This window comes from Salminus brasiliensis, chromosome 3, assembly GCF_030463535.1.
Source record: "Salminus brasiliensis chromosome 3, fSalBra1.hap2, whole genome shotgun sequence".
NCBI classification, from domain to species: Eukaryota; Metazoa; Chordata; class Actinopteri; order Characiformes; family Bryconidae; genus Salminus; species Salminus brasiliensis.
In genome coordinates this window covers 5,605,812-5,733,831 of record NC_132880.1, presented here as the reverse complement: position 1 = coordinate 5,733,831, position 128,020 = coordinate 5,605,812, and the positions used below count along the sequence as shown (strand labels likewise).

The 128,020-nt window shown below is 43.2% G+C and overlaps 1 protein-coding gene and 1 non-coding gene across 2 annotated transcripts; both read right to left on the bottom strand.

Annotated features, from left to right (window-relative positions):
* Positions 1-2,578: 2,578 nt before the first annotated feature.
* On the bottom strand, positions 2,579-2,651 carry trnak-cuu (transfer RNA lysine (anticodon CUU)). The gene has a single exon. It is a non-coding gene; the product is annotated as a tRNA-Lys (tRNA).
* Positions 2,652-22,501: 19,850 nt separating this feature from the next.
* On the bottom strand, positions 22,502-121,930 carry col5a3a (collagen, type V, alpha 3a). The gene is made up of 67 exons (XM_072675290.1): positions 121,670-121,930; positions 105,006-105,173; positions 102,933-103,149; positions 100,427-100,589; positions 88,402-88,524; positions 81,541-81,975; positions 78,714-78,833; positions 78,101-78,226; positions 77,891-77,944; positions 77,750-77,791; positions 77,594-77,656; positions 74,496-74,570; positions 74,043-74,126; positions 73,747-73,803; positions 72,348-72,401; positions 72,086-72,139; positions 71,369-71,422; positions 69,954-70,007; positions 69,696-69,749; positions 67,518-67,562; positions 65,718-65,771; positions 64,642-64,686; positions 63,883-63,936; positions 63,722-63,766; positions 62,340-62,393; positions 61,989-62,033; positions 59,961-60,014; positions 58,807-58,851; positions 58,430-58,483; positions 58,196-58,303; positions 56,850-56,903; positions 56,491-56,544; positions 56,363-56,407; positions 55,381-55,434; positions 55,116-55,160; positions 54,267-54,320; positions 54,103-54,156; positions 53,791-53,844; positions 53,580-53,687; positions 52,189-52,278; positions 51,869-51,922; positions 50,633-50,740; positions 50,437-50,544; positions 50,242-50,295; positions 50,084-50,137; positions 49,260-49,367; positions 49,103-49,156; positions 45,332-45,385; positions 42,108-42,161; positions 40,878-40,931; positions 40,449-40,556; positions 39,450-39,503; positions 39,268-39,321; positions 39,120-39,173; positions 38,962-39,015; positions 38,189-38,296; positions 37,978-38,031; positions 37,794-37,847; positions 36,996-37,103; positions 36,773-36,826; positions 35,472-35,507; positions 34,684-34,737; positions 33,701-34,022; positions 32,053-32,165; positions 31,851-31,919; positions 27,122-27,355; positions 22,502-26,073 (listed from the first exon to the last, which is right to left on the bottom strand). Exons 1-67 carry the CDS (start codon positions 121,755-121,757, stop codon positions 25,927-25,929), a joined length of 5,679 nt encoding a protein of 1,892 aa, XP_072531391.1. The 5' UTR covers positions 121,758-121,930; the 3' UTR covers positions 22,502-25,926.
* Between the last annotated feature and the right edge of the window lie 6,090 nt (positions 121,931-128,020).

Genomic DNA, 128,020 nt, shown 5'->3' with positions numbered 1-128,020 from the left:
CAGCTCCTTTCCTTCCGCTGCAGTGCAATTATTCAGCGTAGTCAAGCATGCATTTGTGTGACAAAGCAAATTGCTTTTCCGGTTTGTTGTTCCTGATACAGATATGGGTTTGAAAATCTCAGAGCGCATGAGAGAGAGAGAGAGAGAGAGAGAGAGAGAGAGAGAGAGAGAGAGAATCAGAGAAAGGGAAGGCGCATTGCTTGACTGCCCTCTCCACGCTGGGAACTATCAGACCTTATTTACCTTGCTTATGGAACAGGGCACGAGCGTCTGACTGCAGATCAGACCGGCGCGTAGAGTTGAGAGGAAAGGTGGATTCAGAGCTCATTTAAAAGAGGTCTGCTGTTAGAATGGCCATCTAGGATCAGGACTACAAAGATTCTGGTCAGATTGGAAGCCAGCAACTCCAGGTAGAGAGCTAACACATTCTATGTCTTAGTTTTAGTCTCACGTTATTGTTGACATTCTCACAGTAGGCCTTTAAGATGGACATCAGAAGATAACTTGAGCTTGTGGTGGTAGCTTACCATTTGGCGCTATATTTTCCCACCTGGAGGCACCACATGAAAACCATCTGATGTCGGAAGCTGAAGTTGGATTTATCAATATTTTTGACAGAAACGCTATTTCCAACATTTTGGCCAGAGAGTTTATTAACAGTGAGATATTGAATAGTAATGTACAATGTGTGATGCAAAATTACAGAAGGACAGCCCCTGGTACCCAGCTCTGATAAATCAACTAGCTGACGCCCATGCCACCAGCATCACACTGAAGTGATAAGGGGAGGGCGACCCACCTGGTCAATTGTCAGTTGTGTTTTTTCTGGCTCCTGCTGCTGATGGTAAGGTATTCAAACCAGTGATCCTCCTCAGAAATCCAGTTTAAAGCCTCAATTCTTTCAAATTGAAGAGTTTAATTGAGAGTTTGAACTTCAGTCCAATTATTAAAAATATATTTAGCCTTAAAAATATATTTAGTCTTTTTTTTTTGCAAAGAATATTAGTGAACTGGAGGCCATTGCTAGTTAAGATTCAGCTGGTGTCTGAGTAAGTATCATGTTTGCAGCAGGTCATAACAGTAAATGGGTGCTCTGTGGATGCTAAGAGATGCTACTGTCCTGGTCCATATGACTGTGACGGAGTTGTATAGACTGAGAAAGGTTTATCCCGTGCTGTTCTGGTCAGGAGCAGGCTTTGGGTGTGGAGGCCTCCGAGAATATTAGTGAACTGGAGGCTATTGTCCATGAGGAATGAGCCAGGATTCCTCAGGAACGCTGCCAGAAGCTGGTGTCTTGATAAGCATCATGTTTGCAGCAGGTCGTAACAATAAAAGGGGGTTTTACTAAGTACTAAAGACGCTTGTCAGGAAGGGTTGGCAGCAGTAGTCAGTGGCATGTTGTGTTCAGTTTGGAGACAGTGCTTGTTAGTGTTAGTATTTCGAAACAGTCACATCATTCGTAATGATGGATTGTTGTACCATAACATGGTTTTATAGCTCTTATATCGCTCAGGTCCTCTTCTTATAGCTGGATATATGAACTTTCAGTAGCTCAGGAGGCCAGGTAGGTCGATTTTACCAGTTCAAACCAAAAATGTGAATCATGTAAATCTAAGAATAATAAAAACAGTGTGTTACAGAATGGGGATTAGGAAGCAAGGGATGACTGCCTGGGCTAAAGGCACAGATCAGGTAAACTGGTCAGGTACCAGTTTATGTTCTTTGTACTTGGAATAACCTTGCACACACAACAAACAGTGAGCCAATAAAAGAGAAAATTGGCAGACCTTCACAGTCGCTGGAAAATCGCTGGAGAAAAACAGCAGCTCTACACAATTAAAAATGAATACCCTGACGTGTTTACTGCCCGCTGCTCATCATACAGCAAAAACACTGACTAGTGGCTTTGACTATTAGATACTGCAGTCAAGAATAAAATGTGTAGCCAAGCCAAGTTTGATTACCTTTTCCTTGTCCTCTGTACCTTTCAGAGCCTTTCACCCATGCCATCACATGAACGTCCAGCAGATAGTGGTGCACACGTCTGCAACTCTCTGAAGACTTTTTGTTAGACATATCATGCACTGTTTCGGCTGCGGGAGCTGTCTTTTTAACACCTACGGCATAGGCACTACATAGGGAATAGGGAGCCATTTGATATTGATCCTCAGTCTAGGAGAAGAGAGGCAAAATCCTGTTAGCTTGTCACTAATAAAACACTTAACTTCCACCACAGCCTCTATATGATTTTATCATTGTGGTCATGGTCGTCATTTAAAGGATAAAGGTGCACGTATTCGTCACTGTACAGTGTGGACTGTACAGCGAAATGTGTCCTCCGCATTTAACCCATCTGGTAGTGAACACACACTCACACACACGTGTTAGGGGCAGTGAGTACACACACACACCCAGAGCGGTGGGCAGCCAACTCCAGCGCCCGGGGAGCAGAGAGGGTAAAGGGCCTTGCTCAAGGGCCCAACAGTGGCAGCTTGCTGAGCCCGGGAATCGAACCCACAACCCTGTTATCGATATCCCGGCGCTCTAACCGCTGAGCCACCACTGCCCCTAGAAACTACGCCCAACGTGGGGCTCGAACCCACGACCCTGAGATTAAGAGTCTCATGCTCTACCGACTGAGCTAGCCGGGCTACTATTTGGGAAGATACAACTACTCACAAGGCCTTCTGAGGTTTCTGTCAGTAAGCACCAATGAACCTGTTGTATTGCCATTGATGCCCACTCTGCAACACTACCTCCACCATGTTTGGCAGATGATGTGAGAACACTTTGGATCATGAAGCCTTCATGCTTTGTTCAGGACCTCAGAACACTATATCTAAGTCTGGGTGGCAAGGTGGTGCCGTAGGTAGTGAATGTATCGCACAGCTCCAGGGGCCTGGGTGTGTCGGTATTATCTTAGGTCAGGTCACTGTCTGTGAGGAGTTTGGAGGGGGAGTGTGTTCTTCCCGTGTCTGCACGGGTTTCCTGCCTCTTGTGTGTGGTACTCTGCAATGGACTGGCAGGGGGGTATTTCAACCATGCACCCAGTAATTCCATGTAGGCTCCCATCCCACCAGGACTGAAGGGGATAAAAAGGTGGATGGATGGATGGTAAGAGAGGCTACCGTCCTAGCCTATATGATTGTGATTGTGGCGGGGTTGTATGGACTGTGGAAAGTTTATCCAGCGCTGTTCCGAACAGGAGCAGGCTTTGGGTGTGGAGGCCTCTGACCCCCACATCACTGATGCAGCACAGTACAGTGCTAATAATGGCCAGTGGATGCAAGCAAGAGAGAGCGAAAGAGAGAGAGAGAGAGAATATGAGCAGGCAGATGACTCTCCATCTCTCTCTCTCTCTCTGTGTCCATATAGGTGGAAGAAGCGTTCATGGCCACTGACTTCTTATTTATCTCTGTGCCCTGTACTCGCCCCAGCCAATCAATACGGAGAGCTTTGGAGCGAGGGAGGTGGAGGAGAAATCATCGCTAGAGAGAGAGAGGAGGCGATAGAGCTAAAGAGAGAGCAACGACACAAATGGAGAGAGAGAGAGAGAGAGAGAGAGAGAGAGAGATAAGAGTGAGAGAGAGTTTGCAGAGAGGAGAGAAACAGCATTGGGTTTATTTACACTCCTGCTGTGTCTCTATCACCAAACAAAGCATGAGCGATGTCCACAGCCATCCACTGTCACACTGCTGATTACTCGCTGTGTGTGTGTGTGTGTGTGTGTAAGAGGTGGACAGCAGAGAGAGAGTTACGGAGGAGAGGGAGGAGTGTGTGCAGGATGGATGCTGTGTGCTGTCATCAAGACTGCAGCTTCTCTCTTTCTCTCTCTCTCTCTTACTCTATCGCTATCTCACTCCACCTCTTTTCTCTCTGTTTTTTGGCTCTTATGACTCTACAGCAGACTGTGAATCATTTCTAGGTGCAGCCAAACCTGCGCTCTGAGCTCAAGCCAGTCCAACGTAAAATGATGCAGTAACTTATTACAGAGTTTTTTTGGAGGTGACACAACTTTGTTCAGTCACAAGTTCTTCTAACTTCTGCGTCTCCGTTTGGTCGACAGCACATACTGAACCGAACCTCAAAAACATTAGTAAATGAGCTGCAGCTGAAACCAATTCAATATTGTGTGATATGTTTGATCTGTGGCTCCTCCCCCTCAGTCTGTTTACTGTTTCTTTCCATCTGCAGGTTAGAAGTTCCTCATCACATGACATCTCCAGACTGGCAGGCCTTAGACAATGGAGCGTTGAGGCCTTGCTGGGATTTAACCTTATTATTTCTTCACACTTGACGAGCAGCAGTTAGACTGTAGGGCCACTCCAGAGCTTTGAATTCAGTTCTGTTGGAGTCCCGGGTCATGCTGCTTACCATTAGCAGCTGGAGCCTGTGAGAGCACAATTGGTCTTCTCCTCTCTCTGGGGGGAAAGATGGCTTGCTCTCTCTCTTCCCACATTACTCCAATGTGATGCTGGTCAGTACATGCCCGGTGATGTTGCATCAGCGGCAGTTTGAAAAGAGGCAATGGCTGTTGGGAGCGTTACATGTGATAGTGGGAGAGTGCTAACGAGTGGTTTGGGTATTTGTCTAAAATTGGGGAGTAAATTTACCTTTCTGTTCTTTCTTGGACACAGAGGTGTACATGGCTTTACAGCTCTGGACTGGAGTAACTGTCTAACTGCATGCTTGTCAGGAGTTAGACAGTCTTGATCTGAAGTGTTCCACATCATCTGTCAAACATGGTGGAGGTAGTGTTATGGCATGGGCATGTGTTGCTGCCAATCTAACTGGGTCACTGGTGTTTATGGATGATGTGATTGTTGATTGAAGTAGCAGGATGAATTCTGAAGTGTGTACAGCTTTACTTTCTGCTCAGATTCGATTCAATTCTGCAGAACTGACAGGACATGCTTCACAATACAGATGCATAATGACCTAAACCACACGGCTAATGCAACCAAGATGCTTTTCACTTACAGAAGACAAAACTGGAGGCACAAAGACCCACAGACGAGTGAAGGCGAGTGCATTAAAGACGTAGGAGGATATCTCAAGGGAGGAAAGTCAGCTTTTTGTAATGTCTATGGGTTCCAGGCGTCAGGCAGTCTTTAAGTTTAAAGCTCCTATCTAGGTTCACGCTTTCTCACATACTGACACAACTTACACATTAGCTTCCCACCCGCAGAATGATGAACCCTGCCGCTGTTATCTGACTAATCGCAGCGTCTGCAGCGTAAGGAGTCTGCAGTGTTAACTCATCACTGTAGAGAGTTTTGAGAGTTCCTGAAGATGAGGGTTGTACTGCTGAGAGCTGCCAGTTCTAAAATGTGTGATGGTTGTTTGTCGAACAAATGCTACTCGTCTCTCTGGAGGGCTGAAATAAAGTTTAGCATAAACATGAGCGCCAAAGCATGGGAACATACATAAGAAAGGCTGTTGTCATGGAGACCGGTTGCTGTCATGTGGCCTGACTGGTGGGGACCGGCGGACGGATCAATAGATGATCGTGGGGGGAGTATTTTCTCTCTCTCTCGTCCTTCTTTCGCTCACTGTCTTTGTCTCAGTCTCTCTGTCCTTCCCTCTCTTTTTCAATCACTTTGCCTCTTTTCTGTCTCCCTCCTTTTTTCTCATGTTTCTCAAACACTTTCATTCTCCGTTTCTCTCTCTCTCTCTCCTCTCTCTCCCAATTTCTCTTTTTTTGACCTACCTACCCAGTCCCCCTTCCACTAGCAATGCTCCCCAGGAGGGTGAAGACACATCCACCAGCCACTGCCTCTTTTCGAACTGCCGATAATTCAGCATCACTAGGTGGCCAGCATGCTCGGAGGAGAGCCCCCAGCTCAGCCTGTGCTGACCAGCATCACACCAGAAGTGATGTGGGGAGGAAGTGCCATCGACCCAACCCTGAGAGAGCAAGGCCAATTGTGCTCTCTTTGACTCCGGCTGCTGATGGATCATAGTGGCAGACTTAGTCCACTGAACCACTCTGAGTCGCCCCTAATCTCTCTGATGCTCTCTCTCTCTTTCTTATTCTTCTTATCTCTTGCTTTCCCTCTCACTCCCCCTCTCTCTTACTCCCTCTCTTTCCCTCTCTCCCCCTTCCTCCCCCTCCCTCTTTCATTCCTCATCCTCATCATCCAGCAGGTCAACCGGCAGGCCGCTGCTTCCTCTGCAATTGGGAAGGCGGGTTCTTAACCAAACCTGGCCATCTTGGGTGAAGAATTGGGGAGCGAGCGAAAATAAGGGCAGCCATTGTGTTCGGGGCTAAATTGGCCGCAATCTGTGCTCTTAGTGAGTCTCAGGGAGATGGAGGGAGTCTGGAGTGGTTCGCCTCGGCCGTCCGCATTGTTTCCTGGCCATACATATTCACTCCACACCAGCTTGGAAAGGCGTTCACGGGCGCTTGAAAAAGCCAACTGATTTGTGTCTGTCAGCGCGAGAGTGTGCATAGAATATGATCCGTTGTGAGTCTCTGAGAGAGAGATAGAGAAAGAGAGAGGGAGAGAGAGAGAGACTGCACAGCACTGAGGCGATGTTGAAAGCACTGACCACTCTAATTATCCTCTATTTTCTTCAAACGTAGCTGAGCTTTTGTGAATCCGTCTCCGGAGATCCGCCCCTCGCCTCATTTTCTCGCAGATTCAATTCCGCTTCATCCCTCGCCGTCTTTTACATATAAAACACCTTCTTCAATTATTCCACTGACGTTCATATCTGTATTATTTGACAGCCAGGTCTATTCAGAGCGACTCCTCACTCTCGGGGCGCTTCTCTATGTGATCAGAATCTGGCTGGGAAAAACTCATTTTTGGAACAGCAGTGTGTTTGCCGGTGTATGTATGAGGCGTTCTACAAAACACTGTGCCTCTGCCAAAATTTCTTAAAGAGCCAACGCTCTTTTAAAAAAAAAAATCCACAACATGAAAGATTTATATTCGTCCTCCAGGAAAACACGTTTCCCACCTTGGACATAAACTCGGTAGTAATGTTATCCTTTTTATGGGGTGCTAGAGATGGATAATCGAGGTCCAGGAAGTAAAAGTCCGCTCCAGGATTTTGTTTCCACTGCCTGTGATGGTCTGTGATGGGGTGGTATGTCACAGGGTTGTAGAGATGGAAAATTCAGGTCCAGAAAGTTCGTTTCGCCCCTGGATTTTGTTACAGCCGCTTGGTCAGCTCTGTGACGGGGTGGTAGAGATGGAAAATTCAGGTCCAGAAAGAAAAGATCCGCCCTGGATTTTGTTACAGCCGCTTGGTCAGCTCTGTGACGGGGTGGTAGAGATGGAAAATTCAGGTCCAGAAAAGAAATCATTTGTGGCTGTCAAAAAACGAAAGCCAGCTGCCTCAGACCTTGCTGCCTATGATGTCTCATACGTCAGTACCTCAGAAGGAAGCATTGTGATTAAGTTACCTTCAACCGAATCACGCTTGAGACGCACTTTGAAGGCAGCAATACACCATGACGTTGCCAGGATACCACCAAAGAGTCAGTCTGAGTACGCAGCATTTATTACGCTTTAGACTTGAAAGGCTTGAATGGTGTCACAGTGCCCCATTTTTTGAACTTGTCAAACAATGTGGACACAAATGGCACCATAATGACTCATATATACACAGATCAGCCATAACATTAACACCAACTACCTAATACTGAGTAGGCCCCCACAACAAATTCAACCATTCGAGACTCCACAAGACCTCTGAAGGTGTCCTGTTGTATCTGGCATTAACAGCTGATCCTTTAAGTCCATTAAGTTGTGAGGTGGGGCCTCCATGGGTCGCATTAATGAGCCTTCTTGGAGCACGTTTGGTAACGTTCTGGAGATGTTCTGACCTGATCTAGCCATCACAATTTGGCCCTAATGAAATTGGCTCACTCACCTTCAAGAACTGACTGTTCACCTGCTGCCTAATATATAAATCCCACCCATTGGCAGAAGCCACTATAGATAAATATAATATAATTAATATTTCACCTGTGCTATTATTATGGCTGATTGGTGTGTGTGTATATATATATATATACAGTATATGTGTGTGTGTGTGTGTGTGTTTCTGTGTGTCCCCAGGACAACAGGGAGCACAAAAAAACTAGAAGGTGCAAAAGGTCCTGCAGAGGAGCGACAGAATAATCTGCCCTCAGCCGGTGGCTTTAAATAGGCCGGCGTGTGATCAGCGGGATGATTATTGGCAGCCGAGGCTGCGGCGCATTTCCTCTGAGGCCTCGCCGAATGCTTTATTAGAGATCAGACTCGGTCGTAATTATGCAGCGGATGCCTTTCCTTCTCCATCGATCGGGGCGCGCCAGGAGTGCCGGAGCTGAGCCTGAGAAGCTCCTCTCTCGTTCTGTTTGTGTCTTTCACGCCGAGCGAGAGAGTGAGAGAGCGTTGGGCTCGCCATGAATAAATGAAGAACACAGAGTGTTGCAAGAGTGTGAGGCTCCATTTCCCCCCTTAGGCCCCTCAGGCCGCTGCTGTGCCTGATACACTCCTACCAGCCAAATACAGACAACCATGTCTGCATCTGCGCTGTGGTGAGAATAGGCCACCGCCAAGATAATATGTGGTGTGATCAGCGGTGGTTCTGTTTTGGTCCTTTTTGTTCATGGATGGGTAACAGGGTGGTGAATTGTGCAGCAACAGATGGGCTACAGTCTGTAACTGTACACATTCAAAGTGTAGCAATATGGTAGGTGTTTCTGATAAATTGGCCAAGCAACTATATAAATACACACACACAAATGCGATGTAGCCAATATTAAGTGGCTGTTTTTTCTTTGTCTTAAAATCTTCAAATTATATAAGTACATTACACATACATAATACATACAGGTCATAATACATACCGGTACTTACACATATAGAATGCATATGGACTATATTGTTATACTTTCACATATAATACATATGGCACATATATTAATATTATATTAATATTACATATACATGATACATATGGGACACATTATAACTACACATAGGTACTTACATGTATATAATACATATGGGTCATATTACTGCATATATGTGTTTACAAATACATAATACATATATATGTATATATATATATATATATATATATATATATATATATATATATATGTACATATATATATCATTTTATTATTGCGGAGGAGTATGTACACAAGCATATAAAATACATATGGGTTGTATGATTTTTAACTATAGATACAAATAAATGTAAATAATGTACTTACACAAATACACATGGGATGGGTCATATTATTACATATAGGTACTTACATATATTATATATAATACATATGGGTCATGGGTATTATTATTACGAATAGGTATGTACACATATATAATACATACAGGGCATCTTATTAAATAAATGTACTTACACAAATACATATCGATCACGTTATTACAAAGATGTACTTACACATTTATAATACATATGGTTCATATTATTATTACGTTTAGATATGCACACATATACTGTATAATACATATAGACCATGTTATTAAATAAATGGACTTACACAAATTAAATATACACAGTGTTATTTTAATAATATATAGGTGCTCACACAATACATATGGGTCTTATTATTATTAAATAAATGTACTTATACACATATATAATACTTACTAGACCTGTTATTACAAACAGGTACTTACACTTACTACAATTTACATGAGTAAATATGGAAGGTTAAGGATTAAGCGTCAGTTACCCATCATTACTACCCCATCATTACGCACACACACACACACACGCACACACCATGTCATAGAGGTAAACAAGTTGCAGACAGGTAAACATAACACAGCTTGTCACTCACCCTGACACACATTTAGCAAAACAGTCTATTTAAAATGTTTTGGCATCTGACAGTTTTGAATTCAACATAATTATTAACTCCACAGAGTGCGGCGCTATGAACATTTAAATATAGATATGGACAAAAGTATTGGGACACCTGCATATTCATTGTTTCTTTAGAAATCAAGGGTATTTAAAAAGATTCGATCTTGCTTTTGTTGGAGTAACTCGGTCCAGAGGAGAAGGCTTTCTACTAGATTTTGGAGAACACTGCTGTGAAGATTTGATTGCATTGTCACTGAACAAGAGCCATAATGAGGTCAGGATGTCGGATGATCACTACATTGTCATCTCCCCAACTCATCCCAAAAGTATTGGATGGAGCACCATCCATCATTCCAGAGAACACAGTTCCTCCACAGCTCCACAGCTCAATGCTGGGGGGCTTTACACCTCTATAGCCCACATCTGGCATTAGGCAGCAGCTTGGTGCCAACAGGTTCATGTTTATCTGCTCCAGAGAGTCCTATTCTATTGGCAGTACTTTTTTATAGGGACCAGCCAAGCTGTGTGTATGTGTTAATTTGCATATCTGTGTCAGCAATGGGTGCCATCTAAAATAGCTGAATGCAATAGCATTCATTAGAAGGGATGTCCACAAACATTAGGACATCAGCGTGTCATGGCACTCCAGATGGCACTACTGATACAATGTGGGTTCATAGGTGTTGCAGTTGTAACACATGTTGCCGTATAACAACAACCTCACAACACACATCACATACAAGCCTCAGTTACTGCCTTAAACACACACACACACAGGGTGAGAGTGTGAGGAAAAGAGAGGGAGAGCATGGTGCACACTGATAGCATGCAGAGGCATCAGGCATTCCTCTCAGGAGAGCTCGGCTTTCATCTTATTAGACAGTCGGGCTCGCGGGAGTTCACTCGGAAAAGCTTTCTGATGTCCACAAGGGGAGAGATGCAAGTAACCCCACATGAAAACCCCCTGGTTTGATTGACAGGAGAGGGAGGTAAATTAGGAAGGCAATGGGAGGGTTGAACGCTATAGATGGAATGTGTGCCAACTGCTGTGGACTCGGTTATTCAGACACGTTTGTGAGTGCGAGTCGAAATCATAAACAGCCCCCAGCAACTGAAGCAACGAGACCACCAAGATACCACCCTGACAGCGACGGTCACTTCAGCTCATTCGTTCAGCACCTGAAAATAACAACTTACTTCAGGAAACACATCACACACACACACACACATTCTCCATTAAAGTAGTTTCCACAGATGGTTGGGCTCCAGGAACATGTTCAGCACCTGCCCAACTCATCACAGCAGATGAACCCGTTCACATCTAACAACCTACTTCAGTGTAATGAGGACCGGCGCCACAGAGCAGACTGCACTCTTAAAAACAAAGGGGCTTCAAATTGTTGGATTTGATGCCTCAGAAGAACCTTAGAACTGGTGAGGAACCTTGTGAATAGAAGGTTCTTGTGATTTTCTTTAAGGGTACCACCACAACCACTTGGCAACACCTGATATACTGACCATAGCAGTGAATTAGCAATTACCTTGCATATACCATGGCATCCACTAAGCAACACCACAGCAACCACCTTGAAACCACTTGAGAACACTGTAGCAACCACCTTGCCCCCTCTTACCAACCCCATAGCAACCACCTAACAACCAATTTAGTGACAAATTAGTATCAACACCTAGCAATCATTTGGGATACATCTTGAAACTACTTAGCTACAGCATAGCAACCACTGGGAAACCATATTGCAACACCAGGCATTAGTATTACACTATTATATTTGATCTCTCTGGATAAAAAAATGCTTATCCAAAATATAAACATGAGATAAAATTGAGGCTCAGCTGATGTTAAAACTTTGCTTAAGGCAGAGGATATCTCAAATCATCTGTCTGCTCACAGAACGTCCGTCTGAGGTTCTACTACATCTGTAAAAATGGCGGAAACTCAGTGAACCCTCCCGATCTTCAGGCTGTTGATACAACTGCTGCGCTCTGGCTGTCGGGCTCTGCAGCCGTTCAATGTAAATCCCAGTGATTACAGGACTTTGCGCGTGTAAATGAAAATCAAAGAAAAAATGTGGGCATTTTAAAGCCCTTCCCGTCAAGATCAGAGCAAACTTTCACTGCGTCTCCGATGCCTGAGCTCGTTTGATGCAGCCGGAGATTTATGGAACATGTCTTGGCTCTCATGAAAAGCTGCCATGTTAAATTTCTTCTAAAAGAAAAACAGCCGTGGCTGCATATCAGTATCTTGTGAACTGTCTGCCTAGGCAGCGTATTGAAGGGCAAGTCCACAGATTTTTCAAAATTGCTGCACAATTGAAGTGTAAACATGTAAACAGTGTCATTCAGAGTGCTTCGGTATGACATGTTCTAATCTAGAGAAACTCAAAGTCTCACAGAGACATTGAAAACCACATGTTATTACATGTCACAGTTGTGGATAAACACAGTTTTACACACATCTTTAATCAATTTTGACCTGTTTTTAAAAACAACAATGTTTACCAGTTTTATCATCATCAGCATTACATCTAATACTCATGTCTACACTGTTAAAAAATCCAAATTTAATGAAAAATACATTTTATAAATATTTATATTTTTTATTGTATAAAAACTTATACATTTACAGACATCATCAATGTTATTTTAAGTATTATGCCAATAAGTGCAAATTACATTAATTTTCTTATTTTTTACAAAACAATACTACATTATTTATACAGTACTTTTCCACTTTCTTAAGTTCAAATTCAATTGTATGTACAATTATCTGTAATTAAACATGTGGCTCATTATATACATTCTATGTACATACTAATAATTTATGTTTTTTGTTTGCAATTTTACTGAAAGAAGAAAGAAAAACAGTAAAATGGCAGTTAAAAAACACAAAATGAACAATCCAAATTCAGTGAAAGAAACAATAAATGTACAGAGGATTACAGTTAATTTACACACTGACGGTCACTTGGGAGGAGAAAAAGAATAGACGGTTGCTCAGTTGTTCAAAGTCCTCTTCTCAGATGAAAGTGGCAAGGTACTAGAGCCTGGAGGAGGAGTGGGGAAGCACAGAATGTGTCTGAACTCCAGTGTGAAGTTTCTGTACTGTGTGATTGATTGGGGTGCCATGTCATCTGCTGGTCCACTGTGTTTTATCGAGTCCAAAACCTAAAATCTAGCAGGAGGTTTTAGAGCACTTCATGCCTCCATCTGCTCACAAGCTTTCTGCAGATGCAAACACTTTTCCTTCTTCCGAAAACTTTTCATGGTACAAGAGTCCCAAGTATTGAGTATTTGAAGTTTTGTGTTGTACATCTTTTTCTGTTTGATCTTAGGAAATAATCTAATAATGACTGATATATACTAGCTTTCTGATTTCCATGCACTATAAACCACACTGATCAAAAGAAAAAACAAAAAATAATTGAAATATGTTACACCATATGTTGTGGTGTAGTGAATATAAAATATGGGAGTTGATTTATTAAAATGTATGAACTTTTTCATGACATTCCATTTTTTGAGATGTGCCTGTATATAAAAAAGTGCTCAAGTACTCAACTTTGCCCCACCTTATTTACTTTTGATTGCAGGACGACACCAAACCCTGAAGTTCCATGGTTCTGAAGCCACATGAAGGGCAAAGGAACTGTCTGTGGTGCTGACTTGCTTCCGTACAATCACAATCATGTGTACCAATTCTACAGGTTCCGCAAAAACAACAACAACAAAAAAACCCCACAAACTGATGGAATCAGTTGCCATGTTGATCATGTTTTTTGCTATTAAAGCATGCGGTGCTGTCCATGGTGCTGAAGCACTGTTGTTTCTAAGCAGTTGTCTATGTGGTTTAAATGACCAATGCTTCAGGATGTATTTTAGATATAATATAGTATTATAATAATATTGTAGACTTTGTGACCCCTGCTTCCTATCCACACACAGTAAAGTCATCAGCGTTAGTATGTTTCCCAACAATGCAGCACTTCACATCAAACTATTCATTGCATGATATTGTCAGAGGACTTCCTCTTTAAGCCCCTTTAAGACAACCTCCAACAGGATAAGCATCTCAGCTGTGATACACTTTAATATGCTGCCTTCTAAGTCATCCGATTTTGGCACACGCGTCGTTCTGCGATTCCCAAGTGAACCACAGTGCAATACAATGCAGCAGGGCCAGGTTTCCTGAATATTTTTATTCTACAACAGCCAATATAGGTGATGCAACAAGCAGGAAATTTGTTTGTTTGCATTTTCGTTTTAAAGGTTTCCAAATGTACCATTCACTCCTATTTAGTCCATATATGGAAGCTAAGATGCACAAACAGCCCTTTTTAAGTTTGCTGGTTTTTATATCACAAAGTTCAATGCTTTTGCAGCCTATGGCAGTTTAGCCCCATCTATTCAGCACTGATGCTATAAGAAAAAGGGCTTTTGGAATGAGTTACATTTACATTAAACAATTCGAAAATGTAGAGTAAGCAATGTAATGAATTATGGCTGTTTTAGGTACACAAACATTACAGGCGAACCTCAAGGGGGGGGGTGTTAAATACAGAAGAACTACAGTATATGGTACCTTTACTGTATTGCCTGCCTAGACAGCCAGGCTGTAGAGAGCAAGCCAGCTCACTGTGTACTCAATACACCTCAAGGAAGTGTTTGCAGAGGGCTGTAGAGGCCTTACCATCTATTAATTATAGAACACGGATTGTGAGACAGTTCATGACAGCCGGAGAAGAGCGCTCAAGTACTCATCTTTCCCCACTTCATTTATTTTTGATTGCAGGACGGCTCCAAACACTCGAGTTATGGGGTTCATTTGTGCTGTCCATGGTGCAGAGGCCCTGGCATGTGCAGAGAAACTGCCTATGATACAAACATACCTCTGTGTTTACCAAAACTCTCTGCAGAATTTAGTGCTGGTACATTGGTCATGGTTCTGAACTAGTGGCCACTGAGCACTGAAGCCTTCCCTGGACAGTAGAGACAGTTACTCCAACAAAAGCAGCACCCTTAAAATCAGCAGGTGTCCCAATATTTTTGTCCATATTTTTTGTTGCTATTATAGCCAGGCTATGGTCCTGTCCAAGGGGCTGTTATTTCTAAGGAGCTGTCTATGCGGTTTAATGTGCCCAGGCTTCATCTATATCTATATGGTGTCTTCTATATGGTCGCTAGGGCGGTGGTAGGTCAGTGGTTAGGCCCCTGAGTTATTGTTTAGGGAGCTGTGGGATAGATACCTGGCTCTGTTAAGTTGACACTATTGGGTCCTTAAGAAAGATATTTAACCCTCTATGCTCCAGGGGCACCATAGCACTCTGACCCTAGCTTTCTTGGCTGGGACTACACTATAAATCACATGTACTACAAAGCCACCCAGTTTGCTGTCCAATGTGCTGAAGTACTGGAGATTACTAAAGAGCTGTCCGTGGTTCTGAAACCACCAAGCCATGAATACTAATTAATGTAGCCTACAAAGTTGTCCCAAAGGTTGGTTCCTTCATACTACTCTGGAGTGGTGGCGCACTGTTCTACTGTGCAGCGACACTCACACAAAGACACTTTATGCCCAAATATATGTGGATATATATAGGAGTACATATAGGATACATATAGAAACCTTCTCCACAGCAAATAGACATTTGTTGGCACATTGAACCTGTTCTGTATTTTCATTGTAGTCTGCTGTCCAATGTGGAATTTGGAAGACTAAGGACTAGTCCTCTCACTAATGCTGCTCTTTATCAGTAATTCCATCATATCCTTTTCCAGCCTGCAGTGGTCAGGGAGAATAGAAGCGAAGAGGAAGCACGAGAGACCCCCTGAGACACCATTTGTAGTGATTGTGTTCCAGCTCCTGTCCTGAAATCATGTATCTAATCAGCGTGTGAAGACTCTATGTGTCCACGTTTGTTAAATTGGCTCAAGTGATGTGCACCGTGCTTCTGCTTGCCCTGCTTAACATGAGCTTCTCTGATCACCGCACTGTGCCCTTCGTGCTGAGGCCTAAATTAAGCGAGAGTGACACAGCGACGCTCAAACAGAAGGCAGCCGGCTCATCCCGGCCCCTACGTCTCAGAGATAATAATACAAAGCTCTCCCCCAGCAGCGGTGCTGTCCGCCCCAGCATCCTCGACTTCTGTTCCTTTTACCTTGCAGCATCTCGCCTCTTCCATCGCTTGAGTCAATGTTTGCTTTATTGATAATGACTTTACACAGAGAGAAGTCCAAGAAGTAATCCTTTCCTGTATTGGCTCTCTGTTTTTGTCTTCACGAAGGCAGTGTCGCACCCCTTGAGATCCTTCTATACTCTAGATATGAGTCTAGTGTTAATCCAGTGAGTTTCTGTTACTGGGAATAGTAAAGGGAGTAGGAGATGAGCTAATCGTTTTAACATTTTAAACTGGATTAGTGTATTCATTTTGTTCTGTATAATATTAGCGTGAAAATGAGCACCATACATAAGTTTGGGCACCCCATGAGATTTGAGCTGTTTGACTGCAAAAGACCTTCAGGAAGATTCAACAGTGGCGCACTGTTCTACTGTGCAGCGACGCTCACACAAAGACACTATATGTCCAAATGTTTGTAGACACCCATTCTAATAAATGCATTTAGCTACTTTAAGCAATTGGACACACCCACAGCTTGTTTATATATGTATATCGATATAATAGAATAGAATAGAATAGAATAGAATAGGAGCAATGGGCCTGGTGCTCTATCCAATACTTTTGGGATGAGTTGGGATGGTGATCATCGAACATCCTGCCCTCACTAATACAATCAAATCCTCACAGAAATGCTTCAAAATCTAACAGAAAGCCTTCTTCCCTGGACAGTAGAGACAGTTACTCCAACATGAGCAGGACAAACTATTAACTTTTTAGTACCCTTGATTTCAGACGACACTATGAATGAACAGGTGTCCCAATATTTTTGCCCATATAGTGTATGACATTCATGGATGAACCATTTAAAGACTTTTCCTGAAGAAAACTGTCATTGTGTCCTCACCATGAAATCTGTTATTACCTATTAAGAGTAGCAGACAATTTGAGCAGGGGTGGCTGAACGTTTGTATGCCACTATATTTCATTAAGATTGCAATATGATGAAAACGCCTTGTTACACATTCAATGCAAAACAGTGCTGTAAAAGAGATACTGGTCATTTCCAGAGATAGTCAGATTCTCAGAGGTCAGATTTCTTGTCAAAGACGTATGTGTACCTTTAGCACTAAGTAGTAGTCTCTGAACATTGTAGAGATTGTGGTGAATCCTCCCAGCATTCCTCAGGGTTTTGTTAGATTCTCTTAAATAGCTGTCACTCATTTTAACAGGTGATTCTCACCCCAAAGACGTGTAATATTTTTGTTTTTCTAGCCGTGGTGGTGTTTTCTTGGCAAGCTGCTTCATCCTGTAGTGCTCTATCAAAACTCAGTAATCCCAAATGTTGACATAACAACCTCCTCTAAATTATTATTGACTGTTTCATAGCTGATATGTGCTGAAGCAATTTACTGCTTTACAAACGGCAACATTCTGTACTCTGTGTGTGTGTGTGTGTGTGTGTGTGTGTGTGTGTGGACATTTAGAATTGCACAACTATCAATAGTTGACATGTCATCATTACCAGAGTTGAACAAGAAGTGTTCTGGGCATCAGTGAGGAGTACCGTAATATCTTGCTAATAGGGGCAAACATCGAGGCAAAAGCTGAGGTACGCACTGTGCTGGAGCTTTTGTTTTATTTCAGTAAGTGTTCTGACTGGGTTCTGACTGCTCGACCCTCCTCACTGCTTTTTTCACCTCAGGCACTGGACTCAACTAGACCGTGGCCTAATCTCAAATTAGTAGAGTAGTAGAGATAGTCTGTACAACCTCTAGACATGTTTTTTATCAGTATTAGCACCACAAACTGCCAGAGGTAGGAGCTTTGCCAGCCTACTGTTTAATTGTACTAGGCTATGTATCTGTATCCTCACCTACTTTTTGACATGATGTGAATCCGGCAGCTGTTCTTTTTACCATATCATGGATTCTATGCTCCAAAATCTGTTTCATTGACTTCTATTAAAGGTTAAGGTTTTCCTTTCTCCTGTAAAGTCGGTATATTAGAGATATGAGATATTATTTTTACATAACAGTGATGACATAGTGATTGTGAGTTAATGAGAAAAGAACAGAATGAACCATTTTTTTATAATAATAATATTAAAATTGAGAAAGAACAGCAATATTCTCGTGGGCTATCGATAACAAGGTTGTGGGTTCACCCTTGAGCAAGGCCCTTTACCCTCTCTGCTCTCCGGGCGCTGGAGTTGGCTGCCCACCGCTCTGAGTGTGTGTGTACTCACTGGCCCTAGTTCACTAGTGTGTGTGTGAGTGTGTGTTCACTACCACTGATGGGTTAAATGCAGAGGACACATTTCGCTGTGCAGTGCACACTGTACAGTGACAAATACGTGCACCTTTACCTTTACCAATGACTCTTAGCCCTCACTTATCAGGGCTAACGTGCTGATCTCAATTCAGCACCCAATAGCAGTGGACAGCTCCCAGCTAATCCACATAACCAGTGCATTTCTGAGGCTCATGAATGGCACCTGAACGAGTCCGCCCATGGAAAAGCACTCCGGCTTCATCTCTATTCTGCATCTCTATAACTTCACTTATCAGGGCTAACGTGCACCTCAGCACCTCTTGGTAGAAAAGCAGTCCGTATTTCACGCTGCTGGCCTGCGTAGTTCATGGGCTATATAAAGCTTCTCTACAACTGTTTGAAACAAAAATGAAGCCTATTGTATTATTGATGGTGGGAGAGCAGCCGCAGAGCCGCCAAAGAGCTGTTTTTCCAAAAGTGGGTCTGAGGGGTTCTTCTGATCACACATAAATGTACTATAGATAATCCCACTCTCTCCCTCTCTCCCTCTCTCTCTCCCTCTCTTGCTCCTCCTCCTCTCTCGCTCACTCACTCACACACACTCTCTCTCTCTTATTAATCGAGATGTCTGTTTAATTTGTCTGTTCTTCATTGTGCCACAGTGACACGCTCAGCCCGGTTAGAATCACTGTCGCACTCTAAAGGGGAAGCCGAGGGCGGGAAGGAGGGCGAGTGGGATAGAGAAGCAGTGTGCAGAGGTGGAGAGGTAGATGGAGAGAGACAAAGGAACTGAGCTTGTTACTGTTCCACAGGAGCAACGCAGCCTAGAGCGTGAGAAAGATAACAGATTAGCTGCTGCTGGTGCAGACAAACCCACCATATACAGCAATCAGCCATAACATTAGTACCACCTGCCTAGTATTGAGGATGTCCTCCTTGTGACGCCACAACAGATCTGATCATTCGAGTCTGGCTTGTCACAAAACCTCTAAGTTCTATAATGACCACAGAAAAGACACGATTAGATCATCCTACTTTGTACCAATACTCACTGGCCAGTTTATCAGAAACACCTACCATATACCAGTATATGTGTAGTATATAAGATTTATAGTTCTGGACTGTTGGTGCACAATTTATCAGCTCCCTTGTATACATATTCATCACCTTAGAGGGACCACCTTAGAACCAGCTGTAACAAGAGACCCTCTGGGTTGCGGACCATTCTCAGCATGGTAGTGTGAGGTGGTGGGGAGATTTTTCAAATACTCAGTAAGACTTAGAGACTTTTTTTTTCATGCAGAGTCTGACAATCTGGCAATCCTCTTGTCCTTTACCAGTGGTCAGTTCCTGACCACAGGACCACCACTGGCTGTTTTTTTGGTTGGCAGGCTGACCATCTGACTCAGATTAGAGTATGTACCACAGAAAAGACAAAATACTGCACAGAACTGAGCACTGAGCCTGAAAATCTCCGATGGTATCAGTTTGAGTGGCCTGCAGCACATTGACCTCAAATCAGCACCCAATAGCAGTGGACAGCACTCGGCTAATCCACACAACCAGTGCATTTCAGAGGCTCAGGAAGGGCACCTGAATGAGTCCACCCATGGAAAAGCACTCTGGCTTCATCTCTATTCTGCAGCAGCTACGGGGAGTGACCTTTTCGAGCCGGGAGCTTAAGCTAGAGTTAAATTTTGATTGAGTTGGAGAAAGCTGAAAGAGTCGAAAAATACAACCTTTCTTCTCTCGCACAAGCTAACCTTGAAGAGTAGTCCCGATGGGGATGAGTGGCCTTGCTCTTCTTTCAGAGAGGGGGAGAAAGCGAGAAAGAGAGAAAGAGAGAGAGAGAGAGGGATCTGGCTTAAGGAGTCTTTGACTAATGTATAAAATAGATTTTTTTCTGTCCAATATTACAAAACTGAAACCAAAGCCAAGCTATAGACATAAACGTAATTTCCAAACTAATAGAGCCATAAACCTACAGGACAGATACCATAGGTACAATGTGTGAATGACTGGGTGTGTTTATAGCCCCTATTACTTCACTTAACTTCTCTGCATTCTCTTTCCAGACTGTAGTGAATTGCTGTCTTTGTGATCAATAGGTTTAGCTCTGGCTTGATTGGTCAGTATAATTAAGGAAACATACTCTGTGTCTTAAATCAAGTATTTCTGAAGCTCACTAGCCGTTTTAAGTGCCAGCACTGTGTTCACACTGGAGCGTGATGTACTGTTATAACCTATTTATTATGAAGTAATGAAACTGTGGATTTGGAAAAGTGGAACGATGCACACTGCAGTGTGAGAATGCAATGTATCACAAACGATGAATACGCATGATGCACCCAGATGCATTTCAAGCGCACAGAGAATTCAAATAAAGAATGTAGAAAACCATTATACAGATATGTTTAGCCTTAGCATGTTCAGAAGGCCTTTAGAAATATGAATTCTGCCTATATAGTTTAGGAATACAGGCTACAGAGTAGGAGTATAGTGAATAGTGTGGGAACATAGTAAACAGTACAGGAATGTAGTGATTAGTAGAATATAGTGAACAGTACAGGAATATAGTGAACAGTACATGTATGTAGTGAATAGTAGTGAATAGTAGGAATATAGCAAATAGTAGGAATGGTGCAGGACGAGTGAATAGTAGGAATATAGTAAGTAGTGCAGGAATAGTGAACAATGTAGGAATATAGTGAATAGCGTAGGAATAGTGAACAGTACATACATGTAGTAAATAGTGCAGGAATAAAGTGAATAGTGTGGGAACATAGGGAACAGTACAGGAATACAGTGAATAGTGCAGGAATATAGTGAATAGTGTGGGAATGTTGAACAGTACATGGATATAGTAAGTAGTGCGGGAATACAGTGAATAGTAGGAATCTACTAAATAGTAGGAATAGTGCAGAAATATAATGAATAGTAGGACTACAGTGAGTAGTGCAAGAATAGTGAACAGTGCAATAGTGTAGTGAACAGTACATGAATATAGTGAACAGTACATGAATATAGTGAAAATGGGAGGAATATTGTGAATAGTGTGGGAACATTGTGAACAGCACAGGAATGTTGTAAACAATACAGGAATATTGAGAATAGTGCAGGAATATAGTAAATAATGCAGGAATAGCGAACAGTACAGGAATATAGTGAAAAGTGTGGGACCTAGTGAACAGCACAGGAGTACAGTAAATAGTGAATAGGAATATAGTAAATAGTAGGAATAGTGCAGGAGTGTAGTTTGAACAGTACAGGAATATAGTGAATCATGCAGGAACAGTGAACAGTACATGAATTTATTGAAATGTACATGGACATAGTGAATAGTAGGAATAATGCAGGCACAGTGAACAGTACATGAATTAAGTGAATAGTGCAGGAATATTGTGAATAGTGTGGGAACATGAACAGTACAAGAATGCAGTGAACAGTACGGGAGTGTAGTGAACAGTACAGGAGTGTAGTGAACAGTACAGGAATGCAGTGAGCAGTGCAGGAGTGTAGTGAACAGTACAGGAGTGTAGTAAACAGTACAGGGATGCAGTGAACAGTGCAGGAGTGTAGTAAACAGTACCGGAGTGTAGTAAACAGTACAGGGATGCAGTGAACAGTGCAGGAGTGTAGTAAACAGTACAGGGATGCAGTGAACAGTGCAGGAGTGTAGTGAACAGTACCGGAGTGTAGTAAACAGTACAGGGATGCAGTGAACAGTGCAGGAGTGTAGTGAACAGTACAGGGATGCAGTGAACAGTGCAGGAGTGTAGTAAACAGTACAGGGATGCAGTGAACAGTGCAGGAGTGTAGTGAACAGTACCAAAGTGTTGTAAACAGTACAGGGATGCAGTGAACAGTGCAGGAGTGTAGTGAACAGTACAGCAGTATAGTGAATAGTACAGAAGTATAGTGGATAGTAGGAATATAGTGAACAGTACAGTAGTATAGTACACATTGTAGGTCATTGATGAATAGTGTGGGAATGTGGAATGTAGTGTATAGTGCAGGGTTGTGGTGCATGGTGTATGAATATAGTACAGAATAAAGTGTCTAGAATCTGAATATAGTTCATATATAATCTGTGTGTGTGGTTGTAGTGTCACAGTATATAGTGTCTAAAGCATAGCATACAGCATCAGCATATAGCAATAGTGCCTGAATGGCGACACCAGGAGAGAGCAGCGCGAGTGCGGGAAAAAGCAGACAGCGAGACAGACAGAAGGGGGGGGGGGGGGTGTTAAGAGGGGGATACCCAATTCCCCTCTCTATTTCATCATGTTTCTCCACAGATATGGCTAATTCTCCTTGGCTCACTTTCTAATACAGAGCCATTTCATTATTCACACACACACACACACACCAGGCTGTAATGTCTGACTCCCTCTCCTTGGTTGCTCTCCTGGGGATGGAAACAAAAGTTAATTGAAATAAATGAACTGGGGAGTGAATCAGAGTTGATTACATCTGCGAGGTGGGAAGTGATGTTGATTACAAGCGTGGGGAAAAAGAAAGAGCGCGAGAGCGAGGGAGAGAGAGAGAGAGAGAAAGAGAGAGAGTGAAAGAAAAAGACAGAGAGGGAGAGGGAGAATGCAAGAGACACACAAAGAGTGAGAGAGGCGAGGCGGCAGTTAATGAAGGGACATGCTTGTCTGTTGTCTTTAGAGAAGACATCACAGCCTCTCTGTTCCCTTCCCAACTCCCTCCATCCTCGGAACTGGAAGTCTGCTGTGAACCTGGCCATGGTGCAATTACACTGTTTTCATGACCTGCTCAGGTTGTTGACAAATACACATTTTTTTTGTTTTCTTCCAAGAAGCAGATTTAATTATTTCTCATACTTTGGAATAACTGTACAGTTTATATATATATATATATAAAATTAGTACCACAGATACTTTACATAAGAGAGGGCAGGACGGACAGGCAGGCAGATGGTGGCAGAGGAGGGGCATCTAAGTGGTTCACTCTCCCACCCAGCGGCCCTGAACCTCGACACTGATCGCTGTTCCTATTAAACGGATAAGTGTTAGCACCAGGCAGGCCGTCTGCGTCTGTCTGCACAGCTTAAATGTTTATCTGCACGTCCGTGCTGTAGTGTTGAGCACCTTTAAGCTCCTCCCCCTTCTTCTGGCCTCCGTCTTGCCCTCCCAGGACACATCAAGATCAAAAATAATGATATACAAATACACAATACAAACATGTTTGTAGCACCACAGCAGAACACAGAGGAACATGTTGTTTTTATCTACTCAAATGAGACACAGGATCACAAACTACAGGCATTCAACAACAACACCAATAACAGAAAGCACTGAGCTTCAGGATCAGGAGCTAGCGTGAGTTCATGTGTAAGGGAGTTACAACATAAGAACACTTAGACATTGCTTCTTTGCCGTCAATGTGAAGTTCTTAGGAGATTTTACGAGAGTTTGTGAAGTGCTCATAGACAGACGCCTCGTATACGGAGAAGAGTGGAAGGTCAGGCAGTGAAAGCACTCGGGATGCAATAGTTGAGCCCTTGGCTCGTCTCTGGGGGTCCCTGAGGACTGGTTTGAGAACCACTGTATAATAAAATGATGAATTTAACCCCTACTTAAAAGCACCAACACTAAATTAACTCCCACTAACCAGGGCTAAACTGCAGCTCTAAGACATATATATATATACATATATACACACTATATGTCCAAATGTATGTGGACACCCATTCTACTGAATGCACTTATGCTACTTATGCTACACTGCATCCATTGCTCACCCAGATCGTCACACACACAGCTGGTCTAGTCCCTGTAGAGAAGTACCGCCAAGAGAATAGAGAATAGGACATGGACCTATTGGCACTATGCCTAATGTCTAATGCCAGGCATGGGCTAGAGGGGTATGAAGCCCCCCAGCATTGAGCTATGGAGCAGTGGGCTATTGTGTTCTCTGGAATGATGGTTGGTGCTCAATCCAATTTTAGAAACTGCTGTAACAGCTGGAGAACAGAAGGGGTTTAAGCTGCAGGGTTGCTCCAACAACAGTTCTTATTATAGGCTTGTTTGCCGATAATGTTGCCAGATTTTTTATTTTCTTGCCAAATTGGGGTAGTTTCAAATTACAGCCGGGGGTAGAAATGTGTCTATATGTGGAGTTATTACTAGTTATTATTAACTGCAGCACCAAAAGATTTGATATTTTCATTGATGAGTCTTATGACTGAATATTTGGCACATAAGGACAGAGCTTTAGTACAGGAACTCCACTAAAACTGCTGTTATTAGAGTGAATTTGAAATACACGCTAATCAGCCATAATATTAGCACCACTGCCCTGACAGGTGAAGTGAAGCACATTGATTATTGTCATTTACAGTGGCTTCATCTGTCAAGAGGTGGGTGGGGTGAACAACCAGTTCTTGATGGTAATGTGTTAAAAAATGGCTTTAAAAAATAGCATAAGGATCTGAGCCACAGACTAGAGCTCAGAGCATCTCCTACACCTACAGGCCTTAAAGGAACGCTGCTAACCACGGGATGCCCTCAGAGCTGTTCTACTTAATATTAGGCAGTACTAATGTTATGGCTGATTGGTGTATATTAAATATCTTCAGTTCAGCCCTGGTTATTGTGTTAATGTCGTGTAAAGGGTATCGTCTGTACTGATTTCATCACAATACTAGTATTTTGTTCCTTATTGTGCAGCCCTAACCGGACCCCACTCAGCCATTTTGCTGCACACAACAAAACCATGGAAACACGGACCACCGAGAAGCGACCCGGCATGTTAAAATGACGCAAACAGCCTAAGTGAGGAGGCCACTTTCCATATTAATGAGCCGCTTTTCTCCAGTTTGGCCCATCCTCATCCTGCGCTCAGACCTGCTCCGCCTGGCGAGAAGCTCAAGCAGTGTCTGACATCAGTAATTTATCAGGATGTGTTGATTAAAGATGAGTAACACTGCACGGCTGACGTGTGACAGAAAGCATCTAAGAAAACAATTAACCGGATCCAGGCAGCGCTTCCTTGTCAGAACTGTTTTGAGGTATAACTTTGCTTCAGTCGACGCCGCGCTGCAGTCGAGACGAGGGAGGAAAAAAAGGGAAAAAAACAAAAACAAAACAAAAAAAAGCAAAAAAAACACAAAGAAACAACAAAAAAAATATTTAAATATTTACTCTTCGCGCTGAGGCTGATCCCTCAAGTGGCGAATTAATTTAAAATCACATTACTAGCACATAAAAAACAAACAAACAAACAAGCAATCCATGCCACAGACAATAAAGTCCACCGCTGCACCGTGGGCTAAGTGGTGTCTGTGCCGCAGCTGACAGGCAGGCCCCAAATGGAAGATGATGCGTCTGCCTTTCAATGTCAGTTTCAAGTGGAGAGGGCCTATTAATTCTTGCCAGTCACGCCACATAATTCGCACCACAGGTGAGCAGAGGAGGGGAATGAGAAAAAGAAATCAAATTAAACGTCTACATGGACGACTTCCCTTTGATAAATGTGCTCGGGTCTCCGATGGAGGGCTTCCTGGATGGGCTTTTGTTCTCTCATGAGCACTGAACGTGGCATCTTCTCAAAAGTCACTTCTTTAGAAAATGTGCCCCAGGTTTGCAACATATTTAAATAAGGTCCTGACTCTTTCTTTGGTGAATCCCTTGGTGGCGTAAACGCGTAGGAGTTAACCGTTGAAACATACAGGACCGATCTGAAACCCGAACTTCTGGTTGGTATTCCCAAAGTCTGATGCGGAAACGTCTATGATGGGGAGCAGCTCTGATCGTGGTGAGTTGATCTCCAGCACCGTCCGCTCATGGCCTTTGCGTGTCTGTAAGGTAGAACACAGTGAGATCCAAGTCAATGCAGTTCCAGCGTTTAGTGTTAGTGCTGCTAAAGCAAGGATGTCGCAAAAAGCGAGGCTTTTCACCTCAAGAGTCGTTTAATTAAGAATATCTGTCAATACTGAGTCCAGACTGTATTTGTGACGCTAATGCATCATACAGCAACAAGTCTCAGTGACTGTAAAACACTACACACTAGAGATTCATACTGGATTAAAATCACTGCACAGTTAATACTGCCAAACTGTAAAAAACTACACACCCCAGATTCATACTGGATTAAAATCACTGCACAGTTCATACTGTTAGACTGTAAAAACTACACACTAAAGATTCATACTGTATTAAACTCACTGCACAGTTCATACTGTCAGACTGTAAAGACTACACACTGCAGATTCATACTGGATTAAAATCACTGCACAGTTCATACTGCCAGACTGTAAAAACTATACACTGCAGATTCATACTGGATTAAAATCACTGCACAGTTAATACTGCCAGACTGTAAAAACTATACACTGCAGATTCATACTGGATTAAAATCACTGCACAGTTAATACTGCCAGACTGTAAAAACTACACACTGCAGATTCATACTGGATTAAAATCACTGCAGTTAATACTGCCAGACTGTAAATACTACACACCATGGATTCATACTGGATTAAAATCACTGCACAGTTCATACTGCCAGACTGTAAAAAACTACACACTGCAGATTCATACTGGATTAAAATCACTGCATAGTTCATACTGCCAGACTGTAAAAAACTACACACTAGAGATTCATACTGGATTAAAAAAACCTACACATAAAATAAAAATCTTCCCAGCTATAACTGTCTGATTGCTAAACCACACACACTGCAGATTCATGAACCCGTAGGCTTTAAGCACAGATTGGCATTTCACAACTGAGATCATGTTAAATGATCCTCACCAGCTGTCATTTTCTGTTAGCTACATTAGCATATTTCCTTAACGTATTCTTTAAAGAGCTCTCCTGCAGCTTCTGAAGTCTGTCCAGCTCACCTGGCAGCCGTCGTACAGCGGCGTGATGAAGGGTGTTTTGGCGTGAGTCATTTCCTCGTCGTTGCCGGCGCGGAAGCGCAGGGCATGCTGGTGACTGCGGCTAGTGGAATCGTACCACCCGGCGGAGTTCTGGCAGGTGTAGGTGAACGTCTGTCTGCCCGTGGCACTCAGAAGCTTCAGGAAGGTCAACTGGACCACCGGGACTGGGAGGCCATCGGCATCAATGTATGAGAACTACAGCCAGAAAAAACAGAGGAACCATTTTAACCGTTTTATTTAGAGATTTTTGGAACAAAGCTTTAAATAATAAAGAATTTATTCAAATGTTGAAATTTAAAAGCAGTGTGGTGCAGTGCAGAGCAGGGCTAGAAAAATCTTGAGCAGTTACTTGTTACTGTGTGTAAGGGTTAAACTGGAGGACTTGTGAGTCTGCTTTAGAGTTTTTTGAGTTTAGAGATTTTGAAACTGTCACACACCACCATTTATATGTATATTATTCATACTTTATAGACCTGCTCCACACTTTCACTGAGTAACGTTAATTTTTTCTTAACTTCATCCACCTGGATAATTCATAGTGGATTCATTTTACAATGCATGTATTTAATCAAATTGCATTATCTATCAATTTACATTTGTCAATTCAGATTGAACTTTGCACACTGTAGATTCATACTGGACTGAAGTCACTCCAGAATTACTACTGTCACACACATAAAAACTATACACACTGCAGATTCATACTGGATAAAAATCACTCAACAGTTACTACTGTCACACTGTAAAAACTACACACACCACAGATTCATACTGGATAAAAGTCACTCAACAGTTACTACTGTCACACTGTAAAGGCTACACACCGCAGATTCATACTGGAGGAAAATCACTCCACAGTTACTACTGTCACACTGTAAAAACTACACACACCGCAGATTCATACTGGAGGAAAATCACTCCACAGTTACTACTGTCACACTTTAAAAACTACACACACCACAGATTCATACTGGAGGAAAATCACTCCACAGTTACTACTGTCACACTGTAAAAACTACACACACCACAGATTCATACTGGAGGAAAATCACTCCACAGTTACTACTGTCACACTGTAAAAACTACACACACCACAGATTCATACTTGAGGAAAATCACTCCACAGTTACTACTGTCACACTTTAAAAACTACACACACCACAGATTCATACTGGAGGAAAATCACTCCACAGTTACTACTGTCACACTGTAAAAACTACACACACCGCAGATTCATACTGGAGGAAAATCACTCCACAGTTACTACTGTCACACTTTAAAAACTACACACACCACAGATTCATACTGGAGGAAAATCACTCCACAGTTACTACTGTCACACTGTAAAAACTACACACACCACAGATTCATACTGGAGGAAAATCACTCCACAGTTACTACTGTCACACTGTAAAAACTACACACACCACAGATTCATACTGGAGGAAAATCACTCCACAGTTACTACTGTCACACTGTAAAAACTACACACACCACAGATTCATACTGGAGGAAAATCACTCCACAGTTACTACTGTCACACTGTAAAAACTACACACACCACAGATTCATACTTGAGGAAAATCACTCCACAGTTACTACTGTCACACTTTAAAAACTACACACACCACAGATTCATACTGGAGGAAAATCACTCCACAGTTACTACTGTCACACTGTAAAAACTACACACACCGCAGATTCATACTGGAGGAAAATCACTCCACAGTTACTACTGTCACACTTTAAAAACTACACACACCACAGATTCATACTGGAGGAAAATCACTCCACAGTTACTACTGTCACACTTTAAAAACTACACACACCACAGATTCATACTGGAGGAAAATCACTCCACAGTTACTACTGTCACACTGTAAAACTACATCCTGAATTGAAATCGTTCAACTGCAAGACTGTAAAACATACCACACACACATTGCAGATTCATACTGGAATAAAAGCACTCCATCAGCCTATAAAACACACACACACACACACACTGCAAAATCACACTGGATTAAAACCGCTCCTTCATATCATATAAAAAAAACACATACTAAATTTTCATACTGAATTCATCTGATTTATTTCTGTCCTACTGTAAACAACCCAATGCAGATTCATACCGGATTAAAATCCCTCAACAGATATTACTACTGTTATCAGACTAAAAAAGAAACACCATACACACACACACACACACTACAGATTCATACTGGAGAAAAAACACTCCAGTTATCACTGCAAGACTGAAAATGACACAAAATGTATACATTTTACACACACACACACACACACACACACACACTCACACACACTCACACACATGTATATCTGTGCAATTCTGACACAAGGCAACGGATTTCCCTGATCACCTCCCTTCTTTGGTGTGGAAGAGAGGTCAGTGGAAGCGAGCGGGGTCGATGCTGAGTAAAAACAGTGGTCATCAATACAGATGAGCACATATACACAGTACACTTACACTGCTCTTTACCTTAAGAGTAGGGCACACACACACACACACACGTCCACACAATCTTCTATTCATAATGTGAGCAGAGCGACATCTGACCGAGCGGATCTCTGTGACAAGGTCACATGTGTCAGATTGTATGAATGAACTCATGCTGAGCCAAGCCCCCACCATTGCTCTGAACTCTTCTTTAATGAGCTGGGACTCGCCGAGATCCTTCATACACACTCATGAGAGTTTGGCCCGGGGCTTAGAAACACAGCCACATGCTAATTCCTCCTTCAAGACCACATTCATTATTTATTTCTTTATTTTTTCATTTCCATCCACAGACATGCGTGGAGTTAGTCAATTATTCCACTGCATAATAATCCCTGAGCCTCTTCCCTTCCCTCAGTTACTTATCACATATTTAATACGCCTCTAATAAAGATCTAATGACCTATTCATCTTTAACTGTAACAGTAATAATGTAACGTCGCTCAGAAAGCCGTTTTGTCCGTTCTCTCCATGCTGCACTATCCAGGAGTACTTTTAGCTACAGGCCAATGCCTCCGCATTGTTCTCGTAAGCACTCTTGGGGATGAATAATAGGACAGATTTTGAAATACAAACAATAACCCACATCCGAAAAAAACAAATGATCAGCCCCTCACTTATTTATTTATTACTCATATCTGTACTCTGGGTTTTTTACCCTTCTCTGTGGGTGTTTAGATAAATGTCACTGACTGTGATTCAGACTGACGCGTTAGCTCCTGCATTTTTGTCATGTTCTTGCACTGCAGTCTCTGTAGTGAGTGTGTTTGAGCATGTGAAGTGTGTGTAATTACGTGTCTATATACCACCTACATTATCTACCTACCTACCTACCTGTCTACACTACTCTACCAACTTATCTTAAAAAGTATCCACTAACGATACGCAAAAGTCACAGTTCGGTTTGCACAGCGGTTTGGACCTCCCTACCATACCCTTTACTCCATCTTGCTTCCCCTAAGGTTGCCTACCATGATTTCATGAGTTGAAATACGATTTTAAAGCCAGAATTTCAGTTCAGTACCGAAATAAAGACTAAAGAGAGACAAAAACCAGAGTCTGATTCAGAGAGTTGGGGGCAAATAAGACTACAGTTACCATAGCAATACTCCTAAACCACTAGAGTACCCATAATACCGTGCAAATCCAATAGCTTACAGCTTACGTGTTACATTTCTGCGTGACATTTGCTGCTTGTGAAATGACCGCATTTACCCTAATAGCGGGTACCATGCATTCTCTGTGCGACTGCGTGCACCCGTGACCCCCCTATCGTGACAGTTCGTGTGAATACATGTTCTGTTACACCTCTAGTATCTGCCTAGTATCACACCTACTTACCCTGCCTACCCTACATACTTCACTGCCTACCTATCTACCTACCCACACTCCTGTGCTCTGACTCTACCGTCCGTCCCCTACATTATTATTTGGTAACTGATTGGTTTAGCATATCTCGTGGAGTCTCACAGAGTTCTATTTTGGGGCCTATGAAACTGATGTTGATTTGACAGGAAAGTGTGGTCTTGAATACAAGATTTATGTCTCAGGGGTTAAAGAAAGCTTATTAAAAGCCAACCATTAGCGTTGTGTAATGCACACGCCTACATCATTACACACTTGCTGTAAACCATGCCAGAAGGCTTATGTGAATTATTTCCTTAAGTCATATGAAATACTGTCAGCTACAAAACAGACAAAGGAGGAACCAAACAGACCAAATTCAGGTTTGCTTCAAGATGGATAATGATACTAGTTTTAGCTATGTTGGACACTTACATCCATCTACTGTGTATCGATAGCAGTATGTCGTCCAATGTCAGAAACAACATATGCAAGCCTATGTGATATTCAGGAAACTGCACAATGCTGAACTGGTGCCTTTGAGCTTCCATTACTTGTGGCTAAAGTTAGCTAGCTCCAGTAGGGTAAGGGGAACTGTGTAACTGTGTAAATTAAACGAACACATACACTTCATACAATGGGTCAGAAATGGGTGCAACTAAAAGTAGCTGAATGCATTCATTAAAAGGGGTGTCCACAAACATTTGGACATTCAACTTACAATTTAAGCTGTTAACTCCCAGTAAAAGACCTCACTGACTGTCAGCAGCTCAACAGTTGACAGACAGTCAGCTACAGGGTGCCATGAGATTTTATAGGGATCTTTACCTGCTTGCCTCTCCTGTAGTGGCTGTACCACCCACCCGGCTTCTCTTTGTTCCAGGCTGCTGGCTTCACCTGGATGGATTGAGTGGTTGAGAGACAGATCAGACATGTTTTTCTCCGGACGGCGTGTGCTCTTCAAGGCTGGGTGCATCAAAGCTGGATTGGAGACGTGTGCGTTGTACGTGAGTGTGCTGTTGGGACTCACCGCTTCGATTCGTTTATCAGGGTGCAGGCAGGTCTCCCCCTCCGCGGTGAAGTTGCAGAACACCTTGATGGAGTCCTTGTGGCAGCCCTGGTTTGGGTCAATCCAATATTCACCTAAAGAGGGGGGGAGGGGTGTCGCAGCAGTGAGAATGTTAAACACTCTAAGTAGGGTGCCATGATATTTAACATTGAGCATTCGTTTCACCGTGGAGCAATGCTTCCCCTGAATTATTAATGAAAATATGATCATTAGAGCAGAGTGCAATCAGTTTCTGCAGCATACTGCTTAAGTTCTTGTGGCTGTTTCATTGTGCAGTACACTAGTGTTTGGCATTAGTAGACTGCTCCCTGGGTCCACTTAGACTCAGATGAGGAGATCAATAAGCTATGTCAAATAACCCCCCTAGGTCCCCCATGGCGTGTACGCCTTGAACTGCCTCTTCTTATATTCTGTTTTATTATTTCTCACTCGTATCTCGTCTGAAACAAGCAGAGATGTTCTGCCGAAAGTATGGATCCGTACCTTTCATCCGTACCATAAAACAAGTTTATGATTTGAATCGGATTGAATCTTTTTTACATTATGGAAATACCTGATTTAATGTATATGTAATAAAAAGACACGGAACCAGATTCATGAAACTCTGTGGTATGACTCCGCAGTACCACCAAATCCAATTCATAACATTGTTTTTTTTTACTTCTACATATGTATATTTACATACATACATTTCTATGAGTTAATGCGTATAAATGCAATGTATTAAATGCAAACTCTAAGTGTACATTAACTCTAAAAGTAAGGGACTGTCTACTAAATGTAAATCTACACCTAAACCCTTACCTTAACCTTACCCTTAAACAACCCTAAAACCTAACCCAAACCTTAATCTAAACCTTAAATCTAACCCTAACCATAAAATATGAAGATTAAGGTATTGTAAGGTTAGGTGGTTAGGTGTGGGGTTATATTCAATAGACAGAGAGAGACTTCAGAGAAAGTTCAGTTGCATTTAACAGGCAATCAGCTGAATATCTACAATGGACTATCCAAAAAAATACATAAATATGGTAATCAAACTGTATTGTATATCAATGATATCAAATGTAACAACAAGTTAATAACAATAATGGCTGAATTGCTGAAAAAAGCAAGTAAGAGGATAGAAACGAAAGAAAGAGAAAAAGTAAGAGAAAATAAAAAAATGAAAGTAAAAGCATCCAGATATACAAGTAGTTTTAGTACTACAAAGAAATCCTTCTCAAGAAAGCCAAGATTATTGCAGTGGCAGCTGTGATGTTTGTCATGATGCTCTGTCCAAACAGACCAAAATCAGCCATTTAAATATATAAGATGAGTTTGAGATGAGATTCCTTAATTAATTACATCCATTTCAGCACCTTACTGTCATGTATACTGCCAGGGTCATCCACTTTGGATTTGAAACATGACTGACAGGGTTTTTAAACAAATGTATTCAGTGCCATTTCTTCTTACGTTCTAACGTTACAGTAAATGTTGCAGTAAATTATGTGTTTCATGAATCTGGCCAAATAATCCTAGACTTTTACATATTAAGAGCTTTCTAGAAACTGATCTCATTGACAGACAAATCAGCCTTGAAATGTTAACAAACTGTGAACTGTACCATCTTTATATTCAGGGTGGCCCATCATCAGCTCTTTGCAGGTACGTGCGGGGCTCTCAAAGGTGCCCAGTGGCTTCCTCATCAGCTCCACTTCCATCTTCATGGAGTTGAGAGAGGCGAACACCTCCTCCATGCCCTCAGCATCCTCCAGGGGTGCGTCCGCCTGCAGGAAGTCCTCCATGCTGAGGTGCACTTCCTCTTCCTGCTCCTCCTCCTCCACAGCTACAGCTCTGCCTCCTCCTCTGCCCCGGCCCGAGTGCCTCCTGCGCTTCCTTCGGCCCTCGCGGATGGGCAGCGGCTCGATCATGGTGGCCGGTGGGCCCTGGAGGGACACAGGGAGAGGGTACAGATGAGGGTAAAGATGTTGAAAGCTGTAATCAGAAGACTGGTGAGGGCGAGTTGGTTGACAATGAAATTTGCTGTTGCTCTGCAAGAACATAAGACTTCTCACATCTCAGCATTTTTCATAAGAAGATTGCTGATGAATATTATGTGATTGGTTGACTATTACAGTTGACAGAGCTATCCTTTGCTATTAGAAGTGTAATAACACTTTCGGCCCCAAAGCGAGTCTTTACAGGTTCTAGACAAGCTGTGTGTGTGCGCATTTGCCCATCTGTGTCAGCAATGTGTGTAACCTAAAGTAGCTGAATGCATTCATTAGAAGGGCGTCCACAAACATTAATTATATAATATAAGCTATTATTATTTAATTTTACAGCCTTTTCTTAATTAAAGAGTACATGTGTCACATCTGTGCCATGTTAAGGTCAGTTCCTGAACTAGAAACAATTGAAAAAGGTGTATGTGTGACTCATAGCATGTTTATATCTAAATAATCAATCTATTTGTGCCAGTAGAGTGATTTTCCATACAGTCAGTGTTTTAGATGGCACCACGGCCTGCACTCTTTCTCTGACATAATCATTCCCAGACTGATACTGATACTAATGATACTTATAGAGAGAAGACTGTGAGCTTACAGTAGGTCCCGGTGGGCCGGCAAGTCCTGGATCTCCTCTTGGTCCAACCATCCCCTATTGGCGAAGAGAAAAAGGAGGAGAAATCTGTCTGAGTTATGCCTGCACATTAAGCACATCTCCCAACACCCCCTGCCCTCCACCACCAACCCCCACCCCACCCTCCCAACCCTGCCAAATCAGTGCTTCAGCCTGCGATTGGCTCCATGGGATTAGCCAGGGATGAGCAGCAAAAGTGCTCTGAGGCACTGGCGCTGCCTCTCAGACAGGTCTCATATCACCACCCAGCAGCTCTAAAAACACACTACAACAACGTGGCCTGCCATAAAACCCAGCGGCTCACACACGCACACACACACACACACACACATACGCACTTACTTACACACTCACATACATCATATAGCACTTCCACTGCTGGAATCAGAAGAAGGAGATATAGAAATAGGACCAAAGACAGGGGGTAAGAGGGGGGTGGGGGGTGAGGAGAGTCGGCGAGAGAGAAAGAGTGAGAGTTAGCGGCAAATGACAGCAATACAGCAGCTGCGAAAGAATAGAGGTGAAAGAGAAACAGTGTCAGTGAGCAGGAAGGGGTGAGGAAGAACAAGTAAGCGAATAATAACAACAACAACAACAACAACAACAGCTACTACAACTATTACCCAAGCACAGAAAGACACAGGAAAGGAATAAGAGGTGAAGAGGTGGAGAGCGACTCTGAGCATGCGTGCTGTATGTGAGTGTGAGGACAAGAATGAAAATAAAGAGATCACAGCAAAAGCAGCACAAACCTGGTCTCCTTTAGATCCCTTCTCCCCTATTGCTCCCTGTTGGGGGGGCCGAAAGAGAGTGAGAGAGAGTGTGTGATATGAAAAACAAGCCGGGCATAATACATCACAAAGACCAGCATAAGCAGACGCTCCAAATAAAACATTAGAGGCAAGAAGCCGCTTTAAATTATCCGAACCAGTCGCTGGAACTAATCACCAGTATACTGTCGCTGCTGTGAGAGAACCTCATTTCTTTCCCCCAGAATTTGAGGTTTTAACACGATTTTGAAGACGCCAGCTGCCCTTTTACATTGCGAGAACTGCAGAATCAGGGCTGTTGGGCAAGATTACAATTAAAAAAAGCTAAACGATCGCATATTACTTGAGTTCTGTTATTTTTTTAATTACAGCAGAACAACTAAACTGCAGCTTGTCAATCTGTCTATATTATACAGCGCAAGGAGGGAACCCTGGCTGTTAAAAACACCCCAAAAAACATCAGGGCAGGACTCAGGACTGTCTTGGTCTTTGTCTGGGTGTTCTCTGGCAAACTTTAGTCTGGCCCTGAAGGATTTCCTCCTCGAACACCTCCCATCAAACTTATGCAGTTTATATCTGTCCTCTTCCATCAGCTGTGGTGAAAGCTACCTGTAGATCCCGTGATGGGATTTTAGGATTGTTGGAGACATCTTAACACCTCTTGTGGTCTGCTGTTGGGCTGAACTTGCTAGGATGGTCTTATCTGGCCATGTTGGCAGTTGTTGGCAATGTTCCCTAACTTGTAAATGATTATTGATTTGGTGGACAGTGCAACGGCTGTTTTCTGATTGTTCTGTGATCTTTTTACCCTCCTTCCCAGACTTATCTGCATCTACAGCCTTTTTTCTGATAGCCTCAGAGAGCTCATTGGGTCTGGCTAAGGTAATTTTCACCCCTCACTTCAACAGTCAAGAGCAAACCAGACTAAATGTCTGAGGTTTAAATAAGATGGGCTCCTCCAGAATCCTCTCTAACCATGTTCTGATCCTCTGCAGCTGATGTTCTGCTCCTGATTCCAATGTTAGGCTTTTTAAGTAGTAATAAATGTAAGATGTCCGGACTTTTTTCCACACATAATTACATTTTTTAAATGATGTCTCCTTAGCTGTATGTATTTAGTTATATTACCTCCACCTCTCAGTATTGGTCAAATGAAGATAAAAAAAATTCCATATGTCCACTGGGACATACAGACATTTGTTGGTGGGGTTTATGAATCTAGCCCATTCCCATCTCTTCTCATGACATAAAATGATGTGATTGGGAATGGAATCAATACTCACGGAGAGTCCAGGAGGTCCAGGAGGGCCAGTAGGACCAGGAAGCCCACCAACACCCTGTATGCAACATAATACTGATCAACACACAAGAAACACTAATATTGTGTCACAAGTACATAAAGTGTAACAATGAGTGCTGCAAAGTATGTAACTTCATTGTTTTATTTTATTACTGGTTTTTAAACATAGTGATTGGAATCATTTTAAGTAAAATATTAGTACATACTATGTCTCCTTTGGGACCAGATATTCCCTGATTTCCAGGCAAGCCTCTGTCACCTTTTTCCCCCATGTCTCCCGGCGGGCCGATGAGTCCTATCAGTCCTCCATGACCCTTAAAAACACAGTGAATTCTCTCAATCCCATAGTCTGTACATCGCAAAACATTAACAACCAGGATTATTCACATTTCTCCTGAGAGCTGATCCTGCTTTTGTAGGATGTAACTGTCTCTACTGTCCAGGGAAGAAGGCTTTCTACTAGGTTTTGAAGAAGCATTGCTGTGAGGATTTGATTACGTTCGCAAAAGTATTGGATGGAGCCCCATCCAACATTCCAGAGATCACCGTTCCACTGCTCCACAGCTCAATGCTAAGGGGCTTTATACCCCTCTAGCCCATTAAAGGCCTTAGGCATGGTAACAATAGGTTCATGTTTATCTGCTCCAGAGAGTCCTAATCCATTGGCAATACCGGTCTACGGGGACTAGACAAGCTGTGTTAATGCATTTGCACATCTGTGTCAGCAATAAGTGCGAATTAGAAGGGGTGTCTACAAACATTTAGCTGTATATTAGATGTTGTTCTGACAATTTCTAATTATGCTCTATTATTATTATGGTCTAATTGTGGTCAGGAAATGATCTGGTTATGCCAAACCTGACCAGGAGGTTTATGTACAACTGTATATTAAAAAAGACATACTGGATTGGGCATCTGCAAAAAAAGGACTTGGAGTGGAGTACAAACCTTCAGGACATCCCTACATGTGTGTAGAAAACACAGGCACATTATGAGTCTCTCACCTTGTCTCCCTTGTGCCCTGGATCTCCTTTCAGTCCTGGCAGTCCAGCAGGTCCCTGCAAAACCAAAGCAATGACTAAAGAGGAGGTCCGGTTTCACAGTGAGCCTTAATTTATCACAAGCCAAATCAATCAGGAGCTGCATTTGATGGTCGATCGATGAGAGAGCAGGAGCTGGAGCTCTTACCATTGGCCCAGGCGGTCCAGTCTGTCCAGGAGGTCCATTTAAACCTTGTTCTCCCTGGAGAGGGTGTGGGAGGAGGTTGATTAACCAAAGACAGATTGATTAGTGGGAAAGTCTAGCCACAATGTTTGGGTTAGAGTGCCTCTTGTTTGATATCAGTAAATGTTGTGCTATCAGATACTGTGAATGTTGTGGTGGGTGTAAAGTGACTTACTGCAGGGCCTGGGATGCCGCGCAGCCCCTCTGGACCGGGATTTCCTGGCTGTCCCTGGGGTCCAACGGGCCCTGTCTTACCAGACAGACCCTCTGCACCAGCAGCACCCTGGGTAAAAAAAAAGTTGCATTGGAATAATATAAGAACCTACGTTTAGGCTGGTTTTGTGCTCCCTTTGCTCTCTGATCCAGAATTGTCTGATTCTGAGACTGGTATTAATATCATTACATATACTTTAACAGTAATCTCTCTAATATAACGGCCAGTTCTACTATAACAGATGTACAAGACAGATCTTATGTTGCATTTTTGATGATCTTCTTACAAGCTAACAGTACTTTCTGATCTTCGTTTTCTCCTATGCACAGTGGAATGCTTCAGAAACCCCCTGGTGGGGCTAGTTTTTGAATGAATTTTTCTGAAATCAAGGGTAATATTGGAGAATTTCCCCTCTTTGCTGCAATAGCAACCTCTGTCCTTCTAGTAAGACTTTGACCTAGATGTTAGAATATTGCTGTTTAAAAAAAGCAGGGTCTCCAACTCATCCCAAAGGAACTGGTTGAAGCTCCAATTCTCCACTGAACACTGCTCCACAGCCTAGTGGTGTGGGCTTTATATGCCTGTAGATAATACCTGACATTGGTGCTTGGTGAGTTTAAAAGGAGTGTCTAACTACGGCTGGACCTCCTAGACCTCTTGTACTGGTATATCCAGTCCCAAACTGTATGATACCAGTGAGTGGCACAGGACATATTGTTTACAGAAAAACCCACCTTTGAGCCCTTCTTCCCCTGTTTCCCTTCTTTTCCTGGAGTGCCCACATGTCCCTGTTAGGAAAACGAGAAAGAAAGGTATAGATGATGAGTTTTAAAACATGTTAAATGGTCAAGCAGATTAAGAAATGAAAATACACACAGAAAGACATACGCACCCTTCGTCCTGGTGGCCCTGGAGGACCGGGTTCACCAGAAGCCCCTGGAGGTCCCTTGTAGAAGCAAGAAATTGATAATATAGTTCATAAAGGTTCTACCATTTTTCATTCATTTATTCAGGTTTACTTCATTCCACTGAATACTTACAGCTTTCCCAGCCTCTCCATTATCTCCCTTTGGCCCTGGTCCGCCATCAATACCCTTTATGTGACAGTTATAGAAGCATATAATACATTTAGGCATTGAGGCAACAGGCTACAAAGGAAAACGTTCGACTCTAAAATGGCATCATTAATCAGTGACAGTAAGCTGATATTTGGGTCACTCACATTTGTGCCTGCCTCTCCAGGGGGTCCTGAGTCTCCAGGGAATCCAATTGGGCCCTATATGGGATAGTTTAGAATCCAGATCACACTCAGAACTGAGCACTGCTCCACTGACCTCAGTCTGAAACTGCACTGCACTCTCATAAGCTGTGCTGAGACTGCACTTTCATGAGCTGTGCTGAGATCAAAAGTTGAATCAGGTTTCTGGATGGCTTCTAATCAGAGTATTAAAGCACACACCGCCTGCCAGAGGTTTTGAGACACCTTATATATAATATAACTGTAATAGGAAGTTTCCATTATTTTTGCTGGTGTTTTTTTCCAAGAAATTCTCAACCTAATAATTTACCTCTGATAGTTTTCCATCTAACCAGCCATACTTTAAGAATAAATATGTATTTGTTAACATGGTTTTGGGGGCCTGATTTCATGTTCCACTGTAAAATAGCTCCACACTGCAGACTCCTCTGTTACCTTCTGAGAATGCGCCTCACTGCTTCGTGAAGTGGGTAATGTCTGTTAATAGCACCTAGGGGGCGCTAGAAAGAGCTCTGCTAGAACTCAGTGGCAAAAACAAAGGAACAAGACACCACCATATTCACCACTAGTGTTGGACACAGATGGAATTTGGCCTTCACCTTTAACCCATCTGTGCAGTGAACACATACACACTAGTGATAGTGAGCACACGTTCGCAGAGCAGTGTGCAGCCATTGTTGCGGTGCCCAAGGAGCAGAGATGGTGAAGGGCCTTGATCAAGAGCCCAACAGTGGCAGTCTGCCAAGCCCAGGTATCAAACCCACAACTCTGTCATCAATAGCCTGGTGCTCTAACTGCTGAGCCACCACTGTCCCCTATATCGGACCTGATCCATCCATGATATCTGATTAATTCAAGTTCTCGAGATCTCAAGAGGTGAAAGCAAATCTCATGAGTGATACAACTGATACAAGTGATGTTGGACAGGAAACTGTGCCACAAGACATGTGTCACCACACTCACTGGGTGTCCTTTAGGCCCATCCTCTCCTGATGGGCCTCGAACTCCTGGGGGTCCACCAGCTCCCGGTGGTCCAGAGTCGCCCTTCTCCCCCACGTCTCCTTTATCCCCCTGTGAAGCAAAGCCAGTGGGGTGGTTAGTTAATGAACTGAAAAGCAAGAGGTGTCACACTGCACAAAATCATATCCTGACAAACTACAGAAATTGCACAATCTGCAGATATTTTTATATGGTGACACATTTGGCCAAACATAAGGCCATAAAAAACAGAGCATGTAGAATATCAGTTGATTTTCTGTTTATAACGTAGCTTCGTTAAAGAAAATCCTCTTCGATTTTGCTTTCCTTGAATTTTATAATTAAAAGAAGCAAAGGTCAAGTCCCTAAGGCTCAAAGCCAATCCTCGAAGGTTGGGAAAGGAGCTGAACTCACAGCAGGTCCATGTTCACCAACGTTTCCTGGGTTCCCTGCTTCTCCATCCTCCCCCTTGATTTAGAAGAGAAACAGAGAGAGAAGCAAGGAGAGAGAGACATATAAAATACATATCGATCATGCTTGGCCACTTCAAGTTTTAGAGAGCATGAAGATGTGCACACATAAGCACAAAATCCATTGTCCACACATACACTGACTGAGCACTTTATTAGGAACACTACACTAAAGCTGAACAGGGCCTCCCTTTGCTCTCAAATATTTAATGGCTTGGATTCCAAAAGATGCTGGAAACATCCCTTTTGGAGATTCTGGTCCACGTTGACATGACTGCATCATTCTGCATTGTTCAAGAGCACTTTCATGCTGTGAATCTCCTGGTCTACCAAATCCCAAAAGCAGCTCTACTGAATTCCCATCTGGTAACTGGGAAGGCCTCTTCTGGCTTCACGAGGGGTCAACTGTGGCCATGAAGGATGTACATGGTCATGCTGTGGCATTGAAGTGATGGTTGTTAGGTATTAATGAGCCCAAAGTTTGTCAAAAAACAATTCCCACATCATTACACCACCTCCACCAGTCTGGACTGTTGACACAAGGCAGGTTGGGTCCATGGATCCCTGCTGTTGCTGCCATATTCTGACCCTGCCATCTGTGAATGTCAGATTCATCAGACCAGGCTACGTTCTTCCAGTCTTCAACTGTCCAGTGTTGGTGAGCCCGCTCTCTCTACAGCCTTAGCTTTTTGTTCTAGGCTGACAGAAGTGGAACCCGACATGGTCTTCTGTGCAGAGTGCTTATCTTAGTCACTGTAGTCTTTCTGTCAGCTCCAACCAGTCTGGCCATTCTCTGTTGACCTCTCTCATCAACAGGACATTACCAGAACTGCAGAACCGCCGCTCACTGGATGTATTTTCTTTATTCCACCATTCTGAGTAACTCTAGAGACTGCTGTGCTGAAAATCCCAGGAGATCAGCAGTTCTAGAAATACCCAAACCAAATTGTCTCACCCCTACAATCATGCAACATTCAAAACCACTGAGATCACATTTTCCCTCATTCTGGTGGCTGATTGAACATTAGCTGAAGCTGCTGCCTCGTATCTGCATGATTGTATGCATTGCACGGCTGCCACATGATTGGCTGATTAGATAATTGCATAGGTAAGTAGGTGTACAGGTATTGCTAATAAAGTACTCAGTTGGTGTTTATGTGCTTTACATGCTTACCTTTTCTCCTACCACACCAGGCTGGCCAACTCCCCCAGACAGTCCCTGAGCACCCTAAACACACAGAAAGGCCAGAGTCACTCTCATGAACACTGCGTACATGCATACTACTATAGAAAAGACATTCCTATTATCTATTCAAACTTATATTTAAGACATAAACAAGCCAAGGTGCCATATCACAAATCTGTTATATTGCAAATACAGCTTAAATGACTGGACAATAGTATTGGGACACCTGCTCATTTATTGCTTCTCACAAAATCAAGGGTATTAAAGAAGGCGTTTATCCTGCTTTTGTTGTAATAACTGTCTCTACTGTCCAGGGAAGGCTTTCTACTAGCATTGCAAGGCCATTGCTGTGAGGATTTGATTACATTCAGCAACAAGAGTTTAGATGGGGCACCATCATTCCAGAGAACACAGTCCCACTGCTCCACAGCTCAATGATGGAGGGGCTTTATACCCCTCTGGCCCAGGCATTATGCCAATAGTTTAATGCTTTTTATCTAATCCAGAGAGCCTGCTTTTGTGCATTTGCACATGTGTCAGCGATGTGCTCTACATGGCCTGACGAAAGTGAAAGTGTATGACAGGCACTAGCTAACTGACAGAGTATATGAATCCATTCTTTACGTTACATTAGCCTCGTAAGACATGGCCATAGTTTTATGTTGATTATGCTGTTCTCCTGATAGGCCTGCTGCTACTGCTTATTCACTCTGCTGTACCTTGCCTTAGGCTTGAGGCTAAGCGGAGGTGAGTGCCCATGCAGCTGCTGTCTCAGGAGTCTGTGGGCAGAGTGCCTCCAACCAGAGAGCAAACATGTTTCTGTCTGAATAGATGATCAACCTATGGATATCTGCCAGGTTTTTCCACACTCCTACTTACTCACTCACTCACTCGTTCACTCAGGCCATTTCTGCAGTAGAGCCTGTTCTATATTGATTGGGCAACAACATGAGATGATACTGATGAATTTGAACTCGCAACCTACTGGCAATAAGGCCATTGAATAAGACAACAGTGCAAGCTGTAAAAGGTAATATAAAATATAATAATAAGCATTGTTTAACTACCAGAGTGCAAAAATATAATCTTAAATTATATCAAATTAATACAGTTTTGCCTTTGTTAAAATACATACAAATTACAACTACATTTTGAAAAGTAGTTGCTTATTTTTATTTTATTTTTTTGTTGCTTTTACTTTTGACTTTCTGCAACAGCGGGATTTTAACCTATAACCTACTGACACTATGGTGAAACCTTAGACAGCGACACCACCTGAAAACCTTGGTTGTAGTTTATTTTTAAAGTCAGTTAGTTGCTCAATGTTTCTTACTCTTACTTTTGACTCGCTGCAACAGTGGGATTTGAACTCACAACCTCCCGGCACTACACTGAAACCTTAGACAGTGAAGCCACTTGGAAAGCCCTGTCCGAAGCTCTTTTAAATTATGCCGTGCAGCTGCTCAGTGCTCCTTTATTGAACACTGACAGCTACAGCAGCTACAATATGATCAAAAGCTTATTGTGATTGAATGTGTTGTGAAATCAACACCATATCATCATTTTCCCACCCCCAGTTCCGCACTGGGATCAATCCCTCTTTCCTCTGCAGTTTCAAAGTGTCCGAAGCCACAGCCATGTCCATCTCGTCTTGTCTCTGCAGTGTGCATGTTTGAATTATTAACACATGGGGAGATGTTGAGAGGCGGCCATTAATAGAAGTAAATATAACTCTCTCTCAGGGATGATAATCTAATACTCCTTAATCATTCACGCCGAAGTAAATATAACTCGCGCTCAGGGATCACAGTCTACTACTACTTAATAATTAAACACTCAAAATCAGCACAGGCTCGGCCAGAGAGAGAGAGAGAGAGAGAGAGGGGTGGAAAAGATGGCAGCAGGAAATTGCTGGATAGGAGGAATGCTAGAGTAGTCATAACATCTAACTAACATCAGATAAATCACTTAGCATCTAGCTAACATCAGCTGGAGTAGTTAACGTCTAGCTAACATCAGCTAGAGCCGTTCAGGCGGCTATAAGGCTATGGAACAACACCACATCTATCTCTGTATGTTTATCACACACTGATCTCCAGTTTCCCAGCAAGCAGTCTGGGTTATGTGATCTGCAGTAGTTGTATGTGAGTTAGAGAGGCAGTTAGAGCCACCATGTGCATATAGATCTCTATAAGACCCTGAGCTGAGTCTGGAGAGTGGTATTACTATTATTCTAGCTCTGAACGCTCATCAACACTATTCTACTGGCTCACAGGTGACCTCCGCAGCACTGCAGACAGACATGGTGACACTGGGATGCTCACTAAGGGTTTAAAACAAATGTTTTGAGCTCTGGTGAAGATCACATTTGCTGTTTATGGTCTAACTACCACCTTTAAAGGGCCCATTTCCTACCTTTTGTTGTGCTTTTATTATTAGGCCTGAGGTTCATCCAGTGTGTCCACTATATGAGGTCAATACTGGTGTGTAGTTCTGTGTACTAAAACAGTCGCAGGTAATTTTTTCAATCTAACTTATATTCACCCCATAGAATTAAACAGGCTGTTTTTGCTAATGTGCTAATGTGTCAATGAGATCTGTCCTAATAGACCACCCTGTATTGTACCTCTAAAACACTTAGGGCTGAACTGCAGCAGGCTACAGTAGAGCTGTGCTAAAGAGCTGTGTTTATAGTAATGGATCAATGTGAGGAAGCTTTTGAAGGTCTTAAGAATTTGGTATGTAATGTAAAGGTTCTTCATGGAACCAAAAGTGGTTCTTCTATGGCATCACCCTTTATAGAAGCACCTCTATATTTGAGAGTGTCCGTTATTCTTCTTCCATAAATAACCCAAAAATGATCCAGTGATGGCTGCGCCCTTATTGTGGTAACTCTTATTGTCCAGCATGTAGTGGTTATGTTTGGATAAAAATCAAAATGTAATGGTTACTATGGGGCAACTGGTAGCATCACTACTGACCAGTGAGCTACCGCACCATGTGGGAGACTGGGGTCCAATTCCCGGTCTGGGTGACTGTACTGCGCTACACCGATAAGAGTCCTTGGGCAAGACTCTCAACACTACATTGGCCCTCCTCTGTAATTTGAGTAACCATGTAAGTCGCTCTGGATAAGAGCATCAGCTAAAAGCTGTAAATGTAAATTCGTTGAGTTTGAAAGTTTCAGATCGGCAAATAGCTTCAACACTTACCTCTCCACCAATAGGTCCTTGAGGGCCACGAGGACCATGCTGTCCAGGAGGGCCCTGATGAAAAACAAGACGAGAACAAGTATTTATTAGTGAGCTAGATCATTCCATACACACGTAGACAATCTGATCACAATTTAGACATTTTCAAGTCTCGTCCACTACCTAAAACGTCTCTTATCATACAACACTAAGAGAGCTGGAGGATAGCATGAGTGGCCAATCGCTTCTTTAACCGGCCATTCTGTTATGTCAGCTCAAAACCAGCTCAAAACCCCTCATGTGGGCAGCCGTGTCGGAAAGGTTAGAGAGGCCGGCCCGAGGCCACAATGTTGCTGGTTCAATCTCGAAGGATTGGCATCCATGGCTGAGGTGCCATGCTTGAAAACCTTGGGCAGCCAAGGCTGTGCATTGACCATAAAGGGTGTTTAGATGAGCTGTGAAAAACCTCACTCCCACACTCAGGTATAGCATGCTGAAGGTTCTCCACAAGGGGGCGCTATTTGCACTAAAGTAGCCTTTGTGTCTCTCGTTAAAGAGTACAGTGAGAGACTGATATAGCAAATGTCCTCCTTTTCAGTCACAGACGTCCCACAAGTCCTTGTTCATGTAAATGTGTGGGCTGTTATAAACATTTGATTGCACAGATGGTAACTTATAAACAAACAGGGAAGTCACACACACACACACACACACACACACACACACACACACAGACATATAAAGCAAACATATTTAGCTTTCTCTAACTCTCTCTCTCTCTCTCTTCACTTTCCTGCCACTCTTCTCTCCATCTTTCTGTATAATCAGCACTTCTCTCAGTGCATGCCATAAAGGGGTTTTCTGTACAGCTCATCACTGACAAGTGACAAGCCATCACAGACAGCATCAGTCTAACCCCCCGTTCTTTCTTCTCTTACTCCTGGTGAGTTCTAATGAGGACCACCTCACCCTCACAACCTTCGGGTGAATCCCGAACTCTTCGCTGTGATAAGTCTGATACACCAGCCTAAAAGAAACGTTGGAACTATATATATATATATATAAAAGCATAAAAATAGATCATTTACGCTACTTCTGCATTTCTTTGTGTCTCTGTGCATCATCATGCTGGAAGTAGCCGTTTGAAGACGGGTCCATTGCAGCCATGAAGGGATGCATACAGTCAGGGCGAAGATTCTCCACAGTCCCCACACCATTACAGCATACATCACCTTCACCAGCTTGGACTGGTTGAGTCCATGGATTCATGATGTCAGCACCAACTTCTGACCTCACCATCTGTGTGCTTTAGCAGAATCTGAGATTCATCAGACCAGGCTACGTTCTTCAACTGTCCAGTGCTGCTGAGCCTGTGCCTCTGCCTCAGCACTATACTCGGGGTGGTCTTCTACTGCTGTAGCTCATCCTCCTCAAGGCTGGACGTGTTGTTGTTGTTGTGCATTCTGAGATGCTTTCCTGCTCATCACAACTAAACAGAGCGGTTATCTAAGGTGCTATAGCTATTCTCTTAGCTCCTACCATTCTGGCCATCATCATCAACTTCCATCTTTAAAAATGCTGCTCATTGGATGTGTTTTCTTTAGAGACTGTAGTGCTAGAAATCCCAGGAGATCAGCAGGTCTATAAATCCTCCAACCTCCACTTCTGACACCAACAATCAAACCACAGCTCAAAATCACTAAGGTCACATTTTGTCCCCCATTCTGATGGCTGGTGATTAATAGTGGACATTACCAGAAGCAGCTGTCCAGTACGTATATACGCCTGGCTGTATACACTGCACTGCTGCTACATGATTGGCTGATTAGATCATTGGATGGATGAAGTTCTCAGTGTGTGTATTTTTCATAACAATAGAGGAAGCACTGTTTATTCGTCCAGCCCCTAGGAAGCGCATCAGCTCTGAAGCCGTGCTGAGCGAGCGTCAGGTCCTCAGCCTCTGAAACATCTGCCTACACAGCCAGAGAGCTAACACTCCGCATTAGACACTGGAAATCCCACGATCCTCAGCATTCACACACGGGCGCCACTTCCCCAATGAGGTCCTGTGGCTTTGTTTCACGTTCTGTTCGGGTGAACTCCATCTAATCTGGGCATGGAGAGCAGCCATTGAGAATGTGCTTTTGCATTCCTTCATGCTTGACAGGGCTGTGAGAAGCATGTCACAAAGCAGGCCGTTCATTAGACGGCCCGGGCTCAAACTAATCTGATTAGCAGCTGTCACGCTGTCTTCCTCCACGCAACCGACGCCTCGCTCCAACAACTCTGTTCCTCCTTCCTCTCTCTCTCTCTCTCTCTCTCTCTTTCTCTCTCTCTCTCTCGTTCTGTCTCTCAGCTGTCAGTCGCCCCTCGGAAAGGCACATCACACACTCACAGCACACACTCTTTTCCAATGCTCCACTCCCAATCCCACTGTGCCTCTGTCATCTCTACTGTCACTGTCAGCCTGCAGTTTAAACACACACATACACACACACACACACACACAAAGAGTCCACTGAGGACATTCACACTGATCCACCAGTTAGAGGTGACTTACACTTACGTAAGGTTTTGATGTACAAGAGTGCAGTCCTGTGTATGCCTGTATTTAAGGCATGAGGCCAAATACTAAAGACAAGGTCAAATACCCCCAGCACAGTCTGATGGACGCACTCACCCATATGGATTTTTTAAAATGTATTTAAAAGGTTTTCACGCTTATCTGCACTATCTGGACAAAAGCATGTGGACACGCCTCTTAATTATTGATTTGTTCAAGTGTTCAGCCACACCCATTGCTAACAGGTGTCAAGCTATCCCCTTAGACAAACACCGGGTGGTTAAATGGGTGCCCTAAGGAGCTCGCTGACGTGCACCTGGCACTGCCATAGCATGCAACCTCATCCACAAGCCAGTTAATGAAATTTCTACCCCGTTAGAGCTGCCCCGTTCAACCGTAAGTGCTGATATTTTAAAATGGAAGTGTCTTGCCGCAACAGGCAGCTCAGCCACAATGCATAAACATACAAGTGCTGAAGCATCACTCACTGTGGAGTTTCAAATCACCTGTGGAAGCTACATCAGTACAGTGCAAACATGTTCTTTGGAGTGATGAATCTGGGTTTGGTGGAAGCTAGGAAAACGCTACAAACCGGACTGCTCAGTGCCAACAGTAGAGTGTGGTGGAGGAGCAATGCCGGTCGAAGGCTGTTTCTTAGGGGTTGAACTCAGCCTCTACCGGTTCCAGTGAAGGGTTCCAGTAATGTTAATGCTACAGCTTGCTCGGGTAGTGGTGGCTCAGTGGTTAGAGAACTGGGTTGTGGATCATAGGGGTTGTGGGTTTAAAATACACGGTTTACCAAGCTGGTTTAGAAATGGAACGTCCTATAAGCACATAAGCTCAGGTGCCCACATGGTTTAAAATGAGAGAGACAACTGCGGCGTGTTGCTTGCCAAATAGTGAGCTTCGGTCTATCTGTCCAATGTCCAATAGCCAACGAGGATTTCATACGGAGTGTGTTATTTTGTACGCTCCCTGTAATCAATAGTGACAGCCCTAATGGATAACTCTGCTACCACACAGAATCGCTTCATCACTTTGTCAGTGTTAACCCCTTACTGCTAGTAAGTTCCTGTATGTCACAAGGTTCTATACTAATTAAAGGCATTTTTCCTAGAACTACACGTCCAATCCAAGCACCATTTAGGAACCTTTCAGAGTTTGGGAACACGATAGCATTCGAATCAATCCCCCACAGAGAAGCCTAGAGAAGAGTAGTGTATTTTTACCAGTGGTCCAACATGTCCGCTCTCTCCCTTCTCCCCAGGGGGTCCTGGCATGCCCTGCTCACACAGAGAGACAGAGTGGGAGTCATTAGAGACACTGCATTAGTGCTGAAAGTACATTAGCTGCAGGCAGAGTGGAAACTCAGATGGATTTCGTTACCTGAAGGCCTATTGGCCCTGTGGTCCCTACAAATCCTCGAGGTCCTTCATCACCCTTTTGCCCATACATTCCCTGCTGTCCCCGCGGCCCTGGCTCACCGTCTGCTCCCTGAAAGGCAAGACTAGCTTTTAAAAGCCTGACTACAATCACTTTCTGAATACAGGATAGAAAAATGCACATGCTTTAGTGATGTTGGTAGTATATGTGCATATACACACGCTCATACACACTATATGTCCAAAAGTTTGTGGACATCCCTTTAAATGAATGCATTTAGCTACTTTAACACAGATGTGCAAAGCACGCACACACACAGCTTGTCTAGTCCCTGTAGAGAAGAAGAACAGGACTCTCTGGAGCAGATAAACATGACTTTATTGGTACCACGCTGAATGCCAGGTGTGGGCTACAGGGGTACAACGCCCTCATCATTGAGCTGAGGAGTGGTACTGTGTTCTCTTGAATGATGGTGCACTGTCTAATTCCAATTTGGGTTGAACTGGAAAGATGGGGATCCTAGTTTTAAAATCCTGGTCTCATTAACGCACTTAGAAGTATATTATATTCTTAAGTATATACATATATACAGTACTGTCCAGTAATATTAAAATTGACCATTTAATTGAGTAGTAAGTGTTTATGTTTCATAAGCAATAATATTTCACTGAGATAAACAGTCAGGCCATTTATTTGACTGCTTATGGCTTCGACGTCATCCTGTATATGCATTGCTGGGTGTTTAAACACACTCACACTCACACTCACACAGAAACATATGCATATGCTTGCAGAAATACATCAATTACACTGAAAGGTATACATACTGGTAAGCCAGGATGCCCAATGGGCCCTTGACTTCCTGGTGGTCCAGCAGGCCCCTGAGAAACAAGGCAAAATAATAGTTTAACCAACTGTACTCCTCTGTCCACATAAATAATGACACTATACTGTGTTTGTGTTTATGAATATCTCAATGTCTTACTGGGTCACCCTTGTCTCCCTTGCTTCCTTTCTGTCCGGGACCTCCAGTCTCACCCTGGGAACACACAGAAACAGAAGTCCCATTAGTTTGTTTCATTAATTTCAGAACATCAACCCGTTCCAGGGATTCCAGGTGTTCCAGGTGTTCCCACTTCATAGTATGCTAAGCAACTATCTGCAATAGTTTCCAACACACCTTATCCCCATCCTCTCCAGGTGGTCCAGCAGGTCCAGCAGCACCAGGTAAACCCACGGGCCCCTGCTCTCCGTCTTTCCCAGCGGGGCCTATAGGTCCTTTCTCTCCCTGAGGAACAAAAGCAGTAGAACATGCTCAGATCATCTAATAGCTGCCAAGTATATCAAACAGTGGCAGATCAAAGAGCTCTGCTTACCGGCTCTCCCTTCTCCCCTGCTGGCCCAGCAGGGCCTGTTCCTCCCGCACGGCCAGGCTGACCAATTCCACCAGCTGGTCCAGAGGGTCCTCTCTCTCCGGTGGCGCCCTGTGAAGAGATGGCACAGCGTGTTCTTACTCACGTTTGCGAGTTTGGGGATTAAGCTGTCCGGCGTCCTTTTTGACGTCACTGCGACATCACTAGAGAGAGGCTGATATACAGTGTATGAGGTAGGCAGGTTGCAGGAGTAGCTACGTGTGCCCCTTATAGGTCTTCAGTATTATTCAATGTATATAATGAAAATGTTCTATTTTTTAGCCTCAAAATGCTCTTTGGTTGATTTCATTGCACGGATCATTTTCCATTTGCATTGTGAAGCACCATCTTATCAGTTTTGGCTGCATTTCAGCAGAAAGTACAGCTCTATTCACTTTCGAATTTACCAGCAGTCAAATAATCAATAAACACCAGTGACCCAGTTTTATCAGCAGCCATACATGCATATGTCATAACAGTGCCTCCACCATGTTTGGCAGTCCAAATAATCTTGTTCCAGGACTAGGCAGTTTTTTAAAAAACGTTTCCTAGCCTAAACTCACCTTGACTGGCGTAGGATTGGCTTTGGAGTTTTCTTGACTTGACTAGATGCCATGAAGGGGTTTTTCTTGGCCAAGGAAAGAATTCTGCAATTATCAGCCTTAACTGTATTCTGTGGGCAAATTGTTCTTCTGGCCACTTTTAAAAATTTTGCTATCTTTCGCTGACAGGTTTGTTTTAACAGTCTAGCGATACCTTTACCTTCATAAACACCTCTTTAGACCACATATTAGAATTCCCATGAACAGCTACCAAATACAAATCAACACTTGGAATCAACTCTGGAATCTGTTATGAAATGATGAGGGGAAACAGTAAACTGTCCAATTACTTTTGAGCCTGTGAAAATGGAGGGGCATGTCTGTATTGCATTACAGTAAATGCAATATTATTGTTAAACCCCTTAAATTAAAGCATACACTTTATACTGATAAATTTCGGATCTACTGAGGTAATGACAAGGCGAAATTACAGTGTCACTGTCCACATACATTTGATCCTGATCATATATATACGCTTTTGGACAATGTAGGTTTACCTCTGTATATATATTTGTACATGCATCAGTAAGACAAAGTATCTAATAAATTGTCCAGTAAGTTCAGGTGCAGGTCTAACGGTCTTTCCGAGGCTACTTACAATTGCCCCTGCAGCTCCAAGAGGTCCTTCTTCCCCTTTCAGTCCAGCAGCACCCTAAGAAGACAACAACGACACAAAGAATAATTTAAGGCACAAAAAAAAAACCCAGGGTTTGCCGCTTGCCTACAGCACTCCTGTTTTGTATGCTTATCTCGAGAGCGCTCTCTACACGAGCGCGTGCTGCCGATCCTCCTGTGTGTATGGCAGACAAACCAGGTAGGAGGGATATCAAACACACACTCCATCCAAAGTCTCTGTATATCACAGACAATCTCAAAGTACTCTCTAAAGACGAGATCAGATGAGCGGAGGTGCGTTACCATGGCGCCAGGCATGCCTCGGTTTCCTCTGAATCCGCGGCGCCCAGCCGGGCCGCTCTTGCCGACAATCCCTATAGGGCCTGGATCGCCCTGGAAACAGAGAGAGAAAGAGACGCTGTTCAGCTTCACTGTGAGCTCGTTCACTCGTTCACTCGTTCGCTCGCTAGAAGTCATACCTTACTCTTTTAAACCTCTTCTGAGCCAGACTAAAAGCTCAGTCTATGTTGACTGAAATACGCTTGCTGAGTTTTAACCCCCTAGGCCTATTATTCAGTTATTAAAGGACCCACATGAGGGAAAACTGAATTTTCCTCACTTTGCTACAGTAAAAGACCCTGATATAATATGCAAAAATTGTTTAAAACCCCACTTTTTCGCTTCCCTGTAGCGTCCCACACTGAACTTATAAACCCGGGCTGATATTTTAGAGGGAAACCAATCAGGGCAGACTGCATTTACATATTACAGTTGGAAAGACACTGTAACAACAGAATGTGCAATTCTAACGGATAGAGTGGTTTGAGTGGCTCAGCTGTCTAATGAGCTGAGCTACGTTGGCTCAGGAGGTGCTTTGCCATCAGCGTCCGGAGTCTGAGAGAGCACAACTGGCCATGCTCTCTCTGGGTGGTTAGATGGCGCTCTCTAAACTCATTACTATTAAAGGGATGTTGGCTGGGACAATACTGCATTGGTAGAAATGAGAAAAAAGATGGCGGCTGGCTTTGCATGTAACAGCTTTGCATGTATCAGTCCTTAAGCGCCTAGTGTCGAGAGCATGGCTAGTGCTAGAGTGAGCTATGGGGGCGCGGGGGGGGTACCTAATAAATTTGACAAATAAAATTATACAAATGACCCATAAAAACATTAGAAATATGCACTGATGGAAATAGCAAAGTGCACAAAATGACAGATTATGGACCCTATAATCTTAAGCCATATTATTTAGTTAGTAATAACTAGTAGTTTATTATCTAGTAGCTGCTAAGGATTACTCAGAAACTACTGTAAAACTAATGTAAACGGTAGGGAGAGATACAAGAGTTGCGCAGTATAGTGTTTTTTGGTGTATTATGGACCAATCTAAAGTTCCAGGTAAGTCTTTCATTGTTCACGTAATTCAATTTTGAATTTATTGAAGCCAATCTTTAACTATGCCATATTATTGACTAAGCAAAGCATTTGTAGCACACTGGGAGTAAGGCGTAATCGTAGGCACAATATGTGGTGAAATAATCACAATCCTAGGATTTTGTCCATATCGTGCAGTCTTACAACTTCAGAGGGTAAGGAATGAAAGTCTGGACAGGTACCTGGAGTTAATAATTACAGTGATAACCAAGGTGATCATTAGCATGATGATGACAATGATGATACTAATGCTGTTTACCAACCTTGGTACCTTCTTTGCCTGCAGTTCCAGGCAAACCTTGCTCTCCAGGAGGTCCAGGTGACCCAGGGTGGCCTCTGTCTCCCGTTGGTCCAGTTTCACCAGATTTACCCTAAAGACGTCCATGGTCCAAGTGTCAATGAATGACCAATTCCAAACCACGTTTCATAAACATAAAAAATCCACTGCTAATGCGCTGCCCTTGACAGACTCACCTGTGGCCCGACAACTCCGACAGGTCCTGGCGGCCCTGTTTTCCCTTGGAATCCCTGTGTAGAGAGTCATGACAGTCAGCCCTACGCTTAAGCCTCCTTTCCAAAGCAAATAGTAGATGCAGTCCTTCTGTGTTTGACTTGCCCAGATATAATTGCCTCCTTGCAAATTTAGGCAACAATTTATCACAATGCTAAATGCATCCAGCTGTGGTTAGACTGGAAACATTACTCACAGTAGGGGGAAAACTACTTCCAATAATCAGCTCACACTGACAATTTTCGAAAGCTGCTAATAGTTCATATCTGACTCACTGGCTCCCCTCGCTGGCCTGGATGACCTGGTAATCCATCCTTTCCTGGGGGGCCCTGAAAAAAAAAACAGGCAGATACAGCTTAGAAAAGAAAACACGTGGTAGCCATTAATACCCTCAGAGAATATCCCACCACCCCTCATGTGATTTATTTGCATCGCTTACATTTGGTCCCTTGTGTCCTGGCTCTCCATTCCGTCCCTGTGGTCCTTGGGGGCCCTGTGAGGGCGGAGCAGAGGGAAAACAATGTATTTTAGGCGTACTAAGTGCATTTCTAACCTTGCTACACTGGCCTGAGGGCAGTCTGAAGATGTAATTTGTATTTTGTAAGGTTTAACTCATATAAAACCTACATTTTCCCTTTTCTACAGCATGTGAAAATACCAGCTGCCCTCAAAACTTAATCTCAGGATTACAGTTTTTCATTTATTTATAATATTTATCTGCCTCATCTGCAATGTGTGGTTAATTACCACAGACAATAATTTTCCTAAAAATAGCTACTACAGCATCTGCCCACTGACTTCTATCATCAATGTGTTTTAGACCGTTTTCTGTTCATTTCAAAGCACAAACTTTGCATCCAAACTTTCTAAAGTACAGAATATGAAATGACTGTCTGTAGTAATCAACCTTATGCTATGGCATATAATGCATATTAGATGAGGTGAAGTATTCCTTTAACGTAGGCTACACTGAAGCTAGAGAGGCTTTTCCTTCCCGTACAGAACTGCCATTTCTGAGACACCAGGTTCTGTCACGACACCGATGATATGTTCACTTATTCAGTAGCTAACCAAGTGGAAAAATATTCCTGTAGTCTCCTGAGTATCAGGCTATTAACATGGCGGAAGTGTAAAGCCGCAGCTTAAACCTAATTCACTCTCATTAGAAGACAAAGGAAGTCGGCGGGGTGAAACTCTGAAGGTGAACGACCTTGGTCGTTTATAGACTCGGTGTTATAGCATGTTTGTGACATTGTAAGAAGCCCTTTCTTTAATGGATAAGACATACCCTGTCTCCCGTGGGACCAGATGGGCCGTCGTGGCCGGCGGAGCCCTGGTTAGACAAAGGAAAGGAAGTGCTGTGTGAATTTTAAATACAGGAAGTACATTATGTATTCTGAAGGTTTTTTTATTTTTTATTGGAACATCATTCTACAGTATTTCAGGCCCACTTTACTCATCACCTTTTAACGGCGCTCTCATTTTTTATAGAGCTGCAGAGTGGACTGCATTAATTGTTAAACCCCAGAACTGCAAGAGGACAGATTCCTCACCTTGGCCCCAGGTGCTCCCGTAGCTCCTCTGGCTCCTCGGCCTCCACGTGACCCCTGCGGCCAAAATAACACTGTAATATAATATCCTTCAACATATAATTACAAATACCTGCCTCTGTTTACAGACTGAATATTAAACACTGCATATACTGAACTGTATACCAGAGTATATACTGCATAATATGCTATGGCATTATATACCATATTTTACTATATTAAAAATGTGTAGTATTATACATAGTATTGTACACTATTTGTATTCTGTGTAAAACATTATTATGTATTGTATATAACTGTTCTCTGTACAATAGCATACACTGCATAATATACTGTACTGTACAGAGTATGAAATACTATATATATTGTACTCTATACACAAGTATGTCTGGTATAATATACTATATCATATACTATAGTATCACATACTATAAATATAGCACTACTGTGTATAGTATAGAATACCGTATATACTGCAGTATTCTGTTCTACATATATACTGCATAGTATACCTTATTATGTATAATACTGTATACTGTACTATTTAGAGTATTATGTACTGTATAATATATGCTATTACATACAGTACTAAATAGTATCACATACTGTTATATTACTGGTACATTACTATGGCATACACACACTATGGCATATATATATATATATATATATATGCACACTATATACTGTACCAATATTTGTTAATCATATTACAGTATTAACTAAGTATTGCAGGAGTACCATGCAAAAGCTTCTAACCAATCACAGTTTTAGATGAGTGTTTCTGTGATGTGTTTTAATGCATCATGTCATCCAACAAACATTACAGTCAAAACACTGCACATCAACCTGTACTCCAACATACTCCAATGAGCATCAATGCAACAACATGCAGAAATAACAACACTTTGCTAGGTAAGGTAAACATCAGTGGGTGTGCTAAAAAGATCATTAAGACAGTGGCCAATATTATTATTGTACTCACATTTGGACCCCTTTCACCTGCTTCTCCAGATTGGCCAGCAGAACCCTGCAAACAGAGCACACTAGCGTGAGTGAACACACCCTATGGAAAAACGTATGCACTTCTGATATAAAGCAGAGCTTCCTTACCCTCTTCCCTTTCTCTCCTGGCACTCCCGCCGCTCCAGGAAAGCCAACCGATCCCTGTAGGCCAGCACAGAGGCTAATCAATTAGTGTATTCTGCTCATTAATCAACCTCTACATTTAATTAACCACAAATTAACCTCTGAAATCACATTACCATAAATAAACCTATCATTAATTGTTGTCTCTGATAAGCTATTAATAAAACAAGCCTTTAATGGCCATTAATCGCCCTATATTTAAATGAAATATTGAAATATTAATGTGCCAAGAATTTCAGTCATCGCTCGTGTCTTGTTATTCACTTATTGGCTTATTTTGCACATCACACATTACAAGGATTATACAAGGGCAGGTAGCTCACCTTAGAGCCTTGTCTTCCTGGGTAGCCTGGTAATCCGGGAACTCCGAGTTTGCCCTACGAGGGGGAAGGACACAAAAATCAGAGCTTTATCAGTATTCGAAAGGGCCTTCGAAGGAGTTCGGACTGTCCAGTTAGCATTTGATAATATAGGGGGGGAGACTGTAAGAGGGAGGGAACGCTAAGAACTCTTAGCTGGAGTTCAGGTGGCTCCTGCTTTGTGGTAGAAGGTCAGACCCCCCCTCTCATGGAAGTGGAGCTAGGACTAGTGATGGGGTGGTGGGTTAGGAAAACTTCGCTGTGAACATGTGGACAAGGTATAGATGGAATTTGTAGGACATTAGCTTAATCCCCAAGATGGCGCCAATCATGACTGCCGTGAAACAAGTGATTATCTGCTTAAGTTAAAAGCAGTTGGACTCCACAGTGATCCAAGAACCAATGGTCCATGTACACTGACGTATAGCCAGGAACGTCCAGCTAACTGAGGCAAATCACCCCCGTTTAGAGGATAACACCTCATATTTGAGAGCACAGAGTTAAGTGAATTTTCAGGCACATTTACTAGACCGGTTCATCCAGGTTTGCTTGCTCTCCCTTTTAATCAAACTTAACATGTGGCTAAATTCACAACCAGGGCTTATTTTTTCCCCCACCTGTTTACATCAATCAGTGAGCTCCCACATGTTTTGGGGCCTGGATTCCAGTTTGAATCCAAGGATAGCCCAGAATTCCTGCTGAATCTGTTTGTACCATCACACAACATCTTTCCTGAGTTTGTGTTTTAGCGACATTTACACTGAATGCTCTTCTTGCTCGTCTTTTTGCCACTCAGTGGGTGTGGCAGCAGTGACTTCCGCCATCTGTGATGTCACATGCTTACCTTTATTGGTAAAAATCCAATATAGCACAGAGTATTATATGTATATTATTGTATAGGTATATATTCAACCAGGCTTTATACAAGCCAGGCTAAAGTACAGCCTCCACATGCCTCCATATTCTCCATATACACTCCCTGAGCATTTTATTAGGTACCAATTCAATCATGTGGGAGCAGTGCAATGCATAACATGTCATCTATAAGAATGGGCCAAACGTAATCTCAGCGATTTTTGGGTGTTGCATGACTGTTGGTGCGGATCTCCAGAAAATGGTGTAATAAAGAACTCCATGTAACTCTAATTAATTAGTGATTATCTAGCACATTTACATAATGATGTCATGTACATTGAGTAGCAAAATTACCATATCTTATATCCTAAAATTGAGTTCTGCTATCACAGTTACATTCAACACGATGCATGTGAACACCCACCCTCACCCTCAAAGACTGCCCACTACCTCACCTTTTCTCCTGCAATCCCTGGAGCTCCAGCCTCTCCAAAAGGTCCAGACTGACCCTTCGGACCCTCTGGTCCGTCCTCACCACGTGGTCCAGGAGACCCGACATCACCCTATATCGACACACACACACACATATATGCTTACTCCTACTGTCTTACAGTAAACTGTAAATCTGCCATGCGGCAGCTGAGAAGAATGGATGATGTTTTGAAGCGGGGCCGATAATTGGCTCTTACTCTCTCTCCTTCAGTTCCCATGTCACCTTTGGCCCCCGGGAAGCCGTCTTCACCCTGAAGAGAAGCGAAGGAGAGTCACCCATCCATCACTAACCGAATTTCTCACTATATTACACAGTGAGGCTCCTTTTTTTTCAACTTTTGAGTAGAAAATATGAATCTGCCGGGCGAGCGCTATAGAAAACAATTTATCTTGCATTGCTGCTATCGGCACGCCACGCCGCTTATCTCTGCCATGATAAGTGAAGAGAGTAACCTCTATTCTCCTGAGCTTTTTTTCTCTTTCCTCCCCTGAGTTCTAAGAGGGAAAAAAGAGAGATACAGAAAGAGCGAGAGAGAGAGAGAGAGAGAGAGAGAGAGCAATTTCTATTTCATACCTTCTCTCCTTTGCTTCCTTTCAAGCCCCTCACCCCATCAGCGCCCTGTTAGAGAAGAACAAAAGGCATCAGCGATGGCCACGGGCCAGTCTCAGCATGCAGCGTCACCTCTGCTCTGACAGGTAGGAAAATATTGACCCTGGGACAAAAACTGACATCTCCAACTGGGCACAAGCACAGCCTTCATCACGCAATACAAACTAGACACTAGCAGGGAGAACCAACAGGCAGCTCATCAATACAAAAACACAATAATACAGCAGCTTAGGAGGCCTGAAAAGGCTCACACTTCCATTCCTCACCCTCCAACCAGATACACTATATGGACAAAAGTATTGGGACACCTGCTCATTCAGTGTTTCTTCTGAAATCAAGGGTATTAAAAAAAAGAGTTGATCCTGCTTTTGTTGGAATAACTGTCTCTACTGTCCATGGAGAAAGGCTTTCTACTAGATTTTAGAGGAGCACTGCTGTGAGGATTTGATTGCATTCTCCTCATCGCCAAACTCCCCAACGCATCTCGATTTAAGTACTGGATGGAGCACCATCTATCATTCCAGAGAACACAGTTTCTCCACTTCTCCACAGCTCAATGCTGGGGGGCTTTATACCCCCTCTAGCCCATGCCTGGCATTAGGTAACATGGTGCCAATAGGGTCATCATGTTTATCTGCTCATATTCTATTCTCTTGGCAATATTACTCTACAGGGACTAGACAAGCTGTGTGTGTGCTTTTGCACATCTGTGTCAGCGATGGGTCATTAGAAGGGGTGTCCACAAACATTTGGACATACAGTGCATTTTTGAATTGAAAAATCAAGAGGTGAAAAAATAGTAAAAATTCAAAAGACAGCGATGTAGCAATGTAGACCAAACGCGAAACACACACACACACACACACACACACACACACAAAAGGCCAAGGATATCACTCTGAGTCTCTTTCTTGTTGTTATTTCTTCTGTCCATTAGCATTTCTTGTGCTGCCAGGTTGTTTCCTGAGAGACCAAAGGCACTCTACCCAAGCCTGTCAGCTGCCAATCAGTCTCAGGCTTCACGCCAGTCAAAAGTCTGCCAAACTCCGGGCCTCGGATGTCTGTGGCAGTGGTGTGGAGCAGCCAGTACAAAACTATTACCTCAAAGCCAATCTTACCTTGACACCGCGGGGTCCTGGGTATCCAACTGGTCCCTGTGCTCCGGGTAATCCCTATAAAAAGAAAAAAGAGCACACTCCGTACCTCTGTGGTGCTTACAGCATGCGGAAGTACAAAGGCTTAGACGTAGGAGCAGGGAATAGAAGTGGGCAATATGCTGATATTTATTTGTTAGTGTGATAAATTACAATATGCGCTTCTGAGCATATTCTGGTTAGTGTCAGTACTTCTAGAACATCAAACAACTATGTGTTTCTTTACACATGAAGCAAAATCAGTCATGGTTAATTGGTTTATACCATAGAGAAAGAAAAGAGTCAATATATGAAAAGAAATGAGGAAAATATAACAATGTTATTGCTTACTGGTTGCTATGGAACTTTAGGTGTTACTAGTGCATTTGTATCATTCTGATATATTTTTTGCAGCCCATTCGTTTCAATTGGGGGAAAAAAATTGTCTGCACAGTCATTAGGGTGAAACTGTTTTGCTAGGTGGTTGCAATGGCATTGCTAGGTGGCTGCAATGGAATTGCTAAGTTGTTGCTAGGTGGTTGCTGTGGAATGTTATGTGGTTGGTTGGGTGTTACTAGTGCATTTGTATCATTGTGATATATTTTTTGCAGCCCATTCATTTCAATGGGGGAAAAAAAATGTCTACACGGCCACTAGGGTAAAACTGTTTTGCTAGGTGGTTGCTATGGAATTGTTAAGTGGTTGCTAGGTGGTTGCTGTAAAAACTTCATGTGGTTGGTTGGGTATTACTAGTGAATTTGCATCCTCAGAAAATCCTACGTCCAATTTCTAAGCTGTACATGCTGACATTATTAGCAAAGTTAACTTTAGCCTTAAAATGCATGATTGTGGACTTGTGCCATGTCCATGGGGTATTCCTGCCTTGCGTCTAATAATGCCTTGTGCCCATTGCAGAGGTCAAGACCCTGTAAAAATAGGTGTGCAAGAACAAAGCTTGACCATAAACTATACAGATAAACAAAGCATATTGTAGTGCTAAAGGGGGTTTGGTTTTAAAGCAGCATTATGCAGATGATTCTTGCTCCTGGGCTCCCCCTACAGTCGGGAAGTGTAATTCACACTCTGAGCCACCACTAAAGAAGCATTACAGGCATTTCTGGACAAGCTGAGAGATACCAAAACCATTACAGGAAGTGAAAGAATAATATGAACTGAGGTGTTAAGATTAATATTACAGGATTTTACGCAGTTATCACAAGTGTCGTTCCTCCCATTTCACCAAAGTTAGACAGTGCAGTTTCTGGCGTGCTGAGCCTGGAGTAGCAACGGAATCGATGCTATTCTCCCTTTTACAGGTCAGTGAAACATCACAATGATTCCGATGTTGTTGTTTTATAGGACAAATCTTACATAGGGTTGCTTTAATTTAGCTGATTGCTATATCATGATACTGTAATTCACCAGCGAAACCTCATGCTAGAAATGGTGTGTGTATTGTTCGTCCCCAGCCAGCAGTAATGCTTAGCGTCCATAAGTGAGCCATTATGATCGAAGTGGGCCAAAGTGACAAAGAGCTGATGTGAATAAACAATGGCTTGGCCTCGATGTGAGCGCTCGACTGAGCTGAGACAACGCAGACGTGTTGAGCTGGAGGCCTGATTTCTTCTTTTTTTTCGTGTGCGCAATTACAGCGCGACAGCATGGGAGCACGCACGCACAAAAGCTGAAGCTTAGCTGGCGATCATAACGCAGGCAGGCCAGCTGCAGCTGCAGCAGAAAGCTCCACGCTGAGGGTTGGATGGATGGGATGGGATGAGATGAGGTGCTTCCCTCATCAGCTTTTGGCACTGAACGTTTCCTCTGCGATGGGCTGCTGCTCCTCTAGGTGAGTGGAGCAGCTGTGTGAGGGGCTTCTGCATGTGCAGATGTGTTTGAGTGTGTCTGAGATGTGCTCAGGCATGTATGGGGGGGGGGGCGTGTGTGCATGCATGTGACTGCAGTAGTTTTTTTATGCATTTATGCATTCATTTGACTGTATGTGAATGTACCCACCTGGAGCCCCTTCTCTCCTGGGGGTCCCTCTCTTCCTGGATGACCCTGTGAGTGGAGCAGAATGACCAGGTGTTACTATGACAGCGAGCTGATTAGGACACATTCTGTTCCTCTGAAACAGCTAATGAGATGGCGCCAAATAAGGCTCGGCCTTGTCCGACAAACACGCTCCTTTCAGCAGGCTGGGCCGCTGCGGTGCTGCCGACAAGGCTTGGAAGCACCCGGAACATAAGGTTGTGATGAAATTGGCTATACGGATCAGTGGGCACGCTCCACGCCGCTCCCTGCTGGAAGACTGGCGTAAATCAGTCCAGTGCGGTGCGAGGCGACCGGCTATTCGGATGTACTTACTGGAGGACCATCGATTCCAGAAAGCCCCTGCATTCCGCTCTTCCCTTGAGGACCCTGTTTGGAAGTAGGAAATCCGATGTTAAGAGTTTATTTGCAGAGGAATACCATTCCTAATTTCCAAAAGGCACGAAGTTAAAGATTAAACATTGTTTTAAATATATTTTATTTCCATATTTAGTTTTCTATTTTTACACTTTTAAAATAACACCCTGCAAGATCCGTACTTAATAACACCCTCCTTGGCAATTACCATAGCTTGTAAACACTAAGAGTAGTCTTTCAGTTCTTCCACCTGGCTAAAGGCTTCTAGCTCTGTGAGATTCTTGAGCTGTCTGGCATGCACTGCTCGTTTTAGGTCTGTCCACAGACTGTCCATGATGTTTAGTCTGAGGTACTTGGAGGGCCAAAGCAAAACCTTCAGCATTCGCCTTTCGAGGTAGTCCATTGTGTTTTGTCAGATGTTTTTAGGGACATTACCCTGCTGTAGAAGCCATCCTCTTCTCATCCTAATCTTCAGCTTTTTCCCAACAGAATTCGCTGGTATTTAATAAAATCCATTCTTCCCTCTATGAGTCAAATGTTCTCTGTGCCACTGGCTGCGACACAAATCATCCATTCCTGTGCTTAACAGTTGGAAACGTATTCTTTTCATGAAATTCCGCACCTATTATCTCCAAACATCTTTTTTCAGCAGCCAAACTTCATCAATCCACAGGACTTGTCTCATCAAAATGCATCAGGCCGGTAAAAAAAAAAACCTGCTGCACAGTAGAACAGTGCTGCGCCACTCCAAAGTCGGCCAAATCTGCCTGAAGGTCGCAGTCAAACAGGGGGTTTCGATTAGCCTTTCCATCAATCCTACAAGCAGTTCTCTTAGAAACTTGATATTCCAACCCGCAACTTGACCTCCACCATGTTCGGAGTGCCAGGCAGCTGCTTAGAGAAGCCCATGGCTGTTGAGGGCTCTTGGGAAAGCTTATACTTAACTATTAACAGTAACAGAACATTTTGAGAAGGAGCGCAGGTGATTTTGCATGCCTGCCTATCTATCCGTCTGCTGTTTCTAGTGTATCCTGTCCATTTTAATCACATCTCTGTCCTCAAATACAGTGATGTTCTACTTTCGTGCTACATTGCTCACTCCTAACTAACTCGCGCAGAACCGGGTTCATGACTTGATGGCAGTGTTGGAGACTGTGTGCCGCTGGCTTCGAGCGTGTACTCTCACTATTGACTATCTGTCAGGACTCTGCTGGGACTCTGGGAGTGCCCACACTCCTCTTAGAGCCGCTCTCCTGGGGCCGTGTCCACACAGGTCGAAGGTCAGGCCTTTTGCATTCATATGAGCACTGAGACGTACACACCTTTTTTTAATGGCTTACCTTTTCTCCAGGCAGGCCGATAGGACCCTGAGGACCGGGGAAGCCCTGGGAGGAACACAGAGTGTTGACAGGGTTAAGAGCCTTGTGTAATGAGTGTTTTCATCTGCTGCTAATGCTTGTGCGGATTTATCATGTTGGCAAGGCAGTGAAGATGAATGTACCTGTAAGCCTGGGTTTCCCTGTTGTCCAGGAGGACCAGGCTCTCCTTGCGGTCCCTTTGAATGGGGGGAAATGTTGATGAGTTACTCTTTTCTTAAATGTTGAAGTGATGATACATAAACTGAGATTGCGTTGACCCTTTAAACTCAAATGGTCCATATGTTCTCATAAATACATAACACAATAATTATTGAATTAATTATTGAATATTATGCTCTAAGAAAACTCATTACTGCTCAATTAACTACATTATGCCTAACGCTAGCATTTACTGTGCTATGTAAAATTTTGTAGTGCAGCTTGACATCACTTAGCCTCATTAGTCTGACAGAATATTCTCTATATAGACTCTACATCCTTTTTGTGTTAAAGTCCATCTATGTTCCCACACTACAATACCCAGAAGGCAGCAAACAAATACGCTTCATATAGCACCTCATATAATGACATGATATTTTCCTAGCATTACCATTCCTTCCTTCTGCTTTAGCCAGCTAGCAGAAACCTTTAACCTTTAAACCAGCCTGCCCTCAAGTATCTGCCTGTTGTTTTCTCCCTTCACCTTCAAGCTGCATCATCAGAAAGTTTTTTTTCTGAATAAATCTCCTTCTAGAAACTTCTGCACGCTGCTGTAAAAAGTGAGTAGGCACGTTTAGCACTGACACAGCCATGGCTACGTTTTTTTTTTAAATAGCTGGAGTGCCCCTTTAAAGAAGCTGCTTTTGGTAGATCATGCATAGAACAGTGTCACAGATACCCACCAGGTTGCCTTTTAATCCCTGAGATCCATCCACACCTTGAATGCCCTACGAGAAAAGGTCACACAGTGTCAAAAAATATGTTATTGCACTGGACAGTCTGGACAGAGCAAGACTGAGCCAGACAAATCTGCAAAAGTACTGCAACAGAAGGTGGTACAGTTATGTTCAGAGGGTGGAGAAAGCTAGCAACATGGTCAACCTTCTAGCAAGCAAGAAAGTCCTGGTCCAATAAGTACAATTAGACTAGTTTGAGAGCCACTGCCCTAAGTAAAGGTGCCGTAGATCCCACTGACGAGAAGGACGCCACCCCAGTGACTGTTTGGGACCTTATGATCCTCCTGTGAGTACACACTTAGCACTGACTTGGATGTACTGTATGTTGGCAGGAAAGCAAGGTCGCTCAAAAAAGGACATTTTGAAAACTGCCCATTTGAGGATCTGTCCACCAGAGGGGAACTAAAAGAAACTCGGAACACTGTATCATTAACCAGCCCTTGCACGCAAAGTTGACTCGCCCCCTGCTGTTAGCGAAGCTTTTGAAAATGGGATTTCATTGGCTCACTGCTGCTCAGGAGCTCCACTTGTTGGATGTACCTCAGCAGGCCGCTATGAACTGAGTGCAAGTGAGAATGATCTACTATACTGTCTTTAACAGTTGGAGAAGTGTTCTTTTCATTCAATTCTGCATCCATGTGTTCTCCAAGCAAGGGTTGGAGGTCAAAAAGGTCATATTTGCGCAGGGGTCGCTGCACAGTTGAACAGTGCTCTACCATTCCTGAGTCTGCTAAATCTTCCTGAAGATCTTTTGCTGTCAGGCTGCCGCACATGAGCTCCACTTGATGGACGTAGCTCAGTGGGCTGCTCTGGTCTGAGTGAGAATGATCTACTATTCTATATTAGCTCTTAGGATATCATGTAGTAATGGATGGGCTAATAACAGGCAATCAATTCGTGCCTTTCCCACTGGATACTGCCGCCCCCATCTGCTTGTTCTGTTGACATGCCTTTCATTGCAGTGTCACCTACGGCGTGTGTGCGCATTGATTTGTGAGGAAATCAATGGCTCGTTGACTTACAGGCTGTCCGGGTGGTCCGGGCGGTCCCCGCGGCCCCACGAGCCCCCTGGACCCCTGTAAGTGACAATAGACAGGAAGTACAGAGGAAGATTAATGAATGTGTTCAGGCTCAGAGGTGTCAACACTTGACAATGACTACTGTGTACATCTACGTTTGCATGTTGGCACTACATGGGATATGTGTCACTTGCGGAATATGGGCTCAATTGTAGAATGTGTGTGTGTGTGTGTGTGCGTGTGCAATTGCATTGATGCATTGTACGTGTGTATTTACTGTATGTGTAAGCAGGTGCACACACACACACACACACACACACACTGGGGGCTGCATGTGTGTGTGTGTGTTTTGTTTTTGTCAGCCTCAGACTTTGTACGCCGGCCAAGCCACCTGTTCCAGAGCCACATCTGTGATCTCCGGGGAGGTGATTGATATGGAAATATAATCATACAGGCCAGGATTTCATCTCCCCCCTTCGCCAATCTCCCAGCCCATCTATCTCTATCCCCTCATTTATCTCCGCCGCATCTCGCTCTCGCTCACACTCTCTCGTGGTCCGTAGCTGCTCGCTGCCTGTCCCGGCTCTCTCTATTAGAGCTCACTTCCTGCTAGCTTCCAGAGCGCCACGCTGCCTTTCACTCCGAGTCGGGGTGATGCATTTAAAGAGGCAGTGCCCCCTGCCGAGGCCCCAGCTCACCTGCAGAGTCCCAAATGGAGCCGGAGTCGCAGCTAATCAGCCTCCAGCCCGGGAGGGGCGAGGAGGAGGGGGGGTAGGAGAGTGGTTGAGGCAGGATGAAGAGGTACACACTTAGGGATGTGAAAATGCATTGATGTGAAGGCGGGCATTTAAATGCAGCAATTTCTTAACACTGAAATTCTAAAAGCACTGTTCGGCACTAAAAGGACATTTGTCTAAGGATGAAAGTAGTGCCGTAATGTATTATTTAAATATACAGTTAATCAGTGATGTCATTTAAAAAATGTTTTATTTTTATAAATTTCCCCCCATTTTCTTCCCAACCTATATATTATTCTCCCCCCCATCGCATGCGATGTCCCATCACCACCGTCACATGCCCCCTCGGACGTGTGCACAGTCAAGCTGCTCATTTCTCAAACCCCGGCCGAAGCAACAACGTGCCTATAAAGAAAGCACTGCATACCCGGCTCCAACGCACCAGCCTGTAGACGCCAGTGACGGCCAGCACCGCAGCGAAGTGATGCAGAGAGAGGGCGCCATCTACCCACCCTGAAGAGAGAGAGAGGCCAACTGTGCTCTCTCGGGGCCTCTGCTGCCGATGGCGAGCAGCATGACCAGGATTCGAACCAACGATTCTCTGATCATGGTGACAGTGCCTTAGGCCGCTGGACCACCCAGGGCCCCTAAATACAGTCTTTTTAATAAAATTAAACCTTTTAAAAAGATTGGGGTATTGTTTTTGAGGCACCATCTGAAGCACCTTATATATAATACACATACAGTTTGTGGCTCCTGAGGGGGAACCAGAGCTGCAGTTTGCTGCGGCCTTTTTTTGTTTTGTTTGTTGCCAGTTGATTTATGCATAGGTTTCCCATTAGCGCTGTATAGCACGGCCTTCTGCTGAAGGTCTCGCTTTTAAAAGCCGTGTGAGAGAGCTAAATTCACGGATTCTATCAGAATACAGTACAACACACGGGCAGGCTGAAGGTGCCTTGAAGGATTCCTAGAACTACAATCATTCTGAATCTTTAGGTCAGACATTTATCGTGTGTGTGTGTATAGGGCCGCATGGGCAGTCATGTGTGCATTGCTCATGACTCACAGGTTCTCCTGGTTGTCCTCTTGGTCCGACAGGTCCATCTGCACCCTAAAATAGAGCACAACACAGACTCAGCCCCTGCTGCCTTCACCTACAGTCTTCTTGCCTTTGAACTGCAAGATGATTTGAAGAACCTTCTCTAGGATGATTCACAGAATCATCTTAGAGATGATTCTTAGACCTGTAGACAAGCTTAGGCAACCATTTAGGCATTCACATTGTTGTTGGACTTGCCATTGTTCTATATAGATCCATGACTATTACCAAAGAACCTTTGAGGAACCCCCTTGCCTCCTAAAATCGAGCATATCATAGACTCAGCTTTAGATGCCTTACCACCTACAGTCCTCTTCACTTTGCTTTGCACTGACATCACTGAAAAGATGTGCATGTGAATAAAACCTTGGACGTCAACAATAGCAAGATCTGTGTTGGTGTAGCCCAATTCATTCATGTGAATCTGATTAACATAGTGATATCATGTAAATTGAAAGATCACACAGTCATAAGCAGAGTAAATGTCATCTCGGTGGTTAAACACAGCTGCTGTACTGTTTAATAGCAACTATTTCCATGCATCTTTCTCTACCTTTCATTTCTAGACCATTATAAATTCTGTATAAACCACCGTTCAATTCCGTAAAAAAAAATAACGGAACAATACGAATGAAGTTAAAGGGTCCACCTCAGTTCAGATTGCACCTTCTCTGCTGCGTTCACGCTCAGCTACGATGACAGTGAAGAGTTATGTATGCAAAGATATTCTTATTTGGTCTTCCTCTCGGAAGCTTTGATCAGCACGAATCGCTACAGAATACATTTCGCAACTCTGCATAATGAGATCCACTGTGCTTGCTGTTCTCCATGTTCCCTTTCATACCATTCATGAGCTCTTGCGGCTGGTACACCTGGGATAGCATGATCTCTCAAGAGCTTATTAGCGAAAAGACTAAACGCTCAATTAGGCTGTCCCTGAAATCCTTTACGGCGGTCTTTAAGTCTGCCTCACCTGACGTGTCTGAGATGCACTCTGTATTGAATTCTACGTCAGTGCACTCTGACTCGAGTCCTTTGACTCAAGGTAAATCATTTTTTTAGTGCTACATGGAATCAGTTTTAAAGGGTTATTTTAAGAATCATAATAAAGAAGAGCCCTTCAATCAGGTAAGGAACCATTTGAAACATTTAAGCATTCATACTGCTCTCTGAGTTGTCACGGCTCAATATAGACCATTATATTTACCATAGAAACCTTGAATAATCAACATTTTTAAGCAGTATAACTCCAGTGATGTTTGCCAATCCAAACCATGGTGATCAACCCAGACAGATCAAGATGTGGCTTTTAATTATACTGCTTACTCAGCTCAGAGTCATTCATGTGATGTTTTTTAATGGGACGGTGTTCTGTTACAGATCATTAACGACACATAAAAATAAGGGGGAAAAGCAGTAGCGCCATAATCTCAAGATGTTTTTTTCTTTTAACATCACAAAACATCTGGTGGTGCATCATAGAGAATGACATTTTAACCAGGCAAACTATTTAAACCATTTAAGCACTCAAATTGCTCTCTGAGTTGTCATGGCTTTATATAGACCCATCACTTTTACCAAATATCCTATAAAGAACAACAGTGATGTTAGCCATCAAACCATGATGCTCAATCAAGACAGATCAAAATGTGTCTTTTTAAATATAGTAGTTAATCAGCTGAGTGGTTATGCAAGCATGGTGTGTTGACCACTTGCCTGTGTCTGTCCACATGGGCTATTTGTTATATTTTTTATCATCAGACTCATTCATGTGGTGTTTTTTTGTGGGATGGTGTTCTGTTAGGAATCGCTAATGGCACATGAAAATAAGGGGAAATTGAATGTTGTTCACTCTTAACAACACAAAATAATCCGGTAAAATGACTTAGCATGTGTAATTGGAGCTCTATTACTATAAAAAAAATCCAATGCTGCCCTTATTGTTGGATGCGCTGCCATAGTTCGGCTGTTTTAAACTTTTAACGGAAGTCAATGTAAAATTTTCAGCTTAAATCCTCCAAAAGTCCAAAAATGAAGATCATTGAGATGTCATGTTATTAATGTAAAACTGCAGATTAAAAGGCACAAACAGCTGCTGTTGTGCATCAGCATTAAAAAGGTGAATAAATGAGAGATTTCTGTCACCTTCTCTCCAGGCTCTCCGACCGGCCCATGCAGTCCTGGTTTTCCTCTGTCTCCCTGAAACACACAAAGTATACACCAATCACTCGATAACAGATCATCCAACTGCAGAAAAAAGAGCACTCTCAGTGTATGTGGCGAATGAGATCAAAGATAGCAGGGAAGCGGTCTGGATGCGCAGGCATCTTGCCACTAAACAGATGTGCTTGGCTGAGCTGGGTTGTAGGATTTGATTAAGCAGCCGCTGTGTTCCCAACTCACTCTGTGTCCTTTGTTCCCTGGAAGCCCTGGTAGTCCATCAAAGCCCCTGTCACCCTGCATGAAAGATAGAGATGCATGAGCAAGACATATAGTATGCGCGGGCTGGCACACAGGCACACTTATAAACGCACTGAAAAGCGTGCACACACACATACAGTGTACATACGTACACACCGACAGCCCTCATGCGTTGTGTTTCTGCCCTGGATAGCCATGTTATAACATCAGGTAATACAATACTAATAGGTTTGGCTTCATGTGCATGTTTACCAACTTCACGGCTGCTTCCACAATCAGTGGCAGAGCATGTTGGAACAAACCAGACACGGCTACAGAATAAAGGTCAGGGAGAAAACAAACAAATAGCGCTTCACACAGCATAATTAGCTTGAATAGGCTACACACCGCTTGAATAGGGACAAAACAGAGAGAAAAGGTTAGATTTTCTGTGGTTTCGCCTACAGAAAGTAGTGCCGGGTGGCATTGCTGATGTGGAGTCTTGCCCAAGGACTCTAATTGGTGTAACCCCAGTCTCCCACATGGTTTAGTAGCTTACTGAAAGGAAGTGGTGTTAGCTGTTACGCCACACCAACCACTACATGTCCACTAAACGTCCACTAAATGTCCACTAAATCCTTTACAAGTAAAAAAAGCATAATTTTTTGTCAAAATGGCAACAAAAAAACTAGTTTACCATGACATGTGAACCTAAGCCAGTCCTTCTATCGCATTTTCACTTGCTTTTCATTAATACCCCCCCGCCCCCCCCACACACACCACACACACATAGTGAGAGAAGTCTAATGCATGGTTTGATGCACGGTCTCTGTGGATCGCCTCCATCTGTTGTGGGTCTGTGGGTGGAAGGCAGCGTTTGGAGTTCAGAAGGGAGGACAGAAGAAGACCCCGTGAATTCTCCATGACAAACCCACCACTGACAGCCGCGGTCACTCCACGAGGGGACGGTGCTTTATTTACTGATCCTGTCATGCAGCTGGACCGGCCTGAATGCTCTCCATTCTCAGCTCTACAGTATGGCGCGGCTCTGGAAAGCCAGAGGCTCATTCAACGAGTGTAACAAAGCATTAGCTTCGACTGTAGCTGTTCCAATGCTCCAAACGCAGGCCAAACCAACACAGGCTAGCACATGCCTAGCTGTACCACCCACGGAGACCGACACAGCCATGAAGGTGTGAGTGATTAGATGATCAATACATGTAGAGTGAACAACTACGGTCATTGGGAAAATGAATTTTTATTATTATGATTATTATATTTTTCATAGCAAGCTCTACCTCAGGAGGACTATCAGTATTAGACTGAGTGAAATCAGACATGCAGCTGGAGACTAAACCAGGGTTATTTAAACCATTAAACTGCAGACGAATGCCTAAGTCTTTCTGTATGAAGCTCACCTTTGCTCCAGCCTCTCCTGGAGCTCCTCGGCCTCCATCTGACCCTGATCGACCCTGAGGAGAAGCATACAGCGTTGCTTTACTGGGCAGCCCCATGTACTTTTCCTTCACTTATGCAATATTCATTAGAAACAAAGTTTAAGATAGACAGCCTGAACACGCATTTGCATCATATTAGCATTTACACCCTTAAACCCTAAGAGCCTGTTCTGTAAGTGGGTCTGTACTCCAGCTCCTCAACCTCCATCACTCTCATAACTGCATACTGCACAGAGTTTGCTGTATAGGACTGAAAATGGGGGGTACTAGGTCGATAGGGTTTTCCTAAGAGGTTGCAATGGCATGCCAGGTGGTTGCAATGATATGGCTAAGTGGCTGTTAGGTGGCTGCTATGGTGTTGCTAGTCGTTTTCTGTGGTGTTTCAGGTGTTTGCTAAGATGTTGTGTGGTGGTTGTCAAAGTGTTGCTAGGAGGTTGTTAGGCAGTTGGTGTTGCTACATTGCTAGGTGTTACTAGTGTATTTGTATCATTGTGGGTGATACTGAGACATCGTCAGTGGGTGACGAATGCTGCACAAAGTATTTGGAGATAATTGCTTTGTCATTGGTGGCATAACACTTCCATCAGTTGCAGCCTGTAATTAGGGTCCATAAATGGGGAAAACTGGGAACTTTTCTGGAAATGCAGAGTTGGTAACAATGCAGTGCAAAGCTCCTACCCTTTTGCCTGGTTTCCCGATTAGACCTGGAGGGCCTGGCAACCCACGGGGCCCCTGTGAGACAGAGGTGGAACAAGCAGGGAGGAAGAATAGACAGTTTATTGAGTTTATTGGTTGTTCACTGTATTGTAAACTATGTCGGCATGCATACAGAAACAGCAACATGAGACTCAAAAAGCATCGTATTACTATTACTCATTCAATTACACTTGATATAGTGCAACAGCAACAAAGCAGAGAACACAAGCGAGAAATTACTCACAGGAGGTCCACTATCCCCACTGTCTCCTTTAAGGCCACTGGGACCCGGTAAACCCTGGAACGCACACACACATCTCACATAACACAGCCTTTGAATGCAATACACTCAGGAAAATGGATTAATGGGGTTGTTTCACTTACAGAAAATACATCTATACACAATAAGTAAAATACCATTTAAAGTTATGGTAACAAAGGCTTCTTGATTATATATATATATATATATATATATATATATATATATATATATATATATAAGCTGAGTTTTCAGTCCTGCTCTAACTGAGGCCTGACAACCCTCATAGCAATCCTACATTTCCCACATTCAGTTTGGATTTGACCTATTCATACTGTGAGGTTCTTCAGAGTTTCCATACTTATAAAAAGGACTTTCCAGGACATTTCTAGGACATTTTCCATGACCTCCATACACGACAAGATATAAGCAATGGGCCTATTAAAAGCTTCTTAGTGGCTCCTGGATGCATTATTTAACACTTAGTACAAACTATATTGCCTTTGCATCTCCATTTATGCTGTTTCTCAAATTTTGCCATAATCTGAATCTGGTAGTTCTTAACATTTAACAGGGCTTACTGGTTTCAGAGCTGTCTTTGGAGGTGGACTCTGTAGTGCTATTCTGGCAGAGTTAAATAATGGCGATGTAGAGAGAGTCAAGTTGCAGGTTAGATAGAAGGTCATGAACACAGCGAAAGCTTGCACATAGGGGTAATGTTTTGAATGATTCTTTGTCCTGTTAGAGATGAAGATGTGTATAAAGAGTGCCTTTAATTCTGAATTTTTCTGTCAATCTGTCACCAAATTGGGAGCAAATATGCAATACACCCCCCCCCCCAATTGTGCAATTGAGGGATAATTTGCAATTATCTGTAAATAATATTGTTTTTCCTCAGAGTTTTTGACTTCTATTATATATATTGTGTATATACTGGTCATCTATCTACTTTTTGCATCTGAGTGTCTTGCTATCCCTTTGCTGCTGTGACGCTGTGAATTGTCCCACTGTGGGACTTATAAAAGATGATCTTATCTTATCTTATCTTATCTTAAATGACCCGTGGCTGGACTCAATACAGCCATCTTGAAAGATGCTGGCTTGAAAGCTGTCTTGAAAGAAAATGTCCATTAAACAACGATGAATTGATGAAGAAAGCTGGCTGATGTGTGAGGAACATGCGTGTTTAGTAGAGTCCTAGCATCAGTAGCTAATACATGCATCTCACATCTCAGTGGCTCAATAGCTCAACTTTTCCAGGGTCTCACTAGTATTTCCAATTGTTTTTTCATTTGCCAGGAGTTTCCATGACTGTAAAATAGTTTTAAAATGTCCAGGTCTTCGATTTTCCAGCACTAATCCTGCACTAATAGCAGGCTCTTACCACTGGTCCTGGTCTCCCTGTAAGGCCTAAAGGTCCTGGGGGTCCCTTCAGCGAGAGCTACGAGAGAGGAAACATACTGTAGTTAGAGATTTGAGAGTTCACAGCAGCTCGCTTGTGTTTGTACATGTTCATGGAGCGCAAGCCAAGAGTGAGTCACGGCTCCGCATTCATTAAGCCCCCAAACTGCGGACTACAGTCGCTGAATGCATTACAGATGATTATGCGGAGGTGGCTGGAAGGAGCTTAGCCAGGTTAACTTTGATGAAGTGCTTTGGGAGGGGTGGTTCAGGTCTTACCTTGGTTTGCTGAAGAATAGCTTGGGCCTGAGCTTCTTGAGCAGACACCACAGGGCCCTTCTGAGAGTCGCCCCCATACTGAAACTGAGAGAAGGTGAGGGAGAGAGATAGGGAGAGAGAGAGATATATAAAGGGAGTTAACATAGTATTAGCATCCCTAGCTACTTTTCACAATGGCTGGAAACAGTGCCAGCAAATGAATCATCAACTAAGCAACACATAAAACAAAAAGCTGTTACTTTAATGCATTTCATGGCAAAATGAGCTCCTACTACACTGGAACCTCTATCAAATGTATGTATGTTGATATAATAGCTCCACCACGTGGCCAAAAACTGCTACTGCCGCCAACACATGCCAGTGCACTGCAGATGTTCTACCTCCAGCCATAGGTGGTTTCAGAGGTGAGTGTAGCAGGTATGGGTGAGAATGAAAGGTTTTTGCCCTACTCACTGGTAGCATCAGCAGGGTTCCTGGAGGACCTGGTATCCCGTCAGCCCCTGCAAGACCTGGACGCCCCTCAGGCCCCTTGAAGTGGAAAAAAACATGGTAGTACACATAGAAGAACCATGTTTGTAACGGAGATGAGACGCGAGTGAGGAGGATCTTTATATTGGTAAATCAAGTAAAGGTTCTTCAGACCTTCTTTATGGAACCTAAAGTGGTTCTGCATCCCTCAAAGAACCTGTGGAAGCACCTTTATTTTATATAGTGCATGCATGCGTAGGTGTGTACAAGTGTGTACCCTAAAGCTCACATCTACAGAACATGTGTGTTTTGGAAAACACGCCACTCTCCGCAAATCAGCCGCTGTAACAACAACCCACACCTCCTGTTTCCAGCAGGCACATCAGTCAACATCAGCTCCCTATCAATTAGCTCGTCTCCAGAGCCCGGCATGATCCACGCTCTTATAAAAGCCTAATGCTCCTATAAGCCCCGGCTAAAACATTAAAGAGCCTGGCTAATAAAAGCTGTCAATTAGAGGCAGCGGCGCTAACAGCAGGTCCTCTCTACCCCTCGCTAGGAAATCTAAGCATACCTGTCAAGCCCAGGAGTGTTGTGAGTAACGTACACATTTGCAGACTGCAAGACAAGCAAGCGCCGCCTCAGGCTGCAGAGCCTGACGTCTGAAGTGGAACTCTTCCCCTGCTGAAGCTTCGCTTACACTCTTTAAGTCTGAGCATGCCTACGGAGCTGAAACAGAGACCCTGAATCCAAAGACTGTGTAACTCTATAGCAGTTCAAAAAGGCACATCTGCTGTATGGCTATTAGAGGCTGAGCAGAGTCGTAATGAAGGAATCAAGGCATATCTTTATTATTTATTATTTCTGTTAATAATGAAGCACTTAAGCCTTATCACTTAAGATTATTACTGTCATTCTGTCATACATTCCTGATATATACATGCAGTCCAAAGTCTGAGACCACTGATGGAAATGCTGATATGTTGCATGTTGCTCTTCTAAATACATCATTTTTCATTACTAATAATAGGTAAGGTTAAATCTTTGAAATTTGATCATGAATTTCAGAATTTTGCTGAATTTGCTGGTGTGTCCCTATTTGCTTTACGCACTCGAGCTGTTTGTGCAAGTTTGTGCCACAAGTCTGAAATGGATCCGAATCAGGCTCAATGAAAGCGATAAGACAAACAGCCATGTAGAAACAGTGCTAAATCTTGAATATTTTCTTAATTTAAAAATTAAGTCAACCTTTCTGCATTACTAATAAAATAAGGTCTGATTGTTATCTAGTCTAAATAACACAACTAACAGAACTAATAACACACAGTTGTACTGTACGGCACATTACGTAAACATCCAAAGTGCAGGCTAGAAAAAGTAAGTGACTCTCTTCTAGAGGGAACTGGTCAAAAGGTGTTTCAGATAAGATGAGAGCATCATGGTTTGGGGCTGCTTTGCTACCTCATACCTCATTTGCTACATCATTCCAACTGTGAAGTATGGTTGAGGGAGCATTGTGGTTTTACTTAATTTTTCTAGCCTGCACTGTGGATGTATACTTAATGAACTCAACTTTGTGTGTTAATAGTTCAGTTAGACTGTGTTTGTCTGTAATGACCAGACCACAATTTAGAAGTGCTGAAATTGAAGGGAACTCAGATGGGCACACTTACTTTTCTTACAAATGCATATTTACAGAATTAATTTCATTTACATTTCATTTACATTCTGCATCAATATGTAGAATCTGTGTTTTTTCAAAACCCATTCAAATACAGTAGTAATTAAAACAGCATGATTCTGTTACTGGTTATTATAACTGTGCCTCACGGGTGTGTGAACTTTATACTGCATGAATCAGCTGAGGGATATGATAGGAATGGGTAACTCCACAGGGATAATCACACCAACACACACACACACAGCACACACAGAAAATCAGGTCAGAGTGTTATATGAGTCATGGCTCCCTGATGCCTGAGGTCCGGAGCCAGGTCAGCAGGTCCCTCAGAGCTTTCATACTCAGCATCTGGACAGCCATTCTCAATATCCACTGTTGGCCCTTGCCACTTCCTCTGCACTTCTGGATTAGAAGTTTAATCTGGCCTGAAATTTTGATCCAAATCCGACTGACAAAATTCTGTCTGAATTCGACTGCAGTCAACAAAATTCTTTCCGAAGGGTGAACGTCAATAATACAGCCTAAGATAACTTAATTCCGTCTGTATTCAACTTTAGACTTTTGACAAAATTCTGTCTCAATCCCATTGAGAATTTGTTCTCCAAACTCAACGATAACCCAACAAATTTCTGTGTGAATTTCACTGTAGATCAATAAATCTATGCTTGAATTGACCTAACCAATCAAACTTTCTCGAAAACCCAAAACTAGCCCAAAACATTGACTGCAGCTCAACAAAATGTGACTGTAGCTTCCACACGTCTTCACTTTCATAACTACATTATTGTCATAATTAACAATAATTTTATAGGTCCTAAAATAGAACCCTGGGGTACCCCAAAAGATATGCTAAATCAAATTGTTACTAACTAATTCACAACAGTTTCTGCATGAGGATTAATAACTGAATAATAAATCTAGGATTCAAGCTGTAGTTCAACAACATTTTGTTTGAATTCAACTATATCTAAAAGTATATATCAAAGTCCTATCTAAACCAAAGTTCTGTTTGACCTGGAACTGTAGCCAGCAAACTTGTGAAAATGTCTGAACCCTGACCGGCAACAATAGAGTTTAAATTTGACTCTAATAAATGTATTAATCAATAAATTCCTTCCAAAACATTCCACAGGTTGTTAATCTGAGTGTTCTGCTTTGTTTTTATGCTGGCCTTGTGGATTTTGACTGACTCCAGCATGTCAAAAGATTACAAAAGAGAAATGAAAGCACAAGAACAACGAAGTAGAGAGGAAAAAACGAAAGCAAGGTTAAATCTAGACCACAATCAATTACAAGCAGGAGATAGACTTCAACATTGAAATATATATATAACACCTGAACCTGACAATTATTGCAGAACCAAGCGACCAAACCAAGAGAAATTGTTTGGGGGTATTCTCACCCTATCACCTGGGTCTCCCATGGGCCCGGGGGGACCAGTTACTCCAGGAATACCAGGTAGACCCTAAGGAACAGACACACACTAAGAACACTGCCTACTTACTGAAACAAATGGCTTAAGATGAATACTTTGGTAAGGCACAATAAGAAGACTTACCGCAGGTCCGGGAGGCCCAGCAGGTCCATAAAACACTGTGCCCTGGTGAAGACAAAACACAGCTTAATCTCATCTTAAAATAATCATCAAAGGTTTGATGAAACCTGTTGAAATTATAGACGATTTATACTTCGCTCTCACCGGTTCAAGGACGGCTGGCTCTCCCTTTTGGCCTTTCTCAAAAACATGACTTCCCTGAGAGAGAACAGAGATGTCATATCAATGCCTACTTAGAAACAGCCTTAGCAGAATACATGACTATGTTTGGAAAACTGTGGAAAACCGTGTAAGTATATTTTTTGAGCGTGGGAAATGTTGGCTAGTGGATGGCGATCATACTCTGAGACTCACCTGTCCATCCCATGTCTCTGCCCCTTCTCTCTCAGCTGGGCCAAAGCGATCCTCGTCGACCTCGTACTCTTCGTACTCCAGCTCAGAGCTCTCTGTGCTGTTCTTGAAGTCGTCATATTCCAGGAGCTGATGTTAAACACAAGCCGCTGTGAGTTCGATGGTATAGCTGGTTTTGACTAGTATGACCAAACTGATCGAGCATCATAACCTAGCTAGCACGATCACGTTCTTCGCTCTCATAACTTCATAATTAACATTAGCTTCATAGGCCCCGACATAGAATCCTGTGGGACTCCACAAGATACACTAAACAAAATAATTTACATTAGGATTTTTAACTGAGTAATAAACCCAGGGTTAAGGGGTAAGCCAGCTGGCTGACCAGTCTAGGGTGTGTTGTAGAAAAGCGGTACTAAATCTGACTGAAATTAGTACATTGATTCCACATTAAATATACAGTATTACAGCAGCACAATTCTACCCAGAAGTGAACTGAGAGGCAAAACTGGGTTGATGTACTATTTTTTATTCATGCGTGATCAGCGTACTCATTCGAATCAGGAAAATCCAGCAAACTTTATTATTTTCACAACATGAAGCTGTTCATATTCACCTCATACTCGCTGATATTGGCGCCCACCGTTACCGTGGAGACAGAGAGGTCATCGTACGTGTTGCCATAGATGCTCTGAGTGTACTCCTCCACCTCCGGCTTGTTCATAGGCCTTTCCTCCTGCACAGAGCAGACCGGAATCACAACACAGCAGCAGTGGCGGCAACAACAAAGACGCTCAGCAACACTGAAAACTCCCAGTCCACATCCTAAGCATGCCTGGTCAACCAGGGTCAGCGTGGATTGGACAGCGGAAGCCAGTGTTGCTTTGCGATTCCAGGGAATATTAGTGCGGTAGGGGTAGGGGTGAAAACATTGGTGCTACAAAGCCAGCGTCGGGTGTGAGTTATGAAGGTCTGAGTAGCAGTTGTGAGGTAGTTGCTGCTCCACTGCTTCATTAATAAGGGGTGATATCAGCAGGAGAGCCACATGTGATGGTGGCAGCGAAGCAGCAGGGAGCCACACGGAAAAGTAAACTCTGCACATCGGAATCAGCCAGTGAAGCTTACACACCCTCAGCAAAATTTAAAATGGAAAAAAAACTGAAAAAAAAACCCCCTGAAAACTCAATCAACACCTACATCTATCACCGCCGCAATAGGCGAAAGCATCAAAGTGATGGATTACTGTGAGCTACATTTGAGGTATAATAAGATTTGCTTTGAGTCAGCTCTATTACGGCAAAAATGCCTTTGAAACACAGAAACTCAATTTCGCAAGGCGAGGCAGGTGAGGCTGTGCGGAGCTTTTGCTATCATAAAAGCACAGGGATGGGATTGGAGGCACACACTAAAACACATGAATTATCTCTCACTTTCGTCTGCACGAATCCATGTACTGCAGCTGAAGATGAGCCATAATAATCCATGAGTAATTAAAAGCCACAGTTTTGAAATGAATCATAAAAATCAAACCAAATTTACACATATTTTTCCTTTCCTCTAAACGTACGTGACTAGTCATGACCTGTTAAAGTGTCTGAAATTTGCTTCTTTTTGCACCGAAGCTATGAGGTTAATGCAGCGGTCAAGCAGAACTAAAAGTCCTTGCACTTGAAACTATTAAATATAATATTATCAGTAAAAAGGGGCACTGAATTCAGCCTTTAGGACTTGCTGTTAGCTCTGTTTTATTTGTTTGATTAAACTGAAACTACAGGGTTAGTTTAGCTAAGAAATAGAAGCTAACCTACTTCAGTTAGCATTGGGCCTAAACAACCACTGGTTGACTTGAGTTGAGTTGGAATGGAGACTGTGATGGAAATGTTTTTAATAAAAATGAAGAAAAGTTTGTGCTGTTAATTTGTGCATGGTTAATGTAGCTAACAAGAAATAGAAGCTAATGTCAGGGTTAGTTTAGCTAAGAAATAGAAGCTAACCTACTTCAGTTAGCATTAGGCCTAAACAACCACTGGTTGACTACTGGCTGTTGAGTTGGAATGGAGACTGTGATGGAAACATTTTTAATAAAAATAAAGAATAATTTGTGCTGTTAATTTGTGCATGGTTAATGTAGCTAACAAGAAATAGAAGCTAATGTATAAATGGCTAGCACTGTGGCTAAACCACCACGATATCGATTGTGCAAACTGCACGCCTAAATCATCACTGTGTTGAATTGCGTATAAACAATGATGTTTTTAATAAAAATGAAGAAAAGTCTGTGTTGTTTTCACTGTTTAGCTGTTTTTTTATTTTTGTACTAAAGCGACATGGTTAATGTAGCTAACAAGAAATAGAAGCTAATGTGTAATGGCTAGCATTGTAGCTAAATCACTGCGGTTGATGACGTTTTTTTTTATAAAAATGAAGAACAGTTTGTGTTGTTTTCACTGTTTAGCTGTTTAGTTTTTGGGTTAAAGCGATGTGGTTAATTTAGCTAACAGGAAATAGAAGCTAATGTACAGATAGCTAGCATTGTGGCTAAACCACCGCATATTGATTTTGTACTCTGTAAACCTATAAAAAGGGTCAAAAGTGATACAGCGAATACATGGTTGTTGTTACATATTTTACACTGAAACTATGAGGTTAATGTAGCTTACATGAAATAGAAGCTAATGTATAAATGGCTAGCACTGTGGCTAAACCACCGCGGTATCGATTGTGCAAACTGCACGCCTAAATCATCACTGTGTTGAGTTGTGAATAAAAGCAAAAGTTTGAAAAGAAAAGTTTGTGCTGTTTTTACTGTTTTGCTAACAAAAAACAGCTAACGTTTAGCTAACGCTAACATCAATTAGCTAGCATTGTGGCCAAACAACTGCAGTGTTGTTCTGCAAACTATGTAAAATGAAAAAAAGAAAAAATGAAATTTACTTTTTGCACTTAGGTCAAAGTAGCTAACATATAATAAAAGCTAATTTATTTCAATTAACAACTGAATGGCTCAAATTACAGCTATAAGTCATACAAACTGTTACTTTAAAAAGGACAAAAGTGCACAATCCATTCTTTAAAATGACTGTTCCCACTGTATTTAGCTATTCAACAAACGTTTTGAGGGAAGTTTATGATAATTCAGGGTTAGATTAGATCATTAGCCGCGTGTCGCTCCAGTACAAATCTAAAGAAGCAAATTTCAAAAGTGTAAATTGTGTAAATTTGATTTTCCATGAAGCTTCTACTCTTCTTTACTGCACCTTTCAACTACAGGGCCACAGCGGACCACAGTGGGCAGTTACTGCAGCGGTGGATGGTTAGTGGTGTGGCTGGCGGTTAAGGGTGGGGTTGGGTATGAGGGATGGTATCTGCGTTAGGAGGCGTTAAGAAGGTCAGCGGGTGAGGATGAGGAGGAAGGGCAAGGGTCAGCTAAGTTTGCAATCTACCTCCACCTCAGTCTGTGGAGACTGGGGCAATGAAGTGAATGCTACAGTGGCTTCCTCAGGGTTCTCGGAGAGCGGAGTGGGCGGCACGGAGGGGTCCTCAGGATTGGAGTCTGGCTCGTGAGTGGGCATCTCAGGGATTAGGTCCATCTGGTCAGTGCTGATAGCTGGAGTTTCAGCAGCTGTTGTCGGATGTTCCGTCACAGTTGATGTGACGCCTCGGATCAAATACTCAGGCAGATTGGTGGACACCTCCAGGAACCCCTCCTCCAGAGGCTCCATCTCTTTTCTCTTCTTCCGGGACTCCTTCTTGTCCCCTTTCTTACCTCTGTCTTTCTTCTTTCTGTTCTTTTTGCCCTTCCTGTCTTTTTTGGAGCGTTTCTTTGTCGCCTCTGGTTCATCACCTTGCATGGTGTCCTCAAGCTTAAGGGGTGTGGCCTTTTGTAAGACAGGGGCGGGGTTACAGTTTAGGGCTGGTTAATGAATGAAGAAGAATGACACAAAACAAAGGAGGAGAAACCTGCATAATGCATACTTTGAAAGTGGACATGACCCCTATGGACTTCACTTTCTTACATTTACTCACCAAAAAGCATCTCATGTTGCATCCGGAGACGGAATTGTGGTAATTCCTGATTCCTGATGGGAATACTCTGGCTTAATCTATATCTGCCACATCTGTAGCCTACGGTCAGTTACCACAGACAATACCTTCAATGCACTTCCTTACAATTTCCTAGAGGTTTCCTAGAGGATCCTAGAGCATTGTGCATTGTATAGGCACACATCCCATACATGTATACACAGAATTCCACACAGAATTCCACAATTCCCCAAATGTTGTTTTCTAATTAAAGAGATTCGTGTAGAAACGGTTATCCGTGGAAACTGACCATACAACCCAGGTGCTCCATGTTACACTGAAAAACACTAGAGTATTCCTTTAGAGGTCACTAAACAAGGCCTTTTAATTCCATTCCAGGAGACCCGCTGCTCCAACACACTTGACTGAACTCCTCAGATAACAATCCTCTGATTGTACCGTGCCTGAGTTGAATCAGATGTGTGAGAGCAGGAAAAGGACGAAACTGTCAGGCCTTGTTCCCACGACTGGGGTTGATAACCACTGTATTAAAGCGTGACTGCGTGACAGCGGCAAAATGTGAGCAGCTATGCGCCATAATAAAACATCCCATATATGTAGTACATATGGGATATACTAATGTTACATATAGCTGCTCACATAAAGTGGCATGCAAAAGTTTGGGCACCCCATCTCAGATGAGTTGTACCAAGGTCTCAAAAAAAACATCATTAGCTTGTTAAGGCAATGGTTTGTTTACAGTGATACAATGCTTTTTGGACACTCTATAGATCCCTGTTTACACCTGGTCACTTCATGTGTCTTGAGCATTAATTGGATTATACTCCAAATCCCATCACTTTAACCACTTTAGGAGGTGGTCTGTGACGTATTTGAGCCATGTGTTATAGCAGTGTAACTACATTTGTCTCTCTCCAAGACCCATTCCCCAACCAAACCTCCTTCCAGTACAACCAAAAACACCAGTAATAACTGATTGGCAAAGAGTGAATTAGCATTTGACTAACCGAAGACTCATTAAACTGTGAGTGTAAATTCATGTGGTTGAAATCCTATCAGGATATGGGCCAGATACTACTCACATGAAGTGGTCAGGTGTAAACGGGGGTCTTTGACTCCTCGAACCTTGTCTAGTCAATCAGCAGCCATCAGGCCTCCTCTAAGCAGCTGCCTAGCTAAGTAACTGAACCCCACAAAGCAATAGAAGCTGAGGTCAAGCTGAGTTCTGCAAGACCGAAGACACTTTCTGAGAGAACTGCTCGTAGAATTCCTAGAAAGGCCAACCAAAACATCTGTTTGACTGCAAAGGACCTTGAGAAGGATTTAGCAGACTCTGGTGTGCTGGTGCACTGTTCTACTGTGCAGAAAATGATAACCCCAAATCCTGACACTAGAGTAATGCAGTTGATGTAATATGATCTATACGTATAGAAACAACATACACATTGATAAGTGTACAAAAACAAACCAGAGCGAGTGTGTATGTGTATGTGTGTGTATGTGTGTGTCTGTGTGTGTGTGTGTGATGGAAGCTGTTGATGGCATGGGAGGGCTGTGAATGGGATCAGTGTGTAACAGCAGAACTGGGTCAGTAATGCGAAGGATGTTGATGAGACCCGATTTTACAGCCTGTTCTCTCAGCTGTGGCCCAGTGCAGAGAAGAAAGCCAAATGGCTCTGCCTCTCAGTGGCTGCTGACAGACAATTACACACACACAAACACAGAAACATACACACACACACACACATACACATCCGTACACTGGGCGTGGGAAGCTCTGTGCACAACTAAATGTTCCACATGACCTCAAGAGTTCCTCCCAGAGGGTTCTCCCAAATATGCAACCCACTAACACACTTAGTCATCGCTGTGACTCACACACACGTGCAGACACACAACCACACACTCTCACGTGCACACTCACAAACTACATGCCCAATTTCAGACAGACACACTTACACAACAAGCACAAATCATCACACACACACACACACACACAGTGTCTTTCCACATAGCTCTTCCAAATGATCTCTCTCTTTCTCTTTCTCTCTTACTCTCACACACACACACACACACACACACACACACACGCACACACATACACACACAGACACACACTCATTCTTGGTTCTATAGACATATAGAAGGTAATTCATACACTATGTGGCCAAATGTTTGTGGACACCTGTTCATCCAATGTTGTTTTTTTTTAACATTTTTAACACAGCCGTGAGGATTTGGTTGCATTCAGCCACAGGAGAAGTAGTGAGGTCAGGTACTGATGTTGGATGGTTAGTTCTGGATCATAAACCCCACTTATTAGATGAAGGTCCCATGTCACTCCAGAGAACATACCTGTAAGTCTGGTTTCCTTTATATATATATCTATCTTTATATATATATATATATATATATATATATATATATATATATATATATATATATATATATGCATTAGTATATGTAAGAAGTACATGTAAAATTCCCTATGCTTCCTTTCACATTGATCTTCAATAGTCAGGAGCCCACGGGACCACCACAGAGCAGCTATTATTTGAGTGGTGGGTCATTCTCAGCACTGCAGTGACACTGACATAGTGGTGGTGTGTTAGTACTCCCTCAACCTGATGAAACTGATGAAAGACTTTACATCTACAAGGTGGACCAACTATGTAGGAGTGTCTCATAAGAGCGGACAGTGAGTGGACAGACACAGTGTTTAAACACTCCAGCAGCACTGCTGCATCTTATACACTACTCATACCAGCGCAAGATACACTAACACACTCACCACCACCATGTCACTTAGCGTCACGGCAGTGCTGAGAATAATGACCCACCACCCAAATACTACCTGCTCGGTGGTGGTCAGTCCTGCGGGGCCAGTCTTGAACACTGATAACAGGGAGAAAGGAGGTCAACAATGTATGCAAAGAAACAGATGGACTACAGTCTGAAATTATAGAACTACACAGTGCTCCTATATGGTGAGCGGAGCTGATATAAATGAGCCGAGTTCATTCCAAACACTTCTGCAGTCTCTGTTTTAAAACCATGAAGCTATTGGTAGAAGTCAGGAGCATTTGTAGGGCTTGTGGGTTAGCCTAATTTTTGGTGTGGCGCAACAGATAACACCACTACCTGCCAGTGAGCTACCACACCATGTGGGAGACTGGGGTTCGATTCCCAGTCTGGGTCACTATGCTGCGCTACACCAATAAGAGTCCTTGGGCAAGACTCCTAACACTACATTGGCCCACCTCTGTAAGTCGCTCTGGATAAGAGCGTCTGCCAAGTGCCATAAATGTAAATGTAAATGTAATTTTTGCCTAGGTTATTGCAAAATCAGCACATTTCACAGTTACGCTGAATATTCCAAACACAAACACACGTCACCCTCTGATTGACAGTTTTAGGCTAATATGTCCTGAGCCGACTTTGCGAGTCTGATGCCAGATGTGCCGCAAACCAGCTGTGAACAGACTTGTGAAGGTATGGGAAGTCCTTCATGTCATGGTTCCCCACTCTCATAACTACACCTAACTCACATATCAATCTCATATTAACAGCTGAGCAAAACATCTTAAAATGATCACCTCAATTAGCCTAGGGTTCAAGGGTTCAAGGGTTTAAAGGAATGCTATCATAACTATCTAAAGATAAACTCTGCTGGCGGCAAGTTAGCATGATCTCATTTCATGCTATATAATCGTAGAGCTTTTATCTGCTATTAGCAACGATAGCAGCCCTGGGTGAAATATCCTTTAAGGCCTTTTAGCTCAGGAGACAGTACGCTAATAAATAAAGTGATGGAGCGAAAGATGGGGAAGGCAGCTCTCAGACAGCTCCAGCTCTACGCAGCCTCTGACAGGCGGCCGCTCTGGGACGGTGGCCCAGAAAACCTGAAGCAAATGTAAATGTGTCTGTTAAAAGCCCAAGAGATCGAAACAAGCCAAAGAGAACTCTGAGAGATCTTCCAAAAAAGCAAGCAGAGTGAGAACTGCAAAACATCTGCAAATGAACCTGTGTCTCGACAAAGTCCAACTATTCTATATAGGCTCCCATTCTAATTCTGATTTCCAGCAGAGTGGGATGCTGTGGAGCGGCCATACATGAGCCTAAGGCCACCAAATCCAAAGTACCAAGCACTGGCTAGAAGGCTATAAAGCCCCCAAGCTCTAGGCTGTGGAGGAGTGGAGCTTTGATCTCAGGAGTGATGGAGCTTCATCTACTACCTCTAGAATGAGCTCGAATCCTCCAACATCAGCACCTAACCTCACTAATGCTCTTGTGATCTGAATGCAATCAAATATTTACTGCAATGTTTCAAGACCTAGCGGAAGGCCTTACCAGAAGAGCAGAGGCTGTTACTGCAGAAATGAGGCGGCAAACTTCCTATTAATACCTTTGATTTCAGCAGAATGGAAAGCTGGATGGAAAGCAATAACAGCCATAACATTAGTACCACAGGTGATTATCTGTATCTCCCGTGGCTTCATCTGTCAGGGGGTGGTATCTACATATTAGGCAGCCAGTAAACTGTCAGTTATTGAAGTGTGGAGATGTGTTGAAAGCAGGGAAAATGGGCAAACGTAAGAGTCTGAGGCACTTTGACAAGGACCAAACTGTGATGGCTGGATGATGACCGATGACCAGGCAAGTCTGGTGACGTTTTTCTGGTGCACAGTGGTCAGTACCTACCGAAAGTGGTTCAAGGAAGGACGACCGGCGTATCTGGAACAGGGTCATGGGAACCTAAGGCTCATTGATGAGCTCCATTGGGACCCCACCTCACAACTTACATGACTTACAGGATCTGCTGCTTATGTCTTAAGGCTGAAGGCGATGCCACAGAATGTTTCAGAGGTCTTGTGGAGTCTATGACTCAAATGGTCAGATCCGTTGTGGTGGCACAAGGGGAAACTACTCAGTATTAGGTACTAATGTTATGGCTGATTGGTGTATAATGTAGGTCAAAGATCGTTAAAATAAACAGTCATTTAGCTTTACAATGGAATTTGGAATGGCAGGTTGAATGCACAGGATGAAACTGGGCCAATTTAGAGTAGTTGGAGAAGTCTGAGAGTTAGAAGGTGTGGAGGTCTGCTGACAGAGAGAAAATGTGGGCTTTAAATAAACATTTGGAATAACGTATGGTCCCTGTTGGCGTAGTGCAAAGGGCCGGGTGGCTGCAGGTTTTCATTCTGACAAATCAGGAGCACATATGATCTATTGTTGACGACTGAGACCAACTGCTTAAGCAAGTGGAAGCAGGTGTGCTCCAGCTTATTTAGAATGAACTGCTCCTTTGGGGATTAGATAATACTCTGTCTTGTGACTGTGGTTGTTTCTAAAGCTGTAGGTCGAAGACCTCGATGCGTCGCTGTCCATAATGTCTTAAAATTCTTATAAGGTCTTTGCAACTGAATAACAAAAGCACCAATACACAATGACATTACCACCACATTAACAGCTCACTGCTAGCTGTAAGAGATTAGCTGTGCTAGCATTAGCGTTGGCAACCACGGATGACTGTGGAATCAGTGGGGACTGATCTTGCTAATGGCATCCTGAAAGCCTGTATCTTGCTCCAAAGGACTGCTGTTGGGGATTAGATGGCTAACGTGTAGCTAAATAAACAAAGGTGTAGATTTGTTCTAATTAGGGAAGAAAACATGGGAATGTTGGAATTTGGATGGGAATGGGAATGCTGGAACTGTGAGCCGATGCTTGTAATCTCCACTGTATTTCTAAATAATACACTACATGCCCACTACATGTGGGATGGTGATCACCCTTATCCTGACCTCACTAACATTGACCTCACTAACCTTCTTGTCACTGAATACTATCAAATCATCATAGCAATGCTCTCTAGCCTTCCCTTGACAGTAGAGACAGTCACTCCAACTGTTACTTCCACAGTTACTTCTTCTTTGGGAAGAAATGATGAATGAGCAGGTGTCCCAAAACTTTTGTCCAAATAGTGTACCTGTCATACCTACAGAATACATTCCGATATCCATCCCCCATCCTAAATGATTGTGTTTTTCCATATTTCCCCCCCAATTTAGTGATTGCTAGTTACCACCCACTAGCTAACAGCACATAGAGTAGCATAGACTGATGGGGCAGAGGGAGGGCCACACTGAGAGGGCGAGGTAAGTTCATGACATCTGTGACATCACCAAATAAATGCCCAGCTCTGCATCCACCTCTGTGTGTGTAGTTTTTGTGTGTGTGTGTACAAAGACTCTCACCTCCTCAGGGTCATAGTTCTGGGTGCTGTACGGCAGAGAAGAGTCACAGTCCGGGATGTAATGCAGACAATAATCAGCTGCAGCCTGGGGGTCCTCCACAATCAGCAGCTGCTGGATCTCCCCCTGTCATTGAACAAACACAAGCGATACGAGAAAAGCGTGGAACCTCAGGGTAAACCCTCACAAGCAGAGAGAAAGAACAATAGCCATTTGTAGCTGCAGTTTGTGCAGTGCTGTAATCAGCAGGTAATGCAGAGACCGTATAAGGCCTCCTAAAGAGCTTACGGAGATACAAAGCCTGACAATCTGAAGGGAGATGCAGGTTGTAACACGACACGAAAAGCTCGAGCATGATGAATTAATTGCTCGGTGTGATGAAGTTACTGAAGCGTGACCAGCTGCCAACACACACACACATACACACACACACACACACACATATCGCCTTCTAACGTTTGCCCAGGGTCCTCCCAGAGCTGGGCTGTGTGTACACAACACAAAAACGCTCAAATGCTGCTTCTTTGCTTCCTCCACACTTCCCCAGCCCTTTCCCCAGCCCTTTCCCAGTGGTACAATGTACATTCGTGGGTAAGTCTGTGTGTGTTTGTGTGTATGTGTATGTGTGTGTGTGTGTGTGTTTGCTTTAAGTCTCACTCCTTTCCTAAACAAGTCTCTCAGCGCTTAGCGCAAAGCTTTAGAGCTATATCTAGGGATCCAACACAGTCTGACGCCCCCTTAGAAAAGTCTCCATGAAGAAGGCAAACTGATGTCTCAGTCACTCAGTGCAATTCTGATGAAACCTGGGGTAAAACGGACTTGGTCTGAGGCTAGAAAAGCAGAGTAGGGCGTGTAACGATTCACCAAATTCATAATTCATAATCATGATTAGCTTTGATACGGTGGCACCTTGATTCAATGCATTTCGAAATAAATTAAAGGTAAAGAGAGGCTACAAATGCGATTTCCCAAACGGTTCAGCGGAATAAGGCTGAGGACAGAGGGTCACTGGTTTGAATCCCGGTCATGCTGCTAGCATCAGAGTGAGAGCACAACTGGCCTCGCTCTGTCCAGGGTGGGTAGATGGCGCTATCTCTCCACATCGCTCCAGTGCGGTGCTGGCAGGTGCATCGGAGCCGGTGTCAAGACATATCCTATCCCCCCCCGGACACATCCTATCCCCCCGGACACATCCTATCCCCCTCAACTGTTCCATTCATGCACGTGTTAAAATCGTGCATGTGATTAAATGTCCATCTTCACGCGGCTGTCGTACTTATATGCCAGATTAAAATTTTGCGCTGCTCTTTAACTTTATTTATTAAATCTGAATCACATATTAGCAAATTCAACATTATAATATTGTTGTTGCTACGCGGGCATATACAGCTTTACCTGTTGGTATCAGCTGTATATGCCCGCGTAGCATAACCTCAAAATCAGCAGGTAATTGGGACCCAAATAAAATAATAAAGTGATAAAAAAAACAAATACCACTAGATAAAACACACTGGATAACTAGTAGTAGCATAATAGCTAATACAGTCAAGGGGGTGGACCAGCTTGGCTCGGCTGGCTAATGCATTGGGTCCTAAATGGTCTATCTGTAAGATGATGCCAGAGGGGACAGGGTGTGTCTGGAGGGATAGGGGGTGTCACCACTCCGGGTATTCAGCGCTTCCCTCCAGGCATGTTCGTCTTTACTTTAGAACAAGAGCTAATGCTGCTAACAAACATTAGCAGTTAGCACTGCCATGTTAAATCATTTAGCCACCAAAAAGTCCTCTGTTTTAGTGCTGTTTTAGTAGCATGCTAACATGATCTAACATGGCAATTATAAACAGTAAAAACACAAAGTAAATAATTATGTCTATGGCACAGCCATACCAATCGGCCGCGGATGCAAATTCACATGTCAAAGTTCAGCAAAGCTGAAATTCAACACTCCACCAGAAATTTTTGCACCAGAAATTATTGACGTGAAATCGCTCAGTGCAGCGAATCCCACTGAGATCCCACTTGTGTTCACAGAGATTTACATTAGCAATGTTAGCTTAGCATCTCCTGTTTAAAACTAAAGGGGCACAAACTTCAAATATCAATAATGTCTTGGCTGATCAACTGCATCTTTTTATGGAACTATTCCTTATTTATGTTTCATACGTTAAAAAAAAAGAAACTGTGGATTGCACTCGATAATGCAATAAATGTGACAGGCCTAACTGCCCATTCCCACACCCTTTTGACATCAGACCAGACTGCGTCTGGCCCCTGCACACATCTCCAGTAGGTCAGCGTGACCTGCAGTGGCGGCTCTCGAAGGGGGATTACAAACAGCCAGTCCTTTCAGTAAACAGAGAGCCGGGAGGAGCCCAGCCAGAGATCAAAGGGAGCTTTCAGTCGCGCAGTCGGGACGTGCCGATCTGCCTGTGCAGCCGGTGCGAAGGCTCTACCCTGTTAACGTGTACCAAAAGGAATAGCGCCTTTGTTCCAAAAAGGTAGAGTATGAGCCCTTCAAGGCTGCATACACTCACTGTACCCAATGAGGCCTATATGTTCATTGAACTCAGTTCTTACCAGTAAAATTCTCTGTGAAAACTATCCCAGACCATCTTTAGCTGGTAGCTGGTTTTGGGTGGTCTACGCTGGTCTTTAATGGCCAAGATGGATGAAAAGTTGACCATCTAAACAGAAACATGCCCTATACTGGTGAGCCAATTGGTTAAGCTGGTTGAGCTGCTTAGATCTTGGCCAGCATAGTATAGGATACTTTTTGATGGACTAGCTGGTCTATCAGTACGACCATTTCGACTAAGCTCATCATTAAGCTGGTCTTAATGGTGGATCCGAATAGTCAGACTGGACATGCAGGTTAACCAGTATACCTAATGCTGATCATTTGATCAAGGTGGTCTATAGCTAAGCGGGTCGTCTGTCTCGACCAGCTTGAGACGCTGATATTTTCAGATGGCTCTTAAACATTAATCAATCAAAATATTGGAAATCAGTTTATTGGAAATTCAATTTAATGCATTTAAGCACTTTAGGCTTTAGAATAAATTCATAATATATTATTAGATTATTAGATCTTTTTAGATTATAAATATACACATACTGATTTATCAGGCAGCACTTTTAGATGCTACGTACTGTAGAGCCATCTGCAAAAGATGTTCCACCAATGTGACACATACGTTAATGAGGCAAGGAACCTTTTTTAAGCATCCAGCTTCCTTCTATTGTCAAGTTTCGACATAGAACCATTACATTGGTGAAGAACCATTGTACAGAACCTTTTTCAAACTGGCTAAGACGATTAACGATCACAAAAAATGACCAAACAGCTGGCCTGTTCAATCTAACTTTGTAAGGCCTTTTATAGTGGGAACAAAAACAATGCTGTGGTAGACAATGCCCCCTATTGGCAAGCAGCCATAATGTTTGAGGCACATCCAGCTGAGCAGCTTCTGTTCCAGTGCAAATCTTATTTAGGCAGGGAACATTCCTCTGCTTTGCCACTGAAGAGCTCTTTCATCAGACAACAAGTGTAGCATCTATGAGTCATCACATTAGCCCTGCAGCATCTCAGCCTAAGAGGTCACACTTCACCAATACCCACAAAGAGATACTTCGCATACAGTCTGGAAGGAAATGTTCTGGAGGGAGAATATGTCAACATCCCCCAGCTTATCACACCCTTCAGCACCACAGTAATGTAAGTAATGTCCCTTTCGTATGTAGGAGGACGGCAGAGGACAGTCAATGCTTGACCACTCAAGGACTCAAAACCTGGCCAAGCTGTTACCACAATTCTACACTAAGGGTGGACAGTAGGGCAGAATATAGCACAGTATGTACCATGATGTTTCCCTGAGACTTCTGAGATTTGCAGGCAGGTTTTGGAAAGACCTTGGCCAGGGTTTGTGAAGTGCTACTTTAGAGAACTATTGCCACATGGCACAACCAGCACAGGCAGATACTGGCAGATACTGGAGTGCACCTACTACTTCAATAGAATTCAATAGCTCTTTTGAAGTGGTGGGAAAATCAGTATTTTGAAAGGGCGGGGTTTTGTGAAATTTGTGCGAGCCAATCACACTGCAGAAAGTAGAGGGGTAAAGGCAGGATATTTTACATTGAAATTCAGTGTCAAAAACTGGACCCAATTGACCTTAACGGCTGCCTATCAGCCCACAGACTGCGAAATAACACAACACTCTTACTAAACCAAATATTTCACATGCTGTTCAGAATTATACCCACCCCATCTGAGTAGCTCCACCCACTTCCGTTGTGATAGCAGAGTTTCAAAAGGCAGGGTGTGGTTTTTTTAGCTATTTTGAAAATGTACTCAAGGTGGAGTAAATATTAGCTAGCTAGTGGGACATGGACAAACAGGGACAAATGAAGATAGACTTTGGGCCCTATGTTACACCTGTCGCAATGCTTATTGCTATCTTACACCCCACCAACAGTCTATTTCCACGGCTGCCGTATGCGTCGTTTTAATTGCAATATATCTAAGCCGATGGGCGTGGTGGTCTTGAGGTGGGTTCAGGTCAATTTCTACCGTATTGCTATTTTCTCAACGGAAAACACAGGAGCACCACTGACTGAAAACAACCTAGGCAGACGTCAAGAGTCGTTCATTGCTATCTTGACAGTGAATTGTCAGCACAGGCGCGTGTACACCCCCGTTCCTTATTAACAACCCCTACACGCCCTAAATGAAGCTGCACAGTGCAGGGTTGGCGGCTCTATTAAAGATCGCTAAAATAGGACCCTTAATCTATCCAGTGAAGAGGAGTGATGAAAAGGGGTGGGGTTTGTGGGGCATGGTGATCAGTTGCTTATTATCATTCAAAGGAACAGGCATTAAAGCTGGCCATTCTGACAAGGTGGAAATCATCACAGGGAAGTGTGTAACTTGAGGAAAAGGGGTGTAAATGCCCCCTATTAAACACAACTGCCTGTATTTTATTACTGTCCATCAAACATTTATACATAAGCCCTCAGATCAAGATGGTAGCCAATCCACAACTTGTTCCTATGCTGTTTTTGAGATACAGGAAAACACAATCATTACTGAGAGCTCTTTACCATCAAAGCATATCACCACACACACACTCACACACACACACACACACACACACATACAATACAATACCCAATCCCGCACTCAGCTGGATCTTATCTGGGCACTCAATTTTCCAAAACACACAAACAGCTCCGAGACAGGCTCGGGTATTTCATTCAGCCCTGCAGATGTGATGATGTGTTATGTAGAACTAAGTTCAAGTTCACAAGCTTTCTCTCTCTTTTTTTTTTTGCAAATCGCAGCCAATCTGTAAGTAATAGAGGCATTAGCCCTGACCACAATCCCTAGGCTCACTGGCCACTCTCCCACGCTAAAGGAACTGGACCAGAACACAGCCCCCCCGGATGCCGCCTGCACTGAGGAGCCTGGGAAACGTCCCACATACAGGCCTTCCTCCTGTATCCCCTGGTACCAGCCTCGCCCTCACAGCGGGCCGGCCCAGATGCAAGAAGGACAGATAGGGGAAAAGAACCCTTTAATCGCTGAAAGAACCCTTTTTGGAACCCTTTTTGAAGACAGTGGTTAATGCTTGGCCTGTCAATAAAGAGGGCATTGCTAAAATGTATATATGGCCTGCCAGTGAGACACTCAGTTTGAGGGTTACTAATAGAAACTAATAGAGTCTTAAATAGTGGTTTAACATGACCATGTTTGTTGAGAGAACCAAATGTAGGTCTTGGTGGCAGTGCTGAAAGAACCTATAGTGGAACCCTTTTTTAAAGACTGTGTATCTTCAAAAACGATGGTCTGTAAGGTTTGGCCTGCATGATCTTAGACTCAATTATTTAGGCTTGCTGGATCAAGTGAATGCCAGGACTCATCCAAAGACCAAAGGTCAACATCTGTGATGGCTGTGATGGGTCAAAAAATTAAAAAAGGACCCTTGGACGCTTGGTGGAACCCTTGGTGGAACCTCTGGACTTCAAATTATTTAAGCTTGTTGGATCATGTGATTGCCCTGACTCATCCCGACATCCAAAGAGCAAAGGTCAACATCTGTGATGGGTCATAAAATGAAAAAGAACCCTTAGTGGAAGTGCGGGTGAAACCTCTGGTGGAACCTCTTGACTTTAGACATCAATTATTTAAGCTTGTTGGATCATGTGAATGTCTTGACTCATCCAGACATCCAAAGATCAAAGGAGAACATGGTCTGTGATAGGTCAAAAAATAGAAAGAACTCCTTTTAAAGACTGTATATCTAAAAAAACGTTGGTTAAAGTTTGGTCTGACTCTTTTGGACTATTTTTTAAACTTGTTGGATTGAGTGAATGCCTTGACTCATCCAAAGACCAAAGATCAACATCTGTAATGGCTGTGATGGGTCAGAAAATAAAAAGGACACTTGGTGGAACCCCTGGAGGACCCCCTGGTGGAACCTCTGGACTTTAGACATCAATTATTTAAGCTTGTTGAATCATGTGAATGCCTTGACTCATTCAGACATCCAAAGACCAAAGACTAGCACCTGTGATGGTTCCAAAAACTAAACAACACAACTAAGTGAATGGCACTGCAAGGGTCGATGTTGCGATAACACCTACCAATGCGTTGTGCCCCCTCTAGCTCCATTGTCTCCTGAGATTAGTGGGAACTGGGCTTGTAAAATAAGTGTGGTAAGATCGAGTGGAAGGAGCGTAGGCTTAAGGACAACAGTGTGGTACTTGAGGGGAATTAGTCATCGTTTGTTCCAGACAGTTGCTCTGCATGAAGAATGAGCAGTGCAAGCTTGCTTTTTAAGAGCGGTGGAGACTCTTAATCATCGCCCAGGCGGAGGTGTTGTGGAAAGAACAAGAGGATGGGTGCTGAGGTCTGCAAGGATTGAGAGAACTGTTCTGGAAAGGAATGGAGTTTTATGGAGGTGTGTGTGTGTGTGTGTGTGTGTGTGTGTGTGTGTGTGTGTGTGTGGTACCAAAAGGGGCAAGTAAGGTGAAAGTTTTCTGAGGGGAGTGGGAGTAGGGCACTAATGGGTGGTTTGCGAGGTTAAGCCACAATGTGGGATGAGTCAAGGAGATTAAATTATTGCAGGGGCAGCTGGAGGGGGCGTGGCATGGCCTGCAGTGGATGTCCAGAAACATCTGGTTTTGTGAGTGATGAAGGAGGAGGAAGGCCTGAAGCGTGTGGCCAGCCCAGCAATGCTAGTACATGCAAAAATGCTAGCATACTAGAATGCAATGAATAAGAAGGGCTGATGGGGAGCAGTTGGCATGATGTCATTTGCATGATACAGTTGGGGCTGACATGCTTTTATTCAATAATAGCTAAAAACCATAAACAAATATCAAATAGCCACATGAAATATCCAAAAAAGATCAAAAAGCCCAGAAAAAATATACCGCATCCAACAATAAAGGTAGCCTTGCATCTTTTAACAGTGATAAAAAATATGTTAGCATAAAAAGAGCACTATCTACCTCCTGGCTTATAGATTTAAACGTGTTAAACAGGAAGTTCCTGCATAATTAAATGGTTGAGATATAATTAAGGTCGTTTACAGTGGTTTGATGTGAAGTGCTCTGTTCCAGAGAAAGTTACTGAGTCAGAATTGCTCATAGCAGGGGTGAACCAGACGTCTAGGAAGGTTCAATGTCTTTAAAAGCTAAATGCACTGTCTGGTGACTGAGACACAGTTTTATGATATTATTTAAGTAAAACAGGTTAAAGACAAAAACAGCTATATTGGTGTTTTGCAGACATTACCTCTAGGTTCCCATTACTAACACTGTGAGCAATTCTGAGTTGGAAGGTTTCTCTGCAGTGTTCATTTACACTGAACTACTCTGAATGACTTTGTTGATTTAGAAAAATGGGTGGATTTCCCCTTTAAAGAGGCCACTGGATGAATTGACTACCAGAGAAACCCTTAGTTTTATAGGGGTAACTAATCCTACTATGTGACTTTCAGCCAAGAACAGAAAGCTGAGGCTGCAGTGGGCACAGGCTTGTCAATGCTAGACAGATGTAGACAGGAAAAACTCCTGGTCTAATCAGTCTGGATAGTTTTTACATCAAACCAAATGATTTTGCTTAAGTCTCAACCACTGAATTATGCTTAAATGTAGAAAAATGGGTGGATTTCCCCTTTAAAAAGGCCATCAGCAAAGCCTCTGAATGGATGGCCAGTGAGACACACACTTTCATAAAGTTGAATAAAACTATTGGTGTATAAAATTTGATAAAATTTGAAAGACTGAGTATTTCTATAGCTGTCAGCCAAGAACAGAAAGCTGAGGCTGCAATGGTCACAGGCTTACAAATACTAGACAGTTAAAGACAGGAAAAATCTAGCCTGGCCTAATTAAGCTTGATTGGTTTTACATCAAACCATTTTGAATTACTTTATTTATGTTTTAACCACTGAATTATGCAGATTTTTGCCCTTGAAGAGGACCATCATTAAAGTCTCTGAATAAATTGCGTTGAGTTTAATAGGGTTAAGTAAACTACTGGAATATGAAATTAGATTGGACTGAGTATTTCTATAACTTTCCGAAGGTGAAATTGGCCATTGCCAAAGTTGTTTAATGAACTGCAGAGCGATACCCAGTTTGCTAGTTCAGACCATGCCATCAACCTATGATAATATGGGAGGAGACTGTAAGAGATGGGAGATAACTCATGAGAGAACTGGGCTGGGGTTCAGGTGGATTCTACTTCATGGTAGGAAGCCTCCTGACCCCCTCTGATGAATAGAACCAGTAATAAATTAAAAGGGATGGGACAGGGTGGTTTAATAGGACGTCAGATTGCTAAATTTTGGATTTAGGAGGATAGACTGAGCATTTCTATAACCATCAGCCAAGAACAGAAAGCTGAGGCTGCAGTGTACACAGGCTCCCAAAATGATATTGACTTATCAGAATGTTAGCCCCCTACCATCTGCACTGCTATCAGCCACAAAGCCTCTTCACCTCCTCAGCCATTTTTGGGTGAAGTATCTCTTTAAGCCCCAACACTGATAACAGCGTCTTTCTGAGGGTTAAAACATGCAAGCCTAATGGGGCCGGAGGGCTGGGCTGGTGTCTGGAGGGAAAAGAAAGAGAGAGATAGCAAGCAGGGTGATTTGGAGTGTCGCTAACCAAACACACTGCACCACACACACACAAACACACTCCGACTGCACGCCCTGGGGACCAGATGACTGAAGGGATTTGCGCTCCCTCTCCGTTTCTGGTTAACCTTTCGATGAGCTGCACAAGCAACAACAAGCGCTTAGAGTCATGCAGGTCAACTTAGAGCAAGCTCAGCCTCCAACTATGCTAATACACAGATTGAGGCATTCTCTCCCTCTCTCTCTCACACACACATACACATACACACAGCCACAGCACAGTCTCACCTTTTTAAAGGCCCCAAATTATATAGCCCATTAATCCCATCGCTTGAAAGGGGCTTTGACAAACTCCATGCTCCTCAAATATCTGACCTCTGACCTGGCCCTAAGAGTACGACGAAGACTGACGAGTTCCCTCACCCGGGTGCGAGTTGTCATGGGGATAAACACTAAAGGACAGATCCGCCAATGCCTTAAGCGGTTCCCGGTTGCAGTGATGTGATTGATGTCTGGAGCATCTGAAGTCATCTTCTGGGCCTCATTGAAACAGTCTGGCTTTTATAGAACGGTGAAGTAGAACGGTTCTCGAGTCTTTCCACAGGACAGATGTCAACAAACAACTCTCTGATAGAGCAAACGCAATCACAGCAGTGGCAACAAACCCTAAACAAGCCTGAACAGCACCTACAGCCATGAACCCTCAGAAAAGGCTTCCAATCCAGCCTTATCTCATATGGACAAAAGTATTGGGACACCTGCCAATTACATGTCCCATTAAATGTTTGTGGACACCTCTTGCAATGCGTGCATTCAGCTACTGTAAGTTGCACCAATTGCTTACACAGATGTGCAAATGCACACCCACACAGTTTGTCTAGTCTCTGTCGAGATACTGCCAATAGAATAGGACATAAACAGGAACCTATTGGCACCATGCCTAATGCCAGGTGTGGGCTGAGAGGTACGATGCCTCCCAGCATTGTGCCGTGGAGCAGTGGAAGTGTCTTCTCTGGAAATTATAATGCTCTATCCAGTACTTTTAATGTACTGGATGAGTTGGGGAGTTGGCAATGTGAAGAGAAGCAATGAAATCTAGTAGAAAAGGTAAAGGTGCACGTATTTGTCACTGTACAGCAAGATGTGTCCTCCGCATTTAACCCATCTGTGGTAGCGAACACACTAGGGGCAGTGAGCACATACACCCCCAGAGCGGTGGGCAGCCAACTATAGCACCCGGGGAGCAGAGTGGGTAAAGGGCCTTGCTCAAGGGCCCAACAGCGGCAGCTTGCCGAGCCCGGGAATCGAACCCACAACCCTGTTATAGCCGATAGCCCGGTGCTCTAAGCGCTGAGCCACCACTGCCTTCTTCCCTCGACAGTAGAGACAGTTACTCCCACAAAAGCAGGATGAACTCAGGATAAACAATGAAAGAGCAGGTGTCCCAATACTTTTGTCTCTACAGTGTCCAGAAACATTAACTAAAAAGTCGTCACTACTTCAACACCAACACTGCCAACCTTTTGGTCTTGCCCTAACAGTGTATGGGCAGTCTTTCCATTACATCTCAGGCTGCATGTTAATGCTTTCTTTGTCTTTATTTTTATTATTATACACTTTCTAGCTGCAGCCTTAAAATAGCAGTTCAGTGCATACATGAAAAGCCACCATCCAGACAGCTGTAAGCAGTTAAATACCTACCAACGCAACAAATCTGTAGGACAGAAAAAAAAACATACCCATCACTCACCAAGCCAAGAAAGAACAACTCCATGAGCTAGATTATGTCTAACAAATATAGTCCAGAAAAAATATTCGACACCTGTTTTCAATTGAGCCTTTCTGCCAAAGTTTGGCTGAACCGCTCAGGTTTCAGCTGACTCATTCAATTATCTGTGAACACACCATGTACGATATTACAAACACACATTATAAGGGCTCAGAGTGGTCCAGCGGACATAAACCCTGGGTACAGTACACAACTATTAAAGTGCTAGCAGATTATAGACAGACTCGGAAACTCACACTTCCTGACTTTCTGACTAGGCATCATCCACTACGCCGTGTCAACCTGCTGCTGAACCGATCCGAACACGTCCCAAAAGCTAAAGACAGGGGAAAACCCCTCTGGGTGAGGTTGTGGGTGGGACGACGGGGTCAGCTTGGTCTGTACAGATAGCAGATGGAGAAATCTACAGACTAGAGCCAACCAGCACAGACTCATAAAGACTGAGAATCGGGCTAAATTACAAATTGGGTACAAATTGTGTAGTGTAACCCCAGCCTACGCACTGCCACTATGACCTGAGGATGACCCAAAATCGCAGGGTCGAATCCCAGGTCATGCTGCGTGCCATCAGCAGCCGGAGTCTGAGAGAGCACAACTGGTGAGAAAGGTGTCTCTCTCCCTCTCTCTCCCTTTCTCTCCACATGCTGTGATGCTGACCGATGCAACAGAGCTGGGTACCCGGTTGCCAGTTAGTTGGGTGACCATGCATCGGCTGCAGTTCTAAAAGAGGAGGCTGGTTGGGCATGTGTCTGTCCTCACCCTCCCACTGTTGGGTGCATTACATGTGATGAGAAGAGAGAACAAGCGAGTGGGTTGAGTAATTGGATATCTAAAATTGGGTAAACATTTGGAAATTATTAAATAAATCAATAAAAAATAAACACTCCTCATAAAGCACAATGTTAGGGAAGGCCACAATCAGTGGCCCATCTTCTGGAGAAACGTCCCACAGCCATGCTTTTCTCTAAAAGTGGCCATAAGTCTGAAGAGTACTGTACTGTACGTGTTTGATAATACAGGATGATCTACAGCATTACACACCTGAAACTCGCCAAATACCTAGCCCCCAAACCAGCACGCCTTTCTTTACCTCAAACACTTCCTCATCCAGCAGGCGCGTTCCAAAGACGGTGACCCCTTCTGTGCTGACCACAGGACCATCTCCACGCAGCAGCTCCAGAGTTTGGACCTTCTTACAGTCGAGATACAGAGTCACAGACTTGCCCTCCACACTGTATGCTATCCTGTGCCATCTGAGAAGAGGGGAGAGCCAAGTTAATACCTTTGCAACACTGATATACAATGTGGACAAAAGTATTGGGACACTTGCTCATTCATTTATATATATATATATATATATATATATATATTTTTTTTTTTTTTTTTATTATTTTGTTTTTTATCCAGCTTCTGTTGAAGTAACTGTCTCTACTGTCCAGGGGAGAAGGCTTTCTACTAGATTTTGGAGGAGAATGCTGTGAGGGTTTGATTGCATTCAGCAACAAGAGCATTTGTGAGATCAGGATGTTTGCTGGATGATCACCACCCCACATATTCTACATACCCACACCTGCTATTCTATAGGCAGTACTTTTCTACGGGGACTAGACAAGCTTTGTGTATGTGTGTATGTGTGTGAATTTGCACATTTGTGTCAGCAATAGGTGCAGCTTAAAGTAGCTGAATGCTTTTATTAGAATATAGGGTGTCCACAAGCATTTGGACATACGGTGTATTTTCTTTGATTGGTATTGAAACTTTGACAGTTTTAATGTTATGGCTGAACCTTGTAGAACCTTTCAAAAAGTGCTCTATACACCAGCAAAAAGGAAGTGTAGAACCCTTCATTCTAAGAGGGGCCGTCAATAAGACCCTCTAAGGCCCTGTAAAGCCTTTATAAAGAGTTATGGATCAGTGCAGTGTGAACAAATGCTGCAGACAGTTCCTTCCACAGATTTGTTGTTCTGTGTCTGATGGAATTCGTGTCACGTGACACAGCGTGCGACGAAGGTGTTATTAGGTGTGATTGCTGTTTAGATGTCGGGGGAAAATTAAATACACATTATTCCTCAGACCTCAAAGGAACCAGACTGGAGTCGTAAGAGATCATCGCAGACGCTGTGTTTATATTGTGTTTGCAAGGCGGAGAGGCCATGCAGTCCACTTGGACGTGGAGAAACAAGTCCAGCAGTGGTTCACGAGCACCAACCACTGTTTATCTACGAAAGCTGCAGCACAGAACCCAGAAGTACGAGAGCGCTCTCTCTCTCGAGCACCCTGAAGTAGCTGCTCCAGTCTCCAGTATAAACTACATAAGAGCCCACGATGAGATGATAAGAGCTCCTTCTGTATGTGAAGTGAACGATGCTTCTCTACCTGACGAACACACACACACGTTAGCACAACGTGGGTGCTCCTTATAGTTCAAACATGGAATTGTAACCCGTATGTACACTACATGTCCAAATGTTTGTGGACACCCCTTCTAATCAATGCATTCAGCTACTTTAAATTGCTGCCATTGCTGTGATTGATGTGCAAATGCAAACACACATAGCTTGTCTAGTCCCAGTAGAAAAACATTGCCCGTAGAAAATAACTCTCTAGAGCACATAAACATATAAACCTATTGATACCATGTCAATGTGTAAAGCCCCCCAGCATTGAGCTGTAGAGCAGTGGAGGAACTGTGTTCTCAGCAGAATGGACTTGATTACCCTTCATTTCAGAAAGAACAATAAATAAGCAGATGTCCCAATACTTTTGTCCATTTTGTCTAAATGTATAACCTGGATTGAAAGCCTATTCTGAGGGCATATATATATATATATATATATATATATATATATATATATATATATGATATTACATTATACTTGTTCTAGTATTTTTTAATTATTTTATTTATTATATTGCTGCTGTCTTGCAAAAAAAAATAAATCTCCAAAATGGCAACTTCACAGAAGGAGGAAAAAACATCTTAACTATTACTGCCTAATTCAATGTCAAAAAGTAAATTTTTATGCTTAAATATTATATAATATTATATTATATTATATATATAGTCAAAACTAGACATAGGACAGAGCAATATAGCCAAATCCTGCTGAATTTCCAGCAACATCTAGCGCCCCCTAGAGGTGGAAATTCAGCAGGATTTGGCTATATTGCTCCGTCCTACCCGTTATGAGTAATAAACCGGAAAAGTGCATATTTTTAAAGAGTCAGTGTTGACTAGATGCAACAGAATATATATATATATATATATATGTCCATGTTTGATGTGTTTTTATTTGATAAATATTGTTTTATTTCTATCATTAAAATGTGATTCATGTGATTCTTTAGACATGCCACATTTCCATATTAGTCAAGAAAGTCAGGAAAGTGGGCCTTGTGAAATTAAAAATGAAGGTAGAAAATTTCTCCTCAGTTGAAGCCAGTAAAACTCTTCAAGCTGCCGCTAACAGCTAAACACGCTTGGAGGAGAACGCTAACCTCGATGTACACAGAATGTAAATGTAGTTCCTCATGTAACCAAGTAACTGCCTGAGGATGACACAGCACTTTGCTCTCCAATGCACAACAGCACTCACTTTCCATCAGCAAGGTTGATCTTCTTGAAAATAGGGTAGAGGTCAGGCGTGGGCTGGCCCTTCTGGTCTTCGTACAGGAACACAGGAGATCTGCCCAGCTCCAGGCCCAGCTGCTGCACGCCGTGCTGGTCGTACATGGACAGCAAGAAGAACTGCGTGTTCTTCTTAGCTCGCACCGTGGTCATCAGGGAGAAGTCCTCAGGGAAAGCAGAATGTGCTAGCACAGGGATCACAGCCACAGGATTAGCGACATTATTCATTCGCCAGCCCACAGAAACTGTGAGCACAGAGCGCATCTGTTGACTCTGTGATGCATTAAGATATTCAGTATGAGAGAGGAATAGGAAATCATACATCTGTTCTGTTGCTCTTTTAATTTCACACAGTAGATTGTTAGATACCAAAATCTGCATAAACATGGCTAAACGAGGCTAACGAGGCTAGGGTTGCACTCTAGGCCACTACTCTCGAGACCAAGACAGTAGTCAAGATCAAGCATAGAGGAGTCGATAAAGATAAAGTGGGCCGAGACCAAGTCAGAGCTGAGCTCAAACGAAAGCAAGACCAAGTCGGGATTGAAGATGGGTAAGAAAATACTGATATATTGAAGTATTGAGAATTGATGTTTTATGCGATACTGTATCAATATTTAATTAGTTTACATATTTTAAATAGTTTATATGCAGAAATTGGTGGCACACAGTGGTTATTAACCTCCTGACCACTAGATAGCAGTGCTGTCTTCAGATCTCACTGTTCTGATTGGATAAAAAGTCAACTTGTTTCTTAATCAGATGTTATAAATACGATGGCGTTTTTTATGCGCTAAGTTTCCCTCAAATTTAATTAAAAAAAAATCTATTGAATCGTAGCCCCTGTAACGTGACATGTATCACAACCCTAACGGGCAGCAGAATTAACAAGGGGTGCCCCATTTTTAATGCATCGGATATCGGCTATTTTAACCCCTAATCCAGTTCTGAGTCTTTGTTTACATTAAGGTCCAATTTACACTCTGAATTAACAGGTTCAAATGACATTTTGAGGGTCCCTGGTATGGAAATCTGTATTTCTCTTCCTTTTTAATCCAAATTCCAATTTTCCAAGCAAAATAGAGTGGTAAAACAGGCCAATTCCAAATCCCTAAAACTGTTACATAACAGTCCTGGCTCATTAATATTTATGCCCCCATAGTTTACATACACCAGAGCTCTAGTCCTACATGACAAATGGTGCACAAGGACACAAAAGCCACGGTGGCTACTAGGTATCCACGCCAGACGAAAAGCTAATCATAGCTTTACCATCTCTCCGGCTAGCTGATTATTATAGCTGATTATTACAGTGCTAAGAACAAAGGTATGCCTATGCTATTGTATGCTACGCTATGCTATTCTGTTGTATGCTGTGCTATGTGGCTTCGGTGCAACACAGCACCTTGCTGCGAACCAGCAAAACAGAGCAGGGCTTATCAAAGGTAATTATTCATGAGCCCACCATACAAGGAAAAAACAGGCTAGCTTCATACTAGGGTCTAATAACAGGGTTGTAAATGGGCGTGTAAAACCGTATCTGGAATTTAAATATTTAAGATATATGCACTCTTTGGAACTTTTAAAAGAAGGAAAATACAGATAAACGTAGATGTTTTATACAGCCGTTGGTCTCAGTGGAGAGCTGAATTGGGTCCGAGACCAAGTACAAATGCTAAGGATCCCATGGCAATAGAACCAAAAACTGAGACCTGACTTAAGTAGTACAGCACAATAGCTAACATTTCAAGGTCTAGACCCAAAGACATTGAGTCCTCTCCAAGACCAGGCCTCAACTAATTACAAGAAGCTACGCCCCAACAAGTAACCTGTTGATAAAGAATGGAAACAGGATGGAAACGTAATTCATTAGATGACTATGTAATTGATTATGTAATTGTAATTCCTTGGCAGTAGTACAGCTACTCTAGCTTACAACTAATGAAAGTTATACCCCCACCAATTAGCGCCTCAGACCTTATGTCGGAAGTACGGCTGTTGATTTATGCAGTTTCATCCTTATGGAACAACATAAGCATACCTGGGAAGAGCTGCCTGGTGGGAGCGCTGAGCTGAATCTTTTTGTCTATCCTGAAGGCCATGTCTGCTCCCTCCGTGTCCTTCCTGTGGGCGCAAAACCCCGCCTCCACGGACACGCCCTCCATGCGGTCGGACAGCTCCAGTGAGTGCAGGACATCGATGAGATTGGCTGGACACAGCAGACGAGAGCACATGTTAGAACATGACACACACACACACAAGCAAACATTACCCTTTTTATATGCACTGTGTAGACAAAAGTATTTGGACACCGACTCTATTCATTGTTTCTTCTAAAATGAAAGGTATTTAAAAAAAAAGAATTAATCCTGACTCTATTGTCCAGGGGGAAAAAAGGCTTTCTACTAGCATTGCTGTAAGGATTTGATTGCATTCAGCAACAAGAGTGTAAGTGAGGTCAGGATGTTAGATCATCGCCATGTCACCTCATCCACAACTCATCCCAAAGGTATTGGAGGGAGAACCACCATTCCCAAGAGCACAGTTGCATTGCGCCACAGCTCAATGCTGTGTGTGCGTTTTTTGTGTGTCTTCAGATCCCACTGTTCTGATTGGATAATTATTCTTTCTCTTTTACTCAAAGTATCTGGTGGTGTGTTTTTTATACTATGACTATGAGCCCTTCAAGCTTCAAGTACGACTCAGCTTGACTGCAATCCTTCAAGATCCACGGAAGACAAGCATCCAGGCTTTTTTCTGTCACGGCATCAAAGTGGTGGCGCGAGCTTCCTCTGGGTGTCCGAACGGCAAAATCACTCGCTGTCTTCTAACGCCGACTGAAGACCAACCTCTTCCAAGGGTTCTTAGGGCAAAGTGTAGTGTAGAGTATTGCGGTCTCTATACTGACCTCTGCATTTAGAAGCAATTTCTGAGTAAACAGTGAAGCACTTTTATAAGTCGCTCTGGAGAAGAGCGTCTGCTAAAGGCCGATACGTATAGTATAGTATATGTATAGTATAGTATATGTATAGTATAGTATAGTATACGTATAGTATATGTATAGTATAGTATATGTATAGTATAGTATAGTATATGTATAGTTTAGTATAGAATAGAATGGTATAGTATAGTATTGTATAGTATAGTATAATATATGTATAGTATAGTATAGTATAGTATAGAATAGAATGGTATAGTATAGTATATGTATAGTATAGTATAATATATGTATAGTATAGTATAGTATATGTATAGCATAGTATAGTATAGTATAGTATATGTATAGTATTAGCAGGTTCTTACCAATACACAGCCTTACTGCTGGCGCATGCCTTCCATTCTCTGGCAGCACAAAGGCGCGGCTGTGTTAAAGTTGGGCCTGCAGGTGGCTAGCCCCGACTGTCATTATGGGATATAGTTATGACACGGTCTAGCCTGATGATAGTTAAGCCACACCTGACACCTGTCTGGGGCTTCTTTTCAATCGGAGACTCGTCTGCCCAGGCCCTGGCCCTTCCCCCAGCATCCTCTCCAAACGTCTGTTTACTCTAGTGTAAAGCCCATTCACGGGGGAAGTTATGGGGAAACACTTTTACAGCGTCTGTAAAGCTCCTCCACTCAGACACAGCTATGATCGCTCTTCTGCGCGTGAATAAATCATGCATTGCTGCTCGACTGCTTTTAGGAGGCGGCTGCAAGGAAATCTGCCCTCAATTTTGCGGTCAACTGGGAGCTGGGGTTGCCCAGTATAACCAATTGAGCGTGTAGCGTGGGCACTGTAACCAAGCCATGAACCGAGAGCGTTCTGGAGATGTTTTGAGAGGAGAGGAGATATTAGAAGTTAATATCAGTGTTTATTGGGTCCACCTTTATATATCCACCAATCTTCTAGTCAAGAGACTCACTGTCAGTTCTTCAGGTTCTTTCCACACCTCCAGTAAGCATTTTCTGCTTCTGACCCTCCAAGCAACCACAAACACGTTCAATGATGCTGAGGTCTGGACTCTGGGGTTGTCAGCCCATTGTCCTGAGAACAGAAGCAGCTTCAGATGCGTGGTTTGATCAGACGTTCTTCTGCTTTGTCTGTTTTCCTCTGTAAGATCTTATCAGCTTCACCTTCAGCTGATCAGCTTTCAGAGCCACAGTGCTGGGTTGTCTTCTCACAGGAGAAGGATGGACACTGATCAGATCTTGAAGCGAGACAGGAGCTTGATTTTCTTCTCTGTCTCAAAAGATGGGAGCTTTAAATGTTGTTCATCTGGTGGGAGAGCGTTTTGGTCTAGCAGGTCTTGCATAGTTCTTAGAGGTCCCATTTTCAGTTTAACACTTGAATCAGTTTTGGGAACTCTCTCTTTCTCTTATTTTCCTTTGGCCTTTCTCATGTCTTATGTAAGTGGAATGCCTTGGATCTGATCTCCTCAGAAACATCTCTGGAACAATGAATAACTTGTATTTAACTGCTGTTTCCACTGATTTAATAAATGGTGGGTGTTCTCTGTGACTTTTCTGTGTTATTTGTGTTTTTAAAAGGTTCATTCTTTATCATTTTTCCAATAAAGTGTTTTGGAACGCTGGAAATAAACTGATTTTTTTTGCATGCCTAGTTACGACCATTCTTTGGCCTTTAAAAAAGTAATGGGTACCCTAAATAATGCTTGATCATAGGAATATAATCGTGCTATGGTATTTCTGTACATATCATATAGGGCTATTGAGGCCATATTTGCGCTGGGAGCAGCCTGTGCTCAGGTTTTGGCCTCTAAAGCTGTTTACGATGGACATGATGACCCTAATTCCAATTTGGCCTCCCACCCTCCACCCCCTCCTTTCAGTGTTCCTTTCTCCCCCCTGCGTTAATTAAACATGTGGGAAGAGTTTGCCCATGCCAGGCCACTGCTGGCTGGCGAAGCACGGCTGGAATTTTATGGCGTTATTTATTTGCTTAGCAGATGCCTTTTATTCAGGGCCTTCGCGCAGAGCGACGCAAGGCATGGCAACAGCCTAAATAGTGGGAGATGCGCGGAGGGAGAAAGAGGCAGGCTGCAACACAATGGAAAACATAAAACATCAGGTATTGATTTAAAGGTGCTTCACACAGGGTTCTACTTTGATACGAAGCAATAAACGACGCCTGTAAATACAATAATTGCAGGGCTCCTTCCAAACACAGCCATCAAACTTTGCGCCCGCATATGCTAACACTCCCACCCTGGTGCACCCAGATGGTTTATGGACGCTGCGTTCATTCGCATCAATCTGGCCAGGAAATGTTTGACTGTTGTGTAGGTCATGTAAATATACTGTACGCACGTGGCTGATGTGGGGGGTTAGTAGTAGAGTGCTAAGAGCAAGGCTGGCTTTCTTATCTACCAGCTTCTTTCTTTCACACACACACACATGCATGCATGAACAGGTGGGTAGGGGAGAGGTAGTTGGTAGGCAGGCAGCTTCTTGAACTGCATGCAGTGTAGCCTAATTATGAAAACTATGCGGAGCACGGTGTTCCAAACAGAATCAGTTCCCGGCATCTCTCCCTGAAAACAACTGACCATGAGTCCTGTTTAACACCTTTCGAGAGCAAGGTTAAGCAACCGTATGTAGCATTTTTACCTTAGAATAGCAGCTTTAAAATCATTGTGATGCTCCCCTGACCTGTGATAGGGATAACAGGGTCTCTATCATTGCTACTCCAGGCTCAGAACGCTGCTGTCTGCACTATGTAGCTTTGGTGAAGCGGTTTTATTTTTTTCTTCCGTATTTATTTATTTTTGTCATAAAGATGGGGCCTTAGAGGCTAAAAAAGGCCTGGGAAATCAAAGCGAATTTAGCAATTATTTCAATAGAATTCCAAGTAGTTTGAAGCATGTAAGCTTTCGTATCTAAATACATGAAAATATCTGCATCATAATAATAATAATAATAATTAGTTATAAGGGCTCTGAGTGCTCCAGCAGACTTAAGCCCTGCTACTGTGACCCGAGGATCATTAGATTGCATCTCTGCTGCCTGCCATCAGCAGCCGGAGCCTGAGAGGGCACAATTAGCCTTATGAACACTTTAGTGAGATGCTGGCTAGCATGGCTGTCGGCTAGCCAATGCATCAGTGCCAGGTACCCAGCGATCTCCTCTGAGCACTTTGGTTTGCCCGGTGATGTCACATTGGCAGCAGTTCGGTGGCTTGTCCCATTGATGTGATGGGGGAGAGTAGGTTGGGTAATTTGCCAAAAAATTATATATATATATATATATATATATATATATATATATATACATAATAAAACATATTTAATTATGTATTACATATATATATATATATTATAATATAATTATTATTATAATATATATATATATATATTTATATACATAATATATATGTAATACATAAATACGTAATTACATATATATGTAATTAGTAACATTTTCATTTGTCTTCTCTACATTAAAAATTAAAAAACATTAAAAAAAAAAAATTAATATTATAATTATAATAAATTATAATAATTAAGAATAATATAGGGAACAGAGTTCTCCTATTGTTTACTTTAGGCACTCTGTAACAATACATTACGACTAATGCTTCCATGTGGAGGCTGTAGTTTAGCCTGGCTAGCTCTCAGTGTGAGTTGTTTACATGCTTCGAAATGATACTATGTTACCGGCACTAAGAGGGAGATTAAAATTATACAGCTAGAATATACACACAACTCAGCCATTCAAACACTTCAGCGGAACAAAAACAGTCTTCAGGTTCAATCTGTCTGAATTCAGTCCAAACTTTATGGGAACAGTAAAAGATGCTTTACTTGACCTTGTTTATCTCCATAAACCCCCCCACAGTAGTTTCTTTCCTGCTCGTCTCTACATTCTGAGTAACTGGAGCTTTGACTGGCTCACAATAACATGGCACTGTCGAATATGCGACCTCTGCCCTCAGCAATTCCACATGCCATTAAAAACAGGACAACGGGACTGGGAACGAGAGCCGAGATGCCTCCTCTGAGAGGAAATTTGAACAGTGCTCCTCTACGATGTTTACACTTTCATAGTGAGCATTTTTCGTTCTTCACCGGGGAAAAGCGGCGTCATGTCCTTTTTCGGCCCCGAACCAGCTGCATAAAACGGTTGCACTGGTGTCCTTGATTAAATCAACCAAATTCAATTTGGAAGCAGCTGAAATTTATGGTTAATATGAATCACTTGACTTGAGCGTCGTCATCAAAAAGAGGGCGGAATGACAACAGTCCGGGTTGTGGTTTCCAGATCTTTATAAATACAACCAGCTCTGCAGCTCTCATTCTCTCATTTAGAGATACTTGATGTCCTCAATTAATTCGAAATGGTTTATAGACGTAATGATGACTGCATAAAGAGCTTGAGAGCTGTTTAAAAGCAGGGATGGCTGAAAATAAATCACAGGGCTGCAAGTTTTCCCAATGTCGCAACAGGACATGGTGCTGTCACACAGAACTCCAATAGTGAATCTCTAGCTTGGTTCACCTAGCCTGGCTTCTCGCCTTTGCACAAGCCTGGGGAATTCTCTTCCCCCACAGTCATCAAATTGGAGTCCTCGACTCCTGGCGGGGTGCTAGACTCGGAGTCAAGAACTGACCCTTGACAAAAATCCAAGCAAATATTCAATCCTTTGCCAAAAGTAGTTGATCTGCTGCTTGCCATCAGCAGCCGGAGCCAGAGAGAGCACAACTGGCCTTGCTCTCTCTCTTGGGGGGCTGGCCGGCACAGGCGTTTGCTAACCGTTGCACCAGAGCGCATTGGTTGCACAGTGACGCTGCATCGGCGGCAGTTAAACCAGAGGTGTCTGGTTGTGCATGTGTCGGAGGAGGCATGTATCAGTCCTCACCCTCCCAGTGTTGGGAGCATTACATGTGATGGGGGGAGTACTAACGAGTGGGTTGGATAATTGGCTATCTAAAATTATGGAGGAAAATTGTGTACAAATAAATGTACTTAAACAGGAAAGATGTGTTTAGTGTCCGAAGTTTCCTTCTATAATTTTGCTCTGTATCAATATAGGCGTTACTAGGTACTAACCTAGAGATGGTCACATGGTCATTCAGCTATTGCCAAAGTCTGAAAGTGTACATGTTTGACTCAGAATTCGTAGCATCCTTTGGGATCAATAAAGTATATATCTATCTATCATGAGAATTCCACCTTAGGATTACGTATGGTTCCATCACTTCAGTCAATGGCCTTCTTCAACTACGTCTCTTACCTGTGGCTTGATTAGCCCCCAACCGGCCCTTCTTTCGTTTGACCATTACTGAAGGTCACAGCTCTTTAGACTAGCATGGTAACTATAGACTAGCAAAGGATAACTATCTCCGGTAGCCTTGCATGGTTTGAACAGAAAACAAGGGAATCCTCAACTATTTACAATAACCCACTGCAAATCTAGACTGTGTAAGGCACATACACAATATGGACAAAAGTATTGGGACAACTGCTCATTTATAGTTTCTTCTAAAATCAAGGGTGTTAAAAGGAGTGCTTTAGTTGGAGTAACTGTCTTTATTGTCCAGGGAAGGCCTTCTATTAGATTTTGGCTCAACCAGAGCAATTTACAGGCCACATTGTTACAGAGGCAGGAGAACGAGACGTGCCCGAAATATCGTGTATACTAGTGCTTTCATAGGCGGCTGGCTTTAGCTTGTTAGCTACGACAGTCTCATAGATCCAGAGCAAAAAGTAAAGTAGAAACTTCAAACCTGGCTCATCATCCACATTTCTTTAGCACCTCAAGCCAATTCTGTGTGGCCTGAGGCAGCACTACCTCTGTGCACCTTCTGGATCTTTCGGATTCGAAGGACGTCTCATATCTTGTACTCTGTATATCTCATTTTCAGTGCGTGGCGCTCAGTCGGAGACACCTCCTTTATACACATACCCTCACTCTGCTGCGATACACCTGCCTGGGTGTGTCCTCCCCTGCAGGTTTGTGCACTATTCAGAAGAGGCTGCTTGCCAGTATCACCTCAGATAACCATTATCTCTGATCAAAGATTGACAGGGCTTGAAAGGAACATTCGCTTTCCAAGTTTTCCAAGTTATTCGGAATGCATTAACTTTCTGAAGACATTATTCAGAGTTGACCGACTTCTGATGAATCCCAAATAATGAAGCTCATCAGCCCCCGTGGCTAGTCTGCTGGCGTCCTCCCCATACGGCTTTTATTGACTCTGACTCGGTTTACACCTGGTCGCTTCATGCGACTTCCGTCTGGACTGTATGCTGATCGGATTTTAGCCACATGCATTTACCCTGGCTGGTCAAATGAGTCTCTGTTTAATCAGACTGAAATCTAGTTGTGGGATGTCTTGATGGCATCTGGTCAAAAGACGATCCGCACCTAGAGCCCTTCGAGCTTCAAGTACGGCTCGGCTCGACCCTCCATCCCTCAAAATCCGCGGAAGACAAGCGTCCAGGCTTTTTTCTGTCCTGCACCAAAGTGGTGGAACGAGCTTCCCCTGGGTTTCAGAACGGCCGAGTCGAGCGCTGTCTTCAAACACAGACTGAAGACCCTCCTCTTCAGAGAGTACTTGGACGAATAGCAGAGTACTATGGTCACCTTATTGTCTTGTGCTTAGTAATGTCTAAAGCTTAGAGGTATCTTTGAACTATTGGTCTATTCTAACTAGCTGAGGTTTTTCTTGGGTAAATAGCAAAGCACTTTTGTAAGTCGCTCTGGATAAGAGCGTCTGCTAAATGCCATAAATGTAAATGGAATTTCTCAATGCATCTCGGGTGCACTTTTATGTGGCTTGGCCTTCTCCTGATACTCAAGACGCATAAAGTGACCAGGTGTGAATGGGTCTCAGTCACAGTAAAGCCACAAAAATAGGGTCATGAGGGCAGACGAATTCCTTAACTCCGTGCTACCTCCCTAACTCCATGTTCCCTATGTACATGTTCATGAACTCTAATGACTTCCTACAGGATTATCCCAAAAGTATTGAATGAAGCACCAACCATCATCCACAGCTCCATGCTGGGGGGCTTTATACCCCTCTAGCCCACACCTGGCATTAGGCAGCATGGGGCCAACAGGTTCATGTTTATCTGCTCCAGAGAGTCCTCGTCTATCGGCAGTACTCCTCTACAGGGACTAGACAAGCTATGTGCGTGCATTTGCACATGTGTGTCAGCAATGGGTGCTGGGTTCAAAGTAGCTGAATGCATTCATCACAAAGGGTTTTCCCAGACAGGAAACGTCAAATGCGGACAGTCAGGAAAGGCCTTTTGTGTCTTTACTGTTTATGGCAGGCTCGTTAGCCGGCCTGCTAATTGCTAAGGTAGCACCAAGCTAAGCATAGCTTCACTCAGAAATCACTCCACTGCTGCCAGCTGAGGCAGTGCTACTCTTTTTGTTTTGCTAGGACATATCATAACAATTACATAGTGTTTACCTGTTTATGGGTGGCAGGTTAGCTAACATTAGCAGGGAATAGGGGATTTTTAGGCTTCTGGTCCATTTTTGGAAGGTGTACGCAAACTGCAGACTTCTTATGTGCCTGTGGCTTTAAATCAGTCTCTTTTATTCCTAAAAGAGCAAGGAAATTTTGCTTCTCCATGATACAGGTCCTCCTCCCGGGCTTCACACAATACACTACCATAAAGCCATCACCCACAGGAACAATAAGCCCACAGCTGAAGTGAAAAGTCTCTGAAGGAGCAAGCCTGCGGATTCATCTCCATTCTCCCTATCTCCTCAGACCTCAATGCTCTAATCGACACACAGTGAGAAAACACTCCATTTCCATACCGTGACCTTGCAAGCCGTTGTAAAGTCAAACCACAACCCTATTAGCCTGCTTTCCAAAACACACATTAAGACCACTCCTAGGCTAAAACAGGGAATCCCCACTGACAGAGCAATGTGCAAATGCAAGGTTAGGCTTCATCTGTGTCAACAAACACCTACATAAACTATATGGACAAATGTATTGGGACATCTGCTCATTCACTGTTTCCTCTGAAATCAAGGGTATTAAAAAAGCAGAGTTTTGTTGGAGTAACTGTCTCTACTGTCCAGGGAAGAAGAAGGCTTTCTACTAGATTTTGGAGGAGTATTGCTGAGAGGACTGGAGGGAGCACCATCACTATAGACAATCTATGTAGCTTCACTGCTCCTCAGCTCAATGCTGGGGGCCTTACAATCTTTCTAGCCTATGCCTGCCATTAGACATGCTGCCAATAGGTTTATATTTAACTGCTCCTGATAGTCCTATTCTATTGGCTGTATTAACACTTCACCACAGGGAGTAGACAAGCTATGTGTGTGTGTGTTTGCACGTGTATTTGCACATCTGTGTCAGCAATGGGTGCAGTGTAAAGTGGCCGGATGCATTCATTAGAAGGGGTGTCCACAAACATTTGGACATTTTCCTGAAATTGTAAACATCTCCTTACCATTACAAGGCCTGATTTAATGAAATTAGCCAGCATGTGACCTCTCTAGGGGTCTGAAGAGAAGGCTGAGTGCACAGAGGCAGTGGAGCGAGGATGCAAAGGACAATAGAGCTAAGCCACACCCAGCTCTACTAGCTGTCTCGTAGACCAGCACCCTGCATGGCCTTTGTCCACTCTGACCAGTTGTCACCACGATTGATTTAGGGCGTGTCTTTGTGTCTTTGCTATCATAACGACGGGAAAAGTACGCCTTGCACGGCTCAAAGCATGAAAAAGGAATGTACTGAGTCTCTTAATTGATCATGGGTGTGTTTTGGGGGTAACATGCAATTAACCAATCAGCGGCACCCGTCACCCGCCATTCCCTTTAAGAGCCAGGTGCTTCTGACTTTGGTGGATGGCTATTTCAATGGTTCAGCCTCTGTTCCCTGATCCAGACCTCACAGAGGAAATATGAACACCACCCCTCCTCATCCACAACTCCCAAACTCACACCATCATTCCAGAGAACACAGTTCAATGCTGGGCGACCTTACACCCCTCTAACCAACGATTCTGGGTCAGCTCTGAAGCCGTTGCATCCCTCAACCAGGAAAAAAAGCGGATAAGGAGATGAATGAATGAATTATTTATAAAATAATACACTTTGAGGACAAAATTATTGGGACGGCTGCTAATTCATTGTTTCTTCTGAAATTAAGATAATTAAAAAAGAGTTTATCCTGCACATCCCAAAAGTACCATCATTCCAGAGAGCGCAGTTCCACTGCTCAAGCCCCTTTATACCCCTCTAGCCCAACCTAGATGGTGCCAAAACGTTCATGCTTTTCTGCGCCAGGGAGTCCTATTCTATTGCTGATACTTCTCTACAGGGACTACACAATATGCATGTGTGTGTGTGTGAGTGCATTTGCACATCTGTGTCAACAGTGGGTGCAACTTTAAGTAGCTGAATGCATTTATTAGAAGGGGTGTCCACAAACATTTGGACATATAGTGTAAGTAGTGGTTATATGAGAGTCACTTCAAAGTCTCGTCTCATTCCTGCATATGTTGACGGTGCTTAGAGGCTGAATCTCCTGTAAGTTACCCCTACTGTTACCTAGAGCTGGAGCCATTCTGGCTGGTGGACACTTATATGAGACAGCTTGGAACCTCAGCGCTGTCTCCTTCATGTTCCAGTAAAAGTCTGGATAAACAAGAGTGCTCCAACATACTGCTTTACTGTCTGCTAAGTGCACTTCTCAGGGAATGCAGAGGATTCAATTTTGTCGTCAGATTTCTCTGTAAAGCTGAGCTTTACCACCGAAGCATGGTCTTTCTCCAGGCCTGCAGCCAGAGCCACCTTTGATAAGAGTGGATCCAGTTATATGGGTTGACAGATTGTACAATGGAGAGCAAGCGTGTGAGTATGGGAACTTGTGTGAGAACTGTAGTGCTGTGGCAATGAGCTTGGCATCATTACACATCACTCTCACATTCCTGTCCTTCTACAGTTTGTTCTGCTGGTGTTTGCTCACTGTGAGAGGGCCAGACTGCTCCAGAGCTGCAGGGCCCGCGGAGGAAACACCTGCAGCCTGCAGTCCCAGACACTGACCATCAACAATGCAGCACGTTCCCAGATCACTGACCACAACTCTTGTGTATGAACACCTACTTTTTAGAGCTTTAGACAGCAGTATAACTTGAATGCACACCAGTACACCAGGGCCTTTTTTGGAAAGAGGAGGGTATGTGACATGCTGAAGGCCACTGCAGCAATAACAGTGAAAGAACAATATATTTGGACACCCCTGCTGACTTCAGATATCCCTTGGTGTTTCATCCCAGGCTGGATTTCATGTTCCATATGATTTCCTGCCTTTTATGTGCTCGCACAGCATGGGTGTGGTGCCTTGAATTATAAAGACAACAGTGCAGCATCTCCTGCAGTTTACCATCGAGTGTCCACTCCAGTGTAGCAGGAGGACGCTCTCTTTAAGGCCTGCAGTGAGATCAGCCTCAGGTCAAGTGACTGGGGTTGGAGTGTGTGTGTGATGACACTTCTGTGTTGTTTCCTGGATGTGTTTCATCTACAACTTTTTTATGTTGCATGAGAAAGCACACAGTCCTTAACACACGGTGCCAACAGAGGGAAGATTCCCTGGACCCAGTTTTCCACAGTCTTGAACTGCAAAAGACCCCATTAATATAAATGTAGATAGAAGCAAACCTGAATGTACAGCAGGACTATTCTGCCTAAGTCCAAAAACGAATCCCTTAGACTGTCTAACTCAACTGCAGGCTAACAAAACTCTGAAGCCAACTGTAGGATGACAAAGTTCTTTCTGAACCTGAATGTAGACCACAAATGTCTGTCAGAACCCAACTGTAGAAAAGAAAAGTCTGTGAATCTGACTGCAGACCACCAATTCTGGCTGAACCTAAAAATGTCCAACAAACAAACTGTCTGGATCTGACTGTAGACCAACAAAAGTCTGTCTGAACGCAACTTTTGACTGACAAGATTCAGTTTAAACCCGACTGTCAACAATAAAATGCAGTCTGAAATGAAGAAGTCCTACAAAACTCTACAAAATGCAGACTGACAACATTCTAACATTCAAATTCTGTCAGAACCAGACTGCAGACCGACACATTTCTCTCTGAACCGAACTTGTCATACAAAACCGGAATTGTCTCAACCCAACTGTAGACTGTACACCATACAAAATTCTGTCTGAACTGTAGACTGACCAAATTGTCTGCACCTGACTGCAGCTTGACCAAATTGTATAAACCCGACTGTCGACAATAACATTCTGTCTGAACCAAAGTAGTCCGACAAACTCAAATGCAGACTGACAACATTCTGTCTGAAAGCAACTGTAGACCAACACAATTCTGTCTGAACCGAATTTGTCATACAAAACTGAAATTGGTGGAACTCAACTGTAGACTGACAAAATTATGTCCGGGCTCAACTGTAGACCAACAAAGTTGTCTAAACCCAACTGTGGACTACCAAAATTCTGTCTGAAAGCAACTGTAGACTTACAAAACTGTCGGAATCTTACTGTAGACCAAGACAATTGTGTCTGAACCCGACTGTAGACTGACAACATTCTGTCTTAACTCGACTGTAGACTGACAACATTCTGTCTGAACCCGACTGTAGACTGACAACATTTTGTCTAAACCGACAACATTCTGTCTGAACCCAACTGTAGACTGACAACATTCTGTCTTAATCCGACTGTAGACTGACAACATTCTGTCTGAACCCGACTGTAGACTGACAACATTCTGTCTGAACCCAACTGTAGACTGACAACATTCTGTCTTAATCCGACTGTAGACTGACAACATTCTGTCTGAACCCGACTGTAGACTGACAACACTCTGTCTTAATCCGACTGTAGACTGACAACATTCTGTCTGAACCCGACTGTAGACTGACAACATTCTGTCTGAACCCGACTGTAGACTGACAACATTCTGTCTTAATCCGACTGTAGACTGACAACATTCTGTCTGAACCCGACTGTAGACTGACAACACTCTGTCTTAATCCGACTGTAGACTGACAACATTCTGTCTGAACCCGACTGTAGACTGACAACATTCTGTCTGAACCCGACTGTAGACCACAGAATTCTTTCTGAACCCAAATGTAGACTGACAAAAGTCTATCTGACTGTAGCCAAACTAAATTTCTGCCTGAAACTGACGGTAGACAATAAAATTCTGTGTGAACCAGACTGTAGCCGGAGACGACATGATGAAGACATGAGTCACTGTGCCTCAAAGACACATATAAAGGCTGTGATATTCTGAATCGTGGAGAGTGTGGGTGCAGGGAGAGTGGGGGTTGTCTCTGCAGACCAGATGTTTACACTCTAGCTATTAATGTTGTAGATTGGAGAGGGGTGCTGCTCGGTGCTGGTGCCTGTTATCAACACATATATAGGTATGTGCTGGGAAAATCCAGCTTTTTCGGAATGGAGACTGATCGGAGGGTTCTGGCGCAGCGAGGACATCAGACCATTTTTAAAGCCTCTCACGGTTCTGACTAGTAGCCCTCAACCTCCGAGCTCCTTCCCTTCCTCTGATCTCCTCTATACTGTTTCATTTGCTTGCTTTTGTAAGTTATTTGTAGTGGGATCAAAGAGAAACATGCATTACTGTTCTCCTGTGGGGAGTCGCAGCAGGCCGTGTGAAGCAGCAAGATCACATGGGGTTTGTGTTTGTGTGTGTGTGTGTGTGAATTCCCCTCTGTCACCCTGCCAAGGTAAAAGAGGCATGCTGTACTCTGATATGAAGGAGATGGGGATTCAAGACATGAAATAAAAATATGCCGCCTTCCCGACTTGCTGCATCTGAATGAGGACTGAGAAGAACTCGATTAGAAAAATGTGAACAGGAAGAGAAACTTCGGGACAACATCGGGACGCTTGCAGGAATGGGTTCCGTCTCCCTGTGTCGACCACAACAACAAAGCAGTGCTCTACTGTCCAACATATGTAGTTATGCACAAGCAGCAGATTCCGTTCTCAGCAACTCTACAGTCGCCTAGTTTAAAGACATCCGGCCTCATCATAAAGGACTGATATCATGCCAACATCCCACATTCCTATCTCATTATCCCCTATCGATTCTCTTATGTGGACATTCAGAGAATCCCACAAAATTCCCCTGAGGATGCTGGCATGGTGGCCCAACAGATTCACAATTACAGATTCCAAGACCTATTCATAATAATGGACTGCACATTTCTCTACATCTGTCCTGTCTTGTGCCCAACAGATTCCAGGTAGACTCCTACACCATCATCCTACATGTGGAAACTAGAAACCTGGGACCAGGACATGTGCCGGCAGTGAAAGGGTTAACCCCAGCCGTCTGGACACATTACGGTCCCTGCAGGCACCTGTGAATCCACTGTGTCTCGCTAAACGTTCCCTCAGGCCATATCTCTCACCTGCCACTAATGACTTCTTCAAGGGTCAGGCCTAAAAGGGAACACAACTCCATTTTGAGGAGACTGACCACCACAGAAAGCATGAGTAAGACTGTCTGACCTTGCAGTCTGCAAGACGTCCACTGGACATCTGCAGTGGTTGGATGCTTGAAAAAACACTTTTGTTCTCAACATCTCACAATTTCATGATAAATTGACCAATAGAAATGCTCTAAAATGCCTTGCCGACACGTTCACAGTGATAAGGACTGTCTCGGTCAGGAACGAGAGCTTTCGACCAAAGCAGGATAGGAGAATCCAAAGCCGTCATGTAAACACTGCCAAGAAAACTGGCCACAATGACCATTCGTGGCATGGGTGGACCTCGATTATGGTGTTTTTTTTATGACCATTACTGCAAAATCTCTGCTTTACGAGGAGGCCAATTCATTCCACAGACCAACAAAAGCTGTAGGTCCTTAGACAGAGCTGGGCGATATGGAAAATATTTATATCACGATATTTAGAGACATTTTTTACGATATACAATATTTATCTCAATATTCTGTCATGTAGACAAACTGCTATTCAAATATTCTCCCATACTGAGTCCCGTGATTTTTACTTAAAATATGCTCCACTCTATTCTATCACTGACAATATTCATGATACACTTATAAAAGCATATTGTGTACTAGAGCTGGGCAATATGACGATATTTTATCGTATCATGATAAGTCTTGATATCGTGATACACAACATGCTTTTCTAACCATATTGATACATAAACACCGATCAGCCGCAGGTTTCATTACGGATTTACGGATTAGACTGGTTTAATTAGCTGAAGATGTTGAGCAGATGTTGATTAAAAATCAGAAAATTTTCGGAATATTTGTTTTTAAGAATCTGATGTATTTAGTCTGTGATTACATGCATTGTGATAAATATCGTATATCGAGGAAAAGTGTCATTAAATACCGTGATATAGTATTGCTCCCATATCGCCCAGCTCTATAGTGTACCACCATTTACATTTACGACATTTAGCTGACGCTCTTATTCAGAGCGATTTACAAGGTGACTCATATTACAGATGTGGCCCAATGTAGTGTTAGGAGTCTTGCCCAAGGACTCTTATTGGTGTAGCGCAGCATAGTCACCCAGACTGGGAATCGAACCCCAGTCTTCCACATGGTGTAATAGCTCACTGGCAGATAGTGGTGTTATCTGTTGCGCCACACCAACCAGGCCACCATAACCAAATTTTTCACGATGCAATAAAATATGGTCATATTGCCCAGCTCTATCCTCAGATGTGAACTATGACATATGAGACCCTATGAGACTGGGCTGTCCCATCATGCACCGTTGCAGTTAATACTTTTGATGGCTACGGAATTACAGCTAGGAGGGAAAATGACAGGCTGCAGGGCGCAGTTAGCTGTGCTGCAAAGTACAAGCGTGAGGCCAAAGTGCTGTGGACCTGCCCCACGCCAGGAATTTTAATCTGCTCAGTGATCTCCAGTTCGGCCATTTCTCGAACCAACGTTAAAGCGTTTCACAGCGAGGCGACGCGGCTCGCGAGCAAACTCCGCCGTGACGTCACGGCCCCCGAGGCGAACGGGAGCGCGCCTCAGGCGGAGGAGCCGAAAGTAAACACACGCTGCTGAAGCTCGAATAAACTGTTAAAATAGGACGTAAATGTGAGGGATGTTCCTAAAACACGCTCGGAAAGCGGTGGGGATCTTTTTTAGATGCTTATTTTTGGCCTTTGGGGGGGAAAAAGGAAATGTACAGGCTGAAAGACTGGAGGTAAATGTTTTAAAATGATCTATAGTACCGTTAGTGGCCTTTAAAGAGTATTAACACTCCCCTCGTTTATATACACACACTCCTTCTCTCTCACACACACACACACACACACACACACACACACACACACACTAATCCCATCCTGAAGCGACTCAATGAACAAGTTCAAACCAGCAGCAGCAGCAGCGCCGAATCTCTGAATCACCGAATCACTGAATCGCTAATTCGCTGAATCTCTGAATCACCGAATCACTGAATCACTGAATCGCTAATTCGCTGAATCTCTGAATCGTTTGATCCCACAGATAAACTCAAGCGAAACGAAACTAAAGGGGCAAAATCGTCATTTTCAAAAATGATCTACAAGCAGTGCAACTTCCCTTTTCCCCAACTTTCCCCCACTGTTCCCTTCACACAGTGAAACCACGGCAAGTGCAAAGGATGCCCCAAAGCAGTGGAAATAAAGCTCATCCTGGTACGGATGTAAAAACTGAGCTCCATCGCTCAAACTGCGGATACTTTACCCGTTTGCGTCGTAGTGGCGTGAAACCCGCAGAGGAGCGCCATCAGCAGCCCGGTCGCCCGCGCCGCAGAGCCCCGGAGCCGGTCCATATCTCCCACAGCCCGCGCCTTCTGACTCTACCCGGAGACTACAGGAGGCAGCAGCCAGCAGCCATGCGAGGAGGGAGACCGGTGGTGGACTGGTGTGTGTGAGAGAGAGACTGGACAGTGTGGGGTTGTTGCCCACTCCAAACTCTACAGAACGCAGATGAAGGTCGTTGGAGTGTCTCTCCACACTGCGTCCCTCGCATCCACTTTTCGTCCCTCTCTCAAACTTTCTCTCCCTCCTCCTTCTCCTCCCTCCCTCCTTCCCCTCCCACGAAGCGGGGTCTCTCGGGACAGGCTGAGGGAGTAAAACCAAAGGCAGGCTGAAGGAAGTGTAATAATTGCTTAATACAGGGGCTGTGTTAAAGTAAACGAGGACCATCAGCCGTGGGTGTGGGTGGTTTTTGGGTGTGGGTGGTTTTGGGGTATGGGTGTTTTTGGGTATGGGTGTTTTGGGGTATGGGTGGTTTTGGGTATGGGTGGTTTTGGGTGTGGGTGTTTTTGGGTATGGGTGTTTTGGGTATGGGTGGTTTTGGGGTATGGGTGTTTTTTGGGTGTGGGTGTTTTTGGGTATGGGTGTTTTGGATATGGGTGGTTTTGGGGTATGGCTGTTTTTGGGTATGGGTGGTTTTGGGGTATGGGTGTTTTTGGGTATGGGTGGTTTTGGGGTATGGGTGTTTTGGGTATGGGTGTTTTGGGTATGGGTGTTTTTGGGTGTGGGTGTTTTGGGTATGGGTGTTTTTGGGTATGGGTGGTTTTGGGGTATGGGTGTTTTTTGGGTGTGGGTGTTTTTGGGTATGGGTGGTTTTGGGGTATGGGTGTTTTTTGGGTATGGGTGTTTTTGGGTATGGGTGTTTTTGGATATGGGTGGTTTTGGGTATGGGTGGTTTTGGGTGTGGGTGTTTTTAGGCATGGGTGGTTTTGGGTATGGGTGTTTTGGGTATGGTTGTTTTTGGGTATGGGTGGTTTTGGGTATGGGTGGTTTTGGGTATAGGTGTTTTTGGGTGTGGGTGTTTTTTGGGTATGGGTGTTTTTGGGTGTGGGTGTTTTGGGTATGGGTGGTTTTGGGTATGGGTGTTTTTGGGCATGGGTGGTTTTGGGTATGGGTGTTTTGGGTATGGGTGTTTTTGGGTATGGGTGGTTTTGGGTATGGGTGTTTTTTGGGTATGGGTGGTTTTGGGTATAGGTGTTTTTGGGTGTGGGTGTTTTGGGTGTGGGTGTTTTGGGTATGGGTGGTTTTGGGTATGGGTGTTTTTGGGTGTGGGTGTTTTTTGGGTATGGGTGTTTTTGGGTATGGGTGTTTTTGGGTGTGGGTGTTTTGGGTGTGGGAGTTTTTTGGGTATAGGTGTTTTTGGATATGGGTGGTTTTTGGATATGGGTGGTTTTGGGTATGGGTGTTTTTTGGGTATGGGTGTTTTTGGGTATGGGTGTTTTTGGGTGTGGGTGTTTTGGGTATGGGTGGTTTTGGGGTATGGGTGTTTTTGGGTGTGGGTGTTTTGGGTGTGGGAGTTTTTGGGTATAGGTGTTTTTGGGTATGGGTGGTTTTGGGTATGGGTGTTTTGGGTATGGGTGTTTTTGGGTGTGGGTGTTTTTTGGGTATGGGTGGTTTTGGGTATAGGTGTTTTTGGGTGTGGGTGTTTTTTGGGTATGGGTGTTTTTGGGTGTGGGTGTTTTGGGTATGGGTGTTTTTGGGTATGGGTGGTTTTGGGTGTGGGTGTTTTTTGGGTATGGGTGTTTTTGGGTGTGGGTGGTTTTGGGTATGGGTGTTTTTGGGTGTGGGAGTTTTTGGGTATAGGTGTTTTTGGATATGGGTGGTTTTTGGATATGGGTGGTTTTGGGTATGGGTGTTTTTGGGTGTGGGTGTTTTGGGTATGGGTGTTTTGGGTATGGGTGTTTTTGGGTGTGGGTGTTTTTGGGTATAGGTGGTTTTGGGATATGGGTGTTTTTGGGTGTGGGTGTTTTGGGTATGGGTGGTTTTTGGGTATGGGTGTTTTTGGGTATAGGTGGTTTTGGGATATGGGTGTTTTTGGGTGTGGGTGTTTTGGGTATGGGTGGTTTTTGGGTATGGGTGTTTTTTATTCTTCTTTCCAATATACGTTTGTCACATACTACACACACACACACACACACACACACACATATATATATATATATATATGTCACAAACAAGAATGTGTCTGCGTCCCTTGACTGACATTCACTCATCATGCATGATGCTGAACTTTCCCACACTTGTGGTCAGTCTGGTCAGTGAGATGGTGGAATGGCAGTAATGTAGCAGGGGTTATCTCCACAGTCTCTCCCTGTCCCCGCCACACTTGCTTCAACAGGACCTGGACACTGCTATCAGTAGAAGGAATCTCCTGTGATAGACAGCAGACCCAGGCTTGCTAGTTAGATAAATGAGGGTTACCCATGAATGCCATTCGAACACATGCGTAACAGAAATACACACAGCCCTTTTGTTGGGCCTTTAAACATGCAGGTAGGTATCTGTTCCTGCAGGGCAGTGTAGATCAGTTTAGGACATCAGTGTTCTGCATAGCAGAGAGATGACAAGGTTCTGTCTGGCTAAGTCTCAGAGTTGGTAGAACAGAATGCACCCCCTACCCACATGAAATGGGATCCACTTCGTTTATTATTGCCATGTGAGATTGATCGGGTTTATGTTTGCCTTAGGACTCTCTAGCGTGCATTAATGCCTCAGTTAAATGGCATATTGCTACAGGCCCAAAGGTAATGCCTTACAGCTAAGAGCATTTGTACAAGCTACAATGATCGATTTGTATTTATATGACTTATTTACAACTGACATACTATTATATAATCTTTATAATCATGGATATAATGATGATATTCTGTGTGATCTTCCTTAGGATTCATTGCAATTGATATATCTTGATTAATGTCCTGTTTCTAACTACATCACATTAGATCTTCATTTAAACAGCATTGAACAGAGGCAGAAACGTCTTTAAAAATCACCTGTAAAATATCACTGCTGTCCAATGAAAAACATGTATCTCCATTTTTGTCCGTTTTAAGTTTTCTCTATGGTTTGAACCCTGTAGCGTCTCTGTCCACTGTGTCAATCATTCTGTATGAGGGACCATCCTCTAAATTACTTGGACAAAACCCTTAATTTACATTCACTTCCATTCAGAGTTACTTTCAGAACAGATACATGTTTTTCATTGGACGATATTAGCAATTTTCATTTGAAAGTTATGACACCCTCACATTTATCACCAATTCAGATGTCCAACATTAGAATCAGATGCAGAACATCAGCCTGTCTTATTTAAAGCTCATTTCATGATTGTTGAAGTGAGGGGTGAAGATCGTCAAGGTCAGACCCAAAGAGTTCTCTGAGGCCTTCAGGGAGAAGGTTGTAGATGCAGATGTCTGAGTCTGGGAAGGGGTTTAAAAAGATCTCAGAACAATCAGAAATCAGTCGTTCCACTAAATCATTAATCATTTACAAGTGGAAAACATTGCCAGCATGACCAGGTCAGGGCGTTCTAGCAAGTTCAGCCCAAGAGCAGACCACAAGACCCGTGAAGAGGTCTCCAATAACCCTAAAATGAAATGTCATCACAGGATCTACAGGTAGCTCTCGCCACCACTGACGTCAAAGTAGAGTCTACCGTCAAAAAGAGACCAAACAAGTCTAATTTTGCTGGGAGGACTGCAGGTTTGCCAGAGAACACCTAGTTTTACGTGAGGAGGTAGAGTAATGTGAAATGTATGACTGTACAGGAAATCTCAGCATAAATATTGCCGTCACCGTCAAAAAAGTGCTGATAACCAATTTTCTAACCTGCTTATAGTAAGTTTTTTTTTTATTGTTTTTTTTATTGTAAAAATTTGCAGCGACACGGTCATAGCACATCTGTGGGCTACGCTATACAATGACTTACCTAAAGCTGCCAGCAGCGGTGCACCTCTGAGGAGTCTTTTGGCTTGTCTTCTGGATTTAACTAAGGTTTGTCACAGACTTGAGCGAACCACGCTATCTGGGCCATTCACAACGATACTAATCGCCTCCTCGAGAGCCTCCATACTTGCGGGATATGACGGAATATTATGAAATGGGGGATTCGGACGGGGCCAAAATCACCACTTCCCCAAAAAACGAATCCTGTCTGAGAAGAGCTAAAGACCAGGACGTCTGGACCATTGTGCTTAGGACAGATAAATCGTGAGTCTTGAATTTTTACAGAGCAAAATTGGCTCATTCAAAAAGTAGTCAGGACATATCCAAGCCTAAGTTTTCTGACATCACAAAGACAGTCCAAAACGCGCTGTGTTTGCAGCTTAGTGTTCAGATACAGACAGTATGGACTGGTCAGTAAATAGCATCTCTGAAAACTTTAACAGTGTACACACCACCCCCCACACCCCCCCACCAGGGCAAAACCAAAGAAACAAGCTTGGGATACTAAACCTGTCTTGGCTGATTGACTACATTTAGGAAGTCTGTGCAAATTAGCTTTTTGGCCGAACCATGGCTTCAGATAAAGATGACAGATCTGTATTAAGGAGCAGTAAGACACTGCTAACGCCTGCCAAAGTCCTGCAGCCAAACTCCCGCGGCTTCAGTTGAGACATGTGAGCAGATGAGGCTTTACACGATGCAGCTCTAATTGAGAAATGCACACAACTGACATCATCATGAGCCAGGCCTTTGTCCCCGGGCCAAGATGCTCACAAAGAGGCCAAAAAAGCATGAATTTGGAGCACAGGAGCCAAGCCCCAACCCTATCAGGCTGCTCCCTGAGGGCCTGTGAATCGAAGGGAAGGGGGTAAAGCTATTGAAAAGCACTGCAGTAAAAGCACAGGACAAACCAGTTCAGTTCTACAGTCCCATAATGCTTCATCTTCTTCACTCTTCCTGCAGCACATTCGCCCACATTCCCTGCTCAGTAGGGATGTCTTACATGCAAAAAGCGCGGACCTTCGCACAGGAAATGGCCATTGGTCAAGATACACAATCCATAAGGCAAGGGTCATTGCTCAGTCTGGCTGCAGGCGTTCTGCTAAATAGCAAAAGTACGCCTTGAGTACGCGTACTACAATAATGGTCTGGGCTCAAGCAGCAAAAGTCACTGGGGCTTTTCAAAATAACAGCTTCAAAATAACCAAAAAATGGGCTGGAAGCAAATGTTTGGGCACTCTACATGGTCACTACTTGGTTACACCTGCTTTTAGTTCTTGTTTGGAGGTTTTGGACCATTTTTCCTTGAAAACCTCCAACTTGCACCTCTTGAGGTTGTTTATTGTGGTTTTTGAGGTGCGTTTAGGATCAAAATCCTGCACTGTAAAAAATGTCCGTACATTTTACAAGCCATGATAGTAAAACACTGTAAACTCTTAAAAAAGGGTTGAACACTGTAACAGTGAAGTGCCATAAATATCAGTCAAAACTCTTAAAAAAATAATAATTACATTTCTTCTCTGAAAAAAACATTAATGCAATGTTATCTAGTCAGAAACAGTGTTTTTAATAGGAATAAAATCCATAAAATTGATAGAAAAGCCAATATTTTTGGCTGTTTTGCATTAATTTGTTGTGAAAATATTCATTATACTAAAAAAACTGCTGTTTCAGCAACATACCATGGATTTGAGAGTGCGACATTTTCAAGTAAAACTCCTTTCCCATTGGCTCCTGGCATCATCCTTTTGCATATTGTGTGTGTCCCCTTCCCCTTTACTCACCGTCAGTGTGTAGTCATTCCTCCCAGGGTGTCTTCTGTTGGGTCGACATGTCAATTTGATGTAATGGTCGACTGCTTGGGCTCAGTGTTGAAGAGCAAGTTACTTTCAAGGCTACATTGGTCACTCTTGCATTACCACAGGATGAGTAGAGTAATTAAATTAAAGACTTAAAAAGTTGTTGAGACTTGAATTTATTACAGTGCATCTCTTTTATTATAGTAAAGTACTGTAAACAAAACAGTTATTACATATAACATTTTTGGTTGCTAAACAAAGCCTTTACTGTAGTGTCTGATACATTGTGACTGTATACTTTACTGTGGAAATCTGGCAACCACAGCTGCCAGCATTTTACTGTAAATTTTACAGATTTTGTTTTACAGTGTAGAAGCCATCCTCTTTTCATCTTCAGTGTTTTTTTAGAGATGGTGTGATGTTTACTTGCAGAATTTGCTGGTAGTTCATTGAATCCATTCTACCTTCAACCAGGGAAATGTTCCCTGTGCCACTGGCTGCAGCACAAACCCAAGCTTGATCGATCCACCTCA

Coding starts and splice junctions, on each gene's coding strand:
- col5a3a (XM_072675290.1), bottom strand. CDS start 121,757: ATGGACCGGCTCCGGGGCTCTGCGGCGCGGGCGACCGGGCTGCTGATG. Junction 77,792..77,890: donor AGCCAGCCGTCCTTGAACCG/GTGAGAGCGAAG, acceptor TGTCTTCACCAG/GGCACAGTGTTTTATGGACC. Junction 74,571..77,593: donor TGGGAGACCCAGGTGATAGG/GTGAGAATACCC, acceptor TTCCACTTCAAG/GGGCCTGAGGGGCGTCCAGG.